Source organism: Carcharhinus amblyrhynchos, chromosome 17 (assembly GCF_965287045.1).
Source record: "Carcharhinus amblyrhynchos chromosome 17, sCarAmb.v2.hapA, whole genome shotgun sequence".
NCBI classification, from domain to species: Eukaryota; Metazoa; Chordata; class Chondrichthyes; order Carcharhiniformes; family Carcharhinidae; genus Carcharhinus; species Carcharhinus amblyrhynchos.
The window spans coordinates 6121601-6243496 of NC_137340.1; the positions used below are offsets into that span (position 1 = coordinate 6121601).

General features: G+C 45.2%; 1 protein-coding gene across 2 annotated transcripts; it reads left to right on the plus strand.

The window, feature by feature from the left end:
• The first annotated feature begins 38268 nt into the window (after positions 1-38268).
• Positions 38269-121680, plus strand: rtkn2 (rhotekin 2). Of its 2 annotated transcripts, none has more exons than XM_080205243.1 (12): positions 38269-38345; positions 90219-90418; positions 91048-91106; positions 92237-92290; positions 92369-92486; positions 96354-96554; positions 97852-97946; positions 102382-102488; positions 108360-108491; positions 110314-110479; positions 114324-114431; positions 119303-121680. In XM_080205243.1, exons 2-12 carry the CDS (start codon positions 90258-90260, stop codon positions 119824-119826), a joined length of 1725 nt encoding a protein of 574 aa, XP_080061369.1. In that variant the 5' UTR covers positions 38269-38345; positions 90219-90257; the 3' UTR covers positions 119827-121680. The 2 variants fall into 2 exon arrangements, with proteins under 2 accessions (XP_080061369.1, XP_080061368.1); XM_080205242.1 differs by lacking the exon at positions 38269-38345 and adding an exon at positions 72584-72645.
• Positions 121681-121896: the final 216 nt, after the last annotated feature.

Consider the following 121896-nt stretch of genomic DNA (forward strand, 5'->3'; position numbering starts at 1 on the left):
AGGGGGGATTCTTCGTACATCATATTTGGCCTCAAGATCGGGAAGAGTCAGGTCTAAATGGGGCATCGGGACATCTGCAGGATGGTGCAGGTGAACATGCAGTGTAGCGTCTAGCTGAGGAGCAGGATGATGTTGAAAAGAAGAGGCAAAAGTCAAAAAATGGAGAGTAATCAGAACCCAAGGCAGAAACTTAAGCATTCCTTTGGAATTTTTATGTATTGTGAATTTTATTTTATTCAAAGGGGAGATATCTGCAAGAATTCTGATGGGCTCCAGGGGCATGGAGGAGAATGGGAGAGGGAGAAAAACCTGTACACAGTGCTCTTCCTGGACTGATTGAATGACACAGTTGGAAAATTACCTCAGAAAAGAAACTGCTGGGGTCCAGTCTGAGGGCTTGTGGGAGGAGTTGACCACTGCACTTACAGGCTGATGGGAGAGGCACTCTCATACCTTCTGCTTCAGGTCTTGGAGAACAAGGCTCAGCTGAGACATTTAGGAAGATTCAAATACCAATCAAAGGATTTAGGCATTATAAATCATGGTGCACATTCTTGCAAGAATCCATTACGGCTTAGGGCCAGATGTTAAATGACCAGTTGTCCCTCTCGTAGGAACGTACAAAAGGCAGAAGGATCCAATTGTAAAAGGGTGACGGCTAAAGCACATTTGCAAAATGCACCAAGACCTGGACATGTTGTAGCTGAGATGTTCAGACTTCACACAGCTCAGTGATTACAGTCATTACATTAATGCACGGTGTGTTCACATTTACTGTGAAGGAGGGGGCTTGACAGTGCCCTAACTGAGGCTGATAGAACCTAACTGTACTCATCCTGATCCAGCCTCTTCTGTGAAAGTGTCTGGGGCAGTGGGGTATGGGGGACTGAGCTTCCAGTGATCTTTAAGGTTATGCTACTGTTGAAAGAGAGTTACTCACCTAAGGAAGGAATACACTTGCCTTAGAGAATGCCACAAAGGCTAACTGAACAGATTCCTGGAATGAGTAGTTGAACAAAAGGAGAGATTAATAAGATTTCCTTGAGTTTGGAGGAACAAGTAGTGATCTCATTAAAACATTAAACATTTTTAAGGAGTTCAGTAGGGTAGATGTCAGGAGAAATTTCCTCCTGGCTGATGCATGGAGATCAAGAGGCCACTGTCTTTAACTAAGGGATTGACAATTTAAGACTCCATCACTCAAGCGTTCTGCATCTTAGGAGTTCTTTCCCACAGAGGGGTGTGAATGATCAGTCAGTCATAGAATCGTAGAACCCTACAGTGCAGAAAGAGGCCCTTCGGCCCATCGAGTCTGCACCAACCATAATCCCACCCAGGCCCTACTCCCATATCCCTACACATTTACCTGCTAATCCCTCTAACCTACGCATCCCAGGACACTAAGGGGCAACTTTAGCATGGCCAATCAACCTAACCCGCACATCTTTGGACAGTCAGACATCTAAGACAGACTTTTGGATGCTAAGGGAGTGAAGGGATCGGGGATGGGGCGGGAAGGTTGAGTTACATTTTTATTAAATGGCAGAACAGATACGAGGGTCCAACTGACCCACTCCAGCTCGTAATTCCATGCTCTTGTGTAAAATGAAAGCATGATAAAATGCAAACAGCGAAGCTGCTTCCCACATGTGGATTAGTCACCCAGCTTCCCTTGTCCGTGAAACCTGGAAGGGGGCAGATTTGAACTACGTTGCATTCCTGCTTCAGATCATTTGAATTTTACCCTCAGACACAACAGCAACCACTCCGTTTTTAGAAGTTAACATTCCGCCCATAGAACAGGAGTGAGTCACACAGCCACTCCAGCTTGTTCTGCCATTTTAATAGATCATTCCGATCTGAGTTTTAAATCCACTTGCCACAGTGGTTCCACACACCTTCCCTCAGAGAAAACTATCAACCCCAGTTCAAAAATTGTCATTTAATCTCGCCTCGACAGCTTTTTGGGGCAAAGAAGTCCAGATTTTCACTTTGTTTTGCACAAATGATTAGTTCCTGGCATCATTACAGCTAAACTGTAATCTGTAATGCCCTGGATAAGAGCAAGTTACTGCGGATGCTGGAATCTGAAACCAAAAGAGAAAATGCTGGAAAATCTCAGCGGGTCTGGCAGCACCTGTAAGGAGAGAAAAGAGCTGATGTTTCGAATCCAGATGACCCTTTGTCAAAGCTAAAAGGCATAGAAAGTGGGAGCCATTTATACTGGAGGGTGAGGGAATGAAGGGTGAGCCACAGAAACCGAGGGGAAAGGCTGCTAATGGCAGTGCACAGAGAGAGTAAAAGGTGTGAATGGCCAAATGGCCAAGAAGCTGAAATCAGAGGGCAAACTGTGACAGATGAAGGTGTGTGTGTGTGTGTGTGTGTGTGTGTGGGGGGGGGGGTTGCAGTGGAGATGGGTGGGGGAGAGATAAAATTTAGAAAAGAGGAAGCAAAGGGGGACAAAAGGTGAGGAAAGGGGTGCTAAAGTAAGGGGAAAGAGTGGGGGGGAAGGAAAATGAAGAAAGACAATAAAGAAATAAAAGGTAAGAGAACAGTAAAAAGTTAAATAAAATGAAAACGAAGGAGTCGAGGTGGGGTAGAGTTAACCATCCGAAGTTGTTGAATTTGATGTTGAGACTGGAAGGTTGTAATGTGCAGGGAGATGAGGCTGTTCCTCCAGTTTGCGTTGAGCTTCACTGGAACGTTGCAGCAGGTTTGATGACAATGTCAGGGTTGGACCTGAGAGAGTGAAGAGCGGAAAGTTCGGAAGGAGAGAGGTTGGAATGGGTGAGAGGGGGGACAGAAAAATGGGTCCAATCCTGGGTGCTGTTGTCGCCTGACATACTGACCTCTACTTTGCAGAGGCTGAGCACCAACTCTCAGATACTTCCTCTGACCTCCCTCTGCGCCATGACCACACTACTGAACATGAAGCCATTATCTCCAACACCGTCACCAACCTCATTTCCCCTGGATGCCTTCCCTCCACAACTTCCAGCCTCAGTCTTGCAACCCCGGACAGCCCGCTCCTCCCGGCACATTACAGCCTTCAAATTCAACAACTTCAGATGATTAGTTCTATTGGCCCTTTCGTTTTCATTTTATTTTACTTTTTACTGTTCTCTACCTTTTATTTCTTTATTGTCTTTCTTCACTTTTCTTCCCCCCATCTTTCTCCCTACTTTATCCCCCTTTTCCTTAACTTTTCTCCCCCTTTGCTTCTCCTTTTCCCCTTTTCGAAATTTTACCTCTCTCCCACCCAACCCCCTCCCCCCATACCTTGATCTTGACCCTCTGATTTCAGCTTCACTGCCTTTGGACCATTCACTCCCTTTATTCTCTCTGTGGGCTGCCATTAGCAGTCTTTTCCCTCGGTTTCCATGGCTATGGCTCATCTTTCATTCCCTCACCCTGCAGTATAAATATCTCCCACTTTCTCCGCCATTTAGCACTGACAAAGGATCATCTGGACTCAAAACATCAGCTCTTTTCTCTCCTTCCAGATGCTGCCAGACCTGCTGAGATTTTCCAGCATTTTCTCTTTTGGAATCTGTAATGCCCCTTATTCCAGACTGTCCACCAGAGGAAGTAGTTTCTCTCGATCTAATTTATCAAGGGTTTTAATCACTTTAAACATCTCAATCAGATCTCCCATTCATCCTCAGCTGAGTCTGTGCAATCTGGCATCAGGATTTAACCCTTTTAGCCTCAGTATGATTGTGGTGAACTGGCTTCTGGGTAACAACAGAAAACAACAACACAACTTTCTTTATGTAGTGCCTTTCATGTAATAAAATGTCCCAAGTGTGCTTCACAGGAGCATTATAACGCAAAACATGACAGCAAGGCACAGAAGGAGATAACAGGTGGAATCTTGGACCCTATCCCATGGTGAGTTTGGTGGCGTGGAGGACAGTCAGTCAGGGGCAGGGTGCCACCTTCCCATCACCACTTCAATTACATCAATCCACGAAGGCTGATGGATGGCCTTCCCACTTCACCACCAATTGAAGCCTTTGAGTAGGCAATTAATGATAAACTACAAGCATCACCCTGCTGCCACTGATATTAACCCAGTGGATGGCAGGGGCTTGCCATGTAGGAACATGACAAACAAACCTGTGCGGGATCGCTTGTTGCCTTCCGGAGATGGAGATGGGGTTACATAAGAACATAAGAAATAGGAGCAGGAGTAGGCCATCTCGCCCTTCGAGCCTGCCCCGCCATTCAATAAGGTCATGGCTGATCTGTTGTGGCTCAGTTCCACATTCCCGCCCTCTCCCCATAACCCTTAATCCCCTCTCTTATCAAAAACCCATCAACCCGCGCCTTAAAAATATTTAGCGAGGTAGCCTCCACCACCTCAACGGGCAGAGAATTCCAGAGATTCACCACCCTTTGAGTGAAGAAGTTCTTCCTCAACTCCGTTCTAAACCGCCCCCGCTTTACCTTGAGGCTGTGCCCCCTAGTCCTACTATCCTTTCTGAGTGGGAAGAGTCTCTCCACCTCTATCCTATCCATCCCATTCATCATCTTATACGTCTCAATGAGATCTCCCCTCATTCTTCTAAACTCTAACGAGTACAAGCCTAGTTTATTCAGCCTCTCCTCATAGCTCAACCCCCTCAACTCCGGCATCAGCCTAGTAAACCTCCTCTGCACTCCCTCCAAGGCCAAAATATCCTTGCGTAAGTACGGCGCCCAAAACTGCACACAGTACTCCAGCTGCGGCCTCACCAATGCCCTATACAGCCGCAGCAAGACCTCCCTACTTTTATATTCAATCCCCCTCGCTATGAAGGCCAGCATCCCATTAGCCTTCCTGACCACCTGCTGCACCTGCAAGCTGGGTTTTTGCGACTCATACACAAGGACCCCGAGGTCCCTCTGCACTGTTGCATGCTGCAATTTTTCGCCACGTAAGTAATAATCCTTCCTACCATTATTCCTACCAAAGTGGACCACCTCGCACTTGCCAACATTAAATTCCATTTGCCAGTTCCTGGCCCATTCACCCAGCCTATCTAGATCCTTCTGTAGACTCTCCACACCTTCCGCACAATTTGCCGTTCCACCAATCTTGGTGTCATCAGCAAATTTCGACACGATACACTCGGTTCCCTCCTCCAGATCATCTATATAAATGGTAAATAGCTGAGGCCCCAGCACCGACCCCTGGGGCACTCCACTAGTCACCAACCACCAATCAGAATAGCACCCATTGACCCCCACTCTCTGCCTCCTATTTGACAACCAATCCTCTATCCACGCTAACACCCTACCCCCAACTCCATGTCCCCTGACCTTCTGCAGTAACCTCTTGTGAGGTACTTTGTCAAACGCCTTCTGAAAATCAAGAAAGACCACATCCACCGGCTCTCCTCTATCCACCGCCCTAGACACATCCTCATTGAACTCCAGTAAATTTGTCAGACACGACTTCCCTTTAACGAAACCGTGCTGCGTCTGTTCTATCAAGCAATTCCCCTCAAGATGCCTTCCCCTCAATCAAAATCATTCTGATTGAGGAACAAGGCATCAGGTTAGGGTGAGGGTCTGCTGAGAGCCACTCCCTGTCCTTGCTGCTGATCTCCCACCTTCTATCCCCCTCAGCAACCCACACCCCTGCAACCATCACTCACCTCTGGTCAGAGGCTGAGAGATCAGCCTTAGCCTTGGGTTGGGTGGGCTGCAACCACTGTCCTCCCAATGGCGCTGCTGTTCCATAGAGCTGCCAGCTTTTGACTGGCCAGCAGCTCTTCAGGGGGGCAGGATTTTTGCACCAGGGATTTTGTTGTTGAGAGAAAGACAGATGCCAACCTGGTAAGTACCTGAGCGAAACAAGAGGCAGCAGGCATTTCTTAAGAGGAGATGCGGACTCCCGTCTGTGTTCATAGAATCCCTACAGTACAGAAAGAGGCCATTTGGCCCATCAAGTCTGCATTGACACAATCCCAACTAGGCCCTACCCCCATATCCCTACATATTTACCCACTAATCCCTCTAACCTACACATCTCAGGACAATAAAGGCAATTTTAGCATGGCCAATCAACCTAACCCACACATCTTTGGACTGTAGGAGGAAACCAGAGCACCCAGAGGAAACACATGGACACGAGGAGAACATGCAAACTCCACACAGACAATGACCCAAGCCAGGAATTGAACCCGGGTCCCTGGAGTTGTGAAGCAGCAGTGCTAACCACTGTGCTACTGTGCTGTATTGCTGGTGGCTGAGACTCCTGGTGGCTGAACAAGATAATGGCCATTAGGTCAGATGACCAAAAGCTTGGTCAAAGAGCTCGATATTGCCGGAGCATTTTAAAGGAGCCAAGAGTGAGAGTGAGATGGAGAGATTCAGGGAGGGAATTCCAGAATTTAGACTTTGGCAACTGAAGATATAACCACCAGTCATGGAGAGATGAAAATCAGGAACATGCATGATGCCAAAAGTAAAGGAGTGCAGATATCAGGGAGGGATGCGGAGCGGGTGATGGTTACAGAGATAGGGAAGGGGCAAGGTGATGGAGGGATCTGAAAACAAGGATGAGAATTTTAAAATCAAGACATTTCTTGACCAATGTCATAAAACATACATCTTTAATTCTTTGGCCAGTCGTAAAGATAAGCAAAGGTATCGCAACAATAAAGTAAAACAATAGAAGCGTTTCATAGAGACAGCATGTTCTTCACTTTCTAACAGTGGTCCAGAAGTCCTCGTCTCTTCTCCCACTGCCCATTGGAAGAAGGAATTCAGAAGGAGTTTGTGCTTTCTCCGTCACAGTGCATCTTTTAATGAACATCTCCTTTTAACTTCAGTTAAATTGTGAAGCTTAGGAAGGAGATCATTATCCTGGGGGGGGTAGGGGAGGACGGGGGTTGGGGGGGGGGGAATGAAGACGTGAGTAATTAGCTGAACTGCGTGATCCATTCCCAGCAGTAGAATCGCTCTTTATGACAGTGCACGTCCCACATCGGATATGATTTTATCCATACTTAAACAACGATCTACAGATAGAAGCTTTTTAATTCATTGATAAGATCATGGCTGACTTGTGCCAGGCGCTGTTTTGTAGGAATTCCTGACCTTCGGGTTAGAGATTCCCGATTGGAGTGAGATAGTGATCTGCATGTAACTTTTTTCTTTGCTATTTCGAATCAGTAGCAAGCTCATGTTACAGATGCCTGCAATAGTGAGGGTGTTGGGGGCGGGGGGGTTGGAGGGGTGGGTCAAAGCACAGATGTCAAATTGCACATGCCATAGACTGCTGATTGATGATAGGAAATGAGTTACTAACTTATCGAGGCTGAAATCGCAGCTATCCTTCCTTTATCACCTTTTGGGACTTTTTGTTTTTGATCCACAAAAAGAGTTTAGAAAAGACTAACTTTTAATAATATATTCAGATAAGGTACAACGAAAGGTTGGGGTGATAAGGCACGGTGACACAGTGGTTAGCACTGCTGCCTCACAGCGCCAAGGTTTGATTCTCGGCTTGTGTCACTGTCTGTACGGAGTTTGCACGTTCTCCCCGTGTCTGCATGGGTTTCTTCCGGGTGCTCCGGTTACCTCCCGCATTCTGAAAGACGTGCTGGTTAGATGCATTGGCCGTGCTAAATTCTCCCTCAGTGTATCCGAACAGGCACTGGAGTGTGGCGACCAGGGGATTTTCACAGTACCGTCACTACAGTGTTAATGTAAGCTTACTTATGACTAATAAATATACTTCTAGTTAGTGAACATTAATGTCCTTTCCCCTTAAGCTGTAATAAGGCAATTTGTTACCCAAATTGCAATGGAAAGTCCTTGATCCCATTTTTTGACTGTCATTAGGGCGATATAGGAGAAAAGCAGAGACAGAGGCTAAGAAAGACTTTTAAAATTAGACATGGCACAGGTTTTTAAAGTGAATCAGTGAGAGCATTTGCTGAGTGGGTTTAGAAATGCTAAAGGAATTTGCTTTAATACAGGGAAGCCTGTTATATTCTTTATATTGTATCATTACAGCCTGTCTGTTTTACAACATGGCCCATTTTAACATTGCCTATTTTACATTGCTGTAGTCAAAACCCCAACCACTTCTAACTCACCTATTTATAACATTTTGCACCCCATCCCATTCTGCACATCACACTCACCCTGTGTACATTTACCACCCCCCCAGTCAGCGCATTCCCGACTATCACCACTGTCCTCACATCCACCTCCTGCCACTCACCTTGAACTTGTGTCCCCTCGCGACTGACCTTTCAGCTAAGGGCTACAGCTGCTTCTCATCCACCTTGTCCATGTCCCTCATAATTTTGTACACCTCGATCAGGTCGCTTCTCAGTCTTCTCTGTTCAAACAAAAACAACCCGGCTTTCCCAACCTTTCTCCATAACTTAAATGTTCCACCCCAGGCAGCATCCTGGTGAATCGCCTCTGCATCCCTATAGTCCAAAGATGTGCAGGTTAGGTTGATTGGCCATACTAAAATTGCCGCTTAGTATCTTGAGATATGTAGGTTAGAGGGATTAGTGGGTAAATATGTAGGGATATAGGGGGTAGGGCCTGGGTGGGATTGTGGTTGGTGCAGACTCGATGGGCCAAATGGCCTCCTTCTGCACTATCGGGTTTCTATGATTCTATCCCCTCTAGTGCAATCACATCCTTCCTATAATGTGGCGACCAGAACTGCACACAGTGCTCCAACTGTGGCCTCACCAAAGTTCTATACAACTCCATCATGACTTCCCTACTTGTGTAATCTATAATCTGATTGATAAAGGCAAGTGTCTCATATGCCTTTTTCACCACCCGACTAACATGTCTTCTGCCTTCAGAGATCTATGGACACACATGCTAATGTCCCTTTGTTCCTTGAACTTGCTAGTCTCATGCTGATCATTGAACTTCTTGTCAGATTGCTCCTTCCAAAAGGTATCACCTCACACTTTTCAGGGTTAAATTCTATCTGCCACTTATCTGCCCGTTTGATCATTCTGTCTATATCTTACTGTGGCCAAGATGCTCAATCTCATTGTTAACCACCTGGCCAATCTCTGTGACATCTGCAAACTTACCCTATCGATGTAGTTGTTGACAGCGCTATCAAGCAATACCTACTCAGCAATAACCATCTCACTCATGCTCAGTTTGGCTTTCTCCAGGGTCACTCAGCTCCTGACCTCATTACAGCCTTGGTTCAAATGTGAATACAAGAGCTGAACTTCAAAGGTGAGGTGAGAGTGACTGCCCTCGACATCAAGGCAGCATTTGACTGAGTGTGGCATCAAGGAGCCCTAGCAAACTTGAAGTTAATGGGAATGAGAGGGAAAACTCTCTGCTGGCTACAGTCATATCAGGCACCAAGGAAGATGGTTGTGGTGGTTGGAGGTCAATCTTCTCAGCTCCAGGATATCACTGCAGGAGTTCCCCAGGGTAGCGTCCCATGATATGGGGGTCACTAGCTAGGTTGGCCAACATTTATTGCACAGCCCCAGTTGCTCTTGAGAAGGTGGTGGTGAGCCACTGTAATGAATCGCTGCAGCCCATGTGATGTAGGTACACCCACATCCACCACCCTAAGCATTCACTCCCTCCAGCACTAGTGCACTGTGGCAGCAGTGTATACCATATACAAGATGCACTGTAACACTTCTCCATAACTGTTGACAGCACTTTCCAAAACCACGCCCTCCACCACCCAGAAGGACAAGGACAGCAGATGACAACACCATAGCCTGCAAGTTCCCCTCTAAGCCATTCACCATCCTCACTTGGAAAGATACCATTGTTCCTTCACTGTCACTGCGTCAAAATCCTGAACTCCCACCCTATCAGCACCGTAGGTGTACCTACATCTCAGGGATTGCAGCAGTTCAAGAAGGCAGCTCACCATCAACTTCTCAAAAGCAGTTAGGGATTGGCAATGAATGTTGGCCTAGCCAATAACAGCTACATCAAACCTGAATACATTTTTTAGGCAGTTCCATTCTGTCAGATGAGATGTTCAACTGAGGCCTCATGGAAAGAATAAGATTCAATGCCATTCTTTCAGAGAAGAGCTGAACTGTTGTCTCAAGTATACAGGCCAACATTCATCCCTCCACCAACATCACAAAAAAGGACAGATCATGTGCTCAGTATCTGCTGTCTGTGTGAGCTTGCTGTTCTTAAATTAGCTAGATTTAAGTCCAACCAATTTATTTGATAGTAAACTCACAAGCTTTCGAGGTTTCCCTCACCCTAAGCCCGTAGCCCCTCGTAATTTTCGTATCCAAACTGGGAAAAAGCTTACCACTGTTCACTCTAACTATACCTTTCATAATCTTATACACCTCTATTAGATCTCCCCTCATTCCCTCCTCAAGGTGAGGGAAACCTCGAAAGCTTGTGAGTTTACTATCAAATAAATCGGTTGGACTTAAACCTGGTGTTGCCAGACTTCTTACTGTGTTTACCCCAGTCCAACACTGGCATCTCCACATCTTAAGTTAGCTGCCATGTTTCCGCCATCACAACAGTGACTGCACCTCATTGGCTTTGGGATGTCCTGAGGTTGAAAAAGGCATTATACACCAGCGCGGTGGCACAGTGGTTAGCACTGCTGCTTCACAATACCAGGGACCTGGGTTCAATTCCCAACTTGGATCACCATCTGTGTGGAGTTTGCAAGTTCTCCCTGTGTCTGCGTCCGTTTCCTCCGAATGCTCCAGTTTGCTCCCAAAGTCCAAAGATGTGCAAGCTAGGTGAATCGGCCATGCTAAGTTCTCCCTCAGTGTACCTGAGCAGGCACCAGAGTGTGGGGACCAGGGGATTTTCATAGTAACGTCATTGCAGTGTTAATATAAGGCTACATGTAACACCAATAAATAAACTTTATACAAATACAAAGTTTTGTCTTATTCCAGAAACTGGTGCAAATCAGGCTGATAATTTGTTATCTCCTGGTGGTTAAAGTGAACTGTGCTGTAAATATTGGATTCAGATGGCAAAGGGCTGCAGGTCTTTCAAATTTGTAAAAGGTTGCAGTTAGCGTGATGGCTATTATTGAATTATCGCAGCATGATGGAGAAGGTCCATGTACTGAGGGTCCAATCAGGTTACATGTCCACAAGGTGAAGGGGGTTAGACTTCTTGTTTCGCCCTAATTGATTGTTAAGCTTTTATTCTATGTACGGCCATTCTATATTACAAAGAACAACATTGCTAATGAACAACAGTATAATCTCAACTCATTACACTGGTCGCAAGGAAATTGGATCTCTCTGGCTGGATGAATTTACAAAACCCATAGGAACCAATGGAAATCACAAACAGAATTTTATGTTCTAAGAAAGAAAGCAATTTAGAAAAGTGTTTCTGTCGACTCTTTCTTTAGGGACAGAGTTCACGGAATGTATCATCCTCCTTCATTTCAAAACACGTAAACAGAAGGTTGATATTTCAGTACATGATTGGTTTACTTGAGGTCTTGACGGCACTCTCAAAAATTATTCCAATCCGTCTCTCACTGACATTTAACCATCCAGTTGACCCTAATGGGTTCACCAAAGTTTTGTCAACACTTTATTTATCGAATAACAATTGCAGGAATACATAATAACTCATTTCGGTGTTGTTAAGTTTGCTTTTGTTACTAAGGAAAGCAGTGGTAAAGGCTTATCTTGGACTTGGCTTCGCTGAGACCCAGTAAGACCCCTCTATGTCAGAGCTTTAAAAGCAATTAAACGGAACCAACTTACTTTGTACTAACTCCTTGCATTAGATTTTCTGTATTCTTTTAGTCACGATTGATTACAAACACACCTGCCTCCCAGCCTGAATTATAGGTCAGTTAAGTCCAACGAATGCTATTAGGCTCTGTAATTAGTAGGGTTGTAAAATCATACAAGAATCATCTGAGGATAAGGGGAATATCCTGCTTGGTTCTCGGTTTGACTCCAGCCACAAGAGAGTTTGCCCGATTCACAATATATAGGGACATAGGATGTAGGATACAGTGTCACACAAAACATTACCAGGCAAGATAAGAGTTCATGCTGTTGGGTATAAGATATTAGCGTGACTAGAAGTTTAGTTACAAAGCTGTAAGTAAAGAGTATGTATAAATAGGACATTTTCAAATTGACAAGCTGTGATTAGTGGACTGTGACAAGGGTCATGCTGGGGCTTTTCTATTAAAAAAAAGGCGGCACGGTAGCACAGTGGTTAGCACTGCTGCTTCACAGCTCCAGGGTCCTGGGTTCGATTCCTGGCTCGGGTCACTGTCTGTGTGGAGTTTGCACATTCTCCTCGTGTCTGCGTGGGTTTCCTCCGGGTACTCCGGTTTCCTCCCACAGTCCAAAGATGTGCTGATTAGGTTGATAGGCCATGCTAAGAAATTGCCCCTTAGTGACTAGGGATGTGCAGGTTAGAGGGATTAGTGGGTATGATATGTAGGGATATGGGGGTAGGGCCTGGGTGGGATTGTGTTCGGTGCAGACTTGATGGGTCGAAGGGCCTCTTTCTGCACTGTAGGGTTCTATGATTCATTGGATAGGATGAAGCTTGGAGGGACAAAGAGCCTCCTCCAATATTCAATATGATCATGGCTGATCTCCTCTTTCCCCTTGTGTAACCCCCTTGTCTAACCCCCTTCACCTTGTGGACATGTAACCTGATTGGACCCTCAGTACATGGACCTTCTCCATCATGCTGCGATAATTCAATAGCAGCCATCACGCTAACTGCAACCTTTTACAAATTTGAAAGACCCAGTGATGTGCAAGTGGCCAGAATTGGAAGATTGCAGGGTTTTAGGGCTGGAGGATGTTCGGGAGGAGTGAGGGATCAGAACCAGAGAAATTTCAAAATTGAAGTGTTAATCGACTGTAAGTCAGCGTAGATCAGCATTGATTTCAATCTCGCCTAGGTGCCGTGATCTGTAAAATGCTTCCATGAGGCTTCACCCTTTTCACAGAATCATAGAATCCCTACAGTGCAGAGGGAGGCCATTCAGCCCATCCAGCCTGCACCACCAACAATCCCCACTCAGGCCCTATCCCTGTAACCCCTATGTATTTACCCCACTAATCCCCCTGACATGAAGGGGCAATTTAGCGTGGCCAACTCACCTCACCTGCATATCTTTGGAGTGTGGGAGAAAACTGGAGCACCCGGAGGAAATCCACACAGATTCGGGTAAACTCCACCCAGACACCCAAGTCTGGGATTGAATGTGGGTCCCTGCACTGAGAAGCAGTGGTGCTAACCACTGTGCCACCCTTTTGCCTATGATTACACCAAGGCTGTAATGAGATTAGACTCTGAGTAGCACTGACAGAGTCCAATGTCAATGAGCAAGTTATTGTTTAGTAATTATCACTTAATAGCATTGTCAACGATACATTCTCTGATTTTGCTGATGATCAAAAGTAGATTAATAGGACAGTAATTGGTTGCATTGGATTTGTCCTGACCTACCTGAGCAATTTTCCACATTCCTGGGCAGATGCCAATGTACTGGAACAGCTTGGCTTGGACCATGGCTAGTTCTGGAGGACAATCTTTAGTTACTACAGCCAAGGATCCATATAGCCTTCAGCTGTATCCAGTGCACTAAGCTGTCTCTAACCAATGAAGCATTTTTCCAGCTGTTGCTATTCTAACGTAGGAAACAGAGCAGCCAATTTTCACACAGCAAGCTCCCAAAAACAGCAATGCAGTAATGACCAGGGCTTTTTTGTTAAAATGATGTTGGTTCAGTAATAATTATTGACCAGGACACCAAGAAGAACTCCCCTGCACTTCTTCAACACATTGCCATGTGATCCTGTGCACAGTGGCACAGTGATTAGCACTGCTGCCTCACAGCAGCAGGGACCTGGGTTCAATTCCAGCCCTGGATCACTGTCTGTGTGGAGTGCGCACGTTCTCCCCATGTCTGAGTAGGTTTCCTCCGGGTGCTCCAGTTTCCTCCCACGGTTCAAAGATGTGCAGATTAGGTTGATTAGCCATGTTAAATTGCCCCTTAGTGTCAGGGGAATTATCAGGGTAAATATGTGGGGTTATGGAGATAGGACCTGGGTGGGATTGCAGTCGGTGCAGGCTCAATGGGCTGAATGACCTCCTTCTGCATTGTAGGGATTCTATGATTCTATGAGGGGGCACACAAGTTTAACATCTCAGCTAAAAGGCTCTCTCAATGGTGGAGTGGAGTAGCAATCTACATTTTGTGCTTATGTATCTGAAGTGGCACTTGAACTCATTGCCTTCTCACTCAAGAGATAAGAGTGCTACCCAATAATCCACAGTCTAAAGGCTGCTCATTGAGCTTGCTCCCAGCTGAAGGCTGATTCTTGTAGAAACGGATGGTTCTTAGTGGGAAGATAAAACAGGAGAAACAGCACAAAACAAAATAATACTTAAAGCTTTGGCTTTGTCACAGTTCCATTCCCTGCGAAGGCGATAACAAATGATGATATTCCTGTGATGTATCTTGGCCTAGCTCCTGAGATTGGAGACCTGATGATTGAACCCAATTCCAACCAGTTCATTCCAGCAGGATAAGTCTGCTCCCGGTGCAAAGTCTGCACATTTTCCTCATGTCTGCATGGTTTCCAGGTTTCTTCCCAAAGTCCAAAGATGTGCGGGTTAGTTGGATTGGCTGTGCTAATTTGCCAGGGGGACTAGCAGGGTAAATAAGTGGGGATAAGGGGATGGGGCCTGGCTGGGATTGTTGTTGGTGCAGGCTCGATGGACTGAATGGCCTCCTTCAGCACTGTAGGGATTCTAAGAGGCAAGAGGGTGAACATTGAATGAAGGAAAATTGTGGACCATGTGGAAAATTGCCCAGGTATATCCTGTACACAAAAAGTAGGACAAATCCAACCCGGCCATTTACTGCCCAATCAGTCTACTCTCGATCATCAGTAAAGTGATGGAAGGGGTCATCGACAGTGCTGTCAAGCAGCACCTGCTCAGCAATAACCTGCTCAGTTTGGGTTCCACCAGGATCACTAAGCTCCTGACCTCATTACAGCCTTGGTTCAAACGTGGATAAAAGGGCTGAACTCCAGAGGTGAGGTGAGAGTGACAGCCCTCGACATTAAGGCTGCATTCGACTGAGTGTGGCATCAAGGCGCCCTGGCGAAACTGAAATCTGTGGGTATCGGGAGCAAACTCTCTGCTGGTTGGAGTCATACCTGGTACACATGAAGATGGTTGTGGTTGTGGAGGGTCAGTCATCTCAGCTCCAAGACATCACTGCAGGAATCCCTCAGGGTAGTGTCCTCGGCTCAACAATTTTCAGCTGCTTCATCAATGACCTTCCCTCTGCCATAAGGTCAAAAGTGGGGATGTTCGCCGATGATTGCACAACGTTCAGCACCATTTGCGACTCCTCAGATACTGAAGCAGTCCATGTTCAAATGCAACAAGACCAGGACAATATCCAGGCTTGGGCTGACAGGTGGCAAGTAACATTCGTGCCACACAAATAAAAGGCATTCTGACCCCCGCCCCTTAACATTCAATGGTGTAACCATCACTGAATCCCCCAGTGTCAACACCTTTGGGGTTACCATTGACCAGAAACTCAACTGGACTCACCACATAAACACAGCGGCACAAGAGCAGGACAGAGGCTGGGAATACTGCAGCAAATAACTCACCTCCTGACTCTCCAAAGCCTGTCTACCATCTACAAGGCACAAGTCAGGAGTGTGATGGAACATTCCCCACTTGCCTGAATGGGTGCAGCTCCAACAACACTCAAGAAGCTCAACACCATCCAGGACAAAGCACATGTTTGGAACCACATCTACAAACATTCACTCTCTCCACCATCGACGCTTAGATTGTACCCGAATGGGCACTGGAGTGTGGCAACTAGGGGATTTTCACAGCAACTTCATTGTGGTGTTAATGTAAGCCAACTTGTGACACTAATAAATAAACTTTAAAACTTTATTCAATAGAAATTGGGAGAAAGTTGTTAATTGACCCCACTCCATTCACACTATTCCCCAAAGTCAGAAACACCTCCATTCTAACTCTGCAAACACTACTCTGTTGGAATGAGCAATGGGGATTAATCTAAGCAAGCACTTTAAAGGTTAAAATTCAGAATGTAATGCATTAACGATCGCTCATTATTTTCAGCCATTTTTCATGAGTGGCCTGTTTTATGAAGTCCGGTTCATTCTTAACTTTGACTTGTAACATTTCTTGCCTGGATGAATAGTCATTTTGTTCTGTGGATGCCAAAGATTTGGAGATCCGTGATGTCAATGATCTTGCCCAGGGTGAAATGTGATATTTGAATTAATCAGCATCTGTTTGGATGAATGGCACCAAGTACACATGCAGACAAAAGTACTGTACAAGCATCACTTTACTGACACTCTGACAGCAGCCCTCAGTGCTGACACAGTACAATGGGCAATTTAATGGCTGGGCCTCCAGCATATTTCAACACTTTCCTGCGAAAGTGGCCCACATTCTGCTTGACATGATACAGGATCAAGATGGATGTCTCTTGCAGCAGCTTAGCTTCACCTCTCCACTCATTCACTGAAATCTTTCCCTCTGGTGTTTGACTCATCATTCGCAGCGAAACACAGCAGCCCTGAGCTTTTGGGGGGTGTGAAGGGTGGGGGGGGGGGGGGGGGGGGTCCAAAGTCATCCACAAGTCACAGAGAGTCGGTGGCAATCTTCTGACTGCGACTACTTGTTAAAGCTAGTACAATGGTGTTTGGAAGGCTCTCAAAGCTCGAGACGCAGAGAAGAATAGTGCTTTATACACGCCTTTTCATTCAGCGAGCTGAATCTGGCTCGGGGTTTTGTGGTGTAATTGTGATAAATATTGCGAGATGTTTACGTGACTTTAAATGTAATGAATTGCCATAGTCCCTACATTGAAAGGCAACAAAGAGACACTAACATTAAAGGCATTACATAATAGAGTTCAGCCCTGGATAAATGCAATAACACAGTGATTTATTAAATTGCAATACTGGATAGTGAAATCCATTCAGTTCCTATAGAGTTCGGTCACACACACACACACATCGGTCATGAATTATATGGAATAATTTACAACACAGAAGCAGGTCATTCGGCCCTACAGGTCTATGCTGGTGTCTGTGGTCCACACAAGCTTCCCCCTGCCCCAACCTTCAATCTTTCCCCCTCTTGAAGTTATCTAGTAAATGCCTCTATTTGCCCAATCGTTCTGTAGTTGCCAAGTACGATGATGAAAAATTCAGGTCAAACCAGTCCTAGGTATTTATGTTTTGCAACTGTTGCCTTCAGATCATGTTTTTGAGTGTGAATTTTCTCAGAAATTGCTCAGCACTCTTTGGTGAAGTCAAGGAGAAGCCTTTAGGAACCTTTACCCTCTCTGCTTGCTCAGCCGTTTGCATATTTTACATTTCCTAAGCCCATTAAAACCTCAGGTTTGATTTGATTTGACTTATTATTGTCACATGTATTGGTGTACTTGTGTGCTATACAGACATGGCATATCGTACATAGAGAAGGAAAGGTGAGGGTGCAGAATGTAGTGTTACAGTCATAGCTAGGGTGTAGAGAAAGATCAACTTAGTGCGAGGTAGGTGCATTCAAACATCTGATGGCAGCAGGGAAGAAGCTGTTCTTGAGTCGATTGGTACATGACCTCAGACTTTTGTATCTTTTTCTCGACAGAAGAAGGTGGAAGAGAGAATGTTGGAGGTTGTGGGGTCCTTAATTATGCTGGCTGCTTTTCCGAGGCAGCGGGAAGTATAGACAGAGTCAATGGACGGGAGGCTGGTTTGCATGATGGATAGCATTACTAACACTATCTGAACATCTAACTGACACAACATTGTGTTTTTCTCCCCCCCCCACCCTTCCGTGTTCATTTTCAATGGAAACCAGGAATACATAAAGAATGTAAAGAGGCCATTTGGCCCAACCAATCTGTTGTCAGAGTGTGAACCATCAAGGACATGCTGCGGTATTGGCATAAAACAGGGAGCAGTGGTCACTAAAATCAAACAACTAGTGGTGTCAGCACCAGCGCTGAAGTACTATGGTGGCAATGATGAAATCAGCTTGCACTGTGAGATAGGTCTTGAAGTAAGTCTAATGTACAACCAGTTGCATTAGCTCCCAGGGTGATCAATATTCCTCCCAGATAGAGAAAGAGAGCCTGGGCTCTTTTTTTTGCTTGTTTTCATTAATACCAGCTCAGGAGAAACAACATGACACTTCAAAGCATTTATCTCAACCATTGCTATCTGCTCCAAAGCATCTGCGAAGAATATGACTTTGTTAACAGCGATATCATCTGAACCAGCAAGAGAAACAGACGTAGATCACTGACGTGCTATCGAGAGCAGCGCTCCCTCTGAAGAACATTGAAGATGCTACAGCGGAATGTGAAATCTTCCAGATTCAATGTGAGGCATCAGCTGGATATTCCCCTGGAAGTCACCGAGTCTGCAGAGACATTAAATCTGAACATACAAGCGCCTTACTCAAATCGGGTAAACTGCCTAACAGGATGCAACTCTGTGAGAAATAATGATGAAAGGGTGGCTTGAGAACATCAAGGGCATACCTGGGTCATAACAGCATATTGGACATGCAGAGATAAAGTGACTGCTCACGGTGGCAACTTGTACAAAAGAGAGAGAGTTATTAACCATAAGGAAATGAGAGGAAAGATGCTGAAGCGTGTCCATGTAAGCTATCAAGGAATTGAGCTGAGTCTGAGGAATGCAAGATAAACGCTGTACTGGCCAAACGTGAGCCATGACATTAGGGACAATGATGTGGAGATGCCAGCGTTGGACTGGGGTAAACACAGTAAGAAGTCTCACAACACCAGGTTAAAGTCCAACAGGTTTATTTGGTAGTAAACACCACTAGCTTTCGGAGTGCTGTTCCTTCGTCACCTGAAAGCTAGTGGCATTTACTACCAAATAAACCTGTTGGACTTTAACCTGGTGTTGTGAGACTTCTTATTAAGGGCAATATCAGCCATTGCAGTGTTTGTAATGAGTACCAAGCTAAGGTCTCCTGGCTGTGATCTCCCTGGCAATTGCTTCCCACATGTGCTACATGTGGCCTCCATCCTCCCACTCCCTGAGTGAATGTACAGGTCTCCCTCCTCCTTTGGGCATCTGTGAACCTGTGCACTGTCCCCCTCAATCCCTGACATATTCTGAAACATGCCATTGTCTGTCAGCCAACACGGGTTACGGCTTCTGCAAAAGTGCTTTCCAATGGGCTGTACACACCATTCCACAATAACTGCCCCTAATCAATGCTTGAATAGTCAATGTGCAGCTTTGATCTCACTCCTCTGAGCATTTTTAAAACACGTCGATTGCCAAGTATCTTCTAACTTGCAGCTAGAAGCAGACCTCTGCACAGGTGTGTCCAGCACCCACTTATCCCCTGTTTTCATCCTTTTTCCCTAAAATGATCCCTGAAGTGTCAATTAAATTATCCATAAAATGATGTAATTAGAATTCTGATGCTAGTTTGGGACAGTGTCACTATCTGATGCTGCAGATCAGCCAATTTCCATTGGTTAAGAATGGGGAAATATTAATGAATGCAAATTGGACTCCTCCCTGCAATGCCCAGGAAACAGCAGAGATCCAGATTTCTAGGGATAGCCATTAGACTTGTGATTGTACAGCATACATAATTTTTATTGTTATATAACTTTAGTCAATGAAGAATTTCAATTGTTGGATGCAATGCTGACACAGCACAGAACCATATAAGATCCACAAAACAAATTGGGTGCAGTAGGCTTTGAAGGATTGAAAACAACAATCATTTTATTAATCACTGTCGTCTCTGAGTCACAAAGTTCTGGGTTCACGTTCTTCTCCAGAACTAGAGCACAAAAATCTAGGCTGACAGTCCAGCGCAGTACTGAGGGAATTCCGCACTGCCAGAGGGGTCAGCTCCCAGGTGGGATATTAAGCTAAGGCACCATCTGCCCTCTCAACTGGGGGTAACAAAGAGCAGAGGAGTGCTCCCTGGTGCCCTGGTTGTTATACTATGTGCCTGCGTGTCATTGTAATGTAAAAGTGCCAGGCACAGCAAGGGTTAATGTGGGATTGGCGCATCGCATTGCCATTGGTATGGTGTACAGAGTCACATGGTAAAAGACTCAGAGAGAACACTCTGGAAGCCTACCTGCATGGAGTAGCAGCATCATGGAAGACAATATCTGAGATCTATAAATAGTTAGAGTAACAATAAACAGTTCCTGTTCAAACATGCAAGTCTCAAGATCTTATCATTAAACATCTAAAAAACCACTGACCAATAGTTATTCCTCAATCAACACCACAAAGGCAAATTATCTGGTCATTATCACATTGATACATTGATATTTGTGGGAGCTTGCTATGCATCAATTGGCTGCCATGTGTTCTACATTACAACAGCAACTAGCCTTCCAAAATTACTTCATTGGCTGCAATGTAGTATGAGTTGCCTGTTAGTCATGAAAGACTCGACGTAAATGTAAGTCTTCCTTTTTTTCGTACAGATTTTGTGCCATTGAAGCATCAAGAGAAACAAAGTCCACAAGCAATGCCACTACTAGGAACTCTGTCACCAGGGAGAACAAGAACAGCAGACAGCAAAAGAGAAAATGCTGGAAAATCTCAGCAGGTCTGGCAGCATCCATAAGGAGAGAAAAGAGCTGAGGGTTTGAGTCCAGATGACAGTTTGTCAAAGGCGAGCCTTTAGCTTTGACAAAGGATCACCTGGACTCGAAACGTCAGCTCTTTTCTCTCTTTACAGATGCTGCCAGACCCGCTGAGATTTTCCAGCATTTTCTCTTTTGGTTTCAGATTTCAGCATCCGCAGTAATTTGCTTTTATGAGAGTAACAGACACATGGGAACACGACCAGCTCCAGGCTCCCCCACAACATCTTGCCTTGGGCATATTAACACCATTCCTTCCTGGGTCATAATTCTGAAACCTCTGGCCCAACAGCACCTTAGAAACAGCTTTGCCACGTGGACGGCTGCACTTCAAGGAGAAGGTTCGTCACCATCATCACCATAGATAGACAATAAATTTCAGCTTTGCCAGTGCTACTACCAGCCTATACTGAGTAAAAAGAAACAAGAAACTTGGATGTTTTTTGCACACTGCAGATACAAAAATCACAGTTGGTCAGTGGAGTTGTGTTACAGATTACTCAGCGAATACTAGTTGCTGTGGCAACACACACTTTCAGAGTCATAGAGGTTTACAGCAGGGAAACAGGCCCTTGCGCCCAACTTGTCCATGCCGCCCTTCTTTTAAACCACTAAGCTAATCCCAATTGCCTGTGTTTGGCCCATATCACTCTATAACCATTTTACTCATATAACTGTCTAAATGCTTTTTAAAAGACAAAATTGTACCCGCTACTATCTCTGACAGCTCGTTCCAGACACTCACCACCTTCTGTGTCATAAAATTGCCCCTCTGGACTCTTTTATATCTCTCCCCTCTCACCTTAAACCTCTGCCTCCTAGTCTTAGACTCCCCTACCTTTGGGAAGGGGAGATAGAGTTGACTATCAAGATGATCTGTGCCCTTCACTATTTTATAGACCTCTATAAGATCACCCCTAAGTCTCAGGGAAAAAAGTCCCAGTCAATCCAGCCTTTCTTTATAGCTCAAACCATCAAGTCCTGGTAGCATCCTTGTAAATCTTTTCTGCACTCTTTCTAGTTTAATAATATCCTTTCTAAAATAGGGTGACCAGAACTGTACACAGTATTCCAAGTGTGACCCTACCATACATGCAAGTTATAGGAGTTATACTAGAGGCTGCAATTTTCTTCCCGAGACATGGCTGACCAGGACATAGAACATAGAAAAACTACAGCACAAACAGGCCCTTTGGCCCACAAGTTGTGCCGATGATATCCATACCTACTAGGCTTACCTATAACCCTCAATTTTATTAATTTCCATGTGCTCATCCAGAAGTCTCTTGAAAGACCCTATTGAATTTGCTTCCACTGGACTTTCTCCTGTTCTTACTGCCTGCCATCAGGAAGGATTTTCAGGTTGATAAGTAGCCTGTTTAGCCACATTATGAACACACTTTCCTTGACCATCAAGTTGAGTGTCAGAGGCAGGGAGTTTGCCCACTGAATCACAAGACTGCTATCGTTAAATCAGAACATCTCCATAAAATGATGGTGTCTGACCTTAACAATGAGCCACGAGGTCGGAACATCAAGCATAATGTGCTTATTACTAACCCTTTAAAGGGTGAGTAATCAGAGGAAATCGGCATTGTTACCCAAGCCTTGTATCTCTATTGTGACATACAGTGATCTTGCTTTGATAAGAGTGTGCCTCATTCCAGCTCGCGCTCAGAAAGCAGATGTTGCCTTTCTCTTGCTGTTTAGGTGGATCACAGATGAGTAATTGGCATTAAAGGAACTGCAAATTTGAATAATTAAGCACATTGGAAATTAGGAAAGCTGTAGGCTGCTGTATTAATGAATTGGCAATTGAAAGAGCTGCCTGCTTCCAGTAAGGGGAAGGCAAACGGTGCCAGTCATTGCTGCCTCTGACTCCCACTGACTAGCCTCCTACAGCTGGCACTGTTTGTCAAAATGTCAAATGAAATCTGAGTGAGATGCCCGTGCTGGAGTAGCTATGTGTTAATAAGTATGAATGGAATCGGGTCCCTAACATTGAATTATCATTACACTGCAAAGTGCCTGAGCTTTGCTAAGCAACAAATAGGACGGCTTTCTGAAGGTCTCGTCTGCATTAATACAGGAAACTTTCTGACATTAATCTCTGTTACATCTTGGGTTCTATAAGATAAGGATCTTTACATTGCCAAGTGATACAATTATTCTGTCTTATACAGATATTTAATGAAGGAATTATTTATGACTTTTTTTCTCAGCCTTCAGGGTAGCTATTCAGATTTTAAATATTATAAGATAAAATTTTGAACTCCGTACTGAACCTCAGAGTAAGAAAATTATTTTCAGCAAATAGCTGTATTTGCAATCACTTATTCAGAGTGCAAGCTAACAGGTGTAATGGGTAGCAAAAATTGTTATTTACATTCCATTAGTTGAGGAAAGGCCATTCCTGCCAGTGGGGTCTTCCAGTCCCATTGACGGAGACCACCTCTCCACCTCCCCATGGCAGAGGGTGTGAATAACCAGAAGCCCCATTAGTAGCGGTGGGACCAGAAGATTTTGTCGGCGGCCATTGACAAAATCTGGCCGTGAGGACGTGGAAAATCCTAGCCATATTCTTTCCCATGGATTCCCGTGACTTCTGGGGTCCTCGCTTCATGGTCCCCATGACCTTGTCTCTTGACTGTTGAAGTCATGAAGATCCCACCTCAGTCAACTGAATTCTAGTATACATAGCAAAACTCCATTGCAACCTTAGACTTCAAGGGTGGGGGGGAGCGGTTTTCCATCCCGCTATATTAATGTTTTAGTGCAGCGAACCGGGAAAATCTCACGTTGGCCGATTCCCGGGGTTCCCGCAAGCAATGCTTGCATCTCCCAGGCCCGGATATCTGGCGGCGTCTGTGCGGTGCCTGGGAGGCGGGGCTAGCATTTAAGTAATAGTTTACATTCTATTTAAATGCTATTAGCAGATCCGGAACTGAATTCTCCAGACCCAGTAGCGCCTCCCATCCCACCAGGAGTAATTCAGTCTCATCAGGTTCAGAGTAGCTGTCCACTTTTGGGGAACCAGTGGCCTGAACCTGCTGATTGAAAGGGGACAAACCGGAGTTACCCAGGGGCTCGGGTGCTGGGAGGGTGATGCCACCTAGGTATGGGCACCCTGGCAATGCCAGCCTGTGCCTACTGGCACTGCCCAAACGGTACAGTGCCCAAGTCCAGGGGACACCTTGACACTGCCCATCAGGCAGCTTTCACTCTCTTCTGACCTTTGGTCCTAATATTGAATTCTAGCACTGATAACTTGGAATTCTTACAGCAAATCCCAAGCCGAGAGTCACCTCTGAGCTTCTTGCGGCAAGCCCTAAACTTTGGCTGTCAGCTGGCACAACGGCTAACTCCCGAGATCACTCCTGGCGAGAACCCACTGTTACCAAGTCTGAGACTAATGTATCCCCCTCACAAAGGCGACGATCCCAGTGCTGCTCTCTATTTTTAAACACCTTTTCCAGGAAGTTTTTGCAACATCCAGCCCAAGTCTGAGTGGCTGCGTAAATATAACTAATAATATCTCTGAAATATCTGTAACTCCTGACCAATAGGAAGTGAACTGATCACTTCCCTCCAATAACATAACCTCAAACCCTATATTTAGAATCCTTGGCCAATGGGAAAACTGCTTATGTTTTCCCTGCACCTACAGATGAACCTTGACCTCTTTCTTGCAACTCTAGTCTTCCTGCCAGGCTTTTAGCCAATCATCCCAATTTTGGCTTCTGTGTACTCCGAATGCTGGGCACTCTGGACCTGAAATATAACATTTGTCTCAACTACAATCTCAATTCACTTTGGTATTTTTTTTCTCCTAAAAGCTACATTACAATATTCTATAGTGCGGAGATGCCAGTTTTGGACTGGGGGGTGGGCACAATAAGACATCTCACAACACCATGTTAAAGTCCAACTAGTTTATCTGGAATCATGAGCTTTCGGAGCGCTGCTCCTTCATTAGCTGAGTGTTTGTGAACCTCCGTTGGTTTTGTGAGTCTTCTTACAATATCTTACACTTAGAGAAATGCCGATTTCTTAACATTTTTAAAATTCATTCATGGGATGTGGGTGTCACTGCGAGCACAACATTAATTGTCCATTCCTATTTGTCCTTGTGAAGTGGTGGTGAGCTACCTTCTTGAACTGCTGCAGTTTACAGGTGTAGGTACACCCACCGTACTGTGAGGGAGGGAGTTCCAGACCCAGGGAGAGTGAAAGACCAGGAACTGAACCTATAAAATTGTCTTAATTCACTCTAATGCCTAATTCTTCTGCATATCTGATAACTAAATATCTCTTTCTGCCTCCTCCTGTGCTTAATTCTTGCCTGGTTGTAGTTGTCTTCTGACTAAAGGATTCCTGTTTCTATACACATTTTGGCCAGTATCCATCTGAAGCACATTCACACCATAAATTCACTTAAATGGAAGCAGTTTGTCAATGTAATTAACAACACCACTGAACACGTAACAAATCTCTCTGACTAAGCATTCTCAGAAAGCAAGTGTTACACATGGTTTCAATTTTGGTGTGTCTTGGTCCCAAATCAAATGGGAAGAAGTATTTGCTAAGTTTGAACTCCTCTACCCCTAACTATCCTGTCACAAATCTACATCCACTGAAGATGCTAAATGCTTGAAAGAGCATCTCACTAACCTGGCGCATGCGTGTTGCGGCATTCCGAATGATGTTTTATATGCAACGCAAATGTCTTGGAGCGTTGTGTGACCTTAAAATCAATCCGACATTCACATCATTAAACCTGACAAAGGGACAGGAATAGTCATCCTCAACAAGCGTGAATTTATTAACAAAATGCATGACATCATTAATGACAGGCTCAAATTCATTTCTACTGGATTTGTCACTCAATGACCAGACTGCCCTACTTAAACCGACCACCACTGCGTGAATGAGTATTTATTGAATTTATGAACTCAGCAAATCGTGCACTTGAATTCATAGAATCGTACAGGGCAGGAAAGGTCCTTTGGCCCATTTAACAACACCATGTATGCCCAAGTAAATGGGGTTACCATGGGATCTCCTCTAGACCCAGTTTTCACAAACATTTTTGGGTTCCATGAGAAACATATCTTCATAAAGATGTGCGTTAGGTGGATTGGCCCATGCTAAATTGTTCCTTACTGTCATGGGGGATTAGCTAGGGTAAATGTATGGGGTTGTAGTTGGTGTCGACTCGATGGGCTGAATGATCCCCTTCTGCACTGTGGAATTCTATGATTCTATATGTTTTTTCTATCTGCAGAGATCAGGGCCATGTGTATTAATGTTTGTAGCTTCCAGTACACATAAATGTGCCACACTATGAGCCTGACTGACAATCATAAAGTGGGTGTCAGCATAATGCTTAGCAGACTGAGAATTATTCAGCAAATGTAGTGTTAACCCCCTTGCATATTTCCCACATGTGGATGATACATTTGCTGTGTTTAAATCTGCTGCAGCATGTAATAATTTCCTTACATGTCTTAATGGGCTTCATACTAGACTCAAATTCCATTGTTCTCAAGGTACAGACTGTACCCAACGAACCTGTGCCTGCAAAACTCAAAACACAGTGTCCAACATGATGTGATTGGACAACATTTGCTAAATAATTCTCAGTGTGCTAAGCATTATGCTGACACCCACTTTATGATTGTCAGTCAGGCTCATAGCTTGGCACGTTTGTGTGTACTGGAAGCTACAAACATTAATACACATGGCCCTGATCCCTGCAGATAGAAAAAACATATAGAATCATAGAATTCCACAGTGCAGAAGGGGATCATTCAGCCCATCGAGTTGACACCAACTACAACCCCATACATTTACCCAAGCTAATCCCCCATGACAGTAAGGAACAATTTAGCATGGCCAATCCACCTAACGCACATCTTTGGACGATGGGAGGAAACCGGAGACCCGGAGGAAACCCATGCAGACATGGGGAGAATGTGCAGACGCTGCACAGACAGTGACCTAAGCTGGGAATTGAACCCGGGCCCCTGGTACTGTGAAGCAGTAATGCGAACAACTGTGCCCGACAAATACATACATTACAACTATACCGAACCTTGGTGAGACCACATTTGGAATATCGTGTTCAGTTTTGGTCACCTCACTATAAGAAGGATGTGGAAGCTTTGGAGAGAGTGCAGAGGAGATTTACCAGGATGTTGCCTGGTTTGGAGGGTAGGTCTTATGAGGAAAGGCTGAGGGAGCTGGGGCTTTTCTCTTTGGAGCAGAGGAAGATGAGAGGCGACTTGACAGAGGTTTATAAGATAATGAGGGGGATAGATAGAGTGGACTTGCAGAGACTATTTCCTCGGATGGATGTGGTTGTTACTAGGGGGCATAACTATAAGGCTCATAGTGGGAGATATAGGAGGGATGTCTGAGGTAGGTTCTTCACCCAGAGAGCAATTGGGGTGTGGAATGCACTGCCTGCTGTGATAGTGGAGTCAGACACTTTAGGAACTTTCAAACAGTTACTGGATAGGCACATGGAGCACACCAGAATTATAGGGAGTGGGATAGCTTGATCTTGGGATTGGACATAACTCGGCACAACATCGAGGGCCGAAGGGCCTGTACTGTGCTGTAATGTTCTATGTTCTATTGCTCCTGTTTCAGCTAAACAAAATAATCAACAGCCATTCGCTGGTTCATTCCTCAAAGCAATGCCTTTTCCAATCAGAGTCGAGCTGCCTGGTTCAAATTTCAAACAATGCTTGACAGTTAATTGTCAATCACACCAATTGGTGCATTCTCCAAGGCAACACATCTACCAATCAGAATCCACATACCAACCAATCAGCAGTCTTCTCATACAATATAAATTGTTCCCATTAGCTTTGGTATTCTTGCCAATTGTCCTGATGAATGTAAGATGTAAAAAGTCTCTTTATTCAGCAATGCTCAAGTGTATGTGTGTCCCATCTTACAGTAAGCTGGTGACACACTGATGTCATTCCAGCAAAAGCAAATAACGCTCAGAAATTTCCAGGGTCATTGGAAGCATTTTGTGAAAATACTGAAGTAAAAAGAAGATTCAAGAACTGAGTAAACTCAAGGCTAAAAATAAAATTGAGGTAAATTATAGGGGAACTGATACGGGTGCATCTGCTTGTAGGTGTTTTTGATATGTGAATTAGTATTGTAGTAGTGTTTACCTAAGTGAATAGGGGCTGAACAATCATGTCTAGAAATAGGTTTTAGAAGCACAATCCAAGGATGTATAGGCTAGGTTGACTGGCCACACTAAATTGACAGTTAGGGCAGAATTTTCCCATCCTGCCCACCATGGGAATTTTGGCAGGTGGGACAGAAAATTTGGCGGTTCAATGTCTGTTGAGCTTGGGTGGGAATTTCCAGTCTTAGGGCAAGCGTGGCTGGAAAATCCCACCCTTTAGTGTCAACATGATTAGCAGGGTAAAAACGTGGACTTCCGGGGTTAGGGCCTGGCTGGGATTGTTTTCGGTCCAGACTCGATGGGCAGAATGGCCTCCTTCTGCCTGTAGGGATTCTATGGACCGTAGAAGAGTTGAGTTCAAAGTGGAGATATAAGAAAAAAAATTGTATCTGTATGGTAAAAGACTGGCCCATAGGGTTATAGAATCCCAATAGTACAGAAGGAGGCCATTCGGCCCATCAAGTCTGCACTGACAACAATCTCACCCAGGCTCTATTCCCATAATCCCACACATTTACCCCGCTAATCCCCCTGAAACTAGGGTCAATTTAGTATGGCTAATCAACTTAACGTGCATATCTTTGGACTGTGGGAGGAAATTGGAGCACCCAGAGGAAACCCACGCAGACACGAGGAGAATGTGCAAACTTCACAAGGCAGTGACCCGAGGCCAGAATTGAACCTGGACCCCTGGTGTTGTGAGATAGCAGTGCTAACCACTGTGCCACCGTGCTACCCTCAATGGGGTAACATCAAAGGAGGGAAATAAGATATCCATAGCAGGATAACTGAACAGTATAGGAAAGGAAGCAGCTACTCCCATAGCTATACCCAGCTGGAGGAAACAGGATCCCCCCCCCCCCCCCCCCAAAAACAAGTTGTTGCTACAAGCTACTGTTTTAAAATTCCCAAAGAGAAGGAATGCTATGCTGAGCTGAAAAAAAAGTTTTCCCAGGAAAACCTGCAAGAGAACTTACGGATGGTGACGACATGCTGAATTTAGAGTTCAGGAATATGGTTAGTTGGGAATGGGTGTTAAGTTTATAAGATACTGCGTGTGTATGACCATTATTGTAGTTAAGTGTACTGTTGTAACGTGTTGTTCTTATGTGTTGCAGTCTGTCTTGTTACGTGTTTCTTTTAGGTTAACACATATTCCTTAATAATTGATTATAAGGTTTTATATATAAAATGTGAGGGCTGTCTCTCACTGATTTGCATATCTTCCCTCGCATTATCCCGAATTGAAAATATACACCTGGTGTTCCAAGTTACCCTTCTAAGTTTTGGGATACCCTCGCATTTAACATCAGCAGGGCTCTTAACAACTTGAATCACTTTCCAGAGCTGAAAATGAAAGGGTCCTCAGTGGGGTTGGGAGTGAGCTTGCTGCACACTTTCATCTTTTTCAAACAGGGCAGATGTATTGTGAGGCCAGCTGCCTGATGATTCATTCACCCTTTCTGAGCTGTGTGCGACTCTCAAAGATCTTAAGATGACTCACACAGATCTTCTCCTGATTGTCATTTAGCTCTGAAGTATCTGTACAAGATGAAAACAGCAATTGTGTTCATTTTCAATAGTGCCTGACTTAATTAACTTGATATAAAAATAACTGATTTTACAACCATTTTAAGATATTGAACATACTTAAGATTCATATGTTTTAACAGCCATGGTAACCTTTTAAGTGTCAGGTTTAGCCATCCTAAAGGTATGTTATAAAGGGCTCTGTCTTACATAAAGGCACATTAATCTGTTTAATAGAATTGTGAAATACTGTCTTCACCATCTTCTTGCTGAACGTGAGGGGACGGGCAGGCTGACTAACTTTGGTATCCATAAAGAATCATACAATCCCTACAGTACAGAAGGAGGCCATTCAGTCCATTGAATCAGTACTGACCGCAATCCAACCCAGGCCCTGTAACCTCATACATTTTCCCTGCTAACCCCCCAACACTGAACATTGAATACAGGAGTTGGGACGTCTTGATGAAGTTGTCTGAGACATTGGTAAGGCCACATTTGAAATAGTGTGTGCAGTTCTGGTCACCCTATTATAGAAAGGACATTATTAAGCTAGAAAGAGTGCAGAAAAGATTTACTAGGATGCTACCGGGACTTGGTGGTTTGAGTTATATGGAGAGGCTCGAAAGACTGGGACTTTTTCCTCTGGAGTGTAGGAAGCTGAGGGGTGATCTTTATAGAGGTCTATAAAATAATGAGGGGCACAGATCAGCTAGATAGTCAGTATCTTTTCCCAAAGGTAAGGGAGTCTAAAATTAGAGGGCATAAGTTTAAGGTGAGAGGGGAGAGATACAAAAGTGTCGAGAGGGGCAATTTCTTCACAGAGGGTAATGAGTTTCTGGAACAAGCTGCCAGAGGTTATAGTAGAGGCGGGTACAATTTTGTCTTTTATAAAGTATTTAGATACTTACATGGATACGATGGGTACAGTGGGATATGGGCTAAATGCAAGCAATTGGGATTAGCTTAAGGAGTTTAAAAAAGTTGGACAAGTTGGCTGAAGGGCCTGTTTCCATGCTGTAAATCTCTGACTAAGTGTCAATTTAGCATGGCCAATCCACTTAGCCTGCATATCTTTGGACTGTGGGAGGGAACTGGAGTGCTCAGAGGAAACCTACACAGACACAGGGAGAACGTGCAAACTCCACACTGACAGTGACCGAGACCAGAATTGAACCTGGATCCCTGGCACTGTCAGGCAGCAGTGTTAACCATAACGTGTTCTTTACATTCAAGCCTGGGTATTTCCAGAGTCTGATCAGTACACTGGGGGAGAAATTGTATCTGCCTCTACTATTACCTCTGGCAGTTTGTTCCAGACACTACCCTTTGTGTGGAAAAAATTGCCCTTCTGGACACTTTTGTATCTCTCCCCTCTCACCTTAAACCTATGCCCTCTAATTTTAGACTCCTCTACCTTTGGGAAAAGATATTGACTATCTAGCTAATCTGTGCCTCTCATTATTTTATAGACCTCCATAAGATCACCCCTCAGCCTCCTACATTCCAGAGGAAGAAGTCCCAGTCTATCCAACCCCTCCATATAACTCAAACCATCAAGTCCCAGTAGCATTCTTCTTCACATCGTACCTTGGAATTTTTATAATGGAAAATGGGGGACTTGGTTTAACGCTTCATCTGATGTATGGCAACTCCAACTGTGCAACATCCCCTCAGAACCCCACTGAAAGTCAGTTTGGATTATGTATTTAAGTCTCTGGAGTAAGGCTTGAATCCATGGCCAGCAGACTGTGAACAGGAGCGCAGCCACTGAGACAAGATTAGGAGCCACATGGTAGGCTCTGCAGATAAGGTCATTCCTATAAGTGGGTAGGCCATTGGTGCTTTCAAGCAGGGCATCCAATCCTATGATTTAAGTTCTTCTAGAAATTATTTCTCTCAGGATATTGCAGTCACAAGTTTTTTGCTGTTATAGCTTCTTATTTATTAATTTTATGTGTCCATTTTAAGCTGTAAATTGAGTGGACTGCACAATTTGTACAATAGCTTCTGGGATAGTGGAAACAAACCAGCTCTTAGAACCATGGAAAATTACAGCTCAGAAACAGGCCTTTTGGTCTTTTTTGTCTGTACCGAACCATTTTCTGCCTAGTCCCACTGACCTGCACTTGGACCATATCCCTCCCACACCCCTCTCATCCATGAACCCATCCAAGTTTTTCTTAAATGTTAAAAGTGACCCCGCATCTACCACTTTCCGGCAGCTCATTCCACACTCCCACCACTCTCTGCGTGAAGAAGCCCCCCCCAATATTCCCTTTAAACTTTCACCCTTAACCCGTGCCCTCTGGTTTTTTTTCTCCCCTAGCCTCAGTGGAAAAAGCTTGCTTGCATTCACTCTATCTATACCCATCAAAATCTTATACACCTCTATCAAATCTCCCCTCATTCTTCTACGCTCCAGGGAATAAAGTCCTAATCTATTCAATCTCTCTCTGTAACTCAGCTTCTCAAGTCCCGGCAACATCCTTGTGAACCTTCTCTGCACTCTTTCAACCTTATTTACATCCTCTTGAGTTAAGGCCACAGTTAATTCTTGCATCCGATATCATTCTTTGAAAACTTTCGGATCAATAATTCTATATTTTTCCCGAGCTGCTGGTGGATGTCTGATTGGAAAATCCTGGGGATAGTATTATTAACGTGAAAGGGACAAATGCCATTCATGGTATATTGTAAGTTGGCATCAGAAAAGTTAGAATGGTGAGGTTGTATTAGCCACAGAATTGAAATGTTTTGTAAATGTCACAATTTCATTGCACTTTCCTAATATCAATTGAGTGCTCTGTGATTAATTATCCTCAGAGAATCAGCATCAGACCACTGTTACATTCATTCTGCCTGCTGTATGCAGCTGCAATGAAGGAATATCAAAAGCTAAGGGAGTGATTCTCCAAAAAAAAATTCCAAGTGTCAAATTCACGTAAAAACTGGAGTAAGTCTGGCTGTTTTTTCTTTGGTGGGATTTTCAAAATGAATCTCCCACACAGAGCGCTGCAGAGTCCCTCAGAGATTCGTGCTGAAAATCTGTGGGCAGTGCCTATTCCCGCTGGAGAAGCCGGCAGCAGAGCGTTGCGTGTGCCAATCCACTCGTGCAGTGCTGGCCTCCCAATCGCTGGCCAGCCGCCTGACTCCACATTGCTGCCCCACTGACCCCTCCCAACGGCCAATCGCAGGCCTCCCAGATGTCTCCAGGCCAACACTGATGTCTGGCCCTCATCCCACCTTCCCCCAGCAGTCCCCATCCTCTCCCCCCTCCAAAACACCCCCCCCCCAACCCAGATGGCCAGCCAAATCGATGCCCTCCCTGTCTCTGCCACCAATCCCTATGCAGAGTGGCAGCAGGACCCCCTCATTCCCGCCAATCATTCCTGCCCCAATAGGCATCGCCCTCTTACCACTGCCCAATACCCAGTGGGCTGTGCCAAGGTGTCCCTTAGTCATTGCCAGTTTGCCCCTTGGGCAGTGCCAGGGAGCCAGGCTGTTACTGCCAGGCTGGCAATGCCCGGGGCTCCCTTACCCCCAACATCCTGTGGGCCCCTGTCTCCTCCAGCCGGCTCAGCTGCCTGTTCTCCATTCGTGGGGAGCAGGAATAAACACCGCTGGAGTGAATCACTCCTGGTGTGGGGGGAAGATGCGAGCGGGATCAAAGACTTCAGTCCGAGGCCTGCTAATGGTATTTAAATTGGAATTTCAAAATGAAAATAGCTCCGCACCGGCCCCTGCTGATGTCTCCTGGCCCTTTGCACTGCTAGTGCAGTGCGACAGGCTGGGAGAATCACCCCCTTACATTTGTACAGCTTGTTTCAATCATTTTACAGCTAATTAAATACTTTTGAGTTGCAGTCGCGGGCATAATGTTATCAAATGGTGAAGCAGGCTCAAAGGGCGGAATGGTTTACTCCTGCTCGAATATGTATGTTCATATGTCACTCTGGATGGATGAGTTGAGCTTGGCTGGAAGGCTTTTATCATTCAAAATTGAAGAGAGGGTGAAATCTTGGCTGGATTTCTGTTTATTTCATTGCTAATTATAACTTATCATGAACAGGTTTAATGAGGTGAATTACCTGAATGGGAGAGGATAATGTGTTCATAGTGAATCACTAATCTCTATAATCCTATACATGATTCTCAAGAATCTTCAACCTTGTCTTCAATATTATCCTTTTTTCTACAGTACAGAGGCTAGCACTGCTGCCTCACGGTGCTAGGGACCTGGGTTTGACTCCCAGCTTCAGTTACTGTCTGTGGAGTCTCCCCCTGCGTGTCTGCGTGGGTTTCCTCCGGGTGCTCCAGTTTCCTCCCACAGTCCGAAAGATGTGCTGGTTAGATGCATTGGCCATGTTAAATTCTCCCTCAGTGTACCCAACAGGCACCACAGTGTGGCAACTAGGGGATTTTCACAGTAACTTCATTGCAGTGTTAATGTAGGCCTACTTGTGACAAATAAATAAACTTTAACCTTATTCTATTCTTTCTTGGTGATTTTGACTTTTATGAGGAATACCATGATAAAGTCCTGTTGTGCAGTAGATACTGAAAATATAAAGAACAAAGAACAACACAGCATGGGAAACAGGCCCTTCGGCCCTACAAGCCCCCGCTGCCCATTTTAACATTTAGTGAGTGCCTCATTCCCATCCTTCTTCTACCTACGACTTTTGTCTACACTTCTTGGACTCCACAATAAAGGGGTGCAAATTTAGAGAATTATATGTGTGCCAGATTAAGGGAGGTCTAAGGGGAGATCTAATATAAGGGAGTTTCACAGTAACTTCATTGCAGTGTTAATGTAAGCCTACTTGTGACAGTAATAAATAAACTTTAAACTTTATTGTCATAGGAAGAATTATACACACCAGAATTATAGGGAGGGGATAGCTTGATCTTGGGATTGGACATAGCTCGGCACAACATTGAGGGCTGAAGGGCCTGTACTGTACTGTAATGTTCTAGGAAGCAGCAATCAGAAATCTTCAGAACTGCTGATCAAGAAAACACAGATACAATTGTGAATCATGCAATTTTTGTCCTCTGGCCTCTTAACAGTTATGTTAAACAGAGACACCTCAGGGCTCCAACACTTCTCACTGACAGTGAAGTCCTCAGCTCTGAAGAAGTGTTATATACACTTGAAACTTTGGGTGGGAATTTACAGCTTCGCTCGGGCGATTCCCACCCAAGGTCAACGGAGATTTCTCTTGTCGGACCCTCACCCGCGCCAATACTGTGGCAGGCGAGGTGGTAGAGCTGTGGCCGTTCATTCTGTTTCTCTCTCCACAAACGCCACCAACATGGAGGAAGTTCTAACTTGTTCTGTCCGATTAAGGCCTTTCAAAAAGTTACCTTTGTCTGCAAAAGACTGAATGTCACTGAGGATTTCATAAATAACGAAGAGGGGTGATGATGAAAGAAGCATTGATAAAGTCAGTCCTTCCAGCTGTTTTAATGATGAGGATTTTCTGTTTTAGTGATGAGCCACGTTGCTCAATCATACTACTTCGTTCATCTTTCTACCCTAGGAGAGCACTAATAAAGTATAATTGAATTATACCAAATCATAGAAACCCTACAGTACAGAAAGAGGCCATTCAGCCCATCAAGTCTGCACCAACCACAATCCCACCCAGGCCCTACTCCCAAATCCCTACATGTTTACCCACTAATCCCTCTAACCTATGAATCTCAGGACACGAAGGGGCAATTTTAGCATAGCCAATCAACCTAATCAGCACATCTTTGGACTGTGAGAGGAAACCGGAGCACCTGGAGGAAACCCACGCAGACACGAGGAGAATGTGCAAACTCCACACAGACAGTGACCCAAGCCGGGAATCAAACCCAGGTCCCTGGAGCTGTGAAGCAGCAGTGCTAACCACTGTGCTACCATGCCGCCCATGGTACCCTTTCTTGAAATATTATATTAAATGAAATAAAATAAAATTATATTAAATTAAATATCATGGAGCAGAAAGTCTTCTCCTCTTTCTACAGAATAGAAAAGATCTCTACCTAGATTGCAGATATTGAATCTTTCCCCTAAATAGTAATTTACTGTCAACATGTTCACCACCTCCTTCAGTTGACTGTTGCAGCATGATCTGTGTTTCCAGAAACAAGACTTCTACCGGGGAGAAGGCTCGCAGGGTGGAGTTAGTCTTGAGGGCCCCAGTTCCACTGTCCCAGTAGTTTGCAGTTTTGATGAGGGGCGAGTGTTCTTTCCGCTGAGTGCTGGATGGTATGATGGTAGACAGTACAGGTTGCTTGCCTGGAACTACTGTTGGAGGTCAAACTTTCACTGCCTGAGTTCAGGTCCACAGGGCAATATTACAAGCAGCTTGGGGAAAAACATGTGACATATCTACTGACATTTCTCCTAGATGTTGGATAAAGGGTGTGTTTTCTCAAGACTGGAATCATAGATCATAGAACCCTACAGTGCAGAAAGAGGCCCTTCAGCCCATCGAGTCTGCACCAAACACAATCCCACCCAGGCCCTACCCCCATATCCCTTCATATTATATCCACTAATCCCTCTAACCTACACGTCCCTGGACACTAAGGGGCAATTTCCTGGCATAGCCAATCAACTTAACCCGCACATCTTTGGACTGTGGGAGGAAACCGGAGGAAACCCACACAGACACGGGGAGAATGTCTGTGTGGAGTTTGCACAATGACCCAAGCCAGGAATCAAACCCAGGTCCCTGGAGCTGTGAAGCAGCAGTGCTAACCACTGTGCTACCGTGCAGCCCAAATCTTAACATTTTTAACAAGATTCTGGATTCCTTTTGCTCTTGGAGACACTGGTTTCAACTTGATAATGCAAGGTCCTTTGTTGAAAGCCATCGTGTGTTTTAAGAGCTAATACTTAGGCCATTAGCACCGGATTGGGGTGGGATTTTCCGGCTGCGCTCACCCCAAAACCGGAAAATCCTGCCATAGGTCAATGGACCTTTGCATTGTCCGCCCCCCGCCCACTACGATTCCCATGGCGTGGGAAAATTCCCTCCTAGAAGTTGCAACAAATGCCTTTGTTCATAGCTGACTGGGACAGACAGCTCGTCTGCTAAGCCATCATGTTAACTTGGCTGGAATACCTACGCAATGCGAGGAGTGTTACATTCCTGGGCATTTGAGGTGGTAACTTTTGTTTGCTTTCGAACTGCTCACCTTCCAGAGATATACATGTGATCAGCTGGTGCCATTTTATCAGCCCAGCAATTGAAAGACAGAGAAAAATGTAATTTTATAAAGCAGTTCCGCTGACAGATATTATGATCCATAACATCCAGCTAGTAGCAGAAAGCCATAGGCTGCTAAAAAAAAGTTGATATTTTTGCCCACTTACCTGCATTCAAAAATTGCAATCCAACTCCCAACGGGAGCAGCAGCCTTTGACTTTCAGCATTACAATCTCCGCAAGGCCGCAGCGCTGCACCGGGGGACTCTAACCATTCTCCCTTACGACGGGACAGGCTGCGAACACCCTTTGAGGTTGAGCTGTTTAAAAGCTGAACAGCAGTTTACAGTAAAGGTGGAGAAATCAAAAGGATTTTATAAATGGTATGTTGATTTTTTACTATTTCTTTTTAAGCAGTTAATCCCATTGTTTTTGGTTCATTTAAAGCGTAATTTTTAATTTAACTTTCATGATTGAACATGAGTATTATTTAATATGTATAAATGGACATAGGTTTTGTTATTTGTTTTAAATCTGTGAAACTGCTGTTTAAATCTCCATTATACTTTTATATAACTTTACGTGTGGCGTGCTTATAAATGTTTGTGTGTTTCAATTTAGAATATGGAAACTGAAAATGTAATTAGGAAGAGAAGAGGTCAGATCTTCTCAGACTGTGATTTGTGACTTTATTGCCTGAGGTTGAGCAAAGAAGAGTTCATATTTTGGGCTGTGGAAAATTTAAATGTGTTTATCATTAGTATCATTCTGCCTTGTTTACTTCATTTATAATTATCTCATATTTAACTGTTCTCTTTTGATGTTTAAATAAAGCATTAGTAGAATTTTGTAAAGTTTAATGGAAAACATCTATTAACAAAAATAATGTTGTAAATACAACATACCTTTGATAACATTTAAGTAAACATTTCACTTTCGCAACAAAAACAGGAAATGCTGGGAAATCTCAGCAGGTCTGACAGCATCTGTGGGGACAGAATAGAGACAACGTTTAGCTATGAGGAGAGATTGGGCAAATTGGGGCTGTTCTCCCTAGAAAGACGGAGAATGAGGGGAGATCTAATAGAGGTGTGTAAGATTATGAGGGGCATAGATAGAGTGAACAGTGGGAAGCTTTTTCCCCAGTTGGATACAAAAATCACGAGGGGCCATGGGCTTAAGGCGAGAGGGGCGAGGTATAATTCAGATGTTAGAGGAAGGTTTTTCACGCAGAGGGTTGTGGGAGCCTGGAATGCACTGCCAAGTAGGGTGGTGGAGGCAGGCACGCTGGAGTTGTTTAAGGCTTGCCTAGATAGGCACACGAGCAGACTAGAGATGGAGGCGTACAAGACTGTTCTAAATAAGGATCAAGAGCCTCAGGACGTTCCTGGGAATCAATAGATTCCTTTGGGCCATCCAACACATTTTATGGCTCACCTGTCTTGCGTTTGAGCTTCTGGGGATCTTCTGCGAATGTCTGTATAAGATGTGTATGTTTATTGATGTCTTTTTGTTTACATCCACAGGTGATTCAGTCTGCCTTGTTGGCCAACGAGGGGCATACACGCGGTGGGTCGTGCGAGGGCTGCTTTTGGATGTTGCTTTGAGAGTTGCCTAGTGCTTCACGTCATTAGTGTACGCTTAAGCTGGACCAACTGATGGGCAACACGACAGCTCAGTGACTATCACTGTTTGCTGTGCAGGTACAGGGACCCGGGTCGGATCTCCAGGAGTTTGTACATTCTCCCCGTGCTTGCGTGGGTTTTCTCCGGGTGCTTCGGTTTCCTCCCACGCCCCAAAAACGTGCTTTTAGGCTGATTGGCATTAATAAATTGTCCCTAACTTAGACCTCCATCAATCTGGTACACATAAAATTCTCCAAATTTGCACCCCTTTATTGTGGAGTCCAAGAGGCTTAGGCAAAAGTCATGGGTAGAAGAGGAATTGGAATGTGGCGCTCACTGAATGTTAAAATGGCGGCGTGGGCTTGTAGGGCCGAAGGGCCTGTTTCCTGTGCTGTGTTGTTCTTTGTTTCAAGTCTGGATGACCCTTCGTCAGAGCTCCAAACAGCTCAAGGGAGACAGAGCAAATTTGTAGGCAAATTTCTGACAAATACAAAGGCAATAATAATGGCGATCTCAATCACCCTCATATTAACCGGGATACAGGCAATGTAAAAGGTAAGGAGGGCTTAGAATTCCTCAATTACTTTTAGTTAATATGAGGCAAGCCCAACATGGAAGGAGTGTGGTTGCAATCCGAGATTTAAGGAATGAAGCTTGGCAGGTGGAAAGAGTATCAAGAGAGCATTTTGGTCATAGTGATGATAATACAGTTAGATTAACTATAGATATGGGAAAGAACAACAACAAAATAGGAGTAAAGTTCTAAATTGAGGGAAGGCCAATTTTACTGAGCTGAGAAATGGTTTAGTAAAAATGGACTGGAGGCAGCTACTTGAAGGTGAACTGGTGTCTGAACAATGGGAAACATTCAAGATGTGGAGATGCTGGCGTTGGATTGGGGTAAACACAGTAAGAAGCCTCACAACACCAGGTTAAAGTCCAACAGGTTTATTTGGTAGTAAACTCCTCCTGACGAAGGAGCAAACCCCGAAAGCTAGTGGCATTTACTACCAAATAAACCTGTTGGACTTTAAGTGTTGTGAAGCATTCAAGAAGCAGATTCAAAGGGTTTAGGTTAAGTACCCTTGTACGAAGAAAAAGAGAGGGGTCACATCTACAGCTTCCTGGATGACATGGTGGACCGAGGCTAAAATAATGCAAAAAAAAGAAACTTACGTCAGACACCAGGTTTAGAAGAGTACAGAAAATGTAGAGAGAAAATTAAAAAAGAAATTGAGAAAGCAAAAAGGGGCATGAAAATCTACTAGCAAGTGAAATGAAGGAAAATCTAAAGACGCTTTGTGAGTGCATAATTATTGTTGTATATTTAAGTGGTTGTATAATTGCTTTAACAGCCAATCACATGATTTGATGGTGATGTCACTGGGGTTTCCACAGGCTCCTGCTTTTAGTTTCAGTTTCTACTCTGTACAGTCAGCAGCTCCTCAATAAACCTTGTTGTTGTTAGTTTGAATCTACGTGTGCAACCACATCTTCTTCTTTTAGTTTAAACCCCACAAGTCCTAACAAAGGTAAGTCATTACGAAGATCAAGAAGATAACTGAGGGAAGTGTAGAGACTATTAGGGGCCAAAACAGCAACTTGTTTGAGGAGGTGAAGGATGTGGGTACGGTTCATAGTGAATATTTTTTGATTATTTTCACAAAACAGGGAGCCAATAACTATGTCAAATGGCAGAGTTTTTGTGATGGGGATGGGGCTAGAAAATGTGGTGAGTTGTTCAAAACTCCATTGACTTTGGCAGGATGATCCCACCAGCAGGACAGGCTGTAAATGTCCACCCATAGTTAATGAGGAAGTGTGTGAAATATTGGATGGGATCAACATTGTGAGAGAGGAAGTGTTAAAGGGTTTGACATTTTTGGAAGTGGGTAAAACATGAGGCTTGGATGAAATTAGGGAGGCACGGTGGCACAAGGGGTGGCATGGTGACAAAGTTGTTAGCACTGCTGCCCCACAGTGCCAAGGATCCAGGTTCAATTCCGGCCTCGGGTCACTGTGTGTGTGGAGTTTGCCCATTCTCCCTGTGTCTGTGTGGGTTTCCTCCGGGTGCTCCGGTTTCCTCCCACAGTCCAAACATGTATGGGTTAGGTTGATTGGCTGTGCTAAATTGATCCTAAAGTCAGGGGGATTAGCAGGGTAAATGTGTGGGATTATGGGGATAGGGTCTGGGTGGGATTGTGGTCAGTACAGACTTGATGGGCTGAATGGCCTCCTACTGAACTAGCGGGATTCTATGAAATGTATCCCAGGTTGTTAAAAGAAGCTGGGAGGTGAAACTGTGGGGACTCTGACCATCAGATCTCAACCCTTCTTTGCTGCAGGATTGATGCCAGAGGATTGGAGGATTGCCAACATTTGTACCATTATTTAAAAAAGGAGGAAGGGATAATCTGATTAATATTAAGACAATTAGCTTCACTTTGGATGTGGAAAAGTTCTTGGAATCAGTTCTGACAATATAAACTTTCAATTAGAAACTCATTGATTAATCAAGGAACTTCTGAGTAACTGGATTGAAATTTTTGATTGAGGTGTTGAGTGGGGTTGATGAGGGCAGTGCATTGGATGTGGTCTACATGGATTTTAGCAAAGTTTTTGACAAGGTCCCACATGACACGCTGGTCAAAAATGTAAAAGCCCGTGGATCTGAGGGAGAATGGCAAATTAACTTCAAAATTGGCTTTGTGGCAGGAAGCTAATGGTAATGGTTGATGGATGTTTTGGCAACTGATTACAGGAAGTTATAAATGATCTGGTTAGTCACAGAAAAATGAAATTCAATCAAGTCTGAGGTAATGTATTTTGGAAGGTGCAACAAGGCAAGGAATAAATGAGAGAATACTGAGTCAGGAGGAGGAACAAAGTGACCTTGGAGTATATGGCACCGATCCTTAAGGGTATTAGGACAGGTCAGTAAGGTTGTCAAGAAAGTTGGAGGACCCTCTATCGGCCCTCCAGCTTTGGCACCCCAGCCCTGATTTTACCGGCATGCCCTCTCTGATTTTGGGGCGGGCGAGTCTTGTATAACGGCATTCTGCATTGGCCTTGGGCGCAATCTTACCAGCCTTGGGTGGGCATGCCAGTAAAATCCCAGCCCCCTCCATCCGTCATTCTTAACTGGATGGCAAGCGTGATCACTTCCACCCATTGGCCAATTCAGACAAGATATCAGTTGGGTGTCTGTATCCAACGCAGCACCAGTTCAGAACTTGTATTTGACCCCAACAACGAGAACTTGGCCCAAAACACAAGCACCCAGGTAAGCTGGATGTTGTTTGAGAGATAAATCTTGGCCAGAATACTGAGGAGAACTCCCATTTTTCTTCCCAAACAGGGTTATGGAATCCTTTACATCCACCTGAGGTGGCACCTTCGTTTATAAAAGACAACACCTCAGACAGTTGCAGAACTCCCTCAGCAATGGGCTGGGGTATTGGCCTGCATTTTGTACTGAAGACCCTGGTATGAGAGTTTACCCCTCTGCCTCCCACCCCACTCCCCATACATAACGGTTCAAAGATTCACCAGGAAGCAACATCTGATCACAGATGCCGATGTGACTGAAAATGTTAACTCGTTATGTTGAGATTGTGTGGATTCTCGGAGGCTATTTCCCAGGGCTGAAATGGTCGCTACGAGAGGACACAGGTTTAAGGTGTTGGGGAGTAGGTACAGAGGAGACATTAGGGGTAAGTTTTTCACTCAGAGTGGTGAGTGAGTGGAATCGGCTGCCGTAGAGGCGAAGTTGCTGGAGTCTTTTAAGACTTCTGGATGAGTACAGATTTAATGGGTTTGGGAGTTACAGATAGTTCTATGGCCTGGTAGGTATGGATACGATCGGCGCAACTTGTGGGCCGAAGGGCCTGTTTGTGCTGTAGTGTTCTGTGTTCTATGTTATTCTACCTTCTCTTTGTGAGCAACATTTTACCAAACCTTGTCTGAAAATCATAGAGGTCATGTTTCAGCTTTAATGAGCTGATGAATACTCCAACAAAAACACTCCGAATATGAATAGCAAAGTGCACTCGCGAGTTCCATTGACGTGAGAGCGAGAGAAGAGAGCACTCATGAACACACTAAATACGCCAGTGCATCAGAACATGAGTTTCTTTTCACAACTAAATTACGCACTGATGTGAATTAATTTTAAATAACTCCTTTTTCTGATTCTCTCAGAGCTTCACAAGGTTTAGGATGGAATAGAATCACAATTTTTATTGTTGAAACAGCCCATCTATAAGAGCTATGCCACTGACATTTTACGTTCTATCAAAGATTTAATTCTGTAAGAATATTAAAACATAGAGGTAAACACAAACTCCAGGCATCTCAGAATCTGTTAGCATTTTTGAGACATGGTCACTGTTGTAAGATAGGACCAGCCAATTAATGCACAGCAAGCTCCCACAGACAGCATGGCAGCCATGTGAAAATAGGGCATTATTTTACACTTCCTGCCAGCCAACTTGTAGCCAATGTGATTAGTGGGCAGCTCTTCTGTAATTCCAGGAACAGCGCTACAGTGGCCAGAAGAGGCACTGCAACTAGCTGCCTACAATCAAGTGATGGCGACCGGGATTGGGAGGGATCAGTGATATAGGAAAGGTCTGGGAGTTGCTGGGGGGGAAAGATTGGGATCTTGGGGGATAGGAGGTCACCACGCCCTAAGAGCAGGTGCCCCACTCAGAAGGGCCAAGGTCGCACTTAGTTCAGTTTTAGGTTCCGCATTGATCTGTCATCCACCCGCCAAGCCTAAAGATTGAGCTGGGTAGGAAAAGGCCATTAAGGACCTTAGTTTGAGGAAGGGTGGGCCTCCCATTCGAGGGCCTGCCCATCTCAGCATAAAATCACAACCAGGTTGGAATTCCAGAGGAAAAAAAGTCGTAGAATCCCTACAGAGCAGAAAGAGGCCATTTGACCCATCGCGCCTGCACCGACAACAATCCCACCCAGTCCCCATCCCTGCGTATTTGCCCTACTAAGCTGCCTGAAACTTAGGGGCAATTTTGCATGGCCAATCCACCTAACTCGCACATCTTTAGACTGTGGGAAGAAATCGAAGCACCCAGAGGAAACCCACGCAGACACAGGGAGAACGTGCAAACTCCACACGGACGGTCACCCAAGGCTGGAATCGAACCCGAGTCCCCGGTGCTGTGAGGCAGCAGTGCTAACCACTGTGTCACCAAAGGGAATGCTCTCCATGCAATTTTACACCCTCATCATTATCTCAGAACCCACTCAGGCGGGAGGGGTGGGGATGGGGGAGTAAAATGATGGCCTACAGCTCTGGGGATTGACCTTGGCAAGATTATTACATTGGTGATAAGGAGTAAAACGAGTTTATTCCTTCCCTTTAGACAATCTTTACTATTGAGACAAGTAATCCTCCGCTAAGAAAAATGCATCAGCACGGGGGGGGACCAAAACAGGTTGATGACGATCTGGACACCTAAAAACATGAAACTCTCGACTATTGCTACTTCATCCCCATTGATGTAGACAGGGGCATGTTCTCCTTTATGCTTCCTGAAGTTGATGACTATCTCTTTTGTTTTGTTGACATTGAGGGAGAGATTATTGTTGCCGCACCAGTTTATCAGATTCTCTATCTCGTTCCTGTACTCTGTCTCGTCATTGTTTGAGATCTGACTCACTACAGTGGTGAAATCAGCAAACTTGAAATCAAGTTGGAGGGGAATTTGGCCACACAGTCATTAGTGTATGAGAAGTATTGTAGGCGGCTGGGAACACAGCCTTGTGGGGCACCGATGTTAAGGATGATTGTGGAGGGGGTGTCGTTGCCTATCCTTACTGACTGTGATCTGTGAGTTAGGAAGTTCAAAATCCAATCGCAGAGGGAGAAGCTGAGCCCCTAGCCACAGAGTTTGGGGATGAGTTTCATAGGAATAATGATGCTAAAGGCTGAGCTGTCAATAAATAGGAGTCTGACATAAGTGTTCTTGTTACCTAGGTGTTCCAGGGTTGAGCGTAGGACCAGGGCGATGGTGTGTGCTGTGGACCTTTTGAGGCAATAGGCAAACTGTAGTGGATTAAGGCAGTCTGGGAGGCCAGAACTGATTCGTGCCATGACTAACTTTCAGAGCACTTCATATCGATGGATGTCAGAGCCACCGGATGATAATCATTAAGGCACGGCTGCCTGCCTTTTTTTTGGTACCAGAATGATGGTTATCTTCTTGAAGCAGATAGGGACCTCAGATTGTTGTAAAGAGAGGTTGAAGATGTCTGTGAGTACCCCCACCAGCTGATCTGCGTAGGATCTGAGTGCGTGTCCAGGTACCCCATCCACGTCACTTTCCGTGGGTTGACCTTCAAGAAAGCTGCTCTGACATCTGCAATGGTGACCTTAGATACAGGTTCATCCAGGGCTTCCAGGGTGGAGAGCATGCTCTCCTGACCTCTTGCTCAAGACAGGCATAGAATGCATTGAACTCATCAGGAAGTGGTGCGTTGGTGCTGGCGATTTTACATACCTTCATCTTATAGCGTGTTATGTCTTGCAGACCTTGCCATATTCAGCAGAAGTCCATATGGCTAGCCTGGGACTCCAGCTTGGTCCGGTACTGTCTTTTGGCATCTTAGATGGATCTGTGTAGATTATTTCTGACTTTCTTGTATATGTCAGGGTTGCCTGACTTGAATGCTCTGATCTAGACTTCTGCAAGCAGCACATATCCCTGTTCATCCATGGTTTCCATTGGGAAATACACGGATTTGCTTCCTTGGCCTGGGGGGGGCATATTGATTTGGAGATTTGGTGCAGACTCGATTATGGGATTCTATGGTAATCTATAGAATTGATCAGGGAGAACTGGTGGATGTGGTTTATTTAGTCTTTGAGAACGTTTTGACAAGATCTCACATACCAGATTACTATATGAAATCAAAGCACAGGGGATTATGGGTAGTGCCTTGAGATGGATAGAAAGCTGGTTTGCAGACTGGAAGCAAAGAGTTGGAATAAATAGGTTTTTTTACGATTGGTAGGCAGCGACTAGTGGGATTCCACAGGGATCTGTGCTAGGACTCAAGTATTCACATTATATATTAATGATTTGGAAGAGGGAACTAAATGTATTATCTTCCAATTTGCAGATGGTACAAAGTTGGGTGGGAGGGTGAGCTGTGAGGAGGATGCAGAGATAGTTCAGTGTGATTTGGACAAGCTGATTGAGTGGTCATATGCTCAGCAGATGCAATATAATATGGATAAGTGTGAGGTCATCCATTTCCATAGCAAAAATAAAAAGGCAGATTATTATTTGAATGGAATTGAATGAAATTGAGGTAGAGATTCAGCGAGACCTTGGTGTCATCATGCATCAGTCAAAGAACAAAAAACAAAGAAAATTGCAGCACAGGAACAGGCCCTTCGGCCCTCCAAGCCTGCACCGACCATGCTGCCCGACTGAACTAAAACCCTCTACTCTCCCGAGGGCCATATCCCTCTATTCCCATCCTAATCATATAAATCCAGCAGCCCCTTAGAAGTCACTATCATATCTGCTTCCACTACCTCCCCCGGCAGCGAGTTCCAGGCACCCACCATCCCCTGTGTAAAAAAAACTTGCCTCGTACATCTCCTTTAAACCTTGCCCCTCGCACCTTAAACCTGTGCCCCCTAGTAATTGACTCTTCCACCCTGGGAAAAAGCTTCTGACTATCCACTCTGTCCATTCCTCTCATAATCTTGTAGACTTCTATCAGGTCTCCCCTCAACTTCCATCATTCCAGTGAGAACAAACCAAATTTTTCCAACCTCTCCTCCATACCAGGCAACATCCTGGTAAATCTTTTCCGTGTCCTCTCCAAAGTCTCCACATCCTTCTGGTAGTGTAGCGACCAGGCCCGCCAGTTTTCTGATAGGTCCAGCTGAGGGATGTGCGTCTGTGGCGTTGTACCTGGATTTGTGCGTGCACCCGGAATGCATGCACGTCTCCCAGAGCTGGCGAACAGTCGCCGGTCAGACCAACTGGAAACCGGCGGGGCAGGAAAGTAACTTAAATCTGTTTTTAATCTATTTTTAAAATATATTTTTGCTAATTAGAACATGGAAAAACTACAGCACAAATAGGCCCTTTGGCCTACAAGTAGCGCCGAACATGTCCCTACCTGCTAGGCTTACCTATAACCCTCTATCTTACTAAGTCCCATGTACTCATCCAGAAGTCTCTTAAAAGACCCTATCGAATCCGCCTCCACCACCACCGCCAGCAGCCGATTCCACTCACCCACCACCCTCTGAGTGAAAAACTTACCCAATTAATTATCAGAACCTTTCAGGTCCCGAACGAATCTCCCACCCTGCCAGAAGTACTTCATTCCGGTGGGGTTCAGACTAGTCCCCACACTCGGTGAGCTAGCGGGAGACGCCACCAGAATGAAGGGGGGCCAGTTGGGGCTCCCCCAAAGGACAGGCGGCGGCAGCCTGGCACTGCCCAAGAGGCAAAGAGGAGGTCAGTGGGAGGGGGTGGTCTGCCGGGGTGAGGGGAATTGCCACTGCTGGGGGGGTGGGATCTGGGCGCTCCGGGACAGGGGGACGATCAGGTTTGGCCCAGGAATTGCTGTGGGGGTTGCAATCTGGCCCTGGGAGGGGTTGGAGGGGCAGCACTGTGGGGGTCCTGGACTAGCCAGCAATCGGACTGGCCAGCAAACGGGGAGCCTGGCAGACTGGGACCACTGTGTATGCGCAGAGTTCCAGAACTGTCAGACCCTGGCGCAAATAGCCCCCACCCTCTCCTGGGTTTTTAATGAGATTCACAGTAGGGACCTCTTCATTGCACAGAGTGCGGAGATTCAGGTGAGAAGCTGAACTGTCAGAACAGACGGGATTAGAACAGATTTCCTGCCAATACAGCACTTTTGAGAGAATTGCCCCCCCTATATTCCAAACGCGGCCTAACTAAGATTCGATAAAGCTGCAACATAACTTGCCAATTTTTAGACTCAATGCCCTGGCCAATGAAGGCAAGCATGCCGTATACCTTCTTGACTACCTTCTCCACCTGCATTGCCACTTTCAGCCAGCCTTGTACCTATACACCCAGATCCCTTTGCCCATCAATAATCTTAAGAGTTCTGCCATTTCCCATCTGTGTTAAACTTTCCAAAACGCATTACCTCACATTTGTCCAAATCAAACTTCATCTGCCATCTCTCCGCCCAAGTCTCCAAATGATCTATATCCTGCTGTATCCTCTGACGGTGTTATTCTACCAACGTTTGTGTTGTCTGTAAACTTACTAAACAAACCAGTTATATTTTCCTCCACTTCATTTATATATATTACAAACAGCAAAGGTCTCAGCACTGATCCCTGAGGAGCCTGACCACAGCCCTCCATTCAGAAACACACCCTTCCACTGCTACCCTCTGTCTTCTATGACCAAGAAGAAGTCTCACAACATCAGATTAAAGTGCAACAGGTTTATTTACATACCAAATAAACCTGTTGGACTTTAACCTGGTGTTGTGAGACTTCTTACTCTGCTTACCCCAGTCCAACGCATCTCCACTTCTATGTCCAAGCCAGTTCTCTATCCATCTTGCCAGCTCACCTCTGATCCCATGACTTCACATTCTGCACCAATTTGCCATGAGGGACCTTGTCAAAAGCCTTATTGAAGTTCACATAGACAACATCCACTGCCCTTCCTTCATCAATCATCTTCATCACTTCCTCAAAAAACTCAATCAAGTTAGTGAGACACGACCTCCCCTTCACAAAACCATGTTGCCTCTCACTAATATGTCCACTTATTCTCAAGTGGGAGTAAATCCTGCCTCAAAGAATTCTCTCCAATAATTTCCCTACCACTGACATAAGACTCACTGGCCTGTAATTACCTGGATTATCCTCTCTAGCCTTCTTAAACAAAGAAACAACATTGGCTATTCTCCAATCTGGCACCTCGCCTGTAAGAAGTCTCTCGATACCAGGTTAAAGTCTAATCTGGTGTTGTGAGACTTCTTACTGTGTTTACTCCAGTCCAACAGTGGCATCTCCACATCATGACCTCCCTATAGTCAGTGAGGATTTCTCTCAAGGCCCTAGCAATTTCCTCCCTTGCCTCTCTCAGTATTCAGAGGTACATCCCATCAGGCCCTGGGGACTTGTCTATCTTAATGTTTCTCAAGACTCCCAATACCTCCTCCTTTTCGATCTCAATATGGCCCAAACTATCTACACATCCTTTCCCAGATTCAAATTCCACCTTCTCTCTGGTGAATACTGATGCAAAGTACTCATTTGATACCTTGTTCATTTCCTCTGGTTCCACACATAGATTCCCTCCCTTGTCCTTGAGTGGGTCAACCCTCTCCCTGGCTACCCTCTTGCTCTTTATATAAAAACCCTCAGGATTTTCCTTAATCCTGCTGGCCAATGACCTTTAGCCCATCTGACACCTTGCTTAAGTTTCTTTCTACTTTCCTTGTATTCCGCACTTGCCACCATTTAAAAAAAATGCATGTTTATTTTTTTTCCCAGCCTCCTAGCCTTGACAAATGCTTGCTTTTTCTCTTTGACTAGGCTCATAATATCCCTCATTATCCAAGGTTGCCAAAACTTGCCATACTTATCCTTCATTCTCACAAGAATGTGCCAATCTTGAATTCCTATCAAGTTACACTTGAAAGTCTTCCACATGCCTGATGTTGATTGCCCTCAAACATTTATCCCCGCTGAAACTATGTGCGCAGGTAAAGCAAACAGCAAAGAAAGCAAATGGTATAAAAGAAGGTCTGACGGCATCTGCAGAGAAAGAATAGAGCCAACGTCACCTCTGATGAAAGGTCACTCTCATGCAAAACATTGACTTTATTCTCTCTCCGCAGATGCTGTCAGACCAGCCAAGATTTTCCAGCATTTTCTGTTTTTGTTTGATTCCAGCATCTGCAGTATTTTGCCTTGGGCAAATGATATGTTTTTCTTCATAGCCAGAACTAGGGGTCATAGTTTAAGGATAAGGAGTAAACCTTTTAGGTCTGAGGTGAGCAGAAATTTTGTCACCCAGAAGGTGGTGAATGTGTGGAATTCAATGCCACAGAATGAAGCTGAGGCTAAAACTTTGCCAGATTTCAAGAAGGAATTTAGATATTAGCTCTTGGAGCTAAAGAGATGAAAGGATGGGGGGAAGGTGAGATCAGGGTATTGATTTTGTTGATCAGCCGTGATCATAATGATTGGCAGAGCAGTCTCAAAGGACCGAATGGCCTCCTCCTGCTTCTATTTTTTATGTATGTTTCTATGTAGTGGCCTCTTACTGGATTATAAACTTTCTGTGATTCTATTCTATTCTGTGGCCTAGGCAAGAATCCAATCGAACCTTCAATATTTATAAAGTCTTGCGCCAAAGATTCCCACAGGGATTCTCTCAATTTGCTGTTATAACTTAATAAATAAAAGCCAGGTTGATGTCTAATCTGGATTTGGCCGATCATCTGCCAAAGTTATACAACTGTTGGGAAGAATTTCCATTATAGCAGGCAATAGAAACAGGGATACACCGTTCAGCCTTATGTTCCTGGTCCCTATTCAATGAGATAATGGATACTCTGGATAAACTCCATTTACCTGTTATTGCACCGCACCCTGTGGGAACAATTGGCAGAAGGACCTTCTAACTCCTGCTGTGAATTAGTCCTTTGAATGTTGGATTAAATCTCTCAGGCTTCCCAGTTCTGGAACTTTCCCTCTGGAGAGTCAGAGACACTGCCTGCCTCCATCAGATTCTAACAGCAACTCACAGTCAGCAGAATTTCCAATTCCAACCCTACCATAGAACCCTACAGTGCAGAAAGGGACTCTTCGGCCCATCGAGTCTGCACCAACCACAATCCCACCCAGGCCCTACTCCCATATGCCTACATGTTTACCTGCTAATCCCTCGAACCTAAGCATCTCAGGATACTAAGGGGCAATTTTAGCATGGCCAATCAACCTAACCCGCACATCTTTGGACTGTGGGAGGAAACTGGAGCACCCGGAGGAAACCCACGCAGACACAAGGAGAATGTGTGAACGCCACACAGACAGTGACCCGAGCCGGGAATCGAACTCAGGTCCCTGGAGCTGTGAAGTAGCAGTGCTAACCACTGTGCTACTGTGCCGCCCCGAAGAGAGAGAGAGGGGAAAACAAGAGGTGCTGCTTTCTGTCTCCAGCCCAAACAGCACCTAAGGAAATGAAAATAAGTCCCACTCCAGAGAAAGCATTTTCGCTGCTCTCCACTTTTGACTAGTACTGAAAAAGCAAGACTAAAAGATACGAACCCTCTGTGGAAAAAAACCTGCCCCAGGCACCACCTGACCTGGCAATCATCCCAAATCAAGTGCCACTCAGCAGTTCCCAAAGGACCATAAAACCCCAGGACACTGCATTAGTCTGGATTAAAAATAAACATGTCGTCCTTTATACTGCCAGAATAACAATACAGGACACTGGTTACAGTTAAAAATGGTGTCAACCACTTCCAGGGCCTGCTGGAAACATTATGCAAAGGAACATGATTAGAATACATTTCTTAAAGACACAGTACTGTCACAAGCGTTTAAAAAAATCACTGAAGATGACTTTAAAAAAAACAAATGACTGAGCCATCAATAGTTCCATTTAAGTACACTCGTTTTAGTTAATTGAATAATCTAGGAAATGAAAACATTTTAAAAATATACTGATTGTTAGCTGTACTCCATTCTCCACCCACCCCACAATGAGCTGAGCACAGCTTGAAGAGGCTTCTCGAGCTAGAGTATTCGGGTGAGTCTCACAATTTTACATAAGAACGTAAGAAATAGGAGCAGGAGTAGGCCATTCTATGTTCTATGTTCTATCTCGTCCTTCGAGCCAGCCCCACCATTCAATAAGATCATGGCTGATCTGAAGTGGATCAGTTCCACTTTCCTGCTTTCTCCTCATAACCCCTTAATTCCCCATGCCTATCAGAAACCTATCTACCCGTGACTTAAATATATTCAGTGAGGTAGCCTCCACCACTTCAACGGACAGAGAATTCCCGAGATTCACCACCCTTTGAGTGAAGAAGTTCCTCCTCAACTCTGATCTAAACTGCTCCCCCCCCCCCCTTATTTTGAGGCTGTGCCCTCTAGTTGTGCTATCCTTTCTAAGCGGGAAGAATCTCTCTACCTGTACTCTATCTAGCCTCTTCATTATCCTGTACGTCTGTATAAGAGCCCCCCTCAGCCTACTAAACTCCAACAAGTACAGACCCAGTCTATTCAATCTCTCTTCATAAGCTAACCCCCTCATCTCCGGTATCAGCCTGGTGAACCTTCTCTGCACTCCCTCCAAGACCAATATATCCTTTCGCAAATACAGGGACCAAAACTGCACACAGTTCTCCAGTTGAAGGGTGTGACAGATTGTCAGGAAAATCTGATCCAGATAATGGAATCCTGAAGCGGAGTTGAAATCGCAGGAAGCTTGCGGGTTCCTGCGGGTTAGATTGGAATAAACTTCTCTGCAGGTTTGATTGATTCCACCTGTATGGATGTAGTTAATCTAACCTCAATCCCATTCTCGTTACAGTTGAAACCATTCTTTGTTGTTGAGGTTTGCAGTTTTTTTTCTGCTACTCTTGCCGGATTGGCAAGGATTAGTTTATCCTCAGTTACCCTGGTTATCTCAGGCTTGACTCCATTAGTGCGTCTATGTTGTGGACACACTCCTCTTCACAAATAACTTGTTCTCAACTTACACAAAATATTAATACAAGCGGCTCACAAAATTGTAGAGCAACAATATATCAAAATAGGACGAAAGGGAAGACAACTTAACCCACTAAGCTCACATTGCTCATTACAAGACACACAATGCAATCATTGTTTCAGACTGTGTTCCCATTCTTCATCCCAACTAAACCTTGGCGTTTCATTTTTTAAATGATTGAATTAGTATTCTCACAGAGCCGGACAGACAGCCTGCGTGCTCGCAGAGCCGGACAGACAGCCTGCGTGCTCGCAGAGCCGGACAGACAGCCTGCGTGCTCGCAGAGCCGGACAGACAGCCTGCGTGCTCGCAGAGCCGGACAGACAGCCTGCGTGCTCGCAGAGCCGGACAGACAGCCTGCGTGCTCGCAGAGCCGGACAGACAGCCTGCGTGCTCGCAGAGCCGGACAGACAGCCTGCATGCTCGCAGAGCCAAGAAACAGGGACATATCCAGCCTTTTCTTTAATAAATTAAAGCATGAGGGACAATAGTTCCCTCGTCCATTTGCTAAGGCAATATCTCAACCAACCAGAGACAACCTGCCAATCAATCAGCACCTCTTTTCCTATGCAATATGAATTGTTGTTCTTTTAGAAATTTGGCTTTCTTGCATTTGTCCTGATGAGTACAAGATAAGAAGCTTCTTCGATAGTGCGTACCTTTTTTCAGCAACGTTCAATGGTTGCATTCCAGACATTTATAATTTTACAATCTAAAGGGACAATATTTCTAAATCGAGTGAGTTTTGGAAGATATGGCTGAAGTAGCTACAAGTTCCTCACCTACTTCCTTTAAATCTGAGGGTGAAAATCATCGGGTTCAGGGGAATTCCCATTTTTTTTTCTGTCTGCTTTTTAATTAGAATAACTTCCTTGAGCTTCAGTCCTTAATTCATTATTAGTTTCATTAGATTGTTCAGGTATTTAGGTGACCTGCTGGCACAGTGGTTAGCACCGCTGCCTCACAGTTCCAGGGACCCGGGTTCACTTCCGGCCTCGGGTCACTGTCTGTGTGGAGTTTGCACATTCTCCCCATGTCTGCATGGGTTTCCTCCCATACTCCAAAGAGATGTGGGTTAGGTGGATTTGCCATGCTAAATTGCCCCTCAGTGTCAGGGGATTAGCAGGGTAATATGTGGGGTTAAGGCAATAAGATCTGGGTGATTTTGTTGTTGGTGCTGGCTCAATGGGCTGAATGGCCTCCTTCTGCACAGTCGGGATTCTATATCATGTTTTTCTTCTACTATAATGACTGACATAAAGGAATTATTTAGCAAGTTTACCTTTTCCTTACTGTAAATTCGAATTGTAAATGTGAATGGAATGTTGGCCTTTATAGCGAGGGGAATAGAATATAAAAGTAGGGAGGTCTTGCTGCAGCTGTATAGGGCACTGGTGAGACCGCAGCTGGAGTACTGTGTGCAGTTTTGGTCGCCGCACTTGCGCAAGGATATTTTGGCCTTGGAGGGAGTGCAGAGGAGGTTCACTAGGCTGATACCAGAGATGAGAGGGTTGGCCTATGAGGAGAGAGTAAATAGACTGGGTCTGTACTTTTTGGAGTTTAGAAGGATGAGGAGGGATCTTATAGAGACACACAAGATAATGAAAGGGATGGATAGGGTAGAGGTAGAGAGATTCTTCCCGCTTAGAAAGGATAGCAGGACTAGAGGGCACAGCCTCAAGATAAGGGGGGGGGGCACATTTTAGAACGGAGTTGAGGAGGAACTTCTTCACTCAAAGGATGGTGAATCTCTGGAATTCTCTGCCCGTTGAAGTGGTGGAGGCTACCTCGCTGAATATATTTAAGACACGGGTAGATAGGTTTTTGGTAGACAGGGGAATTAAGAGTTATGGGGAGAAAGCGGGTAAGTGGAACTGATCCACTTCAGATCAGCCATGATCTTACTGAATGGTGGGGCAGGCTCGAAGGGATGGATGGCCTACTCCTGCTCCTATTTCTTATGTTCTTATGTAAATTGCAATATTACAACGTCTGTTTTTAAAGAGAGCCCAGATTACCCTCGATGAGCCTTTCTCCTGACTTAATTGCAAAAGTCTCTTTGTTAACCCTGATATTCTTCAGAAGTTTCTTTTTATAGTTCCTTTCTTGCGGCTCTTATAATCTTTTATCCCCTCTTCTGTTATTCTTTATGTCTCTCACTTTCCCATGGATCTACACAATGCTTTGTACTTTGGTATTTAGTTTTATTTTATCCCTCAACCTTGTATCCCTTCACAGACACAGCGGTCCTCTGTGAAGCTAAATCATTTTTTGAACACCTCCCCCCTGTTCCTCTAATTTTATCCAGAGTGATTTTGGCCAGTTTTCTGTTGCCAATCTGTCTCATCCTGTTAACATTAGCTTTAGTAAAATCTAATATTTTAATAATTGCATTAAGTTTCCCCATTGCAAATCTAATTTTGAATTCAATATGCTAAAACATAAAAAACAGGAAGTTTTAAAGTTTATCTATTAGTATCACAAGTAGGCTTACATTAACACTGCAATGAAGTTACTGTGAAAAACCCCTAGTCGCCACACTCCACCTGTTTGGGTACACCAAGGGAGAATTGAGCGTGGCCAATGCACCTAACCAGCACGTCTTTCGGACTGGGGGGAAACCAGAGCATCCAGAGGAAACCCACGCAGACACGAGGAGAACATGCAGACTCTACATAGTCACCCAAGCCAGGAATTGAACCAGGTCCCTGGCATTGTGAGGCAGCAGTTCTAACCACCGTGCCAATGTGCTGACCAGAAATGGAGGATTAGGCCATTCGGGCCCTCAATCCTACTTCACTATTCAATTAGGGGAGGCGATGGCCTAGGGGTATTATCACAAGACTATTAATCCAGAAACTCAGCTAATGTTCCGGAGAACCGGGTTCAAATCCCACCATGGCAGATAGCGGAATTTGAATTCAACTTTAAAAGATCTGGAATTCTATGAAAGCATTGTCGATTGTTGGAAAAACCCATCTGGTTCAGTAATGCCCTTTAGGGAAGGAAATCTGCTGTCCTTACCTGACCTGGCCTACATGTGACTCCAGAGCCACAACAACGTGGTTGACTCTCAAGTGCCCTCAGGCAACTAGGGATGGGCAATAAGTGTCCCACGAATGAATGAAAAACCGGTTACAGCTGCCTGATCCCCCATATCCTTGATGCCCTGAGCATCCAAAAACATCAACGATTCTTAGCCTTGAATATAGTCAACAGCAGAGCAATCAGAATCTTGTGGGTTGGAGAACTCTGAAGATCTATAACGCCTTCAAGTGTAGAAATGTCTCCTCATTTCACTCCAAAGTAGTTGCTCTGATTGTGTGACTCCTGGCTCTAGGTTCTCCAGCCTGGGGAAACAGCATTTACCTTGTCAACCCTTTTATTCACATCAGATAAAAGCTCCTCTCCTGTTGGATTAATAGCAAAATAAAACTCATTACTAAAGCTAATACTACATTTGTGTTTATTGGTTTTAGAACACATTGCTCCAGAATACCATATTGAATGCTCTCAGGAAACTATCATTCTGATTTGAGCTAGTTTGCTCCTCGCACCTTGTATGAAAAATTAAATTCTCCCATTATAACAAAACATGCTTTTGTTATCCATTAATATTGGGCAGCATGGTAGCACAGTGGTTAGCACCGCTGCTTCACAGCTCCAGGGACCTGGGTTCGATGCTCGGGTCACTGTCTGTGTGGAGTTTGCACATTCTCCTCGTGTCTACGTGGGTTTCCTCCGGGTGCTCCAGTTTCCTCCCACAGTCCAAAGATGTGAGGGTTAGGTTGCTTGGCCATGCTACAATTGCCCCTTAGTGTCCTGGGATGCGTAGGTTAGAGAGATTAGAGGGTAAATGTGCAGGGATATGGGGGTAGGGCCTGGATGGGATTGTGGTCGGTGCAGACTCGATGGAACGAAGGGCCTCTTTCTTCACTGTAGGGTTCTATGATTTAACGTCACTCATCTATTAAACCAGAACTAATCACTGCCCATTGCCCTATTAAACCATTGCTGACTATTAAACCATCACTATACCAGCAATCACTCATTAGGCATACAGATTACAACAGCATAAAATAGCTAGCTCAAACCTCCACCATCTAACCCATCCCTCCCCATTCTCTGCAGTCTTTTAAAAAGCATTTAGACGGTTACATGAGATGATGGATATAGAGGGATACGGGCCAAATGTGGTCAATTGGGATTAGTTTAGTGGTTAAAAAAGAAGGTAGCATGGACAAGTTGGGCTGAAGGACCTGTTTTGATGCTGTAAAGCTCTATGAGTCTACATGACTCATTCCCTCTGGAAATTCCCTCTGGAAAAAAACGTATTAACAGATTTTTCTTCTTTTAATGTGTACCACTTTTAATCTGTCTTCCCGAAGTCCTTTTTTTACAGAGCTGCTCAGTATTTGCCAAGCTTCCTGTTTTAGTCATCAGCGAATTTCAGAACTGAAATGAGGAGAAATTTCTTCACTCAGAGGCTTGTCAAAGGTGCTATATAAACACAAGTTGTTGATTATTATCAAAGTAATTTTGCAAATCTCCATTCCTGCCTCAAAACCACATGATACACAGGGTGGACAGAGCCAAGATATTTTAGTGCGAATTCTGAGAATCCCATTTTTTACATTGGCACCAGAACCTCGCGCATTGCTGTCTGTGTCTAAATCCAAAATATGACAGAAATAAATAGATCTCAGAAAGGCAAAGGAGAACAGAAATACTAAATTCCTGGGGAATTAAATAAATTCCTCTATTATAAGAACATCAGAAATGGGAGCAGGAGTGAGCCACATTAAAGTCACACTTGAACATGATAGATAGAATCCCTTCAGTGCAGAAGGAGGCCATTCAGTCCATCGCACCAACCACAACCCAACCGAGGCCATATCCCTTTAACCCCATGCATTTTACCCTAGCTAGTCCCTCAGACACTTTGGGGCAATTTAGCATGGCCAATCCACCTAACCTACACATCTTTGGATTGTGGGAGGAAACCGGAGCACCCAGAGGAAACCCACGCAGACACAGAGAGAACATGCAAACTCCACATAGACAGTGACCAGAGCCGGGAATCGAACCTAGGTCCCCGGCACTATGAGGCAGCAGTGCTAACCGTGCGCCACCCAAATATGTGCTCAAACCTCTGACCTCAGTTCCGTCTTCTTGCCTAATTCCATATCCCTTAATTTCCTCAGTACATAAAAATCTAGCGATCTTAATCTTGAACGGACTGAATGACTAAGTGTCCATGCCTCTCCGGGGTAGGGAATGCCAAAGATTTACAACCCTTTGAGTGAAGAAATGTATTCCTTGTCTCAGTCCCGTTTGGCCAACCCCATATCCTGAGACTGTGAGCCCCAGTTCTAGTCTCTCCGGCCTGGCAAAACAGGCCCTCAGAGGTTTGTAAGATGTTTTGGGACACCCCAAGGCCTTGATTGTTGCTATTTGAATGTCTCGTTTACTTAAAACACGTGTCAAAAGTGTTTTTCTGATGCTGTAATATTTTGATGTTTAGTATGAGTTACTACACAGATTACAGTTACATGCAGCACAGTGAGAAATTGTGTAAGATAAAATAAATGAGTCTTGAAAGGACTGTGTAGACCAGAGGATAAACTTTTTAAAATGTGTGGCTGAAATTTCAGTTTCTCTTAAGTGATAGAGTCATGTCCTGTCTTTCCTTGACAACTGTCTCCACCTAGTGGTTTCTGTGTTAATTACCGATCAACTATTAACACATTGATGCTTAAATCTCAGGTCGCAGGATCCGTAAAGTGGCACATTTGTTGTATCATGAGAAGATAGGCTGCAAGTTAATGTACCCTTCCAACCACTCACCACCCTGATTTGGAAATATACCACCGTTCCTTCACTGTCACTCGGTCAAAACCCTGGAACTCCTTCCCTAACAGCACCTTGGGTGTGCCTACGCCATGTGGACTGCAGTGGGTTCAAGAAGGCAGCTCACCACCACCTTCTCAAAAGACAAGTATGTCTGTGCAAATAAATGCTGAGACAGCCAGTGATGCCATAGACCGATTGTGAAATAATTAATGTTTGGATCACATTAGCTCTATATTGCCAAGGAATTTCATTCTGATCAATTTTATTTTGGATATTAAAGGGACAATTGGGGAAATGTGCTCGCATGCCGCAGAGCTTTGTTCATTGGGAACATGCATCAGGAAGGTTCAAGATTAAGATCGCTAGATTTTTATGTACTGAGGAAATTAAGGGATATGGAATTAGGCAAGAAGATGAAACTGGTGTCAGAGGTTTGGGCACATATTTGGGTGGCGCATGGTTAGCACTGCTGCCTCACAGTGCCGGGGACCCAGGTTCGATTCCCGGCTCAGGTCACTGTCTGTGTGGAGTTTGCAAGTTCTCTCTGTCTCTGCGTGGGTTTCCTCCGGGTGCTCCAGTTTCCTCCCACAGTCCAAAGATGTGTAGGTTAGGTGGATTGGCCATGCTAAATTGCCCCTTAGTGTCTGAGGGACTAGTTAGGGTAAAATGCATGGGGTTAAAGGGATATGGCCTCGGTTGGATTGTGCATGTTCCTAATGGTCAAAAGTGTCCAACGGGAATCTCTCAATGATTTCCCTGGGAGCTGGGGAGAAGATTCTTCACTCCTGGAGTTAAACTTGTCACTTTAGTATCCAAAACAGAACAGCTGGAGCTAACAAGATTCAGTATCTTGTAGATACTACTCTGGACATCTCATCAATGCTCCGATTGACTGTGTCACCACATCAGACCTTGGCTATGAGAGAAGGTCGGAGATATTGGCACCTTCAGATTTGATTTTGTCCATTTTAAGGATGCAATACCTGTGCTGAGTAATGAGACCCAAGACACTGCGGGTGGGATTTTATGGCCTTGCTCATCCTAAATCTGTAAAATCCTGCCCGAGGCCAATGGTCCATCCCTCGCCTGCTCTGATTCCCATGGTGGGTGGGACAGTAAAGTTTCAGTCAATGTATTGGGCCCTAGGTCACACTTTCAATGGGTTGGCAGCTACGTGGAGTTATGAGTGAAACACAGTTGAAGATTGAGTCATTGCTAGTGTCATAGCAAAGAACAGTACAGCACAGGAAACAGGCCCTTCGGCCCTCTAAGCCTGTGCTACTCATTGGTCCAACTAGACCATTTGTTTGTATCCCTCCATTCCCAGTCTGCTCATGTGACTATCCAGGTAAGTCTCAATCAATCCCAGTGTGTCCTCCTCCACCACCCCACTTGGCAGCGCGTTCCAGGCCCCCACCACCCTCTGCGTAAAAAAACGTCCCTCTGATATGGGAGTTATACCTCACCCCTCTCACCTTGAGCCTGTGACCCCTGGTGATCGTCACCTCTGACCTGGGAAAAAGCTGTGAGCAAATGGTGTGTGTTGGGGTAGCAATGACTGGTGAGTATAATCAGTGAGCAGGGTGGGTGTGACTGGTGGGTTGGGTGGGTGATTAGTGGCTGATGGGGGAGATGGTCAGGCGGTGGGGGGCCCAATCTGTAACCTTGGATGCGCTGGTATCGGGTGAATGGTGGCTGATGCAATGATTAGGGGAAGTGTGGAGTGACACAGGGGAGTGACATCTCAACTCAGAGAGTGAGGGTGTGCAAGAGGGGGTTAGTCATGGTGGGAGGGGCAGTGAACAGTGGGGACGAGGGGATAATCTTGCCCTTGGGGAAGTAGTTGATCTTTGGCTGACTGGGCAGGGAAGGGGGAAACTGGGTAGTTGGAATAAATTATTCTGACTTCTCGATGTTGCCAGTGTACACCCCAGTCATCTATCCATCTACCTTGATCAACAGTGCATTTTTGGATGGTTTTCTGTCTGTCAGTTTGGTGGTCAGATAGGCTGCTGCATTTCTAGGCCATAATCTTTGCCGTACTAAAAGGACAAAGATCAGGGGCAGTCATGATGTGGAGATGCCGGCGTTGGACTGGGGTAAACACAGTAAGAAGTCTCACAACACCAGGTTAAAGTCCAACAGGTTTATATGGTAGCAAACGTCACTAGCTTTGGGAACGCTGTTCCTTCATCAGGTGAGTCTCATCATCTGACGAATGGACAGCGCTCTGAAAGCTAGTATCGTTTGCCAAATAAACCTGTTGGACTTTAACCTGGTGTTGTGAGACTTCTTACTGTGTTTCAGGGACAGAACAGAGCAAATTAACAAAGAAAAACGCACCCAGGATATTTTGATTTTTTTTATTTGCTCGTGGGACATGGCCATCGCTGGTTGGTCAACATTTATTGCCCATCCCTAGTTGTCCAAGGGCATTTCGGAGTTAACTGCATTGCTGTGGCTCTGGAGTCACATGTAGGCCAGACCGGGTAAGGACAGCAGATTTCCCTCCCTAAAGAGCAGCAGTGAACCAGATGGGTTTTTCTGACAATCGTTTCATGGTCATCAGCAGATTCTTAATTCCAGATATTTCTTACTGAATTCAAATTCCACTACCAGCTGTGGTGAGGTTTGAACCCGGCTTCCCAGAACATTAGCTGAGTTTCAGAATTAATAGTCCAACGATAATACCATTGTCTCCCTGCTCTGATGCTCTGATTTTCTTTGATATCAGATTAGACAGAACATCACATATAAATACAACTTGTTCAAACAAACATCAACCACGCAAAGGCAAAAACTCATCTGTGATATAAAATGGGAGTATGATAACTATTTGTCTTCCATTTGTATATCTCAAACTTATTTCAATTTGAGATCACTGAATGATCTCGGGTTTCAACGTGAGTGAGTAAATATCAGGTACCAAGTTTATCTAGGTACTAGTAGCAGAGGAAAAGGTTACATTTGGTGTTATGAAGGCTGCGATGCAGTTTCTGAAGCAATATAAGAATATAAGAACATAAGAAATAGGAGCAGGAATAGGCCATCTAGCCCCTCAAGCCCGCCCCGCTATTCAATAAAATCATGGCTGATCTGAAGTGGATCAGTTCCACTTTCCTGCTTTCTCCCCATAACCCTTAATTCCCCTGTCTATCAGAAACCTATCTACCCATGACTTAAATATATTCAGCGAGGTAGCCTCCACCACTTCAACGGGCAGAGAATTCCAGAGATTCACCACCCTTTGAGTGAAGAAGTTCCTCCTCAACTCCGTTCTAAACTGCGCCCCTCCCTTATTTTGAGGCTGTGCCCTCTAGTCCTGCCATCCTTTCTAAGCGGGAAGAATCTCTCTACCTCTACCCTATCCATCCCCTTCATTATCTTGTACGTCTCTGTAAGATCCAATAGGGATGTCATCCTCTTCTGCAAAAACATTGCAACATGTAGTCCAAAATGTTGGTTGCCAGCGAGTTGTGGAACTAGCAACATTACTTTCTTTTATTTAATGCTTCGCAGCTAACCAACGAGGCACAAAGTTTTCACAACGCTGAAAATCATCTGGAGAGATGGAAATAATTATGAGTGTCTCACCACCAAATGCAAGAAACCCACTGTTAACAATTAGATGTGTCATGCACTTCTAGACAGTGGAATAGACAGATAAGAGCATTTTTAGTGTGTGATAGAGCAACACCAGTGTGTAAAAAGAAACATTCATTGAATGTGACTGTTGCTGCTAGGCCAACATTTATTGCCCATCCCTAGTTGTCCTTGAGGAGGTGATGGTGAGCTGCCTTTTTGAACCACTGCAGTCCATGAGGTGCAGGTACAGTGCTGTTCGGGAGGGAGTTCCAGAGTTCTAACCCAGCAACAGTGACGGAATGGAGATACACTTCCAAGTCAGGATGGTGGGTGCCTTTGAGGGGAATTTGTAGGTGGTGGTGTTCCCATGCATCTACTACCCTTGTCCTTCTAGATAGTAGTGATAATGGGTTTGAAAGTAATGATGGTGCCAAGCCACTCTTGATGATGGCATTAAAGTCCCCCACCCAGTGTAAATTTTGCATCCTTGCCACTCTCAGCATCTCCTCCAAGTGGTGCTGAACATGGGGGAGTGCTGATCCATCAGCTGAGGGGCTGGTGGGGATGGTGTGGGCAGCAGGAGGGGGGTGGGGTGCTGGTGTGTTAGGTGATCAACGGGGGATTTCCTTGCACATATTTACCTGATGGTGTGAGACTTTATGGGATCTGGAGTTGATGTTGAAGACTCCCAGGGCAACTCCCTCCCTAGTGCATACCACTGTGCTGCCACCTCTTCCGGATCTGTCCTGCCGGTGGGACAGGACATTCCCCGGAATGGTGGTGTCTGGGGCATTATCTGTAAGGTATGATTCCGCGAGAAATGACTATGTGAGGCTGTTGCTTGACTAGCCTGTGAGACAGCTCTCCCAATTTTGGCACAAGATCCCAGATATTAGTGAGAAGGGCAAGGTTGGGCGGCACAGTGGCACAATAGTTAGCATTGCTGCCTTGCAGCTCCAGGGACCTGGGTTCGATTCCTGGCTTGGGTCACTGTCTGTGTGGAGTTTGTACGTTTTCCCCGTGTTTGCATGGGTTTCTTCCGGATTCCCCCCATAGTCCAAAGGTGGTTAGGTTGATTGGCCATGCTGAATTGCCCTTTTGTGTCCCAGGATGTGTAGATTAGAGGGGTTAGTGGGGCACATATGGGGGTTCTGGAGATAGGGCCTGGATGGGATTGTTGCAGACTCAATGGGCTGATTGGCCTCCTTCTGCACTGTTGGGATTCTATGGATTCAACAAATGACCATTGTCATTTTCAGTGCCTGTGTCGATGGTGGAGAGAACATCCGGTTTCCGATGGTGGAGAGAACATCCGGCGGGGGCGGGGGGGGGTGCGCGCTCACCAAATGAACCAGCGACTGTCACTAGCTGAATAAAGTTGTGAAGTTCAAATGTTACTGGTATTTTTGCGGGATTGGTTGCTGCGTTGAATTGGGGTGGGAGCGAATGACTTTACTGAACGATTCTGGATTGGAAACACTTACTTTCCCCAGTGTTGAACGTGATGTGTATCACACAAATAGTAAAGTGAAAATCCCTTTCACTTGTCTGCTATGTTCAATGAGTAGCCTTTGAAAAGCCTTAGCCATGAAATTCTCCTCTAAATACTAACTTACGAATTAGGAAAATAGATTGTAAGTGAAATGTTCACTGAACCGTATTTGGGAGAATGAAAAATGATTAAATAAAGATACAAAACCAATTGCTGGATCATGTTTTTTTGGATGATTCATTTATATGTCAGTATTATATTCTGATAGGATAAAGGGGTGTGCTTATTTGGTACCCCAGTGTGAGCAGCTTCTCATTTAGCCTTCATCTGTAATGGCAACTTCTGACATCCAATTTGAGATTCATCTGCCTTTTAATTGCCTGTGTTTGTGCCATTTAAAGGTTTGCTGCCATGTAGTTCTGTGTCAGTCCTGTGGTTAGTCTGTTCAGCCTGCCACTAATGGTCAGAAGCGTGTTATTTTGGTTCTATGTGCAACAGAGTAAGGTTTAAATAGAGGAAAAGGCACATGTCGATAGAAGGTTGTTGAGAGACCACCTTAACAATCTTCAGTTGTTACTGCCCTGATAATTCATTCATGTTTAGCATGAGGTGACAGCAAAGTGATTTTATCAGTTTGTTTTTTCTAATACATTTTATACAAAGTGAAGAAAACTTCTGGAGGAAGATTGGTGGCTTAAAATTCTCAGTGGTGTTGAGCTGCCTCCAAGGCCTTTCCCTCCCTATCTCTGTAATTCCAGGACAAAACCCTCAGATACCAGCGCTGCTCCAATTCCAGCTGATCCCCGATTTAATTACTCTCGTTGTTGGCCGTGCTGCCCTGTCTCTAAGTCTGGACTTCCCTCTCTAAACCTCTCTGCTTCTTTCTCCTCCTTTACGATGCACCTTAAAACCAACAGTACCTCTCTAAGCAAGCTTTTGGTCAACCGTGGTGGGGAGGGTTGGGTGCATAAATGATACAAGTTGCTATTGTTGCCAGATTTGCATTAAATCAGTGGACTTAAATGCAGAACGGAATCATAGAATCCTTATTGTTGGCTTTTATAGCGTGGGGGATAGAATATAAAAGTAGGGAGGTCTTGCTGCAACTGTACAGGGCACTGGTGAGGCCGCAGCTGGAGTACTGTGTGCAGTTTTGGTCCCCCGATGTGCAAAAGGACATATTGGCCTTGGAGGGAGTACAGAGAAGGTTCACCAGGCTGATACCGGAGATGAGGGGGTTAGCTTATGAAGAGAGATTGAATAGACTGGGTCTGTACTCATTAGAGTTTAGGAGGCTGAGGGGGGATCTTATAGAGACTTACAAGATAATGAAGGGGCTAGATAGGGTAGAGGTAGAGAGATTCTTCCTGCTTAGAAAGGACAGCAGGACTAGAGAGCACAGCCTCAAAATAAGGGGGGACGCAGTTTAGGACGGAGTTGAGGAGGAACTTCTTCACTCAAAGGGTGGTGAATCTCTGGAATTCTCTGCCCGTTGAAGTGGTGGAGGCTACCTCGTTGAATATATTTAAGTCACGGGTAGATAGATTTCTGATAGACAAGGGAATTAAGGGTTATGGGGAGAAAGCAGGAAAGTGGAACTGATCCACTTCAGATCAGCCATGATCTTGTTGAATGGTGGGGCAGGCTCGAGGGGCTACATGGCCTACTCCTGCTCCTATTGTTCTTATGTTCTTACAGTGCAGAAAGAGGCCATTCTGCCCATCGAGTCTGCACCGACAACAATCCCACCCAGCCCTATCCCCGTAACCCCATGTAGCTACTCTGCTAATTCCCCTGACACTAAGGGGACAATTACAGGCTGGCACGGTAGCACAGTGGTTAGCACTGCTGCTTCACAGCTCCAGGGTCCTGGGTTCAATTCCTGGCTCGGGTCACTGTCTGTGTGGAGTTTGCACATTCTCCTCGTGTCTGTGTGGGTTTCCTCAAGGTGCTCTGGTTTCCTCCCACAGTCCAAAGATGTGTGGGTTAGGTTGATTGGCCATGCTAAGAAATTGCCCCTTAGTGTCCAGGGATGCGTAGGTTAGAGGGATTAGCGGGTATAATATGTAGGGATAAGGGGGTAGGGCCTGGGTGGGATTGTGTTTGGTGCAGACTCGAAGGGCCTCTTTCTGCACTGTAGGGTTCTATGAATTGAGTATGGCCAATCAACCTAACCCGCACATCTTTGGAGATTTAGTAAATTCTGTTGAAAATTTTCACATTTAAAAATGTAATTTTTGGATAAGTGTAATTAAGTAGTAATTTGACCATACTAACAAACTGCAGCAAAACAGTGTAATCGGCTGAAAAAAAAACTAATCCAAGTCCAAGAGAAATAAAACGCTTGAAGCTTTGCATTCTGTTAGAGAATGACATATGAGTGCCTAAGTATTGATGCTTTGTGAGAGAATGCTATTCTCCCTTCTCTTATTAACTGCAGCACTGTGACAGTGTTATTTTAACAAAACAAGAAATTAAAGTTTTGTCTTGTCGATTATTGTTTTTTTTTTGCTAGTGCATTGGTGATGAATGGCCCCTCGATAGTTTGTATAATAGATTGTAATGACAACCAGCGTCGCCTCGGGGTTGGGGGGTGCGGGGGGGGGGATACAAGATTTGGTTTTCATTGGAGAAGTATGATATATTTTCACCTAGGAGTTAAGAGATTAATCCTTCACAAGAACATCATCAGTCTTCATTTAAATTACCAGATCATTCCTGTAACACATAGAAAACCGTTAAGAGACAATTCGACTTTACAAAAAAAAGTTATGATTTCTTTTTGAATTTTCTTTGTCAGTTTTCTTCATATATCTAGATTTTCTTTGAAGTATTTTAAAGGTGATGCTCAGAATTGGTGAGGTCACACAAGGTTGAAGAACCCCCTTATATTTACATACCTTCTTTAATGACCTGCGGACATCCCAAATAGCTCCACAGCCAATAAGCACCATACATTTGAAGTGTAGTTATCCCACCCAGGCCCTACCCCCATATCCCTACATATTATACCCACTAATCCCTCTAACCTACACATCCCAGGACACTAAGGGGCAATTTCTTAGCATGGCCAATCAACCTAACCCGCACATCTTTGGACTGTGGGAGGAAACCGGAGCACCCAGCGGAAACCCTCGGAGGCACTGCGGCAAATCCAAACACATGGTGATCTCACAAACAGAAATGCAGTAACAGCCAGGTAATCGGCTTTTGTGGCAGTTAAATTAAATTAAGATTGGTGGCTAGCCTGAGTATTGGTGACCATGAAACTGTAGTAACAACACATCTGGTTTCATTGCGAGAGATTTCGAGTACAGGAGCAGGGATGTGATCTTGCAATTGTACATGGCCTTGGTGAGGCCACACCTAGAGTATTGTGTGAAGTTTTGTGTGCAGGAAGGATATTCTCGCTCTCGAGGGAGTGCAGCGAAGGTTTACCAGGCTGATTCCGAGGATGGCGAGACTGATGTATGAGGAGAGATTGACCAGGTTAGGGTTGTTTCTGCTGATGTTCAGACGAATGAGTGGGAATCTTATACAGACTTACAAAATTCTAACAGGACTAGACAGGATAGATACAGGGAGGATGTTCCCAATGATGGGGGAGTCCAGAAGCAGGAGTCATAGTTTGAGGATAGAGGGTGGACCATTTAGGATGGAGGTGTGGAGACATTCCTTCACCCATTCCAAGTTTTTTACATTTCTGGGAGCAAGTCACCTCTGCTTCTCACTGTCCCACCCCACCCACTTTCCTGCGGAATGTTTCTTTTTAACCAAGCAAAGTAGCAGGTGAGCCCTTGGAAGGGATATCACAAAAGCTTCAGACAGGTATACAATATTAGAGACCTTTGTTTTCTCAGCCACTTTCTTGACCATAGAATGTAATGTTATCGTCCACACAAGGTGAAAAACATAAAGAACAGCTGTCATCATTTTCTTCTGGCTTCTAATGCAAGGAGATGTGAGATCAATGCAGAAAATGTGTGCTATAATTAATTACAATGGTGTTTGTAATAATGAACTTTCTGGTAAAAAGAATGCATAATGAGGCTTGGCTGCGAGCCCAGACATCCATTAGTCTGTTGAACAGCTGTGCCCCAGGAAAAACATTGCTTGATAGTTATCTCTATGTGTTCTATTTTGTCTATTGTTTATTTACACAAAATAAAGGGGTGTCAAGTGCTTGCGGTTTTAGCTTTTGGTGCTTAAAGGTCTGGATGATGACCCTTAATGGGGCTGATAATAAGAAGTTTTTTTAAAGTGGAAAGTTATGAATGAATGACTGTTTTTTAAAAATCTGTTACACACATTATTGTGATTATAGGATTCAGTGTTTCTGTACATAGTGTATATTGGGTGAATGGGCATGAGAGTGCCATAGATTGGTACAGAGGGAAGAGCAGCCATTGATGTGGGTGGAGGGCAAAGTTTGCTAAGGAGAATACGATGGTCATGGCAGGTAAAAAGGGGGAATGGGGTGGTGTGGGTTGGCATGTGTGAGCGTGTAGTGTTGTCGAGTTTGAGGGCAGGGGGCTTGTTTTTTGTTTTATCCACACCCAGAAGACTCTGTGGCTGTCTCTGATCGGCCCGACCCCAAAATAACCTCCCCCTCTCCCGCCAAACAAAAACCTTGCATTTTCTCCTGGACCAGGCACACCCAAGCTGGGAAATTTCCTATCTCCCCAAGCTTGAAAATCCAGGCCACTTTCTTAAAACCTTTGGAAATCAGGATGTGCTTTTCCCACAAAAAAAGGGTAACAGAAATCTGGAACTCTCCTATCAAAAAGCTGTTGCGGTTGAGGGTTAATTGAAAATTTCAAAATGGGGATGGATAGATTTTTGTTCGGCAAGGATATGGAGGGATAGAGAAACATGGTGGGCAGATGGAGTTAAGATACAGATTAGCCACGATTTGATTGAATGGTAATGTCAGACCAAGGAGCTGAATGGCCGATTCTTGTCTTAGTCTCAATGAATGTTTTGCAGATTTTTATAAGGTTCCTCTCTCTCTCTTCTCTCTCTGTCATGAGATGAGGCAACATGATTAAACAAATAAGTTTACAACTCTATTAAAGCAACAAAGACAGCAAAAGGGTTAAAATATATGAACTACAATAAGAAGATAGGCTTGGTACCAATGAAACAAGAAGCTGACTTCAGCTGTACTTGCGGTTAGTAGAGTACGTGGTTAGCCAGTCAGTAAAAGGGAGATAACCATTGACTTCAGGAAACATATAGAGGACATGCCCCCGTCTACATCAACAGGAAATAGTTGAAAGCTTCAAGTTTCTAGGTGTCCTGACCACCAACAATCTATCCTTGTCCCTCCACGTGGACGCTGTAGTTAAGAAAGCCCACCAATGCCTCTACTTTCTCAACAGACTAAGCAAATTTGGCATGTTCGCTACAACTCTCATCAATTTTTCTAGATGCACCATTGAAAGTATCCTTTCCAGATGCATCACAGCTTGGCTCCAGCTCTGACCAAGACTGCCCAGTCCAAACCAGCCTCCCATCCGTTGACACTGTCTATACTTCCTGCTGCCTTGGGAAAGCAGCCAGCGTAATCAAGGATCCCACACACCCCGGACATTCTCTCTTCCACTTTCTTCTGTCGAGAAAAAGATAAAAAAGTCTCAGGTCTCGTACCAACTGACTCAAAAACAGCTTCTTCCCTGCTGCCATCAGACGTTTGATTGGACCTACCTCGCACTAAGTTGATCTTTCTCTAGCTATGACTGTAAGAATACATTTTAGACCCCTCCTTTCCTGCTCCCTATGTACTCTATGAACAGTATGCCTTGTCTGTATAGTGTGCAAGAAACAATACTTATCATTGTATCCCAAAACTTGTGACAATAATAAAACAATCAATCAATGGTTGTCTTATTTTTCAGTGGGTAGATATTTGAGGATTCCACATCCAGGAGAGGGCAAGGTTGCTCTAAATGGATAGCTGACTCTCAAGTGTTAAATCCTGGTCTACGATAAGTAACAGAATCCGTACGCTTTGATAAGTGTACACAATATTATTTTATGCTAATTTGAGAGAAGAAATCAGCGATGTAGGAAAATTCATATCTCCTGTCTTTTTTTATATATGTACACACAGGGTGTTTGGGGCCTGTGTAATGTGATTTGTGGAGCAAGCTGGATGATTGATAACTCTGCCTGAAGCCAAACAGTCACAGCGTCTTAAAGAGCGTGGCAGTCTTAACGAGAGAAGAAAAGTTTGCAATCAGGGCAAGTTTCACGTAAGCAAATTTCCGTTCGGAGGAATGAGTTTAAACAGATTGAGAGTTTTTGTGTTGTTTAAACCTGTTCATCATTGCCCACGTTTGCATTATTGGCATTCTGTCCTTTAAACAAGCATCGGCAAATTGTGACTGTGGTTGTCGTTCGTGTGGGAAAATTAGCTCCAAGAGCTGGGAAGAGGAGTAAGAAACAAGAGAATGGCCCAGCACAACATAAAGGGAGAGTTTCCTTCTGATCTGATGGCATATTTGCATCATTTGTGATGGTCTCGCAAATTAACTGCAAATCTATATTCTGCATCCTCTCCTTTCCTTCTCCCTTATGTACTCTATGAATGGTATGCTTTGTTTATATAAGCATGCAAGAAACAATACTTTTCACTGTATCCCCATACATGTGGCAATAATAAATCAGATCAAATCAAACCATTTGCTCAGTCAAAGGACCAGCCTTGCTACAGTTCATACCACGCAGAAGCAGATGTTTGTGAGGTGGAGTAAGGAGACTCAAGGCTATTACCATCGGCCCAAGCCTGTACCTGTCAGTTTCACAGTAAGAAGTCTGAGAACACCAGCTTTAAGTCCAACCAATTTATTTGATTGTAAACTCACAAATTTTCGGGGTTTGCCCCTTCGTCAGGTGAATGGAGAGTTCTGGTCTCAGACAGAGCATATAACAGCACAGACAGTTTACAGATTACTGATTAGAATGCAAATCTTTACACCTAACCTGCTATACAGGTCTTAAAGATGCAGACAATGTGAATGGAAAGAGCATTATGCATAGGTTAAAGAGATGTGTATTGTCTCCAGACAGTACAGTAAGTGAGGTTTTGCAAACCCCAGCAAATCATGGGCATTACAGATAGCGCGACATGAATCCAAGATGCCTGTTGAGACTGTCCTCATGTATACGGAACTTGGCTATCAGTCTCTGCTCAGCGACTCTGCGCTGTTGTGTGTTGTGAAGGCCGCCTTGGAGAATGCTTACCCAAAGGTCAGAGGCCAAATGCCTGTGACCGCTGAAGTGTTCGCCAATAGGAAGGGAACAGTCTTGCCTGGTGATTGTTGAGCGATGTTCATTCATCCATTGTCATAGCGTTTGCATGGTCTCCCCAATGTACCATGCCTAGGGACATCCTTCCCTGCAGCGTATCAGGTAGACAACATTGGCCGAGTTGCAAGAGTATGTACTGTGTACCTGGTGGATGGTGTTCTCGCGTGAGATGATGGCATCCGTGCCGATGATCCGACATGTCTTGCAGAGGTTGCTGTGGCAGGGTTGTGTGGTGTCGTGGTCACTGTTCTCCTGAAGGCTGGGTAGTTTGCTGCGGACAATAGTCTGTTTGAGGTTGTGCGGTTGTTTGAAGACAAGAAGTGAGGGTGTAGGGATGGCCCTGGCGAGATGTTCATCTTCATCAATGATACATTGAAGACTCCGGAGAAGACGCCATAGTTTCTGTAACTGGACAGGCTGCCCCACGCAGAGTTGGGACCAATGTTCTTTTGGGGTCTTTTGCTAGTTCTGTTGGGGAGTATTTAAACTAATGTGGCAGGGGAATGACATCCTAGAATTAGGATCAGATAGGTCAGATTCAGATCAGGAAAGTGGAGGTAGAATATTAGATGTAGAAGATGAAGTGATAGATTTGGAATTACAGGAGGAGCAAGTTTAAAAAGTGTCCAGCAGGGAAATTGACAGGGTTAAACTGTTTATACCTCAATGCAAGGAGTATTACAAACAAGGTAGATGAGTTAAGGGCACAGATAGACACAAAGCAGCAGGATGTCATTGCTATAACAGAAACCTAGCTAAATTGGCAGCTCAATGTCTTTGGTTATAGAATCTTCAGACACGACAGAGTGGGAGATTAAAGGAGGGAGAGTAGCACTAATGTTTAAAGAATCAATTCCAGTTGTGAGAAGGAATGATACACAAAACGAATCATCAAACGAGGCTGTATGAGTTGAGCTTAGAAATCATAGAAATCACAGTGCAAAAGGAGACCATTTGGCTCCTCCATCTGTACCGACTCTCTGAAAGGGCATCTTATCCAGGCCCTATTCACATAACTCCATCTATTTACCCTGTTAATCCCCTACACATCTTGGGGCACTAAGGGAAAATTTATCATGGCCAATCCACCTAACCTGCACAGCTTTGGACAGTGGGAGGAAACCGGAGCACTTTGAGGAAACTCACACAGACACAGGGAGAATGTGCAAACAGTCACTCAAGGCATTGTGAGGCAGCAATGCTAACCACTGTGCCACCATGCCACCCCTATGTGCCAGCTTCCCGTTTGAGGTCAACGGACCTTTCCATTGTCCACCCCTTGCCCGTTCTGACTCCCATGGCAGTAAAATTCTGGCCGTAATTTTTTTTCTTTTAGAGGGCTGTTTGACTTTGAAAGTCTGCCTCAGAAGACGGTGGTGGGATCATTGAATATTCTTAAGGCAGAGATAGTTAAGAATCTTATTAGGTAAAGGAATCAAAAGCTATCATGGATAGATGGGAACGTGTAGATCAGCCATGATTTTATTGAACAGTGGACAGGTTAGAGGGGCCAAATGGTCTACTCTTGATCTTTATTTCGAATAACCCTTTCTTCCCAAGTATCGATGCATACCAGTCTGTTTAATCAGCAGATTGCACTATTGAATCTTCTGCGCCGTTAAAGGCCGCAGATAACCCTCTGGCGCCTGATTTCCCGGCTGTCCGGGCGGTGCAAAGTTGCAGGTAAACTTTGTACAACACCCCCCTTAGGGAACATTGGCAGCTTCAGGACGGTCCCTCGCCCACCCCAAGCCTCTTTGCACAATAGGAGGCTCACCTGCCATAAGCTATTGGTAAAATTAAATAAACCAGGGAGCAACATGAATCTATTTGAAAGGTGAAGGTGTCCTGAGTTTAACTGTGTGCTGCCTGCATGTTGCAGGCTCCGCCCTGCTGTGGTTGCTGATGCCGCTCCTCCAACCTGTAGGGCGGAGGCGCGCGAGATTCGAACGTTGGCCCGAGAGCGCGAGATTCGAACGTCGCTCCGTGCATTTGGAACGTTGGCCGGGAGGGGGGGGTTTTGGAACGTTGGCCCGTGCATTTGGAACGTTGGCCGGGAGGGGGGGGTTTTGGAACGTTGGCCCGTGCATTTGGAACGTTGGCCGGGAGGGGGGGTTTTGGAACGTTGGCCCGTGCATTTGGAACGTTGGCCGGGGGGGGATTGGAACGTTGGCCCGTGCATTTGGAACGTTGGCCCGGGGGGATTGGAACGTTGGTCCGTGCATTTGGAACGTTGGCCGTTGCATTTGGAACATTGGCCCGGGGGGATTGGATCGTTGGTCCGTGCATTTGGAACGTTGGCCCGGGAGTGCAGGTGCTCGGCGCGGCGGGGAGACGGTGAGCGATGGGCAGCGACCCGAAGGTGAGTGGCGGGTTTGGGGGGGCCGGTTCCCCGCGGCGCTTCGCAGATTATTTAAACCCCCCCGCCCGCCCGCCTGGTATCCCGGGACTGGGATTGTGTGCAGATTACGGAAGGGGTTGCTGCTGGAGTCAGTGTCAGCGGGAGTGTGAGGGAAAGCCCTTTGTTTAAATCCTCTCTGCACCTTTTGTTCTGCCGTTCACACAATCCAAACTCTTCACGGACGCTCTCAGCACCATTGACATCCCCTTTGCTTCCTGTCCTTGCCATCCCTATCAATTACACACACCCCTCACCCTCACAGTATAAATATTGATGTGGGGATGCCAGTGTTGGACTGGGGTGGGCACAGTAGGAAGTCTCACATCACCAGGTTAAAGTCCAACAGGTTTATTTGGTAACATGAGCTTTGGGAGCGCTGCCCCTTCATCGGGTGAGTGTTTACACCTGATGAAGGAGCGACGCTCTGAAAGCTCATATAAATCTTGTCCAGCTTTCCTTGTCTTCAACTCTGACCAAGGGTCATCCAGATTCGAAACGTTGGCTCTGTTCTCCCTCCACACGTGCTGTCAGACCGGCCTCTCCTCCTTCCACCTCTCGCCGAGCGTCTGGGCATCGAACGTCTCTGTCTCATTGAATGACTCGCCAACTTTAAGGTTCGAATGGTCAGTGGATAGGCATATGGATAACATTGCAATAGTTTAGGTTAGAGGGTCGTTAGATTGGTTCCACTGGTCGGCGCAGCATCGAGGGCCGAAGGGCCTGTACTGTTCTCTGCCTCCGAGCCCCTTCCTGACTGACCAATTCCCAACATGCACACGATCCCCGCTCTCACTGTGAGTTCCCCAAACAGCGGCTCGTCCCTGAGTGATTGTCTCCGATCAATCTGACGACAAGGGGAAAGGATTTGTGAGGTGCCACGCTGTGTGTTACTGAAACAAACCCAAGCAGCTTTATTTACAGGGAGTGGCCAGATTTGAAGCCCAAACGTGGCAGTGAGAGATAAAATGTGTCTGGTGGTCACAGCGCATCACGTGGCTAATCTCTCAGGTGCATTGCGGCACAGTGGGTTAGCACCACTACCTCACAGCGCCAGAGACCCGGGTTCGATTCCCGTCTCGGGTCACTGTGTGGAGTCTGCACGTTCTCCCCGTGTCTGCGTGGGTTTCCTCCTACACTCCAATGATGTGTGGGTTAGGTGGATTGGCCATGCTAAATTGACCCTAATGTCTGGGGGGGGAGGTTAGCAGGGTAAATATGTGGGGTTACGGGGATAGGGCCTGGATGGGGATTGTTGTTGGTGCAGACTCAATGGGCTGAATGGCCTGTGGGGAATCTGTGATCCCTCTCCCTTTACTTCAGTAGCACAACAACAAACTTTTAAGCATTAATGATCACCACTATGAATGTCAGTTACATTATTAAGTGTTATTATCCACATGTACACGATTGATACGAGAATCTTTTGGTGGATATCGATTTGATTTTGGTAAAGTCTGACCTTCCTGAATCTGGTCTTTGACACCCTCGGTAGCTTGTCTCTCACAAATGTCATCTTGTAAAGTTGCTTGGCTGTCAGCTTCCAGAGAGGCTGCTTGTTTTACTAAGTAGAATCTGATCTTGTTTCTGTAGTAATCCTGGATTCAGGAATTTCACATCCTTGGGTGGCTGAGGTGAACCTTTCTGGTATTGTCTTTGCTTTTTCAGTTTGTGAACTGAAGATTTGATTTGTGTGTCTCCGTCATGTTCTCTCCTCAACTGGTTGCTCTGTATAAGAAACTGAGCCTGCTTTAGCCAGAATGGTGGCAGGTACACAGTAGTGACATTTTAAGGGGCGTCTTGACAAGTATACGAATGAGATGGGAATAGAGGGATATGGTCCCTGGAGCGTTGGGGGTTTTAGTTCAGTCGGGCAGCGTGATTCGGTCCGCCTTGTTGGCCGACAAGGGGCCTACACGTGGTGGGTCGTGCGAGGGCTGCTCTTGGATGTTGCTTCGAGAGCTGCCTAGTGCTTCACGTCGTTAGTGTACGCTTAAACTGGACCAACTGACGGGCAACACGACAGCTCAGTGACTATCACTGTTTGCTGTGCAGATACATGGATTTGGGTCGGATCTCCGACTTGGGTCGGTGTCTGTGGGAGTTTGCACATTCTCCCCGTGCTTGTGTGGGTTTCCTCCAGGTGCTCCGGTTTCCTCCCAAACCCCAAAAACGTGCTTTTAGGCTGATTGGTGTTAATAAATTGTCCCTAAATTAGACCTCCCCAAATCTGGCGTAGAGAAAAGTCATAGGTAGAAGAAGGTAGATGAGGTACTCACTGAATGTTAAAATGGCGGCGCGGGCTTGTTGGGCCGAAGGGCCTGTTCCTGTGCTGTAATTTTCTTTGTTCTTTGCACACCACTTCTCACTTGTAGAATTGTTTCTCACTTAAACTCTTTCTCCTTGTTTGAAGCTCCTTTGGTTTTGGTGTTTGTCCACAGCGGATAGTCTGTGCTTGTTGTTGTCGCTCTATATTAGTGTCAGATGGTGCGAGTAGATCGAATTTAGTTCAGTTTTCTTCTCAAAAACAACATTGCCTGTGACTTTTGTGCAGTGACGTGAGTTATGTTCCGATAGAACGTGAGAACGTTGTTTAATCTCCTGGATAACCAACCTACGTCTTTTGCCACCTTGGCATGTTTAAATGAATGTATCGGATTTGATTTATTATTGTCGCGTGTATTGAGGTCCAGTGAAAAGTATTGTTGCTTGCACGCTATACAGATAAAACATACCGCTCATAGAGTACATAGGGAAGACATGGGTGCAGGATGTAGTGTTACAGCCACAGCGAAGGCATAGAGAAAGATCAACTTAATATAAGGTAGATCTATTCAAAAGTCTGATGGCATCGGGGAAGAAGATGTTCTTGAGTCAGTTGGCATGTGATCTCAGACTTTTGTATCTTTTTCCCAGTGGAAGGTTGAATGGAGGAACAGTTGAGGACTCTGGGACGCTGGAGTTTAGAAGGATGAGGGGGGAATCTTATTGAAACTTACAGGATGCTGCAAGGCCTGGATAGATAGAACTGGAGAGGATGTTTCCACTAGTAGGAAAAACTAGAACCAGAGGGCATAACCTTAGGTTAGAGGGACGATCCTTTAAAGCAGAGATGAGGAATTTCTTTAGCCAGAGAATGGTGAATCTGTGGAACTCTTTGCCACAGAAGGGGATCAGAGGTTATGGGGAAAAGGCAGATGAATGGAGATGAGAAAAATATCAGCCATGATTGAATGGTGGAGCAGACTCGATGGGCCAAGTGGCCTAATTCTACTCCTATGTCTTATGGAATAGAGTATATCCAGAGTGTGTGGGGCCATTGATTACGTTGGCTGCTTTTCCAAGGCAACGGGGAGAATAGACAGTGCCAGTGGATGGGAGGCTGGTTTGCGTGATGGACTTATAACACTTTGTAGTTTATTGCAGTCTTGGGCAGAGCAGGAGCCCATACCAAGCTGTGATACAACCAGAAAGAATGCTTTCTATGATGCATCTGTAAAAGTTAGTGAGAATCATAGCAGGCATGCCAAATTTTCTTAGCCTCCTGAGGAAGTACAGTCGTTGGTGGGCTTTCTAAACTATCACTAGACTCTCTGCCTGTCAGTGGATGGGTGATGTGGGGCAGTCCTGTGGGTTGTATACCAATGTTCTTGAGGTAATCCCCAAATCCCTGGGATGTGTATTGCGTCCCATTATTGCCTGACTGGTTGTTCGGGCTGACCAGATCTTGCAGACAACTCTTCGAACTCCCCTGTGGTTCTTTCGTTGTGGATTTCATCACCCTGAGTTCAAGCAGCTTCAAACATGTGCCCACTAGGACCAGAAACCTGTTGCCTTCAATGGGTCCCATGTGTGGCAGACGACAGGCATCGACAACTGTTTTTGGTCCATACCAGGGAATTCCATCGTTAGCTACAAGACATCTACAAAGAAGGGTATTGGTATTATCAGCGCATAATCATAAAATCAAGTATCGGTGATCAGAGCAGCATAACAAAGCAGATGTCTTATCGAGACTTCCACCTCAGTACAAAACCGAATTACAAGGTTATTTTGGCCAATCTCATGGGTGACGTGGTTGTCGAGATAGAGTATTTAGTATTCTAGCGCATTGCCCCACTTTTTCTTCTATTTGTGAGTCAGGTTCCAGACACTTGGTGCTGATGAAAGAGCTCACACAACCCCTGGATGACCCCTGTGCTGCTGATCCAGGATCCGGCTGTGTAAGCGTGGAAAGATAATCACTCTGATTCCCCTGTACCAATACTCTATTTTGGAAAGTTAATTCCACTTCTCTCAACATCCAAATTCAGGATTCTTCTTTCATTTGTCCAGTGATGTTCCTCTAAAAACCATGTCCATGACCCTACCCATTACCAGGTCATTCCTCATGTGCCTTTGCACCTGAGACCAATGTTATTGGGACATTCTCAACCTGGGAGCAGTATAATACATTCACGTAGCTGTCTTTTTGTTTTGTACTGAGGTGGAAATCTCAATGAGGCACCTGCGTTGCCATGCTGTTCTGATCACCGATATTTTATTTCATAATTATACACTGGTAATGTCAATGGCCATCTTTGTAGGTGATTTGCAGCTAATGATGGAATGGACTAAAAATAGTTGTTAACAGCCTGTGGTCAATCAACAGTGTAAATTGGCTGCCACACAGGTGCTGGTGAAATTGTTTAATGCCAAACGTTATTCTGAGCGCTTCCTTCTCAAGTTGTGCATTATTTCATTCTGAGCTTGACAACATTTGGGATGCGAAGCTATTGGCTGCTCCTCTCTGATTGCTACAGTGTGAGATACAACAGCACCCACCCCGTAGGGCAATGTATCACAGAGTAGATGAATTTTCAACTCTGGACCAAAACCTCCTATTGCTTGACCACACCTTTATCTCCTTTTGTACGCGCTGTCACACACACTTTTGCCCAATTCCGTTGTTGGTTAGCGCACATCATAAATTACAAAGTGGCTTTAGTGTTGCACAATAATCAGTCAGTCGTAAAAATGATCACAACTGTGACAGGTTCTGTGGTCTTGCCAGACGTAGGATGGCTGTCATCTTCTTAGGCTTCCGTGTGGAGGTCACCATTGTGTGTGATGTGACCCAGATCACTGATAGATGGTTAGAAAAATTCACACTTTTTTTTATTCATGTGGAGGTTGTATTTCTCTGGATGCTTCAGCGATTCCTCTGCGTTTAGTAAATGTTCTTGTTTGATTCTGCTGTGATTAGAAAGTCATCTGAATAACACTGGAAGCTGTTGAGGCCACAAAGGATTTGCTCCATTGTTTTGTGTAATATGGTCGGTGCCGATGTTATTCCGAACGGTAGGTGCTTATATCAGGACAATCCCTCTTGGGTAACAATCGTTAGCAGTGGTTGTGACTCAGTTGTCACTCTCATCTAGAGTTATGCTTGGGAGAAATGTATCTCGCTGAACTGTTGAGCACCAGCCAGTCCAGCGAAAACGTCTTTGATTCGTGGTAAAGGGTACTGGTTGACGGGGTTAATCATCTCTTAAAGTCCCATTACATTTAATAACTGGGGTGGCACGGTAGCACAGTGGTTAGCACTGCTGCTTCACAGCTCCAGGGTCCTGGGTTTGATTCCCAGCTTGGGTCACTGTCTGTGTGGGGTTTGCACATTCTCCTCGTGTCTGTGTGGGTTTCCTCCGGGTGCTCCGGTTTCCTCCCACAGTCCAAAGATGTGCGGGTTAGGTTGATTGGCCATGCTAAGAAATTGCCCCTTAGTGTCTAGGGATGCGTAGGTTAGAGGGATTAGTGGGTATAATATGTAGGGATATGGGGGTAGGGCCTGGGTGGGATTGTGTTCGGTGCAGACTTGATGGGCTGAAGGGCCTCTTTCTGCATTGTAGGGTTCTATGATTCAATTGGGGTTGCCCAATCGCTCATTGTTACAGGTTCAATCACTCCATCCTGGTCTAATATTTCTTGTCAAATTCTGTTCTGTTTAATTGCATAAGGAACAGTTCTTGCCCTGAAGCATTGAGCATTACTATCAGGTTTGATCTTGAGCTTTGCCTCCACTCCAAACATGAATCCTAGGGTATTCTCAAACACCTTTCTGTACTTCTCCACAAGTTTTGCTGGCATGTTCTTGCTGTCAACCGGTAGTTAACTGACCCCCAGTTTAGTTTGATTTTGTGTAACCACATTCTTGCAAAGAGTGCAGGGAAGTTTCCCTTTACCGTGTGCAGAGGCAATTCTGCTGGTTGACCATTAGCTTCTACTTGGACCATAATTAAGGACCCCACGCTCCCCGGACATTCTGTTGTAGTACAGAGAAGGTTCACCAGGCTGATACCGGAGAAGAGGGGGTTAGCTTATGAAGAGAGATTGAATAGACTGGGTCTGTACTCGTTGGAGTGTAGAAGGCTGAGAGAGGATCTTATAGAGATGTATAAGATAATGAAGGGGATAGATAGGGTAGAGGTAGAGAGATTCTTCCCGCGCAGAAAGGATAGCAGGACTAGAGGGCACAGCCTCAAAATAGGGGGGGGGGGGGGCAGCTTAGATCAGAGTTGAGGAGGAACTTCTTCACTCAAAGGTTGGTGAACCTCTGGAATTCTCTGCCCATTGAAGTGGTGGAGGCGGCCTCGTTGAATATATTTAAGATGTGGGTAGATAGGTTTCCGATAGACAAAGGGGATTAAGGGTTATGGGGAGAAAGCGGGAAAGTGGAACTGATCCACTTCAGATCAGCCATGATCTTATTGAATGGAGGGGCAGGCTCGAAGGGCTAGATGGCCTACTCCTGCCCCTATTTCTTATGTTCTTATGTATGTTCTTCCACCTTCTTACATGGGGAGAAAGATACTAAAGTCTGAGGCCACATACCAACTTCAAGAACAGCTTCTTCCCTGCTGCTTTTGAATGGACCTACCTCACATTAAGTTAACTTTTCTCTACACTCTAGCTATGACTAACACTACATTCTGCCCTCTCTCCTTTACTGCTCTATGAATGGTATACTTTCTCATATAGCGCACAAGAAACAATACTTTTCACTGTATCCCAATACAGATAACACAATACGCGTGACAATAATAAAATAAAATCAAAATGATATATCATTTCAGTGAAACTACTTCCTCAGTATAACAGGATTATTTTGGAGGTTTTAGTGACATGTTTAAACTTCTCCCAGAAAACACATACAATCAGCAGCTCCTATATCTACTTCCATTTTTACTTTGTGTCTGTCTAACTTTTTAGATAAACCCAAAACCTTTGGGTTTTGAAATGGGGAGTAATTCGGAGGACACGGTGGCGGGAGAGATATCCCTGAGCTTGGCACATAACCGGAAGGAAACTGGGTGACTGGCAGTCAGAGAGTGCAGAGGTACAAAACTGTACAGCTTTCATTCCCACTCACTCCCAGGTCAAATAACCACAAGCTGGTCAAAGAGGGAGGTTTTAAGGAGTGTTGTAAAAGTGGGAAGTGAGGCGGAGAGGTTTAAGGAGAGAGATCCAGAGTTTAGATTCTAGGGAGCTTTAAATAGTGGAGCGGGAAAAGCCTGCAGGTGGTGTCTCGAGGTGGGAATTTAAGGTGCGGAGGTGTGAAGGCTGTGAAACTGGTGAAAGTTATAGAGATTGAGGGAGTCTTGGCCAGGGGATTTAAAAACAAAAATAAGAATTTTAAAGTAACGATCTGAAATGGATCATCCATTCGGCACTTCTGGCTGAAGATTATTGCGAATGCGTCAGCTTTATCTTTTACACTGATGTGTTGGGCTCCTCCATCATTGAGGATGGGGATATTTGTGGAGCCTTGTCCTCCAGTGAGTTGTTTAATTGTCCACCAGCATTCACAATGAGACTGCAGATCTGTTGGTTGTGGGATTGCTGAGATCTGTCTGTCACTCTGGTCTCACAACACCAGGTTAGAGTCCAACCAATTTATTTGACAGTAAACTCACAAGCTGTCGGGGTTTGCCCCTTCGTCAGGTGAATGGAGAGTTCTGGCCTTGGACAGGGCATATAAAAGGCACGCATGGTTTACAGAAAAACTGTGTGTGTGTGGTGGGGGTGCAGGGGAGGTGGTAATCAGCCAGACATAGTAGCTAGCCAGAGGTTTTCTCGCCCACGTTTGCCTGATGCCATGAGATTGCTTGAGGTCCGGAGTCAATGTTAAGGGCTTCCAGAGCAAATCCCTCCTGACTCTACAGTATTGTGCTACCACCTCTACTGGATCTGTCCTGCTCATGGGACAGGACATACCCAGGAATGGTGATAGTGATGCCTGGAACATTATCTGTAAGGTATGGATTCTGTGAGAATGACAATGTCAGGCTGTTGCTTGACCAGTCTGTGAGACAGCTCTCCCAGTGTTGGGCACAAGCCCCCAGGTGTTAGTAAGGGAGGGCTTTGCAGGGTGGACAAGGCTGGACTTACCATTGTTGTTTCCGGTGTCTAGGTCGACGCTAGGTGTCATTCTGGTTTTGTCCTGTGTTTTCTTTGCAGTGATAGAGTACAACTGAGTAATTTTTTAGAACAGCAGGGATTGTATAAATTTGAAATACTGTATGCAGTTTTGGGCCCCGTATCTAAGCAAGGATGTGTTGGCCTTGGAAAGGGTCCAGAGGAGGTTCACAAGAATGATCCCTGGAATGAAGAGCTTGTCGTATGAGGAATGGTTGAGCTCTTCGGGTCTGTACTTATTGGAGTTTAGAAGGATGAGTGGGAATCTTATTGAAAGTTACGGGATACTGTGAGACCTGGATAGAGGGGACATGGAGAGGATGTTTCTGCCTAGGAAAAACTAGAACCACAGGGCACAACCTCAGGCGATAGGGATGATACTTTAAAACAGATAAGGAAGAATTTCAGCCAGAGTGTGGTGAATCTGTGGAACTCTTTGCCGCATAAGGCTGTGGAGAGCAAGTCATTGAGTGTCTTTAAGACGGAGATAGATAGGTTCTTGATTAATAAAGGGATCAGGGGTTATGGGGAAAAGGCAGGAGAACGGAGATGAGAAAAATATCAGCCATGATTGGGCGGCGGAGCAGACTCCATGGGCTGAGTGGCCTAATTCTGCTCCTATGTCTTATAGACCATTTCAGAAGAGGCACATGCAGGCCAGCCCAGATAAGGATGGCAGATTTCCTTCCCTAAAGGACATGGATATCTAGATTATATATATATTATGCTGTTTTAATTGTATAACTCAACCTAGTTTTACAATTTGATATCACAGCTGACAATATTTAAAGAGTCAAACTAATCAGTTGCAGCATGTATAAATAGTCTGGATTAATGATTTAACCTGTCTAGCTGTATCAGCTTGTCACAGTGCAGTGAGGCTGGTGTGGAACAGACTGACTGGTAGGTGATTTTGGCACTGGCTATTCACAGTACACTGCCACCATCGTGTGGCAGAGCAGCAGTACTGCACCTGTTTCATTTTGCTGAACTCAAATCCTTCACCCTGGCAATTTAACCACTGTTTTCACCACTGAGGAAGAGTTAAAAGCCGAGACTGGGTGCCTGTCATTCAACAGGGAGAGTTTGTTGTCATGAGGGAATTAATGAGGATTCTCACAGTATCTTTACAGTGCAGAAAAAGACCATTTGGCCCATTGAATTTTCTCTGAAAAGAGTATTCTACCTAATTCCACTCCCGTGCCTTACCCCTGTAACCTTGCACGTTTTTTCTTTTCGGATAGCAATCCAATTCCCCTTTGACTACTTCGATCGAGCCTGCCTCCACCACCCTCTCTGGGAGTTTGTTCCAGATTACAGCCACCCTCTGGGCGAAAAAAATCTGTTCATCACATCACTTCTATCCTTTTGACCCACTGTACTGGACTTGAATGGGAACAATTTCTCACTACTTACCCCCCCATACCCCTCAGTATCTTGAATATCTGTATCAGATCCCCTCTTGGCCACCTTTTCACCAAGAACAACAGTCCCTGTTTATCCTCATGGCTCTTTATCCCTGGAATCATTCTTGTGAATCTCTTGTGCACTCTTTTTTTTAACAATGCCTTCATTTCATTCTTCACGTAAAGGCCGGCCCCCCCCCCCCCCCCCCCCCCCCCCCCAACCCTTGCAGATTTTACAAATCTCACTTCGTCTTCACTCTCACACTGTGCGGAGTTTGCACATTCTCCCACGTTTTTGTGGGTTACGTCCGGATGCTCTGGTGTCCTCCCATAGTCCAAAAGACGTGCTAGTCAGGTGCACTGACCATGCTATATTCTCCCTCAGTGTACCCGAACGGTTGCCGGAGTGAGGTGACCAGGGGATTTTCACAGTAACTTCACAGCAGTGTTAATGTAAGCCTACTTGTGACGCTGACAAATAAACTGAACTACGTAAAACTAATGAAACGTGTCTGATGGGTGCACGTACTTTTTTAACAAGGGGAGAAACCGTTCCCATTTCAGAACATTCAGAGCCAGTGCTGAACACTATTGATTTGAGAATAATGTGGATATTCTCTCAGCTCTGAGTTAACGTTTTGAGTACAATTAGACTCTCCTTCAAATGCCCAGTTCAGGAAAGTGAAGTGTTCGGGATACAGGGGAAGGTGGCGAAACCGGCTCAGTGACAGGAAACAGGATGGTTTTGCCGATGGATAAGTTTCCGGTGGTGTTCCACGGGGTCCAGTGTTGGGGCCCTTGCTGTTTGCTGTGTATATATTCGTGATTTAGACTTGAACGTGGGAGGCTTGATTGGGAAATTTGCAGATGACACTGAAATCGGCTGTGTAGTGGATTGTGCAGAGGATAGCTGTCGACCCCGAGAATGATATCCACGGTTTGGTTGAGTGGATGGAGGAGTGGCAAATGGAATTCAGTCCGGGAAAGTGTGAGGTTGTGCATTTGGGGAAGGCAAACAAAGCAAAGGAATGCTCAATAAAAGGGAAGGTGTTGAGAGAGGTTGAGGGAATGGGAGATCTTGGAGTGTGCGTCCACTTTAAAGGTGGTCAAGAGAGCATGAAATGCTTTCCTTTATTGGGTGGGTTACGGAATGCAAAAGCAGGGATCTAATGCTGGAACTGTATAAATCTCTATATTAGGCCACAGCTGAAGTTTTGTGTGCGGTTCTGGTCACCACATTACAGGAAGGATATAATTGCTCCGGAGAGAGTGTAGAGGAGGTTCACAAGAATGTTGAAAATTGCAGCTGTGAGGAGAGATTGAGTAGCTTGGGGTTGTTTTCTTAGAAATTGAGGAGGCTAAGAGGTGATCTAATTGAGGCATGCAAAATTATCAGGGGGCTTAGACAGGGTACCCAGGACAGACTTGTTTCCCCTGAGCTGAGGGGTCAATTACCAGGGGGAAATAGATTTAAGAAGATTGGTAGAAGGATTAGAGGGTACGTAAGGAAAAACCTTTTTATTCAGAGGGTGCAGAGTGTCTGGAATTCACTGCCTAAATTGGTGTTTGACTCTGAAATGTTCAACTCATTTAAAAGGTACCTGGGTCTGTACCCAGGCTACAGAACAGATGCTAGGGAGTGGGATATGTCTCGGTTTGGTGCAGACATGATGGGCTGAATGGCCTCTTTCTGCACCGTACCTTTTCTATGGTTTTTATTATGTTTGACTCTTGGAAACTGCTGTCTATTGTGTTTTTCTGTGTTTGCCGGATGGCCAAGGATCCTGCTATTGACAAACCGAGATGTTTGCGGCTTAGACATTCTTGCACCCACCTGAAAGAGCAGACAGAACTTCAGCTTATTGTCTCATCGGAAACACATTGCCAAAACATGAAAGCCACTGGGGTTTAATATACCTTCACGGGGAAGCAGTGGTCAACAAAGAACAAAACAGCACGGGAAACAGGCCCTTCGGCCCAACGAGCCCGCGCCGCCATTTTAACATTGTGAGTCCCCTCTCCGCCCATGACCCTTGTCTACGCTTGTGGCACTCCACATTGTAAACCAGGTTGAGGGGAGAGTAATTTAGGGACAATTTGTTACACCAATCAGCCTAAGAGCACATCTTTGGTCGAGTGGTATTATCGTCAGACTATTAATCCAGAAACTGAGTTAGTGTTCTGGGGACCTGGGTTTGAATCCCGCCATGTCTGATGGTGGACTTTGAATTCAATTTAAAAAAATCTGGAATTAACAATCTACTGATGACCATGAAACCATTGTCGATTGTCAGGAAAACCCATCTGGTTCACTAATGTCCTTCAGGGAAGGAAATCTGCCATCCTTACCTGGTCTGGCCTACATGTGACTCCAGAGCCACAGCAATGTGGTTGACTCTCAACTGCCTTTGGGAAACTAGGGATGGGTAATAAATGCTGGTCAGCCAGTGACGCCTAAGTCCCACAAATTAATAAAAAAAACACTGAATTCTTCATTTACTGTTCTGAAAGTGAGGGAGTTAGAGAATCCAACCCTGGGAGATGGGAAATGATGATATTTGGTTTGTAGTTGTATTTTGAGACTGTTCAGTATATCAGTCCTTTCCATCTCTGTGTTGTGGCGCGAAGTTTTAACCAGCAAAAAATGGGTTTTGTTAGGGTAAAATCTCAAACTCACCCCCTTGTGATTAGTGGAGATGGGACACAAGGCTGGCTCCCGGGAGGAAACCTGGCAAGAAATATTATTGAGGCAGGCGGACTCTACTTTCCAGGTTCAATTTTGTCCAGCTGGAGGCCCCAGACTTTGGGGTAACCCAGCAGCTGAAGGGAGGCAAAGACAATTTCAGGGAGAAGGTAACAGCCTTTACAGCACTGCTTGCGGGCCAGGAGGTGCATCTATCTATCCCCCCCCTTCCTCCTGCTATTAAAAGACCTGGGGTCAAAAGCCAAAGGTCAAGGTTAAACTTCTCCTTGAACAGGTTTGCTGGAAAGTGGAGAGGGAAGGTTTAAATGAATGAAGATTTGGAGTTGGAATTTTCCACCCTGGGTTTTGATTGGAATGACTAAGGTGCGAATGCTGTGCTCGGAGGGATTTTACTCTGTCCTCAACATCACAGTGTAGTGAACAATAACCAGACTGTTCCAAATGAACGTCAAGTGGCTGTAATAAAAAATAGTGGTTATTAATAGTCTGTGCTATGGCTTTTAATCCAGATACTAATCTGGGCCTGTTCTCTTGTTCTCAATGGGCAAATCCAGATTTTGGACTTAGAGGCCACTGAGTTCAGGTTGAGCATCTGTGTGTAAGCTGCAGGTTTTTGTTCTAAGAATATTTTGTACTTTAACAAAACGTTATGCTTTGAAATGTGGAATACGGTGTCACAAACCGGGACGCAAGAATTTTATATTTTAATTTTGTGTTTCATTTGCGGTCTCCAGTTCCCAGGCAGTCAGCGCATTGTTCATATCATTTCTAGCAGTAGACATTTTCACTGTAACTCGCTGTGCTGAAATTGGCTGCTGCGTTTCCAATATTACAGCAGTGATTATGTGTCAAAAGTTACCTCCTGGTCTGTATAAGTGTTTTGGGATGTCCTGGGGCACGAAGGCGCTATGTCGATACAAGGCTTGTGTTAACGCTGTGCCATTTTCTCATTACGACCTGGAGCATGGTCAACAGTAGTGTGCCCCCAAGTGTCCATGCTCGGTCCACTGCTCTTTTGATGTATATATAAATGATGACCGAGTAAAATTTGAATATTTAATTTATTTAAGGATGTGATAGCTCGAGAGACACAGGTGAGATTCACCAGGCTGTTGCCTGGAAATGGACATTTGAGCTGTAAAGAGACACTGGATAGGTTTGGATTGTTTTCTCTGACAACACCAGGTTTAAGTCCAACCGATTTATTTGATAGTAAACTCACAAGCTTTTGGGGTTTGCCCCTTCGTCAGGTGAATGGAGAGTCCTGGCCTCAGACAGAGCATATAACAGCACAGACAGTTTACAGTTCCGTTGTCAGACTTCTTACTGTGTTTACTCCAGTCCAACGCCGGCATCACCACATCTTATTTCCTCTGGAGCAGAGAAGGCTGAGGGGGGACAGGATTGAGGTGTATAAGATTATGAGGAGTATGGACAGGGTGAGGAGGGAGCAGCTGTTCCCCTGGGTTAAGGATGAGGGGGCAGAGTTTTGGGGTAAGGGACAGGAGATTCCCAGGGGATTTTTGCTCAGAGGGTGTTGGGAATCTGGAATGCACTGTCTGAGAAGGTAGCAGAGGCTGGAAACCGTACAACTGTTGAACGTATTGGCTGAGCAGTTGAAAGTATCATAATTTTCAAGGATATGGGACAAGTGCAGGAAAACGGGATTAACACGGCTTTAGTGGTAGTTATTGTCGGTGCAGACTCGATGGGCTGAAGGGCCTTTTCTGCACTGTTTCACTCTATGCTGATTCCGGACTTGAGAGTACTGGGCAGAAGGATACCAGTCAACCGTAATGACAGAGAAAGACAGAGTGGAGAGACAAATGTGAGATGTACTTTAGCGTAAGGAATGGGGAGAGGCTTTATGATGTAATTCTCAAATTACAGAGGGATCTGGAGGCTCATGTGGATAAATCTCTGGCAGGACGTATTGGGAGAATAGTGAGCGAAGGATATGGGATCCTGGGCTTCATAAATAGAGGTGTTGATCATGTTCTGGTTAGGCCACAGCTGGAGGATTCTGCTCAACACACTTTAGGAAGGATGTGAGTGTCTGGAGAGGGTGCAGAGGAAATTTACCTGAATGGTTCTGGCGATAAAGTTAGAGAAGAAGCAGGGGCTGTTCTCCTTGGAGCAGAGGAGATTGAGGAGAAATATGATGGAGGTGAATTATAGATTTGGATAAGTTGACAAAGAAAAGATGTTCCCCTTAGCTGATGGTACATGGTGGGGGGGGCACAGATTGAGGTTTTTGGGCAAAAGATACAGGGGGATATGAGGTAGAACTCTACCACGCAGTGCATAGTAATGACCTGGTTTGACTGCCTGTGAAGGTAGAGGAGGTAGAGATAACCAACAATTTTAAAAGATGCTGTCTACACCACTTTAGCAAGGCCTTTGACAAGGTACCACATGGCAGGTTGTTGCATGAAGTTAAATCTCACGGGATCCAGGGTGAGAATCTAAATGGATACAAAATTGGCTTCTGGGTGGTTGTAGAGAGTTGTTTTTCAAACTGGAGGCCTGTGACCAGCGGTGTGCCTCAGGGATCAGTGCTGGGCCCACTGTTATTTCTCATTTATATGAGTGATTTGGATGAGAATATAGGGGACATGGTTAGTAACTTTGCAGCTGACACTAAGATTGGTGGCATAGTGGACAGTGAAGAAGATTATCTTCAATTGCAGCAGGATCTTGATCAATTGGGCCAGTGGGCTGACGAATGGTGGAAATAGCAAGGCATCTTGAGGGGAATTGCGTGATAGAGCAGACGCAGCACGGTTTTGTTAAGGGGAAGTCGTGACTGATGAATTTATTGGAGTTCTATGAGGATGTGTCTAGGGCGGTGGATAGAGGAGAGCCGGTGGATGTGGTCTTTCTTGATTTTCAGAAGGCGTTTGACAAGGTACCTCACAAGAGGTTATTGCAGAAGGTAAGGGGGCATGGAGTTGGGGGTAGGGTGTTAGCGTGGATAGAGGATTGGCTGTCAAATAGGAGGCAGAGAGTGGGTGCTATTCGGATTGGCGGTTGGTGACTAGTGGAGTGCCCCAGGGGTCGGTGCTGGGGCCTCAGCTATTTACCATTTATATAGATGATCTGGAGGAGGGAACCAAGTGTATGGTGTCGAAATTTGCTGATGACACCAAGATTGGTGGAACGGCAAATTGCGCGGAGGGTGTGGAGAGTCTGCAGAAGGATCTAGATAGGCTGGGCGAATGGGCCAGGAACTGGCAAATTTAATGTTGGCAAGTGTGAGGTGGTCCACTTTGGTAGGAATAATGGTAGGAAGGACTATTACTTATGTGGCGAAAAACTGCAGCAGGCGTCGGTGCAGAGGGACCTCGGGGTCCTTGTGCATGAGTCGCAAAAACCCAGCCTGCAGGTGCAGCAGGTGGTCAGGAAGGCGAATGGGATGCTGGCCTTCATAGCGAGGGGGATTGAGTATAAAAGCAGGGAGGTCTTGCTGCGGCTGTATAGGGCACTGGTGAGGCCGCAGCTGGAGTACTGTGTGCAGTTTTGGGCGCCGTACTTACGCAAGGATATTTTGGCCTTGGAGGGAGTGCAGAGGAGGTTTACTAGGCTGATACCGGAGTTGAGGGGGTTGAGTTATGAGGAGAGGCTGAATAAACTAGGCTTGTGCTCGTTAGAGTTTAGAAGAATGAGGGGAGATCTCATTGAGACACATAAGATGATGAATGGGATGGATAGGGTAGAGGTGGAGAGACTCTTCCTGCTCAGAAAGGACTGTAGGACCAGGGGGCGTAGCCTCACGATAAAGGGGGGGCGGTTTAGAACGGAGTTGAGGAAGAACTTCTTCACTCAAAGGGTGGTGAATCTCTGGAATTCTCTGCCCGTTGAAGTGGTGGAGGCTGCCTCGCTAAATATTTTTAAGACGCGGGTTGATGGGTTTTTGATAAGCGAGAGGATTAAGGGTTATGGGGAGAGGGCGGGAATGTGGAACTGAGCCACGACAGATCAGCCATGATCTTACTGAATGGCGGGGCAGGCTCGAAGGGCTAGATAGCCTACTCCTGCTCCTATTTCTTATGTTCTTATGGCAGATGGAGATTAATTTAGACAAATGCGAGGTGATGCATTTTGGTAGATTGAACAGGGCAGGACTTTCAGTTAATGGTAAGGGGTTGGGGAGAGTTGCAGAACAAAGAGATCTGTGGGTGCATGTTCACAGCTCCTTGAAAATGGAGTCACAGGTGGACCGACTGGTGAAGAAGGCATTCGGCATGCTTGATTTCATTGGTCAGAACATTGAATACAGGAGTTGGGACGTCTTGGTGAGGTTGTAGAAGACATCAGTAAAGCCATACTTGGAATACTGTGTGCAATTCTGGACACCTATTATAGAAAGGATATTATTAAGCTAGTGCAGAAAAGATTTACTAGGATGCTATCGGAACTTGATGGATTGAGTTATAAGGAGAGGCTGAATAGACTGGGACTTTTTTCTCTGGAGAGTAGGAGGCTAAGGGTTGCTCTTATAGATGTCTATAAAATAATGAGGGGCATAGACAACGTAGGTAGTCAATATCTTTGCCCAAAGATAGGGGAGTCTAAAACTAGAGGGCATAGGTTTAAGCTGAGAGGGGAGAGATACAAAAGTGTCCAGAGGGGCAATTTTTTTCTCAGAGGGTGGTGACTGTCTGGAACAAGCTACCAGAGGTAGTAATAGAGGTACAATTTTATCTTTTAAAAAGCATTTAGATAGTTACATGGGTACGATGAGTATAGAGGGATATGGGCCAAAGGTAGGCAAGTGGGATTAGTTTAGGAGTTTTTAAAAAAGGGCAGCATGGACAAGTTGGGCCGAAGGGCCTGTTTCCATGCTATAAACCTCTATGACCCTATGAGTAGGGGAATAAAACTAACTGGATTGCTTTGCGGAGAACCACCGTGAACCCGATGGGCTGAATAGCCTCCTCTTCTGATGCCATCTTGGCTCTCTTGCCTCATAGGGCTCCGATATCCAGGAAAAAATCAACTTTGAGACTCGGATGCGGGAAGGGATCTGCAAACTTGTTGCTGCCTCGAGCCAGCGGGATCAAGTGCTACACGCTGCCAAAAACCTACTCACCTGTAATGCGCGCATCCTGCACTACATGGCTGAGTTACAGAGACAAACACAGGGACAAACTCTGCCCAAAGTGGCAAAGAGGTAGGCTGGTTCTAGATGGTAAGACTAATTGTTCCTCTTGCACCTAGCTCCTAATGTCTCTTCAGCTCACTCTATCCATTGTTTAAAGCTCCACCATAGTAAAGAAACTAAGAACAATTGCCCTGCAGCACCATCCTGATGAATCCTGTTGTACAGTAAAGAGGGTCCCACAGCTTTGCTGGACTTTCATCTGTGTGAACACTCCCACACTCAACACTGCCCGAGACAGTATAAAGTGGGTAAAGGTCCCAGTTTGATAATGTCCGTCACTGGAAGTTGTGTAGTGCGGCCACAAGAAGTACCATCTGGTGTTTTAGAAAGGAATGCGGTAATTTTTTTTTTTGAAAACCTTTTTAAAATGTGCCTGTAGGGACTGACCCCTTTAATGCCGGGGAAACAAATCAGCCTTTCTTCTTGATGAAGGGCTTTCTGTAATGGTGCTATTATACTTCAATATTGTACTCATTTGGAATTAGAGAGATTGGAGAGCACATCTGCGGAGCAGCATATCACAAATGATAGTCACAGAGATTGCAGTATGTTACATGCTGCCTGTGTGAACTCCACTCTTTTTTTTGAGTCAGTATTTTGCGAGTGTGCTGAATACTTGTTCTTTCTCTGCTCCACAGGTTGTCTGACACTGAGTCGAAAGAGCACTCGCCATGCTCCGGAAAAGTTGCCATATCTGGTACTACCGTTTGTGCATCGACTTTGTGTTTATTCCACATCTCCGGTTACAAAGGCGGCTTATTTCTACCATCAGCCTGTTTCGTCCCTGCTCCCGGTCACCCTCCCATCTCCACCCTCCATAAACCCAAATTTATCCAAAACTCTGAATACTGCCCATCTCCTGTCCTGCGCCAAGGTCGATTCACCTATTATCTCTCCACTTGCTAACCTTGCATTGACTTCTGGTCCACCAACGCCTGGGTTTTTAAATCCTTATCCTTTCGTTCAGATCCCTCCCTGGTCTTACCCCCAGCCAGTCTTTGTAACCTCATCCAGCCCCATAAACCTCAGAACTCGGCGTTCATTCAGTTCTGTTTCTTTGTACATTTCTCCCTCCTGCCCCAACCCCATTCCCTTGGCTCTAAGTTCCAGATACCCTCCCTAAACCTCTCTAGCTCCTAAGGTGCTGCATTAAACCTATTCCCTTTGATCAGTTAATATCTAAATAAATAGTTTGGTGTCAGAATTTTCCTGCTCATGTGCAGTGCTCACTGTTGCGTGCAATTTAGTGATGATTTATATGTTTGTAACTCTGTTACTGTTCAACACTAGTCTTGTTCTGTCTTCTTATTTCCATATGTCCTTATTCCGGTAATGCATAGCTTTGCATCAACAAAATCTAATCTGTTCATGCTGGGAATCCGACACACAAACCTGAATACTAAAAGTTATTACTAAAGGCGCCCACTGTGATTTACACACCCTGACTTGATCCAAGCTTCTTCTTGAAGCAGGCTCTATCCAGAAGGTTTATTACACGACCTCCAGGTTTCACCACCCCTGTTAGCCACCCAGGTTCACACTTAGAATGGGTATTGCCTATGTCAACTTGTCACGCTGTCATTACACCCTCCTCCCTGTGGTGGTGCTGTAGTGTGTGAGCAATAAATAGTTCATTGCTCCTCAAAATGCCACAAAGGTTTACAGTATGGAAACGGGCCCTTCGGCCCAACTTGTCCGTGCCACCCCTTTTTTTTTGTGAAACTGTAATATGTAAAACTGAAGTTTGAAGCTTCCCTGGCAGTTTTTGTTTGTGAAGTTACTGCACTATAGCATTGTGTAAGGATGATTATGTTTTTGTCATTGCAGATATTCGAATTCCGTTAATGTGGAAAGATTCTGATCACTTCAACAACCGGGGCAGTACGTACTAGAAAGCCTTGTTTGTTTTTGACTCTTGACTTCTTGTTTTATGGTGTTAACCTTGTCTCCTTGTGTTAGGGGGCCAGCGCTTTGCCGTGTTTTGCCTGGTGAAGATCGGAACTCAGATTTTTGACACAGAGATGGTCACTGTGGATAAGACTCTTACTGACATCTGCTTTGAGAATTCGATGATTTTGTGAGTATTTTGAAACTGTCTCACATTGCATGCCGTGTCATGTGTGAGCTAGAAAGGGGGCGCGGAAAATGCATCCTTTTAATTCCTAGTTAGTTTTTGTACTTGCCAGCAATGAAGACCTCCATTGATATAGCGCCACAGGCGTTCCAAAGCCTCTTTTTGCCAATGAGGTACTTTGAAAGTGTACTCTCTGTTGTACGTGGAAGCTGATTTTACTCCGAGGGCCCACAAACAGCAAGGACGCAAGTAGCCAGGTCTAGGTGCTGCTGGAAGAAGCAACATCGGTCAGGAGACTGGGGAACACTCCCTGCCCCCCTCCAAATAGTGCTGTAGGATCTTTTACCTCTTGATAGATGAAGCCTCTGTTCAAAGCCTCACCCAAAAGCTTTGAGAATTCAATTTCCAGCTTCTTTTAAAAGTCTTTTTGCAAAAGCAAGGAATTTACTACATCATTTTAGGACGAGGATACGGCAAACACGTTCTGAATACACAGGATTAGAGTTAAAATTTATTTTATTAGTTTCACATTAACACAACAATGCAGTTACTGTGAAAATCCCCTAGTCGCCACATTCCGGCGCCTGTTCAGGTACACTGAGGGAGAATTTAGCACGGCCAATGCATCTAACCAGCACATCTTTCAGACTGCGGGAGGAAACTGGAGCACCCGGAGGAAACCCACGCAGACAAGGGGAGAACGTGTGGACTCTGCGCAGACTCACGCACTCCAGCTGAGTTGAACCCGGGTCACTGGCGCTGTGACGCAGCAGTGCTAACCACCATGCTGTCTCTGGGATGAGGTTAACTTCACACCAGGGCTGACCGATTGGAGTTGTGTGTGTCCGTTCTGGATACATCGGGAAGGATATATTGGTTGTGGAAGGTTTTATTTAAATTATCCTTCGTGGAATTTGGGTGTCGTTGGCTAGACCAGCATTTGCCACCCCGCCCTTCGTTGCCCTATGTAGTGAGCCAGTAAGAAGGCGGCAGTGTAGAGTGCACATTCACCAGAATGATAGTGGAGTTAGTTTACGATGACAGTTTTCATCGATTAGGCTCGAGTTCTCTGAAGTTTAAAAGTTTTGAGGGGCACTCTAATTGTGGTGTTTAAGATGATTAAGTAATTTAATGCAGGTAGGAAAGAGGAACTGTCCAATTTGGTGGGGGAACACAGAAGAGGGGGGGCATGACCTTAACCTTAGCTAGGCCATTCAGGAAAGCATTTCTTGCAAAGTGAGATTCTGAAAGGTTTTCCTCCTGCCGAGGCTGGGGTGAATTAACAGCCTCGAAACTGAGAGAGATTTTTGTTAGGTAATCGTATTAAGGAATCGGGAACCACAGCAGATAAACAGAGTTAAAATACTGATTCACCGTGATCTTATTGCATGGCAGAACAAGCTGTACAGGGGTTGATTTGGCCTCCTCCTGTTCTGAGTGTAATACAGCTGTTGGAATGTTGTGTTTAGTGGCTCTGACCATGGGCGCAATCCTGACCTTCAGAATGATGGTTGAATCATTCAGTTTTCCTTCACTGTTGAGATAGGTGATGCTAAAATCCCTTTCCTCTTTTTGAACAGTATCTTTTTTACAATGAGTCCAGCTGCTGAGGAATGGACAGTTCTTAACCCTCCTTGTTAATATTTCATTTTGTTTGTATTAAACATAGAAACTAGAAGCAGGAGGAAGGTACTTGAGCCTGCTCCACCATTCGTAATAATCGTGCCTGATCATTTAATATCCTTATTCCACCTCTCCCCCCCCCCGCCAACCCCACCCATCTTTTGATCCCTTTAGCCCTGAGAACTACATCTAATTTCTGCTTGAATGTTTTGGCCCCCACTACACTAGACGGTGTTGAATTCCACGTGTTCACCACTTTCTCTAGGTGAAGAAATTTCTCCTCGTCTCTAAAAGATTTACCCTTTATTCTCTAACAATGGCCCCTAGTTCTGGGCTCTGTCACCATCAGGAACATTATGTTCTTATTTGCCTCATTCCATTGTTGATGCACATACTGCTTGTACGTGTTCTGCGGTTGACTTTGTTTCTTTAAGTCGAGTCTTTCCTTGGATAGCAGTAACTCGGATATAATGAGCAAGGTCTCGGTGGAGAGCCCGTGGCGTAGCACACGTGTTAATCAGTCTTTTCCTCGCACCCTTTAGCCGAAAAATGTTTTTGATTACCGGTCATTACCAATTATCCTGTTGAAAGGGTGTTTCTGCTATTACTTAGTATTCTGTGGCATGTTTAATGGACGCTTAGTTAACGCTAATAAAATAACAGGGAGGCTAAATCTGATGTGTCTAGGGCGGTGGATAGAGGAGAGCCGGTGGATGTGGTCTTTCTTGATTTTCAGAAGGTGTTTGACAAGGTACCTCACAAGAGGTTATTGCAGAAGGTAAGGGGGCATGGAGTTGGGGGTAGGGTGTTAGCGTGGATAGAGGATTGGTTGTCAAATGGGAGGCAGAGAGTGGGGGTTAATGGGTGCTATTCGGATTGGCGATTGGTGACTAGCGGAGTGCCCCAGGGGTCGGTTCTGGGGCCTCAGCTATTTACCATTTATGTAGATGATCTGGAGGAGGGAACCGAGTGTATGGTGTCGAAATTTGCTGATGACACCAAGATTGGTGGAACGGCAAATTGCGCGGAGGGTGTGGAGAGTCTGCAGAAGGATCTAGATAGGCTGGGCGAATGGGCCAGGAACTGGCAAATGGAATTTAATGTTGGCAAGTGCGAGGTGGTCCACTTTGGTAGGAATAATGGTAGGAAGGACTATTACTTACGTGACGAAAAACTGCAGCAGGCGACGGTGCAGAGGGACCTCGGGGTCCTTGTGCATTAGTCGCAAAAACCCAGCCTGCAGGTGCAGCAGGTGGTCAGGAAGGCTAATGGGATGCTGGCCTTCTAGCGAGGGGGATTGAATATAAAAGTAGGGAGGTCTTGCTGCAGCTGTATAGGGCATTGGTGAGGCCGCAGCTGGAGTACTGTGTGCAGTTTTGGTCGCCGTACTTACGCAAGGATATTTTGGCCTTGGAGGGAGTGCAGAGGAGGTTTACTAGGCTGATACCGGAGTTGAGGGGGTTGAGCTATGAGGAGAGGCTGAATAAACTAGGCTTGTACTCGTTAGAGTTTAGAAGAATGAGGGGAGATCTCATTGAGACATATAAGATGATGAATGGGATGGATAGGATAGAGGTGGAGAGACTCTTCCCGCTCAGAAAGGACAGTAGGACTAGGGGGCACAGCCTCAAGATAAAGCGGGGGCGGTTTAGAACGGAGTTGAGGAGGAACTTCTTCACTCAAAGGGTGGTGAATCTCTGGAATTCTCTGCCCGTTGAAGTGGTGGAGGCTGCCTCGCTAAATATTTTTAAGACGCGGGTTGATGGGTTTTTGATAAGCGAGGGGATTAAGGGTTATGGGGAGAGGGCGGGAATGTGGAACTGAGCCACGACAGATCAGCCATGATCTTATTGAATGGCGGGGCAGGCTCGAAGGGCTAGATGGCCTACTGCTCCTATTTCTTATGTTCTTATGTTCTAAAGATAGGATGCTGTCTGTGTGAAGTAAATAGCAGAGATTGGCCGAGTTGGACTGAGAGTTAGAGATAGGCCTGGTAGGTATGGATAGGATCGCCGCAACTTGTGGGCCGAAGGGCCTGTTTGTGCTGTAGTGTTCTATGAGTTCTGGAGATGCGAACCTCATGACCTATCTTTAACCCCCTGGGTAAGTTGACCAATTTGTGCCTTTATAACAGGGTGTATCAGTAGCCGTTAATTTTCCAGCAAGTTCCGATGTGTATCTGTCATTAATAAGTCCTGATGATGATGTTGCCGCTCACCCATTTCTCTTCGCACCGTTTCCGTGCAGTGAGGACGTGAAGCCAGATTTTGAGTTGCAGTTGGAGGTGTACAGCTGCTGCGTGGAGGAGGGACCTTCTGTTATCAACACTCCGAAGAGACTGGCCCAAAAAATCAGCACCTCTCTTGGCAGATCAACGGGGAAGAAGCTCGTGTCTGCACTGGAGAGTGGAGACCGTGACTCCGTCCTACTGGCAAACCCAGTAGCAGCGTGAGTCCTTTGTACAATTCAGTGTGCATTTTCTGTGCAATATAATTAATACTGTTTTTGATTTGTTAAATTTGGAGGTGGGGGGGCGCGGGGAAGGCTTCTCGATGAGCGTTAATACAATTTTTGGCTTTAAGCAAGGAAGTTAACATGAACAAACAAACCCTGCACAGGGGCAGGAGCTCTTATTAAGAGCGGAATGGGCGGCGTTCCTGCCATTTCCCAGAAAGTCCCCTTGTCGAGCACCCTGTACTTAGAGGGTTGCAAATTTGCCCACTTCCTTCCCCCTTTGTCCAGACCACCAGAATTTAAAGGTACAATGTCAAACGAACAAGCTCTTGGTGCACCCAGGTTCTGCCTGAATTCTGGAGCGCTCAATCCCTCCCTCACAGGAAGAATGCTCCTTCTATCCTCGCTCAACCCAGATCTAAAGAATTCGGGATCTGGAGATGTCGACGTTGGACTGGGGTGGGCATGGTATGAAGTCTCACAACACCAGGTTAAAGTCTAATGGGTTGATCTGGTATCACGAGCTTTCAGAGTGCTGCTCCTACATCTCTCCACTCACCTGATGAAGGAGCAGCACTCCGAAAGCTCGTGAAACCAAATAAACCTGTTGGACTTTAATCCTGGTGTTGCGAGACTTCTTATTGTTCAATTGCAGAGCGCTCAATCCCTCCCTCACAACCCTTTCCACCCTCTCTCAACCCAGATCTAAAGAATTCGGCACTGCAGAGGGATCCCAGAGACTGATGAACGAACAAACCTGTGTGAACAATAACTCCCCTGAGTTTTTCAACACCATTAATTAGTCCTTTGCGATCGATCTATTGGTGCACAGTTGACACGAGATGAGGAGGAAATGAAAGCTGCAACTTTAACTGGGGCTTGATACTCCTCCCAGTAACTGGTAGTGATGTTTGGACTCTATGTGCCTGGATTCCATTATCAGACACATGGTGGGTATAGTCTACCTGAGGCCATCCTTGGATCTATCGTTCCTAAAGCTGTCCACCACTGGGTGTTTTCTGTCCGTTAGATATCCATTGATTGAAACGTTTGCTATAGTTTTGTGTTATCTGAGTGATGGGGAGGTAGAAAGCAAACTAAATGGACCTTTTTTGGTCTATTTTTTGACCCAGCAATCGTGAGAGCTTCGAGCTAATCGAGTCCACCAAAGGTGTATATACTCTGGTATTTGTTTGCACTGTTTGGCCAGCGTGCTTGGTAGATATTGCAGTAGAGTAACATTGTGCTCTTTGCCCACCCCCACACCCCTCCCCTCCCCTCCCCACACCAGTGGTGTCAAATACCATCTGCTTGCAGAAACTACACTCAAACTGGATGATACCGAAGCCAACTTCCGAACGCACAGTCTCCGTATCCTGGGTAACGGTGAGTGTGCCTCTCTTTTCGGTGTCATGGACACACGAAAGTCTTCTCCTTTAAAATGATCCGTGAGCTAAGGGTTGGTGCGCGCCTGTGTCGCCTTTTTAATGTGAGAGGATCGGTTTGAAAATAACTAGCTTTTGTCACAAAAACTAAAAGTGGCTAAAGATTAAAAAAAAACTTCATAAAAAGTGAGATTCCAAATCAGTCTGGGTGAGATATCATTGCGGGCCCATCACCGGTGGGCCTCCCTTCCGCAGTGACAGGTGAGTTTAGCGGCTGCGACGCCTTCCGCAGTCAACTAGACGGTATTGGCCTTTTTCGGGTGGACTCGGCAGGTTTTTGGGAGAGAGAGAAAAGGTTTACTGTTCCTCGCTCGTTCTGTGGGTGTGGCACTTGTAGGTTGCCTGCAATCTTTCAGCAGAATTGATTTCTTCCAGGAGCTATGCGTGCTATTGGCTGGTTTCTAACAGACTTTACATAGTTCTTAAACTTAAAATGGCTGCTATGAATTTCACTGAAGCATTGTTCCACCAGACAAAGAAGTTAATAATATTGAAGTCTTTTGAAAGTCCCTTCCTGTCTCCTGTTTCCTCAGATGTAAAAGAGTTTTTCACACCACTTACAATTCAGTGGGCATCCCCGGAGGGATGCTTGCGTTTTATTTAATGACTCTTTGTAGCCAGTTCTAGAGCTATGAGTCTTCTGAGAATTGAATAAACACTGGAAGATGCCATATGTTGTCTGCCCTACTTCCATTTTAATGAGGCTTGTGTAAAGGTTTAAAACAGAAATGCACCTTTTGAAATAGCTGTCCTCTAAAATCTGTAATGTCATAATTACACGTTCGTGACAACAGTTACAAGCCCTTTATTGCCATGTGATGCCACCCAAGTCCGTGGTTGCCACCTCTGGTTGGAGGATTGATCACATTGGCCGGATTTCCCAGCCCTGCCCACTGCCAAGATTTTCCACTTTTGCCGCAAATCTCTGGCCTGCATATTCTCATCCCGGAGATGAGGGGATTAGCTTATGAAGAGAGATTGAGTAGATTGGGCCTGTACTTATTGGAGTTTAGAAGGCTGAGGGGGGATCTTATAGAGACACATAAGATAATGAAGGGGCTAGATAGGGTAGAGGTAGAGAGATTCTTTCCACTTAGAAAGGAAACCAGAACTAGAGGGCACAGCCTCAAAATAAGGGGGAGCAGTTTAGAACAGAGTTGAGGAGAAACTTCTTCTCTCGGAGGTAATGAATCTCTGGAATTCTCTGCCCATTGAAGTGGTGGTGGCTACCTCGTTGGATATGTTTAAGTCACGAGGAGATAGATTTCTGATAGACAGGGGAATTAAGGGTTACGGGGAGAAAGCGGGAAAGTGGAACTGATCCACTTCAGATCAGCCGTGATCTTGTTCAATAGGCGGGGCAGGCTCGAGGGGCCAGATGGCCGACTCCTGCTCCTATTTCTTATGTTCTTGTTCCCCCCACCCTCTCCGGCAAAGCCAGACAATCCCGCTCATTATCTCCCATCTTCAGTTGCCCCACACACACTCCTGCTATCGGTCATCTACCATATCTGTCATTCTTGGAGTGGACAGAATGGGGAACTTTCTATTGTGTGAGTTGTTGAGACATGTGGTATTTTGCTTCCCTTTAAACAAATCTATTGATATGTGAGGTGGCAAGGAACGAGAGGGAATGTTGATAGAGTTTAGATGATGTGGGCTTGTCCAGAGCATAAATACTGGTATAGACCTGTTGGGCCGAATGACCTGTTGATGTGCTGTAATAAAGGTGGTTCTCTGGCTACTCGCTCCAATGTTTTCAGATTCCTTGTGTCACCTGATTTAATGATTATTCACTGTGGATAAAACAACCCATTGTGGGAGGTGACAGCCTAGTGGTATTATCGCTAGACTATTAATCCAGAAACTCGTCTAATATTCTGGGAATCTGGGTTCGAATCCTGCCACAGCAGCTAGTGGAATTAGAATGCAATAAAAAAAATCTGGAATTAAGAATCTACTGATGACCATGAAACAATTGTTGGAAAAACCCATCTGGTTCACTAATGTCCTTTAGGGAAGGAAATCTGCCTTCCTTACCTGGCCTGGCCTAACGTGCCACAGCAATGAGGTTGACTCTCAACTGCCCTCTGAGTTGGCCGAGCAAGCCACTCGGTTTAAGGACGAGTTGAAATGGGTAATAAATGCTGGCCAACAAGCGACACCCATGTCCCACAAATTAATAAAAAAAAATTTTTGTAATTTAGAAATAAAAAGATGCAAAGAAAAGGTTAAAAAGAGCCCTTTCTCTTTATGCACCGTTTCTTTTGCTCTCCTGGGTTGTTTACAAAAGATTAATCATTAATCCCAGTTAATTCTAGGACAAACCTAGGCACACTTTATATATTTCAGTAGAAAGCATTTTAAGATTCACAAAGCAATGTGAGGGCTGGTAGTATGGGTCAGTAAAATACTGATAGATTGCAGACACATTTAGCTTCCCATTCCCGTAAACCATAATCCTGGACACTAAATTTTTTCAATAGCTGCTTTAAATAGCTTTTACTTCCAGTACAAGATGAATAATAGTTGATGAATGTTTAACGCAATTTAATTAAGTTTCTCCATGCTCCTATTGAAGGATGGTGCATCGTTTATTTTAAGTGGCCACAATTTCTTTTTTTGTTATTCGTTCACGGGATGTGTGATTCACTGGCGAGGGCAAAGTTTATTACCCGTCCCTAATTGCGCTTGAGAAGGAGCTGCCGCCTTCAACTGCTGCATGCGATGTAAGTACATCCACAGTGCTGTTAGGGAGAGGTGTCCAAGTTTTTTTTTTGACCCACCAACAACAAAGGAACAGCGACATGGTTCCAAGGTCAGGCCGGTGAATGATTTGGTGTTCCCAGGTGGCAGCCGTTACAGGTTTGGATGGTGGTGTCAAAGGGCACAATGAAACTTCGTTCCTTTGAGCGGCGCAGGCTTGGAGGGCCGAAGGGCCTGTCTCCTGTGCTGTATTGTTCTTTGTTCTTTCACCACCACATTTGTGTCCCATCTGCAGGATGCACTGCTCAGTGAATGTAATCCTGTCCTTGACAGTGGTCACGGATGGGATGTGACAGTGAGCCAGTTTGTTTTATGCACATAGAATACACTGCCATTTAGGGATTATTGAAAATCGTACAGTGCAGAAGAGGCCCTTCGGCCCATCAAGTCCACACTGACATACTAGAAACACCTGAACTCTTACTTAATCCCATCAGCCAGCCCAGCACTTGACCCATTGCCCTGAATGTTTTGACCTGCCAAGTACTCATCCAAAGTTTTTTTAAACAATGTGAGGCAACCTGCCTGTACCCTCCCAGGCAGCGCATTCCAGACAGTCACCACCCTCTGGGTAAAAAGGTTTTTCCTCACATCCCCCCGCCCCCCCCACACCTCCCCCAAACCTCCCACCCCTCACCTTAACCAATGACCCCTCGTGGCTGACCCTTCAACTAAGAGCAATAGCTGCTCCTTATCCATTCTGTTCATGTCTCTCATAATCCAGAACACCTCAATCAGTTGCCCCTCTGTCTTCTCTGTTCCAATGAAAGCAACCCAAGCCTATTCAGCCTCTCTTCATAACTTAAATGCTCCATCGCAGGCAGCATCCTGGAGAATCTCCTCTGCGTCCCCTCCAGTGCAATCGCATCCTCCCTATATTGTGGGGACCAGAACTGCACACACTAATTCAGCTGTGGCCTCACCAAGGTTCCGCACAACTCCAACATGACTTCCCTGCTTTTGTAATCTATGTCATGATTGATAAAGGCAAGTCCCGTATGCCTTTGTCACCATCCTATGTACTGAGGAGAGCCATCAGTGATGGACTGGGTAATGAATAGTCAGTGGAGCAGCTGACTTCAATATGGAACGAACTTCACCAGTTCATTCAGTGGCAAGGAGTGCAAAAACTTCCAAGAGTCTAGGATTTGTCAGTCAAACTGGCCATTCCTTTCCCTGCACTCCCAATGAAATACGGTAAAAGGACTGGAGGTGTTTGCACTAACTCACTTAGATGTGGTGTTAGTGTCCTGTTGAGTTTGTCTCTGATTTAACAATTGGTTCCCATTCTGACTGACTGTCTGTCTCCTACAGGAACGCTGCTGCATAAACAAGCCTAGTAGCGCCTGTTAGTGTTGTAAAGCACGTGCCCTGCTGTTCACCTTGAGCAATGTCATGGGCAATATCCTTGTTAGGTAAAATAAATTTCTGGAGGTGTTGGGGTCTATGTTTGTTAAATTATTAAACCAATAATTCCAGTCGGATCTTATCTAAACCTTCTGGGTAGCCGAGCAATGACTAATCTTCCAGCTGTTCCTCCAGTGAATTCAAGCTGTGATGTTGAAAGTGTAGCCACTGTGTAATTTTCATTACTGTGTTTCACTTTCTAGAGGAATCTTCTTTCTGGCTGCCCTTATATGGAAACTTGTGCTGCCGGCTAGTTGCTCAGCCTGTGTGTATGACCACGGATATGATGACTGGGTACCTCAATCTGGAGGTAAGACTGACTCCAGACATAGCTTGGCTTTCTCGGACCATTGCAAGCCATTCTGAAGTAGTATTTCATCCATACCGTTTTGTTCCGGTTCCCCCAGTTTTTGGCTTTTGCGTCCAATCTATTCACGCCGGGTCTTTAGGAGGAGTACAAAGCAGTTGTCTTTGCTTCAGTTAAAATAAGGAACAAACCTTTACTGCTCACCATTTTCTTCCTCCTTCCCTCATCCTGCCTCCCCAGTTCCTGCACCAACATTATTTCTCAATATGGCTGTCCGTGCCAGCCAGGAGAAGCTATCCACCCTCCACATATCTCAAATGCTTCATAGTCAAGGATCTTGGTTGTTCGAGATTGGCCTAGTGCTTCGTGTCGTTAGTGTGTGCCTAAACTGGACAAGATACTGGGCAAGACGACAGCTCAGTGACTATCGCTGATTGCTGTGCAGACACACGGATTTGGGCCGGTGTCTGTGGGAGTTTGCGCATTCTCCCCGTGCTTGCGTGGGTTTTCTCCGGGTGCTCCAGTTTCTTCCCACACCCCAAGGATGTGCTGTTAGGCTGATTGGCAGGAGTAAATTGTCCCGAAATCAGTTTCCCTTAATCTGCATGGCCATAAAACATTAGATAGGGGTCATGGGTAGAGAGGTGGACTGGTGGTGTCGAGATGGCGGCGCGGGCTCGTTGGGCCGAAGGGCCTGTTTCCCGGGCTGATTTTGTTCTTTTCTTTGTTCTTTAAGTATATTTGAAATGTAATTGCTGTAGTAAACGAGGCTGAAAATTTTGCACACAGCAAGATGCCACAAACGGCAGTGAGCAGATAATCTGCTTCAGCGGCAATCACTACATCAGTAGCTTTATCCTCGTTCTAGTGATCGCTTGGCACTCGCTTGCCCTCTGCACTTTCTCTGTCAGTCACATGGTATTCTCTCTTTCTGTCGATCACTTGGAAAACTCTCGTTCTCTCGGTCACTTTGCGCTCGCTTTCACTCTACCCTCTCTCCGTCAATCACTTGCCTCCCTCTCTCTTGCCACTATCTCTCTCGCCCCTCTCTTTCGCCCCCTCCCTTGCTGCGTTCCCCCCCCCTTTCCCTCTCTCCCCTCTTTTCCCCTCTCTCTCTCTCTCTCTCATTTCCCCCTTGCTGCATTCTCCCTCTCTCTCTTTCTCCCCCCCCCTCCACCCCTCCTTTCTCTCCCTCTCTCTGGCACTCTGTGTTGAACACGTGTGGCTCATGCTGCGTTTCTGTTGCTAGTGGAATGTTTGTGTCGCTTGTTCCTGATGTGGGTCTCGCTCAGCCAGGACACCCCTGGCTTTGAGGTTGACCAATTAGCTATCTAATCATAGGTTAGGCAGCCTTTGGACTGGCGTCTTAGCGCTGTCACTGCTTATGTGTTGAAGTTGTTTGTGTTGAAACTGAGAATGTAGATGAACGATGAGGGTTTGATTTTTGGGCGATTATTGCAGTAGCATTTAGGTAGGGTCGGGGGGAGGTCACCAAGCTCCTTGCTGGCAGTATGGGCTGCGCCTGTTTAAACTTGTTGCTTTCATCATGTAGATAATGGGAAAATGATGGAGCAACCTCAACAACTCCTATAATAGACTAAAGAAAGATTAAACACAAAAAAAAACCTATCATCTCAGTTTCACATATCAGCACTTTGAATCTACGCATTCGGCAAGTCACGACCAGAAAATACAGGCCTCATTAAGGAAAAACTGATGTGTGTGTACAGATGGTTAAATGTGATTACTGGGTAGTATTTGCATATTGTTTCCATCTTGTTACACTAAGCACATCTCCAGCCAGCATAACAGCAGCCTCCATCTAAACTACTAACAGCTGCCTTTGATTGAAATCTTCCAGTGTATTTAAAACAAGTCAACTAATCCTGCATGTGCCAAATGTGAGAACCTGAATTGGCCGTTCGTTTTCTGAAGCAAATTGTAAAATATTCCAGTCGCCTGCCCGAATATTGCGTTCATGTTTTTGAATAATGATGTGGAGATGCTGGCATTGGACTGGGGTGCGCACAGTATGTCCCAGTTGCTAACATTGCTGCCTTGTTGCTGACACCCGGGCTCAATTCTGGCTTGGGTCACTGTCTGTGCGGAGTCTGCAAGTTCACCCCATGTCTGTGTGGGTTTCCTCCAGATGCTTCGGTTTCCTCCCACAGTCTGAAAGATGTGCTGGTTAGGTGCATCTAAATCCTCCCTCAGTGTACCTGAACAGGTGCCAGAGTGTGGCAACTAGGGGATTTTCACAGTAACTTTATTGCAGTGTTAATGTAAGTCCACTTGTGACAATAATAAAAAAAAACAACACAAGTCTCACAACACCAAGTTAAAATCCAACAGGTTTATTTGGAATCACAAGCTTTTGGCGCACTGCTCCTCATCAGGTGAGTGGGGGTAGGTTTCACAAACATTGCCTATATAGGCAAAGGTACAATTGCAAGATGATGGATGGAATGCGAGTCTTTACTGTTACAGGCAGTGCAAGTGGAGAGAGGGATAATCACAGGTAAAAGAGATGTGATTGTCTCAAGACAGGACTGTTAGTAGGATTTTGCAATTCCCAGCCAAATGGTGGGGGTTACACATAATGTGACATGAACCCAAGATCCCAGTTGAGGCCGTCCTCTTGTACAAGTATCTTGCAATTGTGTCTTTGTATATCTGCCCACTCGTCTGATGAAAGAGCAGTGCTCCAAAAGCTTGTGATTCCAAATAAACCTGTTGAACTTTAACCTGGTGCTGTGAGACTTCTTACTGATTTTGAAGTAGACACTACGTTATTGGGCCTGCAAGCAATTCTCCTGCCACCGGAACGTGCAGTGACAGGACTCCCTTTGTGGATTGCATTGAATGTTATCCCTTGGAAAGTTTGGTTCATTTAATCAGTCTTAAGTTTGTTATTGAATGTGACCAATCCCTTCAGTTGCTCCACCTCAGGACAGGGGTTTCTGTTCTCTGGAGTTTGGGAAGAATGAGAGGCGATTACATTGAAACCATTGGCCGGGGAATCAAAAACACTGGGGCACAGTGAGGGGCTGATCGTTTAGGGCTGAGATGACATGATATTTCTTCACTCAAATCGCGATGAATCTTTGGAATTCTCTACCTCAGCGGATGCTCCATTATTTAAGGCTGGATTTTTAGTGTCCCGGGGAATTCTGGTTGACGTGGGGAGCAGAGGGAAAATGAGAGTTGAAGCCCAAGATTAGCCCAAAATCCCAAAAGTTCCAGAGGTGGAAAAACCATCAATGGCACCTTTTATCGGTCATTGGGAAAATGTTAGAGTCCATTACAAAATATGTAATAGCAGAGCATTTAGAAATACATAACATAATGAAGCAGAGTTAGCATAGGATTCTTCAGGCTGGTAATAAGCAGGATGCATAAAGGGAAACAGTAGATGTAATGTACTCATTGGATTTTCAGGCTTCTAAAAAGCATTCGATAAGGCAGAAAAGGCTATTTAGTAAGAGCCCATGATATTGGAGTAGTACATTAGCCTGGATGAAGGATTGGCTAACTAATAAGGTAGAGAGTTTGGATAAGAGGGGCATTTTCAGGATACCAATCTATAACTCGTGGACTGCCACAGGGATCACAATTATTTACGACTTGGACAAGGGAAGTGAATATACTATTGGCAAATTTGTGGATGACTCAAAAATAGGTGGGAAGGTAAGTGGTGAGGATAACACAAAGAGTCTACAGACGATATAGATTGGTTCAGCTGAGTGGGTGTAAACTTGATAGATGGAATATAATGTAGGAAAATGTGAGTTATTCATTTTGATAGGAACAACAAAGGAACTGAATATTATTTAAATGGAGAAAGACTGCAACGCAGAGGGATTTGGGGTCCTGGTGCATAAATCACAAAGATGGCGTGCAAGTTTGGAAAGCAAATACAACGTTGGCCTTAATTACAAAGAGAATAGAGTATAAAAGTAGGGAAGTCTTGTAAAAACCAGGCTGCACCTGGAATACTGAGAATAGTTTTGGTCCCTTTATCTAAGGAAAGATGTACTGGCATTGGAGGCTGTCTGGAGAATGTTAAGTAGGTTGATCCTGGATATGGAGGGATTTTCATATGAGGAAAGATTGAGTTGGTTGGGCCAATACTCATTGGAGTTTAGAAGGTGACTTTATTGAGACACCTATGATTCTCAGAGAGCTTGACAGAGTAGATGTTCCCCGTTGTAGGAGAGTCTAAGAACAGAGGGCATAATCTCAGAGTAAGGGATTGCCCATTTAAGTCATTATATGAGAAGCATTTTCTTTGGAGTTAAGTGAATCTGTTGTCACATCAGATCGGTCATGATTTAATTAAATGTTGGGGCAGACTCAATGGGCTGAATGGTCTACTTTTGCTCCTACACCTTATAATCAGCCATGATCGTATTGGATGGTGGAGCCAGCCCTGACGCATCATATGATCAACTCCTGCTCCTATTTGTGTTCCCATATCTGAAGGAATTCTTGGATCCAGTAGCAGAATTGGGGAATCTTTCCCTCATCAAAGTAGCGCCTGAAGAAATCTTGAGCTATTCGCATTGTCCCTGTGTGCGCAGCCACGGGATTGTCTGGCTAGATGGTGCTTTGAGTGGGAAGGCAGCTGATACACGTGTGCGTAGTTGCACCATCCACGGCTGACCACTGCCTCTGGCCTCCAGCAAGAATCACACGCACTGCGAGCTGTCAGTGGTGTTAGAAGGGGTGATCTTCCTGGTGAGATATTATTGCAGCTGTCACACCTGCACCTTCAGTGGAAAGCCTTGGAGGAGGCTCTGAGGCGCCGATTCCTCGGAATCTGTTTCGGATTTTGTCGTGGTAAAGGGAATGAAATGGGAGCAAATCAGCTGTTGCGCAAGCAATAGTGGCAGCAGCTTTCCCAGTGTTTAATAGGAAACCACTTTTACAATATTTTGAGTTTTAAAATGCTGGGAACTCTTCCAGTATCTAGTCCCAGAACTAATTTATTTTCCTTGTTTTTTTTATCGACTCAATAAAACCAAATTTCAAAGTGAATGTCTCCGTAGCTTGATCAATTATTTCACTTGCCATGTCGAACTGGATTTTCAATGCTTTTACTTTGCCAGCTCCTCTGTTCTTGTTGTGGATGAAGTTAGTGTAAATAGCAATTTCAAACAATCTAAAAGTATTGAATGCCTCTATTGTTTGCTAGCCCTTAGATATCCCTCCAAGTGAATAATACTTGTGCTGGCAAAGGCCGGCACGTATTAAATCGCTTGTCAAAGTATTCACTGGCACAGGGAAAAGTTTACACTGATAAGGAATTTGCGCTAACAAAGTTTTTAAAATGTTTGAAGTCTTTCAAGATATCAGTTGCATATTTTATTAGTCACATTAGGAAACCTGCTTCGCCCTAAAGCGTCCCAAGTGCGGCTACAATGGGCCTCTTCTGTAAGTAAATACTGGCACACAAAGAATAAGGATTATCAAGCCCTTTCACTAGCTGTTTCCACCCCCTGATTCACTCTGCTCCCTTCACAACGAACAACACATGTTAATTGAGATCTTTTGTGTGCCATTTCTTCTCATCTAACGCTGCTGGAGCAAAACGTCTTTTCCATTACAGTATTATGACGGGCAGATTGAAAGGGAACCAAAAGGGCTGTTTGAACCGTGGAGCCCACTCCACTGCACAGTCCTAACAGACCGATACACACATCTCATTCCAAGAATGCAGTGATTTTTTTTCCTCTCTCTCTCTCTGAGGGGCGTTCAGTAATTAACCGTTTGCCGTTATCTTTAATTAGTGTGAATCTGTCAGCTGAGGGGTGGGGGGAGCAGCCTGTTCATGAAATGGTCATTCAAACGCTGGGTGTCTCTCATTTCTTCCAGCAAACTGTAGGAGGCCTGCCTAACTGGACAAGGCTGTACTGTGTCCTGAGAGGTGGCTACCTCATGGTGTATTACACTCCGGAAGAAATCGAGGCACAAGTGGATCCTACGTTGAAAATAGCCATTGATAAGGTGCAGTATTGTCCCTTCGGTTACAAGGAAGCTTCTTGTTAGCTCTGACTGTATGAAGCAGTACCGGGAGGGTAGGTAAAGTCGGGGGGGTGGGGGGGGAACTGTTGTCCCATATGTTACAAACAAGCCTGAACTGCTTGGATTCAAATAAGACTTGCCCCATTTGAAGCAATGATTTGTTAGGATATTGACAGGCATTCTAGTCAGAGTAAGGAATCTTGTCCAGCATTAATCAATTCTCAGTGTATTTAAAAAAAAATTTAACGTACTTGCACTTATACAGCGCCTTAATTAAGTGCACAGAGCATCTCGGAATGGTTGAAAATTGACGGTGTCTCTAGGTAGGGAAGGTTGTAGATTTGGAAGGGGCTGTTGAAGCAGTCCTGGTGAATTGCTGCCTAGTTGGTGAATATCATTGGGCTGCCCACTTCCAAATCCAATTCTTTTTTTGGTCATCTAGGATCAGACTCCCAGCGAAGGATCATGAAGGGATAGTCAGGAATAAGGATACCCATAGTGCACAGGCACATGGAGACTAACTAGAATCATAGAAACCCCACAGTGCAGGAGTGGCCATTCAGCCCATCGAGTCTGCACCAACTGTCTGTTAGACCACACCCCCTCTCCTGCCCGATCCTCATAATCCCACGCGTATCCATTGGCCAATCCATCTAACCTACACATCTTGAGACTCTAAGGGGCAATTTAGCATGGCCAATCCACATAACCTGTGCATCTTTTGAGTGTGGGAGGAAACTGGAACACCTGAAGGAAACCCACGCAGATATGGGGAGAATGTGCAGACTCTGCACAAGGTCAGAATTGAACCCATGTCCCTGGTGCTAACCACAGTGCCGCCCAGAGTCCTGTGTCTGCTGGTAAGATCAGCTAATGGGCCAGAGCAAGGAATGAATTTGGTAGCTTGCTGTGTAAAGAGTCTATAAATCTGTACATAGAACAGAGAGCACTGAATAACGGGGAAGACTGATGGAAGTTTTCTACTTTCTTTCACTGAATTAGACAGTAACATGTAATGTGTGAGCATGTTATCGTGAGGAGAGCAGCCTGTAAAAGAGAAACTCTTCTTCGCACTTGCTTAAATTGAAAGGATCGATTGCAAGAAACCACTGAATCATGGGAGGAAGGTGTAAATAAATGTTTGTTTGCATTGTGGGTAAATGCTGAAGTGGATAGTTTGTGCCAAATGGCCAGTTTCCTTATTGTAACTTGGATCTGTGTCCATGATTTTAAAGTTTGTACGTTCTTCTAATTCATAGAACCCTACAGTGCAGAAAGAGGCCCATCGAGTCTGCACCAAACACAAACCCATCCAGGCCCTACCCTCATATCCCTACACATTATACCCATTAATCCCTCTAACCTACACATCCCTGGACACTAAGGGGCAACTTCTTAGCCTGGCCAATCAACCTAACCCGCACATCTTTGGACTGTGGGAGGAAACTGGAGCACCCGGGGAAACCCACGCAGACATGAGAATGTGCAAACTCTACACAGACAGTGACCCGAGCCAGGAATCAAACCCAGGACCCTGGAGCTGTGAAGCAGCAGTGCTAACCACTGTGCTACCGTGCCACTCACAATTCTTGTGGATTCCCCCATTTTCATTGCTGCACCATTGCCAGCCAGCTGTCCCAATGCCACCTTCCTTTTGCTGAGTCAAATCTTATCCAATAATGCACCCATGTAGTTTGACTGTGTTTAAAAAGCAATTTATCGATACAAATTATTTACCTCCTGGTCAGGATGGATTCCAGAACCACCAAATGACATCTGGACTATTGTGATTTTAACAATGCAGGAAACCAGAATCCGCAGCACGGGGAAAGGCTCAGCAATGAGGACACACAGCTTCTCACTCATTAACCCCTATAGCGGAGAGACTGCGAGCCGAGTATTTACTGCAGACTGCCAAGAAGATCTACAGAGGTGGATGGAGGCGTTCTGGCAGCACTTTGGTGATATGAGTGAGTTGTCAAAGCGCGATGCCAAAAGCTGCTGATTTGTCGGCAGATGCGCGGCGTGTAGCAACCAAGTCGAGAAGTCCGAACGCCGCTTCCCCGCAGATTAATCACCAACCATGAGCTTCTGTGGCAGAAGGCTAAGGTGGTGTCTCTGAGCCAACTACTCAGTCCTGTCCTACTGCAACTTCAGTGACACTCATCTTTACCTCTAATTGGGTTAGCAGGCGAAAACATTGTTGTCAGCCGCCCTGTTCCTCATGTGTCGTCCGAGAGGATCAGGCTTGGTGGTCTGTTCATTAACATCAGGATCTTGCCCCCTCGTTATCCAGTCCCAGGCTCTTGCCAGCCCTGGAAGGGGCGTTATCGCTAAACTAGTTGATGGAAATGATATTTCAGTGAGCGAGTAGTAAATCCGAGAGACACGATCCTGACGGAGACAGTAGCAGCAGATAATATCGAAGCTGTATTTAGCTCTTTGAGCTAAAGGGATCTGGGGGAGAAGTGGGGGGGAAATCAGGATATTGGATTTGATGATAATAGTCACGATAATAATGAATGGCCCACCCTTGTTTTATAATATTGATTTATGAAATGCAAATTGGGTCTTTTAGTAAACTGGCTAATGAAGATAATGAATAATTTGTGAAATGGCGTGGTAAGGGAGGAGCAAGTGACTTTAAAAAAGAAGATAGGAGGAGGCCATTCAGCCCTTCAAACCTGCTCTGCTATTCATCACAATCATGGCTGATCATCCAACTCAATAGCCTAATCCTGCTTTCTCCCCATAACCTTTGATCCCATTCACCTAAGTGCTATATCCAGCCACCTCTTGAATACATTTAATGTTTTGGCATCAACTACTTTCTGAGGTAATGGATTCCACAGGCCCACCACTCTCTGGGTGAGAGGAAATGTCTCCTCATCTCCATCCTAAATGGTCTACCCTGTATTCTCAGACTGTGACCCCTGGTTCTGGACCCCCTCACCATCAGGAACATCCTTTCTGCATCTACCCTATCTAGTCCTGTTAGAATTTTATAAGTCTCATTCGCCTGAACTCCAGCGAAAACAATGCTAACCGAGTCAATCTCTCCTCATACATTAGTCCTGTCATCCCCAGAATCAGTCTGGTAAACCTTCGCTGCACTCCCGCGAGAGCAAGAACATCCTTCCTCAGAAAAGCAGATCAAAACTGCACACAATATTCTAGGTGTAGCCTCACCAAGGCCCTGTCTAATTGCAACAACACATCCTGCTCCTTAAAACCTTAAGAGTTAGGCCTCTGGTTCCCACAGTGTATGGTCTTTGGGTGTTGATAAATGGGCAAGAGTAGATCAGCTGTCCTCCTGCACGCTGCCCAGTTTCCTAAACCATTGGTGTTTCCTGCTTTATAAAGCTACTGTGCGCTGGCACAGCTGCCTTGTTGGGAGAGTTGTGAGGGAGTACTACACTTCAGTATTGAGGGAATGCCAAGCTGTAGGAGTGGCGGTTTGAGGAGTGCTGCAATGTCAGAGGGACAGTATGGAGGGCAGCATGGTGGCACAGTGGTTAGCACTGCTGTCTCAGTGCTTGGCACGCGAATTCGAACCAGGTTTCCTCCGGGTGCTCCAGTTTCCTCCCACGGACCAAAGATGGGCGGGTTAGGTGGACAGGCCCTGCTAAATTGCCCCTTGCTGTTGGGGACTAGCTAGGGTAAATGCATGGGGCTATGGGGATGAAGCCTGGGTGGGATTGTGGCCAGTGCAGACTCGAAGGGCTGAATGGCCTCCTTCTGCACTATAGGATTCTATGATTTCTATACCATTACCCAAAATTAAAATTATTGCAGGGCTTTGTTAATATTTAGAATCATAGAACCCTACAGTGCAGAAAGAGGCCCTTCGGCCCATCGAGTCTGCACCGAACACAATCCCACCCAGGCCCTACCCCCATATCCCTACATATTATATCCACTAATCCCTCTAACCTACGCATCCTAGGACACTGAGGGGCAATTTCTTAGCATGGCCAATCAACCTAACCTGCATATCTTTGGACTGTCTGAGGAAACCCACACAGACACGGGGAGAATGTGCAAACTCCACGCAGACAGTGACTCGAGCCAGGAATCGAACCCAGGACCCTGGAGCTGTGAAGCAGCAATGCTAACCACTGTGCTACCGTGCCGCGCCAAGGTTTTTAAATGTATTTATTAGTGTCAAAGTAGGTTTACATTGCAATTAAGTTACTGTGAAAATCCCCTAGTCACCTAACTCCGGCGCTTGTTTGAAGGAAAATTTAGCATGGCCAATGTGCCCAACCAACACATCTTTTTCAGACTGTGGGAAGAAACTGGAGCACCTGGAGGAAATCCATACTGACACGAGGATAATGTGCAGGCACACAGATAGTGACCCAAGCCCGGGAATCGAACCCAGTCCCTTGCTGACCACCTTGCTGACCTCAATACTGTCCCTCTGCTAAACTGCTGTTTAGTTATATTGCTGATAAAAGCGATGTGCTATCAAAGCTTTTCACCTTGCATCCATCAGGACAGCTTGCAAGAAATTATCAAACTGTAACAGGCGAACAACACGAGAGGAATGTTGATTGGTTAACATGCGGAGCCGTTGCCATGGAGAATGCAGCACGGAGCAGTTAACTGCTTAGCTTTGTTTACATTCAAACCAGGTCAGCTGACTCTGGCCAAGGCATTGACCTGGGGACTGTGGCAAGGTCACAGTCAAGAAAAGCTACTGTTCCCTAAGCTTTTCTGAGGAAATGTTATAATGGAAAAGTGAAAAGCGCCGATTGCAAGAATTTAAAATGAGAAGTGTATTACATTTATTTGTCCAAGCCCAATTATTGCAACCGAGCAATGCATTTAAAAGGCTTTTCTCCCAACGCCATGCAATATTGAGGAGTATTGTATTTAAAAAGTTCCGTCCCTGTTGGGATTTTTGATCCAAGTGTTTCTGGCAACTAAGTGCCAATGTGATGATTTATAATGGGAATTTGCTATGGGATGATGGTAACAGCGTATTTGCGGGCTGCGGGCTGCAGCCTTTAGATGGCGTCATGATCTTTGTATTGGCTGCAACGCTCTCCTGACATCAAGTGAGCAAAGGTTAATAAGTCTGAACATTTAAAAAAAAGATACGGGGAAAGGGTGGGCGAGTGAAACTGGAAGTTTGAGGTAGACAGGTAATGGTATCTGGAGAAGTGGGACAAGGGCAAAGACTGAAGTTGAGGGGCATAGACCAGCTGAATGGCAGAGGAGAGTCAAGGGGCTGAATGGCCTCCTTTTGCTCGATGTTTCAAGAGCAAAGGCGTGCAGGTTAGGAGGATTGGCCAAGCTAAATTGCCCCTAGTGTTGGGGGACTAGCAGGGTAAATATGTAGGATTAAGGGGTTAGGGCCTTGGTGGGATTGTTGTCTGTGCAGGTTCAATGGGCTGAATGGCCTCCTCCTGCACTGTAGGGATTTTATGAAGCTGCTGTACAGTGACATTGAGCAGAATGGCTACATCCTGCCCTGTCATTTCTTTAATCCTCATTTTGCTAATTTGACCAGCAAAAGATTAGTCAGCAGAACTAACTTCCCGAGCAGGCTTTTCTTTATTTTCATTATAACAAAAGTCTTGTACTGGCCTGATCAACCTAATTCAATTTACAGATTTCGACAGGCAGGTCATTCTGTAAACCTTGTTTTTTAAACGCTTGAGAATAGTTTATGGTTTCTCCTTTGCTGGAAGTAATTCTTTGCTTGGTAAATGCTGCGGTATTGGAAATGTCCCAGGTTCCCATTAAGAGAGGGTTTGTTTTAATTTTTCTTTAAAATTCCAGTAATGGCTGTGCTTTAACTTTCAGCCCAATGGAAGCATTGTTGCAAAGAGCTTATGAAAATTGAGATTATGTCACCACGGAAACCACCTTTATTCCTCACAAAGCAAGCAACTTCAGTCTACGACGATATGAGTAAGTGGCCCTTGCCTTTCTAAATGTGGCCTTGTAATAAAAGAATCATTGTTTGCAATTCAAATAGTTCCCATATATAAAACAAAAATGCTACTCCATGCATAATTTGGAGCTGCATGATTTAACCAGCAATGATGGAATCCAGTGATGTGAATTTTAATATGGGTCAGGTTACTAAAATCTATGACTGCAAACTGCTGGGAAATGTCAGCTTTTTGAATGTTCTTCTTGGGTTTGTACATTGCTTTCAGTTTTTTTTAATATGTTCTGTGTACAACTGTTTTGTATTTCATTTTATTGCCTATCGATCAAATTCAAGGCACTTACTTTGCAACGTGCCAGGGTGAAAATTGTGCTTCATTGTAATGTTGGATACCACACCATCCCTTAACTCTTTATTTGTCCTCAGAACTCTTTTTCAGATTAAATTGTCTGTCCAGCATCTCGCAAAATGCATATGATATTTGGCACCTTTCTTGATTTTTCCTTTATTTATGGGAAGTGAGTGTCACTGGTAAGGGCAATAATATTGTTCATCCCTACTTACACTCGAGAAGGTGGTAGTGAGCTGCCTTCTTGAGCTGCTGCAGTCCCTGAAGAGTTGGAACATCCGTGTTGTTGTTAGGTTAGGGTGGGAGCTCCAGGATTTTAACCCAGTGATGATGAAGGGACAGTGATTACAATTTCAATTCAGAAATGGTGTGTGGCTTCTTGATTTGATGTATTATTGTCACATGTATTAGTATACAGCAAAAAGCAAATTACTGCGGGTGTTTAAATCTGAAACCAGAAGAGAAAACGATGGAAAATCTCAGCAGGTCTGGCAGCATCTGTAAGGAGAGATAGGAGTTGACGTTTCGAGTCCAGAAGCTTCAGTTCTTTTCTCTCCCTACAGATGCTGCCAGACCTGCTGAGATTTTCCAGTGAAAAGTATTGTTTCTTGCGTGCTATACAGACAAAGCATAATGTTCATAGAGAAGGAAAGGAGAGAGTGCAGAATGTAGTGTTACAGTCACAGCTAGGGTGTAGAGAAAAATCAACTTAGCGTGAGCTGGTCCATTCAAAAGTCTGGTGACAGTAGGGAAGAATCTGTTCTTGGGGAGTTTGCAGGTGGTCCGTGTCTGCTGTCCTTGTCCTTCTAGGTGGTAGAGTTTATGGGTCAGGGAAGTGCTGCCGAAGGAGCCTTGGTGAGTTGCCGCAGTGTATCCTGTAGATAGTACACACTGCTGCCACTGTGCGTCGCTGGTGGAGGGAGTGAATGTATGTGGAAGGTGTGCCAATCAAGTGAGTTGCTTCAGTCTGAATGGTGTTGAGCATAAGTGTGCGAGCTGCACTCATTGAGGCAAGTGGGAAGTATTCCATCACACTCCTGATTTGTGCCTTGTAGACGGTGGAAAAGTTTCAGAGTCAAGAGATGAGTTATTTGCTGCAGAATTCCCAGCCTCTGACCTGCTCTGGTAGCCACAGCATTTATATAGATGATCTGGTTAGGTTTCTGTGGTCCCCAGGATGTTGGTAGTGGGGAATTGGAAATACTCAATGTCATGGAGAGATGGTTAGATACTCTTTAGTGGGAGATGGTCATTGCATTTCACTTGTCTAGTGCAAATGTTTCTTGTCATTTATGACCCCCCACCCCCTCCCTGGTTTTGCTGAATGAAGGCACAGACTTCAGTGTCTGAGGAGGAGCGAATATTACTGAACAACCTAAAATCACCAGCGAACATCTTCACTTCTGACTGTGCTTTGGGTGAAGCAGCTGAAGATGGTTGGGACTTGGACACTGCCCTGAGGAACTTGCTGCAGTGATGTCCTGAACCTGAGACGATTGGTCTCCTCTAATAACTTTCCTTTGTGCTAGGTACGGAGAGGTTTCTCCCTGCTTCCCATTGCTTTCCATTTTACTACTGTTCCTTGATGATACTCTTGCTCAGATGTTGCCTTGATGTTGGCTGCAATGGGGCCAGGAGCTGACTTGTCCTGGCAGAATCCAAACTGAGCATCAGTGAGGAGGTTATTGATGAATGAGTCTCACCACCACTTTGTTGTTTGATTAAAGGGTGATGCTAATTGTCCAGCTAGGATTTGTCCTGCTTTTTGTGGACAGACTGCGTATATGTTGTCAGGTAGATGCCAGTGTTATAGCTGCATGAGAACAGATTAGCCAGCAGCGTGGCTAGCTAAGAATATAAGAAATAGGAGCAGGAGTAGGCCATCTAGCCCTTCGAGCCTGCCCCACCATTCAATAAGATCGTGGCTGATCTGAAGTGGATCAGTTCCACTTTCCTGCTTTCTCCCCATAACCCTTAATTCTATCAGAAACCTATCCACCCGTAACTTAAATATATTCAGCGAGGTAGCCTCCTCCACTTCAACGGGCAGAGAATTCCAGAGATTCACCACCCTTTGAGTGAAGAAGTTCCTCCTCAACACTGTTCTAAACTGCACCCCCCCGCCTTTATTTTAAGGCTGTGCCCTCTAGTTCTGCTTTAGAATTTAAGTTTTCAGTACTTTGCCAGAATGTTGTCAGGTCTCATAGCCTTTGATGTATCTACTTTTTTTGTACTGTTGTGGAGTGCAGCGGTTTGGCTGAAATCAGGTATGTTGTGGGGGGGGCCTTCAGGAGGAGGCTGAGATAGACCATCCACTCAGCATTTTGGCTAAAGATGGATGAAAATGTTTCAGCCTCGTCTTTTACAATGATGTGCTGGCCTTCCCCACCGCTTGACGGACCTCCTCTTCCAGGTAGTTGTTTCACTGTCCACATCCTATAAAGTGTTAACAGATTGGCCATGCTAATCTGTGGGTACGTGACGTGGCATTGATACGGCATTGAGGAGAGAATCTTAGCTTAGCACACTCTACAGAAACACCATTCAGGGATGAATGAAGGAGGGCTGCAGAGCTTTGACCTAATTCCATTGACTAGAGGATTGCTTCACTTTGTAATATTTAGCACAGATATAATCCAGTATTTTGGCTTTACCAGGTATATTTTCAGGTGTGCATGGTGGCACTCGTGCCATGTTCTCCCACACTCTGTGAATTGGGGTTGATTCTCAGCTTGGTGGTGGTGGTAGAATGGGGGGATATATCAGGCCATTAGATTTCGATTGTGGTTGAATGCGATTGGGTTGTTGCTCGCAGCGCCGCTTGGATGCCCAGGTTGGAGCTGCTGGATCTGCACAGAATCTATTCTATTTAGCACGGTGGCAGTGCCACACAACACGATATCTTTAGTGTGAAGATGGGGCTTTAAAGACTGTATGGCAATCACTGCTCACAATACCATCGCGGACAGATGTATCTGCAAAAGGTGAATGGGTGAGAACCAAAGTGTGAGGGCAGAGAGGTAGGTTGCAAAGGAAGAAAGAGTCGTAGAGAGGTGGAAATATTTGGAGAGGGAATTTTGGAGTCTGGGGCCTTGATAGTTGCAAGTGATAGTGGGATGGGATGATTAAAATCAAGGATATGCAAGAAGCCAGAATTGGAGCACGTAATTGAGTTACGGACTGTGGCAGTAGGATGATTTTTCAGCCATTGACATGCACAGCATGTCTATATAAAATCCTGAAGGGAACAGAATGTCAGTGCTAGATTCGCTTGATTTCGTTGGGTGACGTGAATATCAATAAAGATTGGCTAATCTACAAGTGCATGTTTTATATATTTACAGCATGACAAAAGCCAATGCTTTTATCGTCCCTTAACCATAGACCATCCTAATGGAAATAGGAAGCATTTTTGTCCCAGTATTCCTGTTATTTACAGCCTCGACACTAGGTGGTGGTGTGTGCCATTGTTTAATACCACATAACACAGAGGAAGTCCAGATGCAGTGACATGTTAGTGTTTGCAAACATTTCTAAATAGTAATTTAAGTTATTAATAGATTACGCTTGCAATGCTATTTCCTTTACACTGCGTCTTTTGAAGTGCGTATTAGTGGTCTTTTATAATGGTTTATACAGTAATCTGGAAGACTGTGAGGAATAGACTGAGTACCATGAATAATCCACACATCATCCTGCAGCTGTTACCATATACGGCCTGATTCCCACCATGGGATATTTGATGTTGTGTGGTAGCTATTCACAATTCCCAGCATTGCTGGTGAATCACAATCTGTCTACACTCGTGCGATTCAGGTAAACTACTGAACAGGGAGGAAATGAAACGTCAGAAAAATACTTTCACAACTTGTGCTGACCACATGCTCGAATACTTACACTGTGTGAAATAACTTCATTAGGGCAATTTCTGTCACACATGGTGATTTCTCAATAGTTCTGGAAATTGGATCTTTAGACAGTTCAGATCTTGTGGGAGTTTAAAATAGTGACATCAGTAGAACATGAATCCCCACACACATTTTAATTAACCAGTTGACCAGAACTGGTTTCCTGTGTGTGTTAGAGTAGAAAAAGCAATTTATACTCCCGTTTTTCAATTTCCACCCCTTTTCCCCTCTCCATCACTTCCTATTTACCTCTCTATCCCTCCTAATTCTCTTGTCACTGCAGTACCCTCTCTCTCTCTCTCCCTCTCTGTTTCTGATTCCCCTCTACTGCTGTTCCTAACCTCTCTGTCTCAAACCCCTTGCTCCTTCTTTCTGACACTATGCTTCTCCTTCTGTTGCTCTCCTGTACCTCATCCCTTCCATTGGCCCCCTCCCCACCATCCAACTCTCGATTGTTTGTCGTTGCCCCTCTCTCCTCTTCCCTCTCTTTTTATTTTCTACACTAGTGTGGAAAATCTTTTTGAGGGGAGAACTTGTTCAGATAATGAGAGCGTTGAGCTGGAAGTGAATTGTGACTCCTTCCCACCACTGGGAAAGGGCACTCTGATAAGCTGTGTTCTGTGTCTTACAGAAGTGGAATCTCCTGGGAAGGACGAGGGTTTAGTCGACATTATCCGGAATAGAATCCAGGAGACGGACGGAGAGTTCTTGCTGGGCCAGCAGAGAGAGTCTGACGCCCCTCGATGGGCAGCTCTCTTTGATGGCAGCCATGACATAGTCGTCCAAAAGAATGTTCTGACACCAGACAGGGGGAGCCGGTCCCCCCTAACGTCACCAGGGAGAGCCAAGAAGAGACCAGCTCCCCCTCCACCTGCGGGAAAGCAGCCATTCCAGCTGGGGAGCTCCCGCCCGGAACGGGGCCAGAAGGAGAATTCCTGGAAAGCCCCATGTTCCTCCGACGCAGAATCCTCAATGGATGGGCCAACGGCCCTGGTGCCTGCCGGACACCGATCAGCCAACCAGGTCCTGGGTGAAAACGCTGCCCAGGTAGAAGTCAAACAGGACGTGCCTGACAAACCCATACCTGCCTCCCGTCAGAGAAAATCCATTCGGGCAAAGCTTAATCCCAAAACCTGGATTCCATCCCAGGTGTAAGACATTTTGAGATGGACACGCAATACCTGAAAACTGGGAAAGGAAAGAGTTCCTCTTCTGTAGTATCTTTGGTATTTCTTGGATAAGAGTAACAGTTTGAGTTTAATGTGCTCCCTTCAAGGGGCCAGTCGGAGCTGGAATTATTGATTTATTTTTAAAATATTTTTGCCAGGTCTGGTTGCAGCGATTTCACAAAGAACTTCGCCGCTGTTTCTCCTGCACCAGAATAACTCGTAACGTTGTGAATTTTAGTCCAGCTTTATCTCTCATACGAACTTTACAAATGTGTAGAAGGTTTGTTACAGTGAAAACGATGCTGCTAAAGAGGACACAAGGTAACGCGACAAGAAGAGCCAGTTCAAACTGTTGAATTTGTTTTCTTAACCTTTCCCATGTTTACTGTGAGGAACCTTAGTGCAGAAGTAGAGGAAATTCAGAAGATTGCATTTTGTCTCCGTTTCATCTTTGGAAACTGCCGGCAGCTCCCGGGGATCCCAGATTTTGTGGGCCAGTTGTGTTTTGCTTTTGTGTTTTCATTGCATGGCCCAGTTATTAAAGTAATAAAACAGCTCAGAGGGCATAAGCAGTTTTATTACTGCAATTATTAATAAATACCTGACCTTTAAAAGAAAACTTTGCAAAATAAAGCACCTCAAACCCATCCCCCCCCAATCCAAATTCTTTCTCCTGTTTCTTAACCCGACCCCTTTCAACGAAAGACTTGCATTTGTTTAGCTCCTTTACCATCCGCAGGATGACCCAAACAGCTTTGCTGTAAATGAAGCTTTGTTTGTAAGGTTGGGATGGCAGCTGCCAGTTTGCACAGCGCCGTGATAAGACTGGATAATCTGATGATTAAAGAGTAAATATTGGCCAGGACACTGGGGAGGAAACTCGCCCTTCTTCAAAGTTATATCATGCAATTCTTTAATTCCATCTGAATCTCCCGCATCCAAAAGATAGACAGTGCAGCACCCCTCACTACAGTCATCATAGAAATTATCATAGAAACCCTACAGTGCAGAAAGAGGCCCTTCGGCCCATAGAGTCTGTACCGACCATAATCCCACCCAAGCCCTACCCCCATATCCCTACACATTTACTCTCTAATCCCTCTAACCTACGCATCCCAGGATACTAAGTGGCAATTTTAGCGTGGCCAATCAACCTAACCCGCACATCTTTGGACTGTGGGAGGAAACCAGAGCACCCAGAGGAAACCCACGCAGACTGTGACCCAAGCCGGGAATCGAACCCAGGTCCCTGTAGCTGTGAAGCAGCAGTGCCAACCACTGTGCTACCATGCCGCCCTGGAGTATCACCCTTGATTATGTGCTCAAATCTCTGGGGCAGAGCCTGAGCCCGTGACTGTTTTTAACCACTCAGTGGATGTCGTTGCCAGGCCAGCATTTATTACCCATCCCTAATTGTCCTTTAATAAACTTCTCAAGTTTATTAAAGTTTGTTAGTGTCACAAGTAGCCTTACATTAACACTGCAATGAAGTGTCTGTGAAAATCCCCTAGTCGCCACTCTCCCATGCCTGTTCGGGTACACTGAGGGAGAATTTAGCATGGTCAATGCACCCTAACCCAGCACGTCTTTCAGACTGGGAGAAACCCATGCAGACACAGGGAGAATGTGCAAACTTCACACACTGACCCAAGCTGGGAATCGAACTCAGGTCCCTGGCACTGTGAGGCAGCAGTGCTAACCACTGTAGTGTAGGTCCACCCAATGTGCTGTTTAGGGAGTGGGCTGAAGGATCTTGACACGGTGATAGTAAAGGAACAGCGATATTATACCAAGTCAGGACAGTAAGTGGCTTGGAGAGGAACGTATGGGTGGTGGTGTACCCATGAGGGGTGTACCTTGAGGGGAATTGCTTGATAGAGCAGACGCAGCACGGTTTCGTTAAGGGGAAGTTGTATCTGACAAATTTATTGGAGTTCTATGAGGATGTGTCTAGGGTGGTGGATAGAGGAGAGCCGGTGGATGTGGTCTTTCTTGATTTTCAGAAGTTGTTTGACAAGGTACCTCACAAGAGGCTATTGCAGAAGGTAAGGGGGCA

Bases quoted from the DNA above. Each gene is read 5' to 3' on its own strand.
- rtkn2 (XM_080205242.1), top strand. The intron at 102,489-108,359 runs GTAAGACTGACT...CATTTCTTCCAG, and splicing joins CTGGGTACCTCAATCTGGAG to CAAACTGTAGGAGGCCTGCC. The intron at 108,492-110,313 runs GTGCAGTATTGT...TTAACAATGCAG, and splicing joins TGAAAATAGCCATTGATAAG to GAAACCAGAATCCGCAGCAC.